This window comes from Grampus griseus, assembly GCF_964374135.1.
Source record: "Grampus griseus genome assembly, chromosome: 14".
In the NCBI taxonomy this organism is placed as follows: domain Eukaryota; kingdom Metazoa; phylum Chordata; class Mammalia; order Artiodactyla; family Delphinidae; genus Grampus; species Grampus griseus.
The window spans coordinates 23468420-23612598 of NC_139008.1; the positions used below are offsets into that span (position 1 = coordinate 23468420).

The 144179-nt window shown below is 39.6% G+C and overlaps 3 protein-coding genes across 4 annotated transcripts; all 3 read left to right on the top strand.

Moving 5' to 3' along the window:
• The first annotated feature begins 1516 nt into the window (after positions 1-1516).
• Positions 1517-99281, top strand: SMG1 (SMG1 nonsense mediated mRNA decay associated PI3K related kinase). Its single transcript, XM_082670178.1, has 63 exons — positions 1517-1792; positions 26596-26759; positions 27284-27439; positions 29293-29429; positions 30918-30976; positions 31968-32181; positions 34755-34880; positions 35276-35348; positions 36430-36527; positions 37813-37986; positions 39819-40043; positions 41613-41714; positions 42328-42597; positions 44119-44249; positions 44767-44928; positions 45366-45484; positions 45953-46040; positions 46131-46232; positions 46621-46761; positions 47356-47555; positions 47954-48150; positions 48319-48480; positions 49949-50103; positions 51817-51959; positions 52112-52313; positions 55140-55249; positions 55916-56063; positions 56449-56608; positions 57450-57570; positions 60736-60984; positions 61314-61598; positions 62748-62892; positions 63357-63495; positions 64409-64639; positions 64749-64926; positions 65588-65749; positions 66527-66744; positions 67046-67200; positions 68844-69066; positions 71532-71778; positions 72207-72436; positions 73329-73577; positions 74066-74204; positions 74284-74393; positions 74522-74740; positions 75997-76187; positions 76918-77090; positions 77240-77519; positions 77972-78244; positions 78472-78706; positions 78868-79094; positions 81393-81543; positions 81646-81835; positions 82031-82500; positions 85043-85180; positions 86534-86686; positions 88131-88310; positions 89255-89482; positions 90421-90632; positions 90794-90900; positions 91989-92168; positions 92247-92353; positions 94660-99281. The coding sequence occupies exons 1-63, from the start codon at positions 1704-1706 to the stop codon at positions 94735-94737; spliced, it is 10980 nt and encodes a 3659-aa protein (XP_082526304.1). The 5' UTR covers positions 1517-1703; the 3' UTR covers positions 94738-99281.
• Positions 99282-101727: 2446 nt separating this feature from the next.
• Positions 101728-109857, top strand: ARL6IP1 (ARL6 interacting reticulophagy regulator 1). Of its 2 annotated transcripts, XM_082669570.1 has the most exons (6): positions 101728-101836; positions 104029-104162; positions 104598-104717; positions 107112-107229; positions 107822-107906; positions 108338-109857. In XM_082669570.1, exons 1-6 carry the CDS (start codon positions 101801-101803, stop codon positions 108454-108456), a joined length of 612 nt encoding a protein of 203 aa, XP_082525696.1. In that variant the 5' UTR covers positions 101728-101800; the 3' UTR covers positions 108457-109857. The 2 variants fall into 2 exon arrangements, with proteins under 2 accessions (XP_082525696.1, XP_082525697.1); XM_082669571.1 differs by lacking the exon at positions 104598-104717.
• A 3547-nt stretch (positions 109858-113404) lies between these two features.
• Positions 113405-119300, top strand: RPS15A (ribosomal protein S15a). The gene is made up of 5 exons (XM_082670410.1): positions 113405-113438; positions 114532-114669; positions 115158-115237; positions 117915-118000; positions 119168-119300. The coding sequence occupies exons 2-5, from the start codon at positions 114537-114539 to the stop codon at positions 119259-119261; spliced, it is 393 nt and encodes a 130-aa protein (XP_082526536.1). The 5' UTR covers positions 113405-113438; positions 114532-114536; the 3' UTR covers positions 119262-119300.
• The last annotated feature ends 24879 nt before the right edge of the window (positions 119301-144179 follow it).

Genomic DNA, 144179 nt, shown 5'->3' on the forward strand with positions numbered 1-144179 from the left:
GGGATCCTTCCTCACAGCAAGTACAGGGGAACCCAGGGCAAATTTCAGGGTAGAGTGTGTACCTTCCAGATGCATCTCTCTTCACTCAGGTATTTTATTAAAAAAATTTCTTTTTTACACATGTGGGTGACCATGCTTGGGTCTGACCTAGTGGGAATTTCTGTGTTGAGTCAAATAGCCCCAGTTCAGAGGAGTTTCTTTTTTCCTGAATGGGTGGAGGGGAGAGGGGAGAAAAGTGCTTTTGAAAATCTAACTTTCTATCCTCTAGAACTGGCAGGATCATACCTTTATGAGGGGTTGCTGGGCACAAGAAAGGAGCCCAGGGTTGAAGCGGGATGAGTGTGTAACACCTCATAATCTCAAGTACTTTTGGTAACCATTTTAAATCACACAAGCAACATATAAAGACTTTCTTCTTGCAACATAAAATAGGTTAAGACCCTCTGTGCAGACAAGGGTAAGATCCTTTTTACTATCCTCCCCAAAGGTAACTCCTGTTACCTGTTCGATGTGCATCTTGCTGACCTTTTCTCAATGTATATGGATGGCATTCACATCATGTATCAGATGCTTTAGTGAAGTCTTTCTGGCGGACTGTCGCTGTGGGGGAGAGAGTGCTCAGGTTTGCCCCCCAGCCCCCCGACTCTTTTTGGAGGGGAAGGTGGGCAAGTGTAACGGTGAGAGGATTTCAGAGCATATTTCACATTGCAGGGAATCGGGTCTGGTGCTTGAGAGTACTCCGCTTTCTCGATTTAATTTAGTTTTTTGCAATGTGAAGAAATGGTCGAGGTGTCAGGACTCCATGGGCATTTCAGGCGTTGGCTGGGTAAATAGATACCCACCCTCTCTCTTTTTTTTTTAATTTCCACTTTTTACCGTAGAAGGTGAGGAACGTGGAGGCACGTGAACCCTAAAGGCACGCCTCTGTGTGTGTGTGTGTGTGTGTGTGTGTGTGTGTGTGTGCGCGCGCGCCCCCCCCCCCCCAGCAAGGGCACCCCAGGTTCTTAATTGGATGCTTGTTTACACCTTACTGCCCGGCCCTCAAGGGGTCAGGTGTTTTCCCGGGCTTATGTGGGAGGGTGTGCGTGTGGGAGTGGTGGCGGAGATTCCCCTCTCCCGTGATCCCCTGCGGCGGGGCCAGACCTCGGCGAGGTCCGCGGATAGTGCAGAATACCGCAGGGCGCGGGAGGATCGTCCGCTCGCTGAGCCCGGCCCCGCCCCCGCCCCCGCCCCAGGCCCCGCCCTTCCGATTCGGCCCCGCCCCTCTCCCCTGGCCCGGCGGGCGCCGGCCCCGCCCCTCACTCCCAGCATGCCGTGCGGCAGCGGCGGCGCGGCGGGCGGAGTCGGGAGGTGGGGTAGCCGTGTCTGTGTGAGCTTGAGGATCCGCGGCCACCGCCTCCTCCTCGCTGTTCTCCTCCTCCTGCGCCCCGGCGTCGCGGGCCGCGTACGGCCCTGTAAGAGACGTCGCCTCCCCTTCCTCCGCCTCCCTCTCACCGCGCCGCTCCCGCCTCCCAGTCCTGCGCTGCGGGCTCAGGCGGAACCCGGAACGGCCGTCCGCCTCCCCCGCCCTCCGCCGCCTCCTCCTCCTGCTCGGCTTCCTCCTCTGACCCGGGCCGGAGCGGAGTGTCGGCGGCGGCCGGTTCGGGCGGCGACTCGCGCTTCTTCGGGCGGCGGCGCTTGGCCATGTCGTGTCGGGGAAGGTAATGAGCCGCAGAGCCCCGGGGTCTCGGCTGAGCAGCGGCGGCGGCGGCGGCACCAAGTACCCGCGGAGCTGGAATGACTGGCAACCCAGGTGGGTGAGCCGGCGCCCAGCTCGCCGACCCGACCCCGGGCCCCGCCTCGGGCGGGCCGAGGCCTAGGACCGCCGGGGTGGGAGGCGCGGCCTAGGCTCTCCACCCTCCTCCCCCCACCCCATCCCCCGCCCCGGGGAACCAGGCGCGGCTTCCTGGGTCCCCTCCCGCCCCGGCCGGGGGAGGAAGGCCGCTGGGAGGCGAGGCCTAAATGCCTCCCCTCTCCCTGCATTTCAACTCGGGGGCTGGAGCCAAGAGCCAGGGCGCCGGGAGAAGGCACTGGCCTAGGAGTTGGGTGAAGGAAGGGGGACCTGGCGGTGGGGGCACTTTTTACTTGCCACCTTGCCCTCAAGTTGGGATATGAGTTGGGGGATCCTGAGAGTACGGGACCCTCTCTGTTACCCATTAACTTCCCTGATCTTTAACCCTTTGAGTCCCCACGTGAAAGATTTCCTTAACTGGGATCCCTTCTGTGACCCCCACGTGTTAATATTAAAAAAACAAAACAAAACCCAGCGCTCCAAGGCATTACTCTGACAACAGCGTAGTTGTGGAGCATGAGACTAGATTGTGACTGTGTTAATGGGGCCGACCGACCCTGGTACTAGGAAATGAAGTTTTCCCCAAGTGCAGGGGCAGTTACTCTGGCGGAGAGCAATTCATACCCGGACACTTGTACGGACAGTTGCTTAGAGGAGTAGAGAATTTGATTTGATTTTAGACAGGTTTGGGGCCTAGTTGGAAATGAGTATATGAGGAGGATCGAGTTTTGTTCCCGCCCCCCCACCACCACTTTTTGGCCACCCCGGGCCGATTGCAGGATCTCAGTTGCCCAACCAGGGATGGAACCTGGGCCTCGGTAGTGGAAGCACGGAATCCTAACCACTAGGCCACCAGGAAACTCCCTGCGGAGCATCGACTTCTTAAAAAAAATTAATTTTCGTGTCTTTCTGATTAATCATGGGGCAGTTGTACCTAATTTAGGACTAATTTATTCTTATCTCTCTTACTGAATAAGTGCTTGTAATACTCAAGACTATCTTGGAACGTAGCCCAGCGCCTAGAAGAACTTCCTAAACGTATATAATATTTTGGGGTTAGTTGATTCATGGAGCTCTCATACTTTGAAGCACACTTGCCATATGATTGTCCAGGAACTGGCCAAATAAATGTTAGACAAACACACGTTGTTGGGATGACTTTTGCTTCTTGATGGTTTCATGTAATTCCAGCAGTGTTTGGAAATAATTTGGTAAGATGTTCGAAGGTAACACTTTAATACTTGATAGAAAAATCAAAATACTCTTTTGGCTACTGAGTGGTACACATCTCATTCTGTTTAATATGCCTTCCCAAATCCTGTGTCTGTTGAGATCGGGTGTATATAACTAGGTGACTTTAAAAGTTAATGCCTGAGCCTAGAATTGAGATAAGTAGTTAAAAAAAAAATGTTTTGAAAGCATAGTTTTACTTGTTCTTTACCACTTAGGGTTTATGCCTGCTTTACATAAAATCAGTTAACTAGTTTTGGTATTTTTATCTGTAATTGACATTCTTTTGTATGTTCATTGAAATGTGTGAAATTTGATTTTTTTTTTGCATCTAATGAATTAGATGATAAATGAGCTTGAATTTGACATTTGAGAGCTCTTTGACAGTAGATTTTCCATTATTTTTCAGTACTGTGGTCAGCATATGTAAAAGAATGTACACAGTATCCCTTTAGAGGACTAAATAAAGTGCCCTTCACAAATAGTCCTGGAGCTTCTGGAAAAGAATAAGTTGTAGGTTGTGTTTCTAAATAAATGGAGTAGCCCAGTTGCAGCTATGGGTTGAGATCACCTGGCTTAATTTGACAGGTATGAAGCAGAATGGCTTATATAGTTGTGGAATATGTACGTGGGTTATTAGTATTGTCTGTTTTTCTTCAAGTACTTTATTTCTTGGCTGTGTGTGGGGGAGGATGTATGCATTCTTGGAAGCTGTGCTGTTTCACAGTCTCAGAACTTATTGCCTAGGTAGACAGATACTGTGAGATGCCCTTGGTTACATGGAGTAACAGTTGATTAGGATGTTGGAAATACTTGACTTTTTTGTAGAGGAAGGAATAGAAAAGTATGGACAGTACGCCATAGCAAAACTTGATTTCTTTGCACTGTTGCCTAATTGTTTTGTTAAATAGCCAATAAAAAACTTCAGGTGTTTGCCAAGTCATAAATTTTCATGAGTTAAATTTGAGGTGGTTATTCTGTACCCTCTTCACTTTAGAAGGGTGACAGACTCCAGTTAACTGACAGAATGGAGCTCAATTTTTCCCCTTGCTTAAATGGGGGTTTGTTTTTCTAAACATCTTCAAATGCAGGCACATTCCGTATGGTTCATCAGAGTCATTTTGGTTTAAAAAAATTTTTTTTTGCCTTTCTGTACCAGTCCTTGTCTGATTTTTTTGGGTTCTATTTTACTAGATTTAGTCTTTTTGAAAAGTAGGATTTAAAAAAGCAATTTTTGCTTGGTTTCTTTTAGTGTTAGTTTGTCAGTTAGTCTGGAAACCGACTGTTGAGTCAATGATGGCCACACCTGATACTTCACACGTATTGACAGGAAGTGTTCCAGGTGGCTGAATAGACTAGTGTCATGTGGCAACAGAGCAAGCCCACCTTTGCTAAAAGCATACCTCTAGCAGAAAGCATTTTCTTCGTTTTCATTCACTGTACTCTCCATTAACTTTTTTTAAAATAAATTTATTTTATTTATGTATTTTTGGCTGCGTTGGGTCTTCGTTGCTGTGCGCGGGCTTTCTCTAGTTGCAGCGAGCTGGGGCTACTCTTCCTTGCGGTGCGTGGGCTTCTCATTGCAGTGGCTTCTCTTGTTGCACAGCACAGGCTCTAGGCGTGCAGGCTCAGTAGTTGCGGCTCGCGGGCTCCAGAGTGCAGGCTCAGTAGTTGTGGCGCACAGGCTTAGTTGCTCTGCGGTATGTGGGATCTTCGCGGACCAGGGCTTGAACCCATGTCCCCTGCATTGGCAGGGGGATTCTCAACTGCTGTGCCACCAGCGCAGCCCCTCCATTAACATCTAAGAATGATTAGGCAAATGAGTGGTTTCATTATTGGCACTAACCAGTCTCTCCTTTTCTTGACTTTATTTTGGGGAGTAATCTTCTGGGTGCACCAATCAAGATAGAGATCAGAATGATTTGTTTTAAAATTAAGTGTATATGGGACTTCCCTGGTGATCTAGTGGTTAAGACTCCTGGGCTTCCACTGCAGGGAGCGCGGGTCTGATCCCTGTTTGGCAAACTAAGATCCTGCATGCCAGGCGGTGAAGCAAAAAAAAAAAAAGTGTGTAATTTGTTATATTGTTCATTTTAATTCTCCAAGATGACAAGACTGATTTGACATTGGAGTCAAATATAGATTAGTTCAACAAGCAAGAGTGAGCGTTGTCAAATGAAAACACATAATTTTACTTCCACACTTGGGCATCTTAAGACTTTATTCGTTTAACAGATATATCTTGGGTATCTTACTGTGCCCAATGTTAAGATCTTTCTACAGTTCTAAAAGGATGAAACTGTATATTAAAGACAGCTTCTATTTTTGGTAAAATGTAGACAGATTGAAGTTCTCACAAGTACAAATACCTTCATTCTCCATTGTCACAGACCAAAAGATGGGGAAGAGGGCTGTGAAGATAGAAAAGCCAAAAACTAGTATGTCTGACATTGTGAGAAGCTGGATTTTTGAAACTAGAGTTGTCTATTCAGCCTTTTATGAGTCTGTACTGTCTGATGTCCATAGGTGCATAATATAGTGAAATACATAAAGGGTGAAATTAAGTGGAGTTACATATTTTATAACTATAAATAGAGCTTTAGTTAAACAGAATTTAATGGTTGCCAATTCTGTACCACAGGTTTTCATGTACATTAAGGAGTTCCAGATAATTGTGTATGGGTGTTTAATTTGGGGGGAAAGTTTATTTTTTCCATTATAGAATAAAATATATTCCTTATGAAACATATGGCAATTTTATCTTTAAATTGAACCCTTTTCCCCCTTCTGTTGTGGTTCCTTTTTAAGTTGGGAGCATAACTGAAGGGTTTTTTAAATAATAGGAGATTGTGAAATATTCTAATTCAATGAAAATATTCTAATTCAGGAAATAGTGAGCCTGTAGGGATTTTTATGACTAATAGAGCTACTGTCTTTAAGGAGATTATCGGTTAGTATGGGGGATAAGAAAGGGCTTTGTAAAAGGTAAAGCAGTATATGGATATTAATTGTGATATAATTCTTGGTAAAATTCTTTTTATATGTGGTTTACAGTTTAAAACTTGGAGAGTCAGAGGAGGGAAAGCTGTATAGTTGAGTAGGGGGCAGTGGGACCATGAAATTGATCTGTTCTATTTTGACAGTAAATTTGGGGGGGGGATCAAAAAATAGAAGAAAGCAGGGAAATGGCAAAATGCAAGTTGTCCTTGGTAAAATGTTACCAGTTTGGTTAGAAGGATGGGGTATTTGTGAGGTGTGATACAAATAAGAGATGAAGCTTAAGAGCTGGAGTGGGGCTGTATTGTAGGTCTTGAATCATACTGGACGTGTTTGGAATGACTTTAGGGAACTACTGAAGTTTTACCAGCATGGAAGTGGCGTAATTGAGGAAGATTAAAATTAGTTGTGTGTGTGTGTGTGTGTGTGTGTGTGTGTGTGTGTGTGTGTGTGTGTGTGTAACCACAGTAGGAGGCAGTTGGAACAGTCTAGACAAGAGACTGTTGAGGACCTGAATATTGTTTATAATTCATGGTTTAAATTCAGACAAAAGTATTCAGCTCAATATATGGAATTTCCATAAGCAAGAGCCCCTTATTTGTTATCTGGTGTTGATTGAGGGTGATCACTAAAGTGATACTTTTTATCTGCTCACACTACAATTCAGGTTAGGACACTTACATTATATAGGATGATCATATACACAAAATGGAGTGTGGTTGATGGTTTTTTTTTTTTTTTTTTTTTTTGAACACTGAGTTCTCACAACTTTTAAATTTAGGCTTTCCTGCTTTCACTGCTTGGCACTTGCTTACTTGATTTTCTTTCCCAATCCTAATCACCTAAAATAAATCCCTGAGGCGGCTTTCAGTGGACCTCCCTTTATAGATTCACACAAGCTGTCATTTGTTTGGTGTCTCTTCATATTGTTTTCTGCTTACCTGTCTTTGACTATCTTAAAGTTTTCTCAGAATCCATTTTATTTTGGGGACTAGAAAATAAAACACATCCCCTCTTGTTTAGAGGTCTAACAGTGAAGGTTGCAGACATTTTGTGGTTTAATTCCTGTATGAAATACTCCAGCTTATTACTTTTTTTAATGTAGAATATAACCTATTAAATTTTTAGGGAGACATTTGTGTTCTTTTTTTTAAATTGAGGTATAACTGACATACAACATATTAGTTTCAGGTGTATGTATATGTTTTTATTATGTTCTGCTCCATCTTATATTAGTTGACGGTACTTTTTCTCTCTTAGTTGAATTGTTTTTTGAACTTGTTACTTTTTTGAGATAAAATTTATCCATGTATAGGTCTTAAGTTGAGTGATTTTTGACAAATGTATACACCTGTGTAACCATAATCCTGACCAAGATACAGATACACAATGACTTTGCAGTTGGATAACTTCCCTTCCCACTGCACCCACCCACCCCCAAAAAAAACAAAAACCCTGGCAGAGTGTACATGTGGATCTTACCTTAAAAGTTATTATAGACAGGAAATTTTTGAATATTATCTTATGATTTATTACCAACTTATGGTTTCTGAAGATTGATAACCTCGTCATCTTCAACATAGTTCTGTTATTCCTCTTTTGCTATAAACAAACTTGGGATATCTGAAGATCCTTGTGAAAACAGTTTCAGATGGTGGATCCACTGTTAACCTTTTCAGGCATTTGAGTCCTGGAACACAGAGGAGCTCTCCTAAGTTTGTTGGCTAAATTTATTCCTGTGAACTACAGGTTCACGGACTTTTCTCTTCCCTCTTGAACCTACCGTTGGTAGCTCTGTTTTTTTGTCCTCTCCCCAACCTAAACATTGCACTTCCCTTAAGATCCTTACCCTACCCTCTGCCCTCTGTGATCTTTCCAAATCTTGGTACAGGTCTACAATGAAAGGGAACTGTGCTTATCACTTCAACCTTTTTTTGTTCTCCCAACTAGTTTGTCCCTGAAGGCTGAGACTGTCATTTTCTCTACTGTTCTGTGTACTTAGCCTAAAGCACTCCCCAAACTCATTTCTGTCTTAAGGGCCTTTGCAAGTCCTGTTCTTGCTGTGTAGCTACTGCATAGATTGTTCTTCTCAGAGTGCTTGACCTGGGTGTTTTCATGCTATCTCAGCCTAAGTGCACCCCCTCGGTGAGAAGCACCAGGCTTCTCTAATAACACTCACTATCTGAGTTTTTTTGTGTGTGTCTTCACCAGTAAGACATAACCTTTATGTATGCATGCATTGTATAATGGTTTTACTTCTGTATCCCTTCTTCCCTACCAGTGCGTCAATAAATAGTAAACACTCTAAATTTGAGTGTCCTTTCTCAAGTAAATACATGAAAATGGAATTCTGCAAGTTTGTTTTTGTGTTTAGAGTTAACTGCAGGGCTTAGAACACTGTAACTGTAGGAGGCATTTTGAGAGGAACTGTTCCTTGTACAGCAGCTCGGTTAGCCGGAGGCAGCAACTTAAGTAAGGTGATTGTACAGGTTCAAAGGGACAATGTTCTAGTGGACTGAGGTGACCAGATCAGACTATGGCCATTTAAGATTCATAGGTTTTATCCATCTTGAAGAAATACTCTGCTCACATAAAGTTAATTTATACATTGACAGTTTATCCCATATCTGTTGTATCTATTTGTACATTATTTAAACAGTCTAATCACCAAAAAGTTAAGCACTGGGTGGGTTGAGCCTCTTTTGACATTCCATTAGAAGGCCTGAGGAAACAAACCTCTTGCCAGTTGTATGCCTGCTGATTGGGGAATGACTGAAATCCAAAATTTCCAGAATCAACAGGTTTCTTTCATAGTGAATTACTTCTTTCATATTAATCTTCATACCCTTTGGAAAAAGGAGATTGTATTCCTGTTAGAAATCATTCCTTAGGAAGTTAATGTTGCTGTTCATAGCGTGTCTAGGGTCTCATGTTTATTATTTAAAAACCTGTTACAGACTTTTTGTGTTTATTACTTAAAAATCTTTTTCAAAAGAGGAGTTTCTGGGGAATTCCCTGGTAGTCCAGTGGTTTGGCGCTTTCACTGCCAGGGCCTGGGTTTGATCCCTGGAGGGGGAACTAAGACCCTACAAACCACACAGCCCCCCCCACCTCCCCCCTCCCCCCAGAAGAGGAATTTCTGGCTTCCCTGGTGGTGCAGTGGGTTAAGAATCCGCCTGCCAATGCAGGGGACACGGGTCTGAGCCCAGTCCCGGAAGATCCCACATGCCGCGGAGCAACTAAGCCCATGTGCCACAACTGCTGAGCCTGCGCTCTAGGGCTCGTGAGCCACAATTACTGAAGCCGTGGTGCCTAGAGCCGGTGCACCGCAACAAGAGAAACCACCGCAATGAGAGTCCTGTGTGCTGCAACTAGACAAAAACCCGCGCACAGCAACAAAGCCCCAATACAGCCAAGAATAAATAAAATAAAATAAATAAATTAAAAAAAAAAAGAGTTTCTGGTATCAGAATTGTAGATTGCTTTTTGGTATGGAACTTACTAAATTTTGCTATTTCTTTGTTTATAAGGAAAGGCACTACTTTTTTCCTTTACCCTTTTTATCATCAATAAAGCACCTCAGCAGTGCTCTTATAGGTCCACAAGAAAATTATTACAAGCTCTGCAGTGGCCTAAGGTAATTATATGTATATGTGTGCAGATTTTTTAAAAAAATTGTTGAACTTAGTATTTACTAGATTTTTATTTTTGGGTGGCATCTAATATATTAATACCTTTTCTGCTGATTAGGCAAAAGCCTTCACTAATAAGCATGTCTTGGACTATATAGTGACATGTATTAGTTTTTCCTCTGTATATGACAGCATTGGCAACAATCTTGTTTTTTACTGAAGTTCTTTGAATTAAAATTTTCCCTCTTATTTAAATTTAATTGAAAAATTATCTTTACTGTCTCCTCTTTAGCATTTTAATCTTCTGATTTAAAAAGATGTGTGTATATGGAGTGTGTGTGTCAGTGTGTGTGTTTGAAATTTTAACTTTCATCTTGGAATATTTAGTTCTTTGAAGCAACCTATGACTCTTGCTATCCTGCCTCTTAAGGGTCTCCCTAGTTTATATTCCTAGTAATATGGACCCTGGAATCCTTGTCTGAAATATATCACTTTATTTCCAGTCTCTTTGCTTTGATTCTGACACTGGAAATTCAGACTCATTGCCCTAATGACAGAGTGTATGTTGACTTCCTGCAGTTTGCCAGAAATTAGGCAGAAAAATCTATTAATTTGAGGAAAAATGTCAGACTTTTTGTCTGTTCTCTATAGAATGGGACTCTTTTCTGATTTGATGATTAAAAAGATCCAAAGATGATCACCAGTATCACATAGTATTGTACAGATGAATTAATGCATATTTAATTGGAAAGAAAACACATCCTGGATTTTCTTTCCTAAAAAGATTGATTGTTTTTCTTCCTGTCCTTATATTCTTTTGATAAATTTGAAGAAAAATGAAAATGGTTTTCCAGAAGTAAGACAATGAACCTTGAGATTTAGTGTCTATTCATTAGTCTGGTTTAGAGGAATCTACCCTGAGGTACAGTTTGTATTGTTTTTGAAGGACTTGAGTTAGAACTCTGTTATAAGTGATTAATTGTCATTATTTGAAATATTGATGTAATTTTCATATGTGGTATCTTGTTCCTTTTTTGAAAATACTGAAACTAAAGATGAACTTATGCTTAATAAAAGTGTGTTAGGGGTGGTAATCAATTGACTGACTATAAGACAAAGTTTTGTAAAAGCAGCCTTTTATTTAATTAAAGTGGCCTATCTTGTATAGTTACTATAATGCTAGTATTCCCTGTGTTTTTATTGTAATCTTATTGAAGATGTGAAAATTACACCACAGTGCTCTTCTCCCTGCTCTTTTAGTCCATTTAAAAATCCACTTGTTGTCTTAGTATAATTACATTGGAGAAGTTAGAAGTAGAACCAGAGTGTTTTAGATTCTTCTCTAAGGTATATTTATTTTTAAGAATGTGTGCATTTTTAGTTTTGATCCTTTACAAATATTTGTCTTAGGAGAGGCTGGGGTCATGAAAATAGCAATGGACTAAGAATGGGAAGACAGAGGTCTTTTGTACTGACGTTACCAGCTGTCCCTCTGAGGAGGGATGCATTCCCTAAGACGCAGGGTTGTGAGGGTTAAAGATAAAGTTTGGGAAATTACTTTCAAAACTGTAAAATGCTATACAAATGATATTTATGTTGTCACATCTGAATCAAATTTGGAATTTTAAAGAACCTCCCTCTTTTATCTCTTCCTCAAAAAGTTAGAATTTACTACACACATGCACCCACGCTCTAGTTCAAATTTCATTTTTCTCTTCTAGAACTCTGAGTACCTAGAATGTGTGTGTGTGTATGTGTGTGTGGTAACTTCTGAAAGTTTCATGAAGGGCATTTATGTCAAGTGTCTTAGAGGATATATGACTGGAAGCTCATATAATTGTTAAATTTCTATTAGGTATGGCATTTGCCATCCTTAGTATAATAGTGGCTTTTCTTTTTACATTTTCTACTTATAGGCTTCTAGAATGAAAATTTCCATTAGGCTATCATCCTGTTTCAAGTTGGCCAATGAGGAATTTGACTGTAGGTCTGCATCATTCTTTATTATTTTTTCTATATATCTTATAATTCACACTTTAAGAACTTGATACCAGTTGAAATTGTGAGACAACAAAAATAATCTAATCTTTCTGACTGCATTTATTGTAGGGCAGGTGCAAATGGAATTAAATAGAGACAGGGTAGGTTAAAAGGTAGCTTGTACCTTGCTTAACTTGCATTATACAGTTGGAATTTAAAAACTGATTCTTATAAGAACATCAGTTGAATGCTGCATTGCGTTTTCTCCCCTACTCTAGTACGTATGTATGTTTGTTTTAAAGGGAGTAGGGAAATCATGGAATCATGGAAAGGATAGCCTCTGGCAATGTAATAGTTTGAAATACATAAAAAAAGAAGAACCACTTACATCTTCTAAACAGATAGGAATTAATGAAATTTTGTATCATTACGTAGTATATATACAGTATTAAGCTTTCATGAGATTTTGGTACTATTTTACATTGTAGCACTATAAATTTACTCAAAATGGGTAAATACTGCCTCCTAAGGAACTTCATATCTAGAAACATTGATTTTTCTCTTTCGTTTTAAAATTCTTATTTTATACCACTTAAATCGATCTGATACAAGTGTGTTTAGTGTAAAATATAACAAAAGAAAGAGATAGGGTTTGTATAGGCCTTTTGAGTTTGTATAGGCCTTTTGAGTTTAAAGTGGCTTAAGTGATGATTTTGAACTGTTTCATAGCTTTCTCAAACTTATAGCTAAATACTTTAAATACCTCAGTGTATTTCTGGCCACTGCTGAGCACAGTTGGAGTGCTGTTTCTTGGCGCTTGATTGCTGCTTACTAGAATATTTCAATAACTACCCCAAACTGTCTTCATTTAATAAATATTTCTGCAGTTAGAAGAGTAATCTGGTTTTTGTGAAAAATGTCTTCCTTTCCCAACTATTTGATTTAGGAGCCCATGTCTTTTGAGATTTATCTATGAGACATTTTTATTTGTTTATGTTTAAGCAGGGGAGGATATGGCTGTTCAAGATCACCTCTGAAAAAGAGGTTCCAATGCTTAAGTAGGAGGGTTTACCATACATACTTTACCATGATACCACTGACTACAGGTAGTATGTTTCTTTACCAGTTTGGTGTTTAATAGTGTTATTTCCTACCCCAGGATACCTAAGGAGATAGGTCCTAAAGGAGTTACTGGACATGTTGAAAGGAGTCAGAGTCCATTTAAAAATCCATTTGCTGTCTTCGTATAATTATGTTGGTAAAGTTAGAAATAGAACCAAGTGTTTTAGATTTCTCTCTAAGGTGTATTTATTTGTTTAAGAGGGTTGGGCTTGGGGGTCATGTGTCTGATTTGAGAATGGCCTAAAGATATTTCTGGTAATGTCTTCCTCTGTTGAGAATCATGTGTGGAATATGAAAATCAGTGTCTTTTCCCTACTTGCCATTATATTTAAGATGTGTTACATGTTAAGGGGTGCATGTTAGAATATTGCTTTTTCGATGCCCACATCCTTGACTCTGCCCAGGATTTGTAGGGTATACCATACCATTGTGGCAGTAGAGCCTAACTTGGTAATAGTTTTCTTTAAAAATACCTGTGTCTAAATTGCCTAGTATTTACTTTTTCTTGATGTGTTACAAGTGATTTTTGGCAACCACATCATTTTTCTTGACCTGTAAAAAAAAAAAAAAAAAAGTGGTAATGATGTTATCTGTTACACAGTACATATTTGTACCACAGTGCTTTTTTGGATTATTTTTAAAGGGAAAATTTAAAATATGTAATTGTTAGAGAATCTCACAAGCATGTTAGTCCCTTGGGTGTATGCTTGAGTCTATTAGTCAGAGGAACTTTATCAGAATAACTCTACAGTCGTTATTTGCCTGTTTTCAGGACTTTTGATGTTTATTTACTTATTTGTTTGTTTTGGCCCCCCCCACCCCAGTTTTCAGGACTTTTTATGTTTTTAAATATTTATTTATTTGGTTGTGGTGGGATCTTCGTTGCAGCGTGTGGAATCTTTTAGATGCGGCTGCAGGATCTTCAGTTGCGGCATGCAAACTCTTAGTTGCGGAATGTGGAATCTAGTTCCCTGACCAGGGATCAAACCCCGGCCCCCTGCATTGGGAGTGCAGAGCTTTAGTCACTGGACCATCAGGGAAGTCCCCAGGACTTTTTAAAAGATGGTCGCACACATTTCTTATATTATAAAACACTCTGCCCTATCCTTGATTAGAGTCCCCCTCTGGTCTCAAGACTTCGTTTTAGGATTTCTTTAGTGTTTAACTCTTAGTGATTCTTAATCTTCTGTGTCCTAAGTGGCTATGTTTGGCATATAACTGGAGAGTCTGCGTGAAGGTGAGGGGGTGGGACATGTTTCTTGGTAGACTTTCAGTCTTTTTGTCCTTCCTCTACTAGGGAGGTCACGCAGTAAGAGATTTCCTTTCAATCTTGGCATTTTCCCAGGCCGAATGGGATGTTTCTAAAGTACTTCCAGGACTTGCTGACAAAAGAGGAAGATAAGGGATGCAAATGGTAGCTGAAGCAGGGTTTTATTTAAGGCTGTAAACTAGCTTGGGTTAAAAATAAAGGTCAGGGCTTCCCTGGTGGCGCAGTGGTTGAGAGTCTGCCTGCCGATGCAGGGGACACGGGTTCGTGCCCCGGTCCGGGAAGATCCCACATGCCGCGGAGCGGCTGGGCCCGTGAGCCATGGCCGCTGAGCCTGCGTGTCCGTGTCCGGAGCCTGCTCCGCGCGGGAGAGGCCACACAACAGTGAGAGGCCCGCATTACCACAAAATAAATAAATAAAGGTCAGAAGAAAGTGAGTCCAGTTAACGTGGTGCCTTAGATTCGGAAGCCTTCAGGTGAACAATTATTTAGCATTAACAAAATTGGTTTTTTTTGTTAAATGCTGAAAATTGAATTCACATCTGTATTGGAGATTAAAAGCATACCACCTTTTATCAATATTCTTAATGCCTAGTAAGAAATGAATTTATGCCAGATGAGGTACAGAACCTCATAATACTTAAATACGTGAAATAGATTAGAAGTGGACTGCCTGTCTCTCTCTCAGGCAATGATTTTTCTGATTTTGCCAGCGACAGTGCTTTGACTCTTTAAATTTTTTATGAAAGCTATCAAAATGGGTAGGTAATAAAATATTAGGAATTTACAGGGTGTTTCTTTTTTAAAAAAATAAAGTGCTATAAGGACTTATCTCAGGCATTTCTCAAGCATTGCTGAAGAGTAAAATTACTATCTTGCTAGAAATTTGGAACTTTTTTACTATTAGTCTAGGTAACAGTTGTCTTTTACTGGTTTAAGTGCACTGTTTTGTTTCTTTCTGTACCTTGGCTAGGTTAATCCTTCCCTAGCTTAAAGTTCCAGCTCTCATGCCTGATTAATTCAGACACTGACAGTCTTTGGTTTCATTGGAGAGCATCCAGTGCTACATTTTTGCTTTTCCATTGAGAATGGCTACAAAATATGGCAGGCAATATAAGACATGAAATATCGAATTATTAAAAATAAATCAATGTTCTTTTACTTTTATACCTTTACTGTAAAGAAACATACTCTTTCCTATATGTCAGATTTATTGAGGTTTAGTTTATATGCTGTAGAGTTCTTTGAGTTTTGAGGAATGCAGATAGTATTGTAACCATGAGCACCACAATCACGCTGTAAATAGTTCCATCATATCTTCCCTTCCCCCACCCCAAGTTTCCTTGCTCCCTTTTGTAGTCAACTTCTCTCAGCCCTTGGTAACTGGTCTTTTTTCCCCTATAATTTTGTCTTTTGAAGAATGTCATAAATAAGGTTTTAAAAAATTGTTGTAAAATACACATAAAATTTACCATTTTACAATTCAGTGGTATTACGTACATTTATAACATGTGCAACCGTGACCACAATCTAGTTCCAGAACTTTTTATCACCCCAAGTGGAAACCCAGTATCAATTAAGCGGTCACTCCCCATTTTCCCCTCTTCCCAGCACCTGGCAACCACAAATCTATGTTCTCTGTGGATTTGCCTATTCTGGATATTTCATATAAATGGAATCATGTAATATGTAACCTTTTGTGTCAGACCTCTTTGACTTAGTATAACATTTTCAAGGGTCATCCGTGTTATAGTAGGTATGGCTGAATAATCATCTGTTGTATACCACATTTTGTTTATTCATTCATCCTTTGATGGGCATTTGAGTTTCTATCTTTTGGCTATTGTGAATAGTATTGTGGTGAACATACACCTAGAAGTTTTTGTTTGAACATTTGTTTTCAGTTCTTTTGGGCATATACCTGGGAGTGGATTTGCTAGATCATGTGGTAATTCTATGTTTAACTTTTTGAGGAACTGCCAAACTGTTTTCTGAAGTCCTTTGTACCATTTTACATTCTTATCAGTGATGTACGAGGGTTCCAATTTCTCCACCTCTCACAACATATTCCATTAAAATTTTTTTGGCTATTCTAGTGGGTGTGGTTTCTGTTTGTGGTTTTGATTTGCATTTTCCTATTCACTAATAAAGTTTAACAACTTTTCATGTGTTAATTGGCCATTTGTGTGTCTTCGGAGAGATGTATCAATTCAGGTCTTTTGCCCATTTTTAAATTGGATTGTCTTTTTGTTGAGTTATAGGAGTTCTTTGTATATTTTGGATACTAGACACTTCTCTTATGAGGTATATGATTTGCAAGTATTTTCTCTGGTTTTATGAGTGGTCTTTTCATTTGATAGTGTCCTTTGCACAAAAATAAATAAGACTTCTAAAATGCATATTAAGTAGAATTTAAAAATTTGGAATCATTTAAATATATTACCGAAGCCCTCCCTTTCTATTACTGGCTTCTTTTTTGTGTTCAGAGAAGTTATTATTAAGATCATATGCATAGACCATATTTTAGTTATATAAAGTTTTACCTTAGAAGACAAAATTTTTACTTAAATAATCACAATGGATTTTGATCCAAGGTCATCTTCTACTCAGTTCCCCACCCCTCTCCATGCAGCAACCACTATATTGTTTTACTTTCCTTATGAAAGGTGTGTGGTATTAGATAATACAGTATCTCTGCCTTCAATACTAGCATCTTTTCAAACTAGTGGGCAAATTGAAGCTAGTATATAACTACTAAAGTGCAAGCTAGTGTGGTTCTCTCTTTGAGTGTTGTAAGAGTTTGAAGAAGGGGCTGAATGATGGGATTTTTATTTTGTGTTTTTTCTGAAAGCACAGAACATTTTATACTCCTAATTGGAACTTATACTAACAGTTCTTTTTTTTCTAGATTGTAAATTCTTAGAGGGTTGGAACTATCTTACTTAGTTCGCCTTTTGGAGTCATTACTCCAAGTTAGTGCTCTTGTTGTAGAACATAACCAAGAAAATATTGTTGATTAGGGAGTATGGGTTCTAGGTTGAATGTTGAAGAAAACTTAGTGTTGGGTTAGGTTAGGGGACTGCATTCCAGTGTCAAGAGAAAGGCCTCAATTGTGAGAATAGGGAATCATTTAGTCAACAACTAATTTGTGTGCCATCAAGGCAATGAGGGGTACAATGATAAGCAATGCTAACAGGCTCTTGCCCTTTTGGAATTTACAGTCTCCTGGCAGAACACAGTTAAATAAGCTTCTCAAATGGTGTAAGAGCTAAGGGAACTATTAGGTTCTCTGGAAGCACTTATATAGCAGGGACTCCTAGTCACCCTCAGGGGAATCAGAAACTTTGTGAAGGAAAGCTGAAGCTTGAAGGACATTGAAAAATTAGCTAGGGTTGGCAAGTGCTGAGGACAAGGCTGTTCCAGGCAGACGAGCTGAGCAAGGTGACTGAAAAATTGGGATGGATGGAGCATAGAATGTAAAAGGATTACAAGAGTGTGGAGAGTTAGCTGAAAAGGGAAGTAAGGTACATAAGATGATAAAGGGCAGTGGGAGGACATCAGATTTGTGTTTCATAAGAATTATTTTTGTTGCACTGTGGAGGAGAAGTGGGAGAGAGGTGAGAATTGGAGGTGGGAAACATACTGTGTCTGACTGGCCAAATAGTGCCATTTATTGGAAAATACCTGATGGTGGTACCATTTATTAAAATGGGGGTTCCAGGAAGAAAGGAGCCAGTTGTGTTTGAGGCATTAGAACATTAAGATTGTTTTTTTAAACAGTTGGGTTTATAGGTCTGGACCTCAGAGTGGACATCTATGATGGAGGCCTGGATTTGGGAGTCGATGTCATATAGGTGATAAGTACTGCCATCGGCATGGATTGCGGGAGAGAGTACAAAGTGAGATGCATAGAGGGCCTGTGGTCAAGCTTTGAGAAACTCCAAGATTTAGTATTTGGTAGAGGAGGCTGAGCAAGCCTTCAAAGGTTCCTGAAAAAGCAGAACCAGAGAGGCAGCAAGAAATACAGACTATAACATACTATAAGCCAAAGGAAGGGAAGAATCTGGTTACTTTGAATTCTCAGGATCTGAGCCCAAGTTATTGTAGGGATTTTAAAAAGAAGTTTTCATTCAGCCCACCTCATTCCTCTGTAAGGCACCTTTGTGTAGGCCACAGCCTGCTCAAGCCTGCTCAGAAGCCCTGTGAAAACCTGCTATGAGAGGATGAGTAAGAAGCAGCCTGGAGTATATCTTGCTTTTATCAACCTGGAGGTCTTAGTTGGTTTTGCCAAAAGTGATAGGGCAGAAGTTGGATTGGTGTAGCTGGAGGAGCTAGTGGAGGTAAAGAAATGATACAGCGAGTAGAGACAATTCTTAGTGTGACTGCAAAGAGCAAGGGCAGATTGTTTAGTTGGAGAGATGTGGAATTGATGGACTTTTTCTGTTTTTGGGGAGTTTTTTTTGTTTTTGTTTTTTTTTGCGCTACGCGGGCCTCTCACTGCCATGGCCTCTCCCGTTGCGGAGCACAGACTCCGGACGTGCAGGCTCAGCGGCCATGGCTCACGGGCCCAGCCAATCCGCGGCTTGTGGGATCTTCCCGGACCAGGGCACGAACCCGGCGTCCCCTGCATTGGCAGGCAGACTCTCAACCACTGTGCCACCAGGGAAACCCTGGGTGTTTTTTTATTTTTTTTAATATTTTTATTTTTTTTTCGATACGCCGGCCTCTCTTGTGGCCTCTCCTGCTGCGGAGCAGAGGCTCCGGACGCACAGGCCCAGTGGCCATGGCTTACGGGCCCAGCCGCTCCGCGGCATGTGGGATCTTCCTGGACCGGGGCACGACCCGTGTCCTCTGCATCGGCAGGCGGACTCTCAACCGCTGCGCCACCAGGGAAGCCCCCTGGGTGTTTTTTTAAAATATGTTTTTGTATTCTTATATTGGAGATATTAGGAAATTTTACATGTTTAAGGAGAGCATTCAGTTTGGTGGGAAAAGTAGACTCCCTAGGAGAAAGACTATTTGTGAAAAGTTATGAGAAGGTAGACATAGAATCCTAATCAAGGCCTAGAGTTGGGTGCAGGTGTGTTATGGTATCTTTTTTTTCCCCCTTGGTTAAGTAGAAAGAGAGAATTTGTCAGGGATTTAGGTGAGTATTTTGGAATCTGAAGAGAATGGGGAATGTCTGGATAGTGCATGTGGGAGATGAACATTGGAGGACCTGGGGATGTGGTGCTTACTGATGGATGATGGAATTGATAATTGGGTTTATGCAGGGTTGGGATTTTGCCAGATTGGTGTGAGGGAAATGTTAAGGCAGGTTAAGGGAATTGGCAAGAGTTATTGAAATGATAAACCATGAAAAACTGGTTAAAGAAGGAAGTTAAGAAGAAAGAAGGTACTTGGATTGGAAAAAAGTAGAGAGAATCACTGGAATTAAAGTTACTAAAAAAACCTTTAGAGTGGTATTGAGAAAGTGTGAGTAGTAGAGAGTTGTCAAAAGCAAAGCAAGTCATTGGGGGCATTGAGCAAGAAGAACTGAAAAGGGCTTGTGGGATTTTAGAGACAAGTAAGCCACCAGTGGCGGTTGCTACTGGGGCAGGAGCAGTTTCTGTGGAGTGCAGAGGGTGGGACCCTGGTTACAGTGAGTTGGAAAGTGAGAGAAGGCAAGGAAAAGAAATTTTCAAGAGGTTTGGCTGTGAAGAATCTATCTAGACAATTAACTTTAGAAGGAGAAAGAGAATTAAGGTTTTTGTTTTTGTTTTTTTAGAGGAAAGACCTGAATGTGTTTATATGTTGATGTTGTGATGAGCATTGGGAAAGTCAGAGATGCAAGGCATACTCCAGAAGGTAGGGGAATGTACGAATCCAAAGGGTTACTGCAGATAGGAGGTTTAGTTGTTCCATTATGTGAGTGTGATGGGAAGAAATGTTCTGTGTGCAGACATAGGTAAATTTGTAGATTGCTGGAAGGAGGTTGGCAGGCAGTGGTGGAGTGTTGAAGAACTTGAAAGTTAGAACTGAGTTTGAGTTCTTGCTCTGCCTTTAATTAGCTGTGCTGCTTTAGGTAAGTTATGGAATCTTTGTTACCTCATCTGTAAGAAGGTAACTTACCATCTTCAGTAATCACAATAGGATTATGTTGAAGATTAAATGAGGTGATAAATGTATGTAAACTGCTTGGGGAGGTTGCCTACCAGACTTTATTATGAGCTCAGAATTTAGTTCTTACTATTCAGAGTGCTGTAGAAAAACTTGTATTTCTAATATAGCAAGAATCTGTAAGGTTATCAGTGGTAGTGCTGGGGGAAGGAGAAAAGTGCAGAAAGTTTGAAAGCTGTTTTGGAAAGCAGAAAACCCTGGCTAGGGAGTCACGGGCAGCATTGAAGACTCAGTGATAGGGAACTACATGGGAGTGGTGTATTCACCAGCCTTTACACTGAAGACACTTGTGCACATGAAGCAAAGTTTAAAATCTAATGTAGTACCCTCCTAGTTACTTTGTTTGTCCTTTGTGGTTAATATGATTAGAGATCTGTCAATAGAGGCTGTTTGAGATTCCTTGGGAGGAATATAAACTATACTGAAGTTGAATCTTTTCTATGTTTTGCTTAAAGATATTATATAAAAACAATTTACAACCCTTTAAATTTTGGGTTAGAGTATATTCAGTCATATAGGTGCAGAGTTAGAGCATGTCTGTAAGACCACCCTTACTTCTGATAGTTGCAAGTTTGGGGGTCCCCAAGACCATTCCTGGGTTGGATGATTCACCGGAAGGACTTATAGGACTTATTGAAAGCTGTTATACTCATGGTTACAGTTTATTACAGCTATAGGATACAGATTAAAATCAACCAAGGGTAAAGGTGCATAGGGTAGAGTTTACGACAGTTCCAAATGTGGAGCTTCTCCCCGTGGAGTAGTGAGCAGTGTTACTTTCCTGGTATTGATGGGTGATAATACGTATGGAGTATTACCAGCCATGGAAGCCCAGCCCAGCCTTGGTGTCCAGAGTTCTTATTTGGGCTCCATCATTGACTGCCCACATGCACGAACTTAGTTTCCAGCCCTACTAGAGGTTGAGTTGATCCGTGTGACTCAAAGGCCCCACCATGCATAGATCACATTGTTATACTTTCTAGTGTGACCCAAAGTTCCCAGGTGGACAAGGGCACTTTTTAAAAAAAAAAATTATTTATTTATTTTTGGCTCTTTTGGGTCTTCATTGCTGCCTGCGGGCTTTCTCTAGTTGCAGCGAGTAGGGGTTCCTCTTCGTTGGGATGCGCGGGCTTCTCATTGCAGTGGTTTCTCTAGCTGCGGAGCACGGGCTCTAGGCTCATGGGCTTCAGTAGTTGTGGCTTGTGGGCTCTGGAGCGCAGGCTCAGCAGTTGTGGCGCACGGGCTTAGTTGCTCCACAGCATGTGGGATCTTCCCAGACCAGGGCTCGAACCCGTGTCCCCTGCATTGGCAGGCAGATTCTTAACCACTGTGCCACGGGGGAAACCCAAGGGCACTCTTATTAGGCATTATATTCCAAGAGTTTAGAGATTACCTTCCAGAAGCCAAGGGTTAAGTCCAGATCTCTCTTTGGGCAAGGTAAAATTCTTTACAGTTTTACAACAATCGTTAAATATATTTTTATATTTTGAGGCTGCAGAAACTAATTAGTTGATGTTTGATTGATAATTAAAAGTTGGTAATAAAGAACCCATAAATTGTATGGGTTTGGTATCGTAGACACTTAATACTTAAGTAGCTAAGGAAGTTTCATTAAGAAATACTAGCTGTTAATATTTATAGTAAACTTGAGGTAAACTTATAATTTTGGCATGATGGTTCAATTCTGTTATATTAAATTTGAACTTACTGTTTTCTCCTGTGGAAACAGTTTCATATAATGAAGTCCCTGAGCCTCCCAAGTGAGTTTTTTAGCCATAGACTCATATTTTAGAGCAATGTCTCTAATGTGAAAGTACACAAGCCTCAGAGTTATGCATAGTTTCACCTTTTCTCTTATACTTTTTTGAAAGTATGTCTGAATCCAGGTGAGTAAGAGATATCACAGAGATAACCTTGAATTTATTTATTTATTTATGTATTTTTGCGGTTCGCGGGCCTCTCCCGTTGCGGAGCACAGGCTCCGGACGCACAGGCCCAGCGGCCATGGCTCACGGGCCCAGCCCCTCTGCGGCATGTGGGATATTCCCGGACTGGGGCACGAACCCATGTCCCCTGCATCGGCAGGCGGGCTCTCAACCACTGCGCCACCAGGGAAGCCCTTGAATTTATTTTTAAAAAGTAAATCAGTTTTAGTGGTATTAGCTGTTAGTATGAAAAACTCACAGCATATCCTACAACTGCTTTGTGACAGTGATGCTATGCATCTTTGAGTACCATTGCTTTAGAGAATAAATGCATTCCCACCTCATTGGCTTTAGTGCAAATATCATTTCCTAGTTGATATCCATTACAAATTAGATCTCACCATGAGAACGAAATCCCTTAATAAGCCTAGTTAAAAACAACTTGAAGCAATATGATGCTTATTCCGGTGGCACCACTAGGTGTGGTGTTTGCATCAAGTCATTTCCGGGTGCTTTATGGAAATGTTTTCTGATAGGGAATTCCCTGACTTCACATTTCCAGGCTGACTTTTCCCCCTTAAGAACTGGACCACAAGACCACACTTAGCCAGGAGATACTTAACTATCCCCTAACACGTGGTAGGTTGTTGACGTGAGGTCTGAGGGCTTGGGTCATTGAAAATGAATAACCTCTCAGATGTATTACATTTTCTGTATATTGAGAATAGGTGACTAAAATGAGCGGTAACTATATTTGCATGTGATTTGTATGTTATAGTTAACATTTAAATTCTTTTGTACTAAAAATTTTTTTGTTGCCACCTTAAGCCTCTGTTCTCTAAGGCATAGAGTGGCATGTGCCATCTCAGTTTTTGCTTCAACATATGAACCCTAGAGGGCCATAGTGCAATTAAAAGCACCTAACCCATAAATGATATTTGCTTCATGTTTGAACAACAAATGTTTTAACCCACTGTCTTCACTAATATTGTAACTACTGTCTTACAGATTGACTTGATGCAAAAACATCACAAAGGCTCCATATTATACAGTATGCGATTTTTGAGGTATGAGCTTTAGAAACTTACCTCTCATGTGGCATGTACATCAGGCTTTAACTTCAGTTTAATCATTTTGGGGAATTTATGCATTTCTTTTTTTTCCCTCTCTCTCTCCATAATATTTTTAGAGTATTAAAGGGGCTGTGGAGGTATTTTTGGATTCTTGCTAGGATACTTAGTCTTAACAGATACATTTTCTTTTTATCACTAAATTGAGACACTAATTCTGGCAGATGATAGCTTTTTCAGCCCTTATAACTAGCTTAACATTTATGCCTGCCTCTTTGAGTTCAAATCTGCATTTTCTATTTTGTGCCTTTGATTGCCTCATTTTAAGTGCTCATTTCCGTTCTTAACAGTTTTCTATTTATTGGACTGGGATGATCTTGTTGGTGCTAACTGCCTGATATTGACTTTTTGAGAACTAAGCTGTCTAGATATTATAAAAATAGAGATTTCATATAAATGCTGAACTATTTTGTGCTTTTGGGTTCAGAATACCTATAACTTGAATTCTGGTTAGAAATATTTTGATCAGTTTGTATTGGAAGAACTTAGCAACCAGGGAGTTTTTAGACAGTTCTGAGACAGTAGTTCTACCCTAGTGAATTTTTTGCTATATTTCTGAAAACCCAAATTCTGAAAAAAAAAAAAAAAAAAAACTTGGTGTTTATTACTAATGAGATTTAAAAACGTGTATTTCTAACAAATTGGGAGGTTGTTCCTGTTTTTTTTCAGTTTAGTTTGAAATCAGTGCTTCCTAGTTAGCAATGGATTTGTTGGTAGCAGTAGATTGCTTAATTTCTTCAGTGAAGAAGTTAAAATCAGCTATTGTATGTTGAGTATAAAAACTTGTTTTGATCATATTCATATGTTTATGAACTATTTATATTTATTTGTTTAGACTGAAAACCTTAAGTATATTTACTATTATGGTCATAATAACTTCAAGTGTACCTTAAAAGCTAAGTATTTCTTAAGAACTTATCTTTCTTAAGCCTAACAATAACATTACATAATAGATAGGTATTATCCCCATTTTATGCAAAAGACAACTGAGGCTTGGAAATTAAGTTCCTTGTGCAGTCACACATACCTTTTCAGTGCTAGAGCTGGGATTTGAGCCCAGATCTTTTTTTAACCCATATTCGCTATTGCCTTGTGTTTACTGGTATGTCACCAGAAAAAGATACAAATATTTAACTCTCAATGGTAAGAGTATATATGTGATGCATAAGCATAATGAAAATTAGAAATTCAGATTATTTAGATATTCATTTAAATATTGATAGACTTAAGTTATCTTGATGTTTTAGAATTATTTTATTCATTCATTTACTAACAGCTTCCTTTTCTAGGTTGTGTTAGATGCTATACGTATAGACAGGTTCAAAATCTGCCAGAAAAGCTCATAAGTCCTCTTTTATTTTTCAGTTCCCTTTTAGAAATTAATGATATGTTATGGTTTATTATAGGTGCTCATTTAGTGTGCTATTTTAGATACATGGGGGTAGATCATTATGTTAGTTTTAAAAAGTTCTCATGCTCCATTTAGTGGTAAAGGTATTTAAATGCTTATACTTAGTATACTTAGAAAATATCCTAATACATTTTTTTTGAAATTCCATAGATTTTATTTTTCATATGTTGGAAGTTCTGAGCTTTGTCAACAAGTGAACTCTGAATGTTTGAAGAAGATACTTCACTATGGAACCTTAGTTATATGCATAGTATGCTAGGGTTATGGATTTTTATCAAGTTTCAGATTGAGAGCCTTCAGGAATAATTTAGATTGGTGCCACATAGGTATCCAAGTTTAATTGAACCTGTTTGTCTACATTCTGTATTAACAGTGATTGCAGTAGGTACAGATCAGGGTGTCTGAGCCTATGCACCTTTTCATATTTAGTGTTCTTGGGGGGGCAACGAAAGGATGATAAACTCGAAATGAAATACACAGACACTTTTTTTTACACATAGGGGAGGGCCATGGGGGTTGAGGAATAGCTCAGTTTCTGCTCTTGCCAGTGTCCTTAACTTTTCCAGATAATTATGGGTGCAGCAGGTGTTTTAGTAAGTATCATAAAAGTGATTTTTTTCCAGAAGGTTGTTCCTCTCAGAAGAAATATCAATAGCAGAGGAACTTTTTTCTTGGTATTTTTCATATGCTGCCATAGGGTAGTTAGTGTTTTATTTCTTTTTTTTTGCGGTACACGGGCCCCTCACTGTTGTGGCCTCTCCTGTTGCGGAGCACAGGCTCCGGGTGCGCAGGCCCAGCGGCCACGGCTCACGGGCCCAGCCGCTTCGCGGCACGCGGGATCCTCCCGAACCGGGGCACGAACCCGCGTCCCCTGCATTGGCAGGCGGACTCCCAACCACTGCGCCACCAGGGAAGCCCATGTTTTTTTATTCTTGATACCTTATGGTTGATGGAAGAATAAGGCTCATGAGAAATTATAAAGTTTAGCTCCCTATTTTACTGATGGGGACATTGAGGCATAGAGATGATCCTTAGATAAGGGTACTAATTTTATCCTGGGGCTGAGCAGCTTGTTAATATCAGGTATCTCGGATTATTCTAGGCGGTATTTGAATTTTAAATAGATTATGGACTGCAACCTTCAGCTTTATTGGATTCCTGACACCTTGCTTTTATTTTCCTCATTTTTAATAATTTTAATAGATATTCTTTATATGAGGAATCTTCAGTGAAGTCCTCAGTATTGCCATACATTAAAACAATCTTTGCAGCTAATGTGTTCTTTCCTAATATCCTATTGAGCTTGCTTTCAAATTTCATTCTATAATTTATTTTCCCACCAAATAGTCAAGTTACAAATTTAGGTGAGAGAGGGAGAGAGCCACATTGCCATGAGGCAGTACTTTAAAAATAATTTGGTAACACATTGCCCCTGCCTGATATGTTGCCAGTGTTTTTTTTCTTTTTATGACTGGGAAGATTGTAATTTTTCCACTGGTTAAAACCCTGTTCTGGGAGGAGGAGATTTAGGAAGAACTATTCCTTTTATCAAGTCATGTGAAAAGAATCCTGGGACCAGGGTGACCAACTGTCTCAGTTTGCCTGGGACTGAGGGAGTACTTAAGACATGGAACTTTCAGTGCTAAAACCTGTTAAGGTTTGCGTTGGCCACCCTAGTCCTGGTAGTTATTTATATTTCTGTATGGGTCTTTAGATAGCAGGAGGGGCTGAAAAGCTGGTATTTCATCCATTGACAATCCCTTCCCAGTTGAAAGACTTCTTATTACACATTGGAATGCTTATGTATAATAGTAATGAGGAGAGAGGCATGTATGAAAGAAAGATTTATGATTTGGGTTATCAAAATGTTTGTTTAAAGTTGTAACCTTATATACTTTTCTCTCTTTGCAGAACTGATAGTGCATCAGCCGACCCAGATAATTTAAAATATTCTTCATCCAGAGATAGGGGTGGGTCTTCCTCTTATGGACTGCAACCTTCAAATTCAGCTGTGGTGTCTCGGCAAAGGCACGATGATACCAGAATCCATGCTGACATACAGAATGACGAAAAGGGTATATATATTTCCTTGCTGCTAGAGGCATGTTTTTTGTGCGTTTGTTTTTTTTAACCTAGCTACCTCTCCCTTTCTTCCTCCTTGCCTGTCTCTCGCTCCCTCACCTCTCTCTTCTAATATGTTTAAAATATAAATATTACACACAGTGCTGTTCTTGAAACTTCTTAAGTTTACCCCCTTAATTAAAAAAAAATTTAAATGTACTTTTCACACACGCAATACATAAATGCAGTTTCCTTGCCCCCAAAATGCAATATTATCACTAAGGCTTTCCTGACTACTGTCTCTCCTCTAGACTTCTGAAAAGTTTTAAAGTACAAAATCTGAGTTGATTTAGTTTCCATTTCTCTTCTTACCTTCCACTGAAGATAACAAAATGAAATCAATGCATGCATCACAGGGAAAGAGTAGAAGCCAAGGCTGGTTGAACTGCAGATTGGGTCAGAAGAACCTGAACTATCAGGAATTGATTGAGTGAAACAAAGAGCCCTATTGAAATAATGTAAATGTTGCTGCTTTTAGGTGGCTACAGTGTCAATGGAGGATCTGGGGAAAATACTTATGGTCGGAAGTCGTTGGGGCAAGAGCTGAGAGTTAACAATGTGACCAGCCCTGAGTTCACCAGTATTCAGCATGGCAGTCGTGCGTTAGCCATCAAAGACATGAGGAAATCACAGGGTAAGGCTGGGTAAACTGGGGACAATCACACAAGCCTCTGCTGAGACATCTCCTAAATGCCTCTTTCTGTACCAGTGCCTTGCACCTGTGTGAGTTGGTTAGCTTACTGAGTTGAGAAACATGTGCAGGTGATAATTGTTTGCATTCCTTTTCCTGTGAACTGTTCCCTACCATGAATTACCACAAGAAGGTTTTTAATACTTTTTAAAGGAGAATTCTCTTAAAATAAGATTAGAAGACTGGGTAAGATTTTAAAGAAAGGATTTTCCTGATTATAGTGGATACTGAATGTATAGTGGACTCTTACTGCAGCAAGTCCTTGAACTCTAGGGTGAGGGTAGGGGTGTACATGGACTGGGCCCTTTTCTAAAGTTAAATACACAGTTACTGCTTCTTGCTTTGTAACACAAACCTCACTCTATAGGTAAAGTGTCTCGAAAATTCATAGAATTAAAGGTAATGATCATTTTATTTTTTCTAAAAGAGAAATTTATTGTATTGGTAAAGCTGCTTAAGAAATCAAGATTTCTGATTTATACACTTTGTTGGGTATAATTACTCTTTGGACATTTAGTTTATGACCGTTTTTTCCCAGTGAGGGCTTTGTGTGTGTGTTGTGTGTATCTTGGTGAACATCTTTGTGTTCATAGTTTTTTGCATGCAGTTTAAAAAAAATTTCGATAAATTTTCTAAAATGGAATGACTAGTCAAAGCCTATACTGTCTCAAAAGTGTTTGAAGGGACTTCCTTCGTGGTCAAGTGGTTGGGACTCTGCGCTTTCATTGCAGTGGGCACGGGTTCAATCCCTGACCAGGGAACTAAGATCCTGCATGCCAAGTGGTGCGGCCAAAAAAAAGAAAAAAAAAAACCACCGGTGTTTGAAGTCTTAGATTTAGGTATGATAGAGTTAGAAAGTGACTCTAAAGCTTATTTAGTTTAGATCCCCCTTGCAAGCTCAGAGTTATGCAGTTTGCTAGGGGTAGAATTGTAAATAGAGCCTAGATTTCCTGACTAGTAACCTAAATACATTTTTAGCAGTCATCCTTACTGAAAATACTCTATAGGCTAGGGATTTTTAAAAATCTTATTCCTTCTCTCAGATGTTGTAATTTCTTTTATTATCTATTTTCCTTTCATTCATTAGAAATGAAACTGTCAGACCCTTTAATGTGGTTTGTGTTAATGTACATGGGTTAATGATGATAAATTGTGCAGCTGAAAATTTAAAAAGAAAAATTTAGTACTTAAAACCATCTTTATTAGTAGTGTTCAGCATTTTGAGTACTCCTGCTTGTTCTTGTCATTAAAAAAGGGAAGAAAAGTTTTGATTTGCCACTTTCCTTGTGGCAGCATACTTGCACATGGCAGGTGGTAATTAGACATTTGTTGAACTGAATATGTGATTGCCATTCACCAAAACTTTGTCCTAGGAAAATGATGATGATGTGAACAAGAGGCTCCCCTCCAGTGGGAGACCTAGGTGAGAAATAGAAGCATGTACCCTGTTTCTGCCTGATAGAGACTTTATCCCTAACCTGTTGAAGTTTCTTACCTATGCTCTTTACCTAGATGTTGAAAACAGTTTGGAACAGATTCGAAGAGAATAATTTCTAAGCCTTTCTTTTTTCTCTGTCAGTTGATCCTCTGGAATGAGATGTTTGCGTATCCTTTTTGAGGGTCTGCTGTGTGCCCGCAGTCTGCTGGGGCTGGGTTTATAGTGATGAACAGAAGTGTTAAAGGACCTACATTCATTGAGCTTTTATTGTCTGGTGGACTGTGATTTTTAATATACTTTAAAATATTTGGGCTGTAAAGTTTCTGTGCTGATTCATACTCAATGTTTATATTCACAGAGCGATCGATGTCTTATTCTGATGAGTCTCGACTGTCGAATCTTCTTCGGAGGATCACCCGGGAAGACGACAGAGACCGAAGACTGGCTACTGTAAAGCAGTTGAAAGAATTTATTCAGCAACCAGAAAATAAGCTGGTCAGTATAGTATGTTTGGAAATGTTGATCAGTTTCATTTTTCCATAGTTTAGTAGATAATGTTACCTAGAGTGGTTTTAAGAAGGGAAAAGTTTTGCTTCCAAGGAAAAATAATAGGGATTCCTTATTCCAGATTGATTTGGCCTATATTATGATGGTCTAGAACTTAATGCCCCTAATGTATAATTTATCTATACAAATGTTAGATCCACATTGGTTCCTTCTGCAATAAAGTGCTTTTGACCTTTTACACATTTATTCTGTTGTCCTCGGAATTTTTTTTCTGTGTTCCAGGACAGAATATCTCTGTTTTTCATATGTGAAATTGGGGTAGGAGGTACATATTTTGTTCATGGGTAAGTTTGGTGGCCTGGGCTAAATAAATGGAAAAACACTTTAAAGAGTAAAGTACAGGAGGGAGTTCCCTCGTTGCCTAGTGGTTAGGATTCCGGGCTTTCACTGCTGTGGCCCGGGTTCAATCCCTGGTCAGGGAGCTGAAATTCCACAAGCCGTGTGGCCCGGCCAACAAAAAAAATAAAATACAGGAGCAGTTACAAATTTCTTCACCCTCCAAGTAAGTCTCCTAATGTTAAATTAAGAACTTGCTATAGGGCTTCCCTGGTGGCAGTGGTTAAGAATCTGCCTGCCAATGCAGGGGACATGGGTTCGAGCTCTGGTCTGGGAACATCCCACATGTCGTGGAGCAACTAAGCCCGTGCGCCACAGCTACTGAGCCTGCACTCTAGAGCCTCCGAGCCACAACTACTGAGCCCGCATGCCAGAACTGCTGAAGCCCGAGTGCCTAGAGCCCGTACTTTGCAACAGGAGAAGCCACCACAATGAGAAGCCCGCGCACAGCAAAGAAGAGTAGCCCCCGCTTGCCGCAACTAGAGAAAGCCCGCACGCAGCAACAAAGTCCCAACACAGCCATAAATAAATAAATAATTTAAAAAAGAACTTGATATAGAACAGGAGAAAATTAATGAAATGGTATAGTGAGTCAAATAACATTTGGTTCAAAGCAAGCTTCCTCCAACCCTCCTCCCCATTTTATTATGAAAAATTTCAAATACACAGCAAATTGAGAGAATTTTACAGTGAATATCATAGTGTCTAAGCTCTGTCATTAACACTTTTATCGTATGACTGTATCATATATCTCTCTACCTCTTCCTCTATCCATCAATCCATCTTTTGTTTTAAAAATGCATTTCAGAGTAAAGGAAACAAGCTTTTTAAGTTTTTTTTCCCCCCCATTGATGATCATGGCTGTATATTTCCTATGGGTAATTTTCTTTCAGAGTCTGAAAGGAAACTTATGACACTCTTAACTTATGATATAATTGGGACCTGGGAATAATAAGAAAAGTAAGGTGTGGTCCAGTTATAATTTGGAGGGAAACACAAGTTAAAAAAAAAAGAAAGTACACAGTGTTATTCTTAAAAGTATAGGAATCTGAAGCTTTTATTAATGTGTTTTTTTTTAAGGTACTAGTTAAACAATTGGATAATATCTTGGTTGCTGTACATGATGTGCTTAATGAAAGGTAAGTAATTTAAAAGACTAAAATATATTTTTAGAAACTATTAAAAAGTGTACAAGAAGATAAACCCATTGGCTTCATTTATGAACATCTACTTAATGTTTAACTGGGTTCTCTTGTCATCTTTATTTGTGTAAAAATATTTAAACAGTAATTACCACTGAATACAAACGAATCCACTTGAAAGGGAGAGCCATTCTTCTTTTTAATTTGTCAACATGACTGAATAATTGAGCATTGACTTGTAGAATGACGTAAACTCTTAATGCAAGTGTGAATGAATGCAGTTAACTTTTGTAAACTAGAGCATTTGGAAACTGCTTAGAGAGTAGAGGTGAAAGGGAGCTTCCTTCTTTGGGCAACAGTGGATTCAGGCCATCTATCCTCTGAGGCTACTGGGGTTCTCCAAAGGTGTGCAGTCATTTCTTCATATGGTGATTCCTAAAGAATTGCAGTGTTGGAAAGCATCCAAAACTCATCTCAGCAGATCACGAACCTTACTGCTTTTTGATGGTTTTATTTTATATAGTTTCTCATTAATATAATACTTAAATCAGTGTTGTCCTTTAAGTTTACTGTATTTAACTATTACCATTTCCTATTTTATAGTCCTTACATATTGAATATTACCAAGTATATAATTATATAGTGTGTTTTATCTGATCACTTGTTGCTGCCCTTTTCTGCAAATCAGTTAATGTAGTTTGAGATGGAATTTGAAGTCTGAATTTTAGTATTTCTAAGCCTTTCCTTACTGTTTGTAAATAATTGATTCTATAAAAGGAAATCTAAAGTCTTAACAAAGGTACTTTTGGCATTGCAGGAGACAGAATAGAGAATATTTGAAGTGGATAAAACTTCAACCTTTTGTGTAGTTTGAATAAAAATTATAAAATCATTTAAGACATTCTGTTGTAAGATGTGTCATTCTTGTCATCTTTGAAAGCTTAAGCTTTTTGTGTATTTTGTTTTGTTTGCATTAAAATAAACACAGTAGCAAATTGCTTCAGGAGTTGAGACAGGAGGGAGCTTGCTGTCTTGGCCTTCTTTGTGCTTCTCTGAGCTATGAGGCTGAGAAGATCTTCAAATGGATTTTTAGCAAATTTAGCTCATCTGCAAAAGATGAAGTTAAACTCCTCTACTTATGTGCCACCTACAAAGCACTAGAGACTGTAGGAGAAAAGAAAGCCTTTTCATCCGTAATGCAGGTAAGAATTTCTGGAGGGTTGGGGGGAATGATGATGCGCTTGGGAAGAAAGTTGTCCTTAACACACATCCTTGAAGGGGAGCTTAAAGAAAGGAAACTTAGAATAGGGGTTATATACTGATTGATATATGACGTAAATAAAACTCGTGTTTCTGAATTAGAGTAAATGATACACACTGAAGGTAGATTTAAAGTAAGTTATTTTAAAAATTTTGTCTTTTTGCTTTTTAGAAGCTTTCTTTTGAATTTGCGTAGTACTAGAATCATTTACAGATTTGAAAATAGAAGCTCCATGAGGAAAACCACGTAGAAGGGGGCTTCACATTTTTTGAGGGAGATAAAAACTAAACACCACAACTTATTTTGGGCCTAAAGTTTTGATAATATGTCAAAAATTCTTATTCCTAGTGATATAAAATAAATAATTGTGTGTCTGAATTACTATTATTATTTTTTTGGCTGTGTTGGGTCTTCGTTGCTGCACGCGGGCTTTCTCTAGCTGCGGCGAGCGGGGGCTACTCTTTGTTGCGGTGCGTGGGCTTCTCATTGCAGTGGCTTCTCTTGTTGAGGAGCACTGGCTCTAGGTGCGCGGGCTTCAGTAGTTGTGGTTTGCAGGGGGTACGTGGGCTCTAGAGCGCAGGCTCAGTAGTTGTGGCGCATGGGCTTAGTTGTTCTGCGGCACGTGGAATCTTCCTGGATCAGGGATCAAACCTGTGTTCCCTGCATTGGCAGGTGGATTCTTAACCACTGCACCACTAGGGAAGTCCCTGTATCTGAATTATTAAGATCGTTCCCAATTTAATTTTGAGCAAAGTTATAAGTAAGTAAATTTTTGTTGAGCTAATGTTTTTAAAAATTTAGGATGTGGTGTCTTTAGAATATTTGATATCTTTATTTAATTTGCTTTTTTTATTAAACAATTCATGGTATGTTTTATTTTGGTTAATTATTTTTAAAAAACATGAGAAATCTATTCTGTCTTTAAAAATTTTATTTTTATTTGATTATAGAGGTTGTGACAAAACTTTGGAAAAGATGCAGAAAATAATTTGTAACTAACCAGCATAACACCAAATTTGGCTTATTCTGCATACAGTTTTCATAATATGAACATTTCCCCAAGTATTTATTTTGAAAAATTTTAAATCCACAGGAAAACAGATGGGCTGGCACATTAAACATCCATATATCTTTTACCTAGATCTGTCACTTATTAACATTTTGCTGCAGTTGTTTTGTTTCTACACACACACAGACACAGACACACACAGAGACACGATTTTTTGTTGAACTGTTTGAAAATAAATTCCACACATCATGATGGCTTATGCTGTGATACTTCAGCATGCCTCTGCTAAGGTTAAGGCTAATCTCATATTAACATTATAATCATACCTAAGAAAATTAATTTTGTCACATAAGACAATCCATGTTCAAATTTTGCAGCTGCCACTAAGATGTCTATAACTTTTGTCTTAACCCAGGATCCCATCAAGGTTCATGTATTGATGAATCTTTAATCTCTTGAAGATGGTGGTGTGCCTCTTTAACCTCTTAAGTAGAACAATTCTCTGCACCCTTTTTTGTCCCCCTTATTTTGTAGAATGTTCTATGTTTTGGGCTTGTCTGATTATTCCTTCCTGTTTAGATTCAGTTCAAATATTTTGGTCACGAATACTTCATGGGTTCATACTTAGTGCTGTATCACACTAGCAGGCATATAACTTCAGGTTCACGTAACTCTTAGATAAAGAGTTTCATCACTTGGTTAAGGTGATGACCAACCAGATCTTTCCATTGTGAAGGCTTATTTTTCTCCCTTTGTAATTAGTGAGTAATGTGGGCATGATACTGTGAGACCTCCTGAATATCCTGATTTTTTCATAATATTTCACTTGATTTTAGCATTCATTCATATTCTGTGCATTGTATAGATTATAGCATTGGCTGTTGCAAAATGGTGGTTTTCTAATTGTAGCATTTCTTCTATATTTATAACATCATTCTTTTGTAGAGAAGAACTTTCCTTTTGGGGAAAAAATTGATTTTAACAAAAAAAATTTTAGCTACAAAATATTCTATAGGTAGTATGCCATATATTTATTTTAAAAATATATATAGTGGTAACATGAGCCTGTGTGTCATTCTTGTGTTGGGGCCATGCTAACCTTCTTTAAATCATTCCAATTTGAAGCAAGTACTAATATCTTAAAGTATAAGTCATACAACATCTGCTCTATGTTTTGAATTGGAAAATAATTCTGGTACTTTAAAGACAAGTTTCCCAAGCACATCTTAGTTTTTCTACTTAAAATTTTAATCACACCCATGGTTTTGAAGAGAGCACTTAGGAACAATGTAAACATGTTACTTAGGAATAATGTTAATAGATATTAAATGAGGGGAAAACAGTGGATTGAAATGTTTTCAACTTTTTTGGGAACTAAAACTATAGAATTTATTTTCTTTGATATAGTCAGTTTTGGCTATAGTCACTATTAAATAGTGAACCTAATTTGCTTGTTTTCTCCCTGTTTTATTAAATGTTCACGGTTTGTAACTTTTATTTTTTAGCTTGTAATGACCAGCCTGCAGTCCATTCTTGAAAATGTGGATACACCAGAATTACTTTGCAAATGTGTTAAGTGCATTCTTTTGGTAGCTCGATGTTACCCTCATATTTTCAGCACTAATTTTAGGGTGAGTTCCCCGCCCCCTCTTCCCAGATGATGGGGTAAGGGATTGGCTGCATGTATGAGGACCTAGGGAATTAGATAGAAAACAGAGTTTCTGCTCCTTTGAGTATAATTGGTTTTAAGGTCCAGGATTGAATGATGCAATAATGTAGCTTTATAAAAAATACCATCTGTACTTGCTAACACTAATACCTTAAAATACTTAAAGAAATATTTCATCAGTGTCATAAAGAAAGTTCCATTATTCTCCTGCCCTGCCCCTCCCAACCCCGCTTTAATGTATAATGTCAAGAAGGTGGGACGTAAGATGTTCTAGGTTCTCTTACTCTGAAATGTTCCACAGGTTGGAATAGCAATAAGACCTTAAAATGATTAGTCCCCTTCTCTGTCTCCATCCAGGATACAGTTGACATATTAGTCGGATGGCATATAGATCATACTCAGAAACCTTCGCTTACACAGCAGGTGTCTGGTGAGTCGTTCAGCATATACCAGTCATTTAAATATTGTGGGAAGGAGTGTTCGTTTCTCAAAGACCAGCTGTTAACACTACTTTTTTGATAATGCAAGAAAAATAATTGCTTCAGAGGATATTTTGGTGAAGATTACTTGTTAGCTAAATTTATCTTTAAAAGGAAAAATGTGTACTTTTGTAGTAGGTAGGGAGAGTAAATACAGATTGTTGTGTTGCACCTGTGAGTAAGGACTTTATCTCAAGTCATTTGCTGCGTGTGCTGGTAGGAGATACCACAGTGGCAGTACCCTGAAGGGTAGAAAGGAAGATCCTGGATATTCGTGATTTATTGTTTTTCTATTGATTAAACAAATGGATTAATTTGGAGGATTGTCATAAATGATAAAGAAAAAATTTTTTTTCCGTGTTAAATGAATGACTGATATGACTCACTTGGACATTTCAACTTGTTCCAGGTGCTGTAGTTTCTCATAGCTTATTTGGTGAAATAAACTTCTGAAATTAAGATATACAGGTGAGAGTAGTTCTCTCAATTCCACTGGCAAGTGGTCCCATTTCCCCTGGGGGGATGAGTGTACGCTTTTGGTGACCACGTGTGGCCCTGGAGAAGAAAGCCAAGGTGGCCATAGATTGGCACATTTTAGTCTAAGTCCTGTGTGTAGTGACAGTATGGCTACTGAATCTACTTATTAAAAAAAAAGGACATGAGATTATATTTTACTTTCTGGAGAATTTTCATTTCTGTAGCGTTAAAAGAGGTAGTGGTTAATCATTAGTATATTAAACGGTTTACAGGGAATTCCCTGGTGGTCCAGTGCGTAGGACTCTGCGCTTCCATTGCGGGGGCCCGGGTTCAGTTCCTGGTCGGGAAAATATTATCCTGCAAGCCGCGCAGCACGCAGCACGGCCCCAAACAAACAAAAAACAGTTTACAGTCCTAATTTTATGATATAGGGCATGTTTCAAGAGTGGGCAACTTGAAAACCAGATACCTTTTAAAAGAATTCTCTTAAATATTTTTTTAACTTGGACTTAAAATTTTTTTCTACTCTTTCAAAATTTCTTGTATGATTCCTAGGGTGGTTGCAGAGTTTGGAGCCATTCTGGGTAGCTGATCTTGCATTTTCTACCACTCTTCTTGGTCAGTTTCTAGAGGACATGGAGGCATATGCTGAGGTGAGTATATAAAAAATGAAGTTATTTCCTAAAATTTCAGGTAAGAAAAAAGCAAAAACAAAAATCTAAAGCAGTGCTAGATTTATTTTAAAACAATTCAGATCACCTGACATTTAAGCAAAAATTATGAGACCATTGCAATATTTTAATTATTTTTAGATGTTTTTAAGTTGCCAGCAGAATTACCAGAAAGATAGAAAAATTGCAGGCCTAATTTCCCAAAGCTTGAAATAATCTTGGTGGCTGGTAGTTTCCTGAAGACATTTTCTTCAGTTGTTTCTTATTTTTTGTTATGAAAGAGGTGAATTGATATTGTATAAAAGCCCCTAAAGGCTTTTTTCTCTTACTTCTATTGGCAATCTTGGATCATGCTTCGGAGGACAAGGCTTGGCTTCAGCCACCTTTGAGTATGGTACCTTTAATACTGCTGTTGAAGTGTCTATTATTGGTTCTTGGATTTCCTGGCCACTGTCCTGACTTAAACCTGCCATCTTAGTGTTTCTTCCCTACTCAGTTGGTAATTACCAAGATTCTTGTTTGGTGGTCAAGGCTTCCGTAAAGATTTAGCTTCATCTTTTCTTTATACTTTTGCTACTTCTAGCAAACAGTTACTTCACTACTTTTAACTCTACCAATCTATCTGCCTCTTAACTCTACCAATCTATCTGCTCCCTTTCAGAGAAAAGTGAGGGAATATTTTGCTTCCACATGTTTCTTTACCCCTATGCCTAGGATGTCTTGGTTCCTAGCACACCTTTAAAGCTGATCTGCTTCTGATAAGCCACCCATTCTAGTTTGTAGAGACTTCCCTTTGCTATCCCTAAGATTGAATTCTCTTTGATTATTTTGGTGCTTAATTATGTGTAGGTATATGTTGGTTGTAGTACCCCGTTTTTTGCTAACCTTTTCCTTTGAGTATGTCTAATTTCCTCAGCTAGCTTATAAATCTGTAGGCTAGGTCTTCTAAGGTCTTATAATTTTTTAAACCAACCTCTTCTAAACTCCCCCAACCCCCTTGCTCTTCATGTGAATAATATTGGCTTAGTATACTGTTGACTTGAGTGGCTCAAAGAATCTATTGAGGTTAATATTTGCTTATTTAAATAATTAGAGAAGCAAAATCTACTTTTATACTTAGATTCATGTTTCCTTTTCTCATAAGCCGAAATTCCTCCTTATTTGTAAAAATGTATTATAAAGCTAATTGATTTAAAAATTGGGAGTTGTTTTTTGTTTTTTAAACAATGTCTTACTTAAATAAGAATGCTATTGAATTCACATCTAGGACCTCAGCCATGTGGCCTCTGGGGAGTCAGTGGATGAAGATGTTCCACCTCCATCCGTGTCCTTACCAAAGTTGGCAGCGCTTCTCCGGGTATTCAGTACTGTGGTGAGGAGCATTGGGGAACGTTTCAGCCCAATTCGGGGTCCTCCAATTACTGAGGCATACGTAACAGATGTAAGTTTTAGTAGTCTTTAGTATCATTCAGCAAAAATTGCCTTTTCTTTTAAATGCTTCTGTTTACCTAGTGAGCTATGTTATTAATCCCTCATTTGTTTAGTATGTGTGTAGGTGTCTGGCCACTTTCTTAAATGGCCAGAAAAGTAGGGAATTCTATATCTCACTCCCCTCACCCCCCAACCTGATGAAAAAAAGTCCACTCTGAATTTTTAAATGCCTATGAACTTTTCTTTTAGGAGATTCTCTGTAGGTTCATTTATTCTTGTTTTTAATATGAATTCTAAAATCTTATTCTTTAGTTTTTTAATAATACTGAGTTTTGCTTTAAAATTATTGTGTCTCCTTTTAGTTTTTCAACATACTAAGAATAACTCTTAACAGGGAAGGCCTCGAAAAGTAATTTTCTCTAAGCATGAGAGGATGAAACAACTTGATAGCCTAACATCAAAGGATATAAAGATATAAGAACTTAAACTATGTAATAGCCTGAGACCAATTATAAGAGGTAGCTAGATTGCCACATTTCAGCAGCCCCAGACATCAGCTGCACTGTATTACAGTCCAGTGAGTGGTTCAGTGTAATGAATGTGAGAAATGAACCCCCATCATTATATTCTGCTTGAATAAGAAGGGAGAAGAAACCTGTGTGATAGTCATAAAAGATTTAACCTAAATGATTAAAATTTTACTGCTAGTGTAAAATTCTAGCTTTTATGAGCATTTACTTTCGTTGAACACTTTGCTAGATAAAATAGGACATTAATTATATATATATGTAATTCTTGGTAAGTTAATTGTGTATTTGAGCAGAAACGTCCTGAAGATAATTAAAACCAGCATGTTAATATGTTAATATTTTGAAACTGATCCAAGTGGTTTAATATTTTTATTTTTACTGTCTGAAAGATGGGTGGTTGATGACTTTGTCAGTGTTGAAATAAAAGCAGTTTATTATATCTATTTATTTATATCTATAAAACAAAAGGACAGGAATGTATCATTTTCCAGGATAGTTCTATATTAAATGTACTCTTTTATGAAGGTCTTTTAGGTCCTTGCCAAAAATGGTCTTTTAGGCCTTTTAAATCTATATGCAGGTTTACAAAAAACCCCTATATGTAGTGGTTGTTGAATATTACAGAAAAATTTGAGAAATATTTTTCTGTATCAATCTTTTCTGTGTCTGTTTTTCTGTACTTGTTTTTTCCTAAGTTATTTTTATGAGAAATGTAGTACATTGACTACTATAGTTTACTGGGGTTTTTTGGGGCTGGAAATGATAAGATTTTCATAATCCTCAAATAGGTATTATATGTTATGAATGAGAATGTTTATATTTATCTTTACATAGAGACCATCAGTACATGAACTTTCATAAGCTAAAGCTATCTTGGATATTTAGTTTTAAAAGATTGATTAAAAGTCCAAGTGCTAGATTACGGAAAGTTATTCTCACGGCAGGTTATTCCCATGTTGTTAATACTGTTACTGTTCTAAGTTCTGGTGTATTTCATGATTATTATGAAGATTCTGAACTTCAACCATTTAGTGACTTTGGTGGGGGGATAAGAATTGGGTATAAGGGAAATAGAGTATGGCAAATTCCATTCCTCTCACAATAGTACTTTAGAATACTTAGGCAATATCCTTTTTGTGTGTTGTACCAGAGATACCTTATTATTATTCAGCCACTGAGAACTAGAATATTAAGAGACTACTGACAAGGCAGGCAGTTAATTTTCAATAGAAACTGCATTAAATAGAAAATATTTCTTGCTCTGTGGAAGAATATGAGTTTTTTTTAAAGCTGCTTGTTTTCCCCATTGCAGGTTCTGTACAGAGTAATGAGATGTGTGACGGCTGCAAACCAGGTGTTTTTTTCTGAGGCTGTGTTGACAGCTGCTAATGAGTGTGTTGGTGTTTTGCTCGGCAGCTTGGATCCTAGCATGACTATACATTGTGACATGGTTATTACATATGGATTAGATCAACTGGAGAATTGCCGGACTTGTGGTACAGATTATATCATCTCAGTCTTGAATTTACTCACATTGGTATGTGAATTCTTTTTTGTTTAATATGTTTATTCAGGCCCTTAAATTTAAATTGATGCGGAAGAAGTTAAGCCCTTGTTTGTTTGTGTTTTTTTGCATTAATTAGTCTTATCTATATAATCTAGTTTGTTTTTGCTCTAGTATCTGTGTACTTTTAGTATTTGAGAGCTCATCTCAGTGTAGCTGTACTTTTTTTTCCGATGAAATATCCTTTATTTCGATGAAATATCATCCTTCACATGAGACTATCTAGCACTCCTGATAAATACTGTGTAGAGAAGGTACTTGATAGCTATTTTGAAAGACCCTGTTATGTTTTGTTTCTGAAACATGAAAACTTCTTTGATAGTTTTTATTATTTTCTTAATCATAAATATCCCCCCTCTCTCCGCCTTTTATTATGGACCTTTTGAAGTATATTAAAAAAAAGTAGAGTAGTATAATGAATCTCTGCATACTTAATACTCAGTTTCTATAATTAGAAGCACATGGCCCATCTGGTTTCATCTAGGCCTCCTACGCTCTGCCTCCTCCTTGCCATCCCTGCATCCCCAACTGGATTATTTCAAAGCAAATTCTAGATGACATTCTGCTAAACATTTCTGCCATAGTTACACTTCCCTTTGCCAATGTGAAAAAAAACCCATGTTTAAGTGTAAATACATGTATACTATTTCGGTATCTAAACGTTTTAATGTCACAATGTTAAGGCCTAAACATATAGCTTAGATATATTACTTTTTTCTTTAATAGATCAATTTTCAGAGCAGTTTTTAGGTTTACAGAAAAATTAAGCAGAATGTACAAAGTTCCCATATAACCTGTTCCCCCAGTAGTTTCCTCTGTTACTAATATCTTTAGTTTTAGTGTGGTACTTTTATTACAACTGATGAGCCAAATTGAGACATCATTATTAATTAAAGTCCATAGTTGACTTTAGGGTTCACTCTCTGTATTGCACATTCTGTGGGTTTGACAAATGTATAATGCCATGTATTCACCATTACAGTATCATGCAGAAGGGTTTCAGTGCCCTAAAAATCCCTTGTGTTCCACCTATTCTCTCCCCTCTTCTGGCTGGCAACCACTGATCTTTTTACTGTCTCTATAGTTTTTGTTTGTTTGTTTGTTTGGTTTAATTTATTTATTTTTGGCTGCACTGGGTCTTCGTTGCTGTGTGCGGGCTTCTCATTGTGGTGGCTTGTCTTGTTGTGGAGCATGGACTCTAGGCACGCGGGCTTCAGTAGTTGTGGCACGTGGGCTCAATAGTTGTGACTCGTGGGCTCTAGAGTGCAGGCTCAGTAGTTGTGGCGCATGGGCTTAGTTGCTCGGCGGCATCTCCCCGGACCAGGGCTCGAACCCACGTCCCCTGCACTGGCAGGTGGATTCTTAACCACTGCGCCACCAGGGAAGCCCCTATAGTTTTGCCTTTTCCAGAGTGTCATATAGTTAGAATCATACAGTATGCAGCCTTTTCATATTGTTTTTTTTTCCCTTAGAAATATGCATTTAAGATTCCTCCATGTTCTTTTGTGAATTGATAGCTCATTTCTTATTTTATTCTTTTAGATTGTTGAACAGATAAATACAAAACTGCCATCATCATTTGTAGAAAAACTATTTATACCATCATCTAAACTACTATTTTTGCGTTATCATAAAGAAAAAGAGGTAAGTGATTCATTGATCAGACTTGATAAACTTAGGTCATTGAAGGGTTTGACTCCTGTTCCTTAGTAGGCTACATAAATGAAATCGAAATGATAAATATTTGATTTAGAATATAGAAATTATAATGATTCACTTAATATTTGATTTTCATACTGTATACTTTGATCAGTGATATGCAGGTAGTTTTTTCAGATTTTATTAAATTTGTTTTATTAAAATGTGATGTGTATGTTGTAAATAATACTTCATTGTTAGCTTCTTAACCGACTCCCAGTCAAAGCCACTATAGACTCTCTAAGTAGATGTAGGAAAACTTATCTTAATAAAATGGTGTTTGTATGTGTTTTGGTACTGGCTTGAAAAAAAAAAAAGGACTTTTAAGAAATTTCACATTGTCATTTTTAATTTAGAGGACGCTTTTTTAAATAAAGCTTTATAGATTTTAAAATGCTTACTGATACTATGTAGGTTTCCTAAATTGCTTTTTTAAAAATTAAGGTCTTTGGTGTTTTGGACAGTAAATTTATCAGTCTTAAACTGATGTGCATCACCATTATGCAGATAGTAATACACTTTCCATTTAATTATCACTTTCCTGAATTCTTATTTTAAGGTTGTTGCTGTAGCCCATGCTGTTTATCAAGCAGTGCTCAGCCTGAAGAATATTCCTGTTCTGGAGACTGCCTATAAATTAATTTTGGGAGAAATGACTTGTGCCCTAAACAACCTGTTGCATAGTCTACAACTTCCTGATGCCTGTTCCGAAATAAAACATGAGGCTTTTAAGAATCATGTATTCAATGTAGACAATGCAAAATTTGTAGTTATATTTGACCTCAGTGCTCTGACTACAATTGGAAATGCTAAAAACTCACTGATTGGGGTGAGTATTTACTTGTAATGTCTTTGTTTTATCCCATTTCAGCCTCTTCTTATTGCTTGTTTACATATTTCATTTACCTATCAAGGCAGTGTGTCTACAGAATCACATAGATCAAACGCCATATTTTGGACATGCCTGGATAATTAAAATTGACAGGAATATTTTCTTGCCATTATGTTTAGCTCTTGCTTTCCTTGATAAGTTTTTTATATTTGTTCTATTTTTTACAAAATGCATTTTAATGCTTTCTCCTATTTACTCTAGCATGCTTTTAGAAAAATTGTCAACATTTTCCACAGGGCAAGTTTGTATAGTTCTTTTAATATGCAACCCCTTCTTCCCCTGGTACTCTTTTCCTTCTTCCCACTAGAGTTAGTGCTTCCATATGGTCCTTATTTTTTGACTAACTACTTTTCTCTAGGAACATTCATATATTCTTTTGGAAAAAGAATAAAGATTTCCTGTAAGAAATTTGAAGTGACCATGCTTTTCATTTATAATTATTGCTGTGGTTAGTATATTTCTCCCTCCTAGTGGACCTTGCAGGATTGAAAAACATGATTTATAATGAAAAGTAATGGGATATTATTAAGGGGATAATGTAGTCTAAGAGAGAAGGGAGGGAAGAGTCAAGATTTGATGTTTATATTTGCATGCTTTCCATATTGTTAGATCAGATTGCCCTGTGTCCCTCCATAGCTGCTCTTTCCCTCACTGCTAGGCTGCGGTAGACTCTTCCATTCTTTGCATTCTAAAATTTGGTTGTTGAGAAATTCACATTGTGCTCAGATTTGAGGTTTACATCCTGCACTCTGGAAACGAGAGGGAGTCGGGACCGGGCAGTCAGATGGAAAGGAGTATCTTAGCAATGGAAAGAAAGGGAAGGATGGAAAAGACTTAGAGTGGCAGCGTGTGCCTTTTTTCTCACTGGACAGGGCAACTTGCCATTTGAAGTACATGGAAAACTGAGGAAATACGATCTACTACACTGAAGGGTGCAAGGGCTTTGTTTAGACGAAGGATCAGCAAATTACAGTCCATGGACCAAATCTAGCCCACTACGTGTTTTTTTTCCTTTCTTTTTTTTAAAAAATATTGAGATATAATTCACATACATTATAATACTCATTTAAAGTATGCAATTCAGTGACTTTTAGTATACTCACAGAATTGTGCAACCATCACCAAGCATCACCTCTTTTTGTAAAGAATTTTTATTGGAACATAGCCACTTTTATTCCTGTTTTTTTGTCTGTAACTTTTCTCTCTGCAGTGGCAGAGTTGAGGAGTTGGACATTGTACCAGAGGTGTCATGTGGCCTGCAAAGGCTGAGATATTTACTCTCATCTTCACAAGAAGTATTTGTTGATCCCAGGTTTAGTGTACTAGCTTGTTTCCAAATTTAAATCTGTCAATTTTAATTTTTAAAAATGTGTAGACATATTTTGAAGGATAAACTTTTTGTATGCTCTTGTATGTCTTGGAGGAGCCATACGTTTACTTTCTTTTGTATGTCATCAGATGTGGGCGCTGTCTCCAACTGTCTTTGCACTCCTTAGTAAGAATCTGATGATTGTGCATGGCGACCTGGCTGTTCACTTCCCTGCCATTCAGTACGCAGTGCTCTACACATTGTATTCTCATTGTACCAGGTAATGTATTTACATATACTTCTTAAGAAAAAAAATTTTTTTTTAAAAAGGGAACATGGGTCCTTTAGAGTATACATTTATTTTATAATTTATTTTATTTTATAAATTTATTTATTTTCGGCTGTGTTATTATCTTCATTGCTGTGTGCGGGCTTTCTCTAGTGGCGAGCGGGAGCCATTCTTCGTTGTGAGTGGGCTTCTCATTGCGGTGGCTTCTCTTGTTGCGGAGCACGGGCTTCAGAAGTTGTGGCACTCGGGCTCAGTAGTTGTGGCTCGCAGGCTCTAGAGCGCAGGCTCAGTAGTTGTGGCGCAAGGGCTTAGTTGCTCTGTGGCATGTGGGATCTTCCCCGACCAGGGATTGAACCATGTCCCCTGCATTGGCAGGCGGATTCTTAACCACTGCGCCACCAAGGAAGTCCCTAGAGTACATTTTTTAAAATGTGTATTGACTTAACTTTGGAATTGCCTTTTTTTAAAAAATGAGAGATGAAAAGATGATCCAAATTTTGTCTTCCAGGCATGACCACTTTATATCTAGTAGTCTTAGTTCCTCGTCCCCATCCTTGTTTGATGGAGCGGTGATTAGTACTGTAACTACAGCTACAAAAAAACATTTCTCAATTATATTAAATCTCCTGGGAATATTGCTTAAGAAAGATAATCTTAACCAGGACACAAGGTAACTAATACTTATAATATTGTTTCTAACTTTTGTTAATTTGGCTTCATAATTTGAGAAAAAGAAATGACTGTCATTTGAATGGGTAGAGCAACTTCTTCATTATGAAACACTTTAAATTTTTGTTTTATTATTTAATCTAGAATTTCTTGTTCTTTCCTGAAAGAATTACATGAAACCTCGCCCTCCTGCAATATTTTATAGATGAATGTATTTATAGAGATTTAAAAATATTTTTTGCTACAATTTATGCTAGTTTGGGGAGATTTTCTTAAAAGACAGTTTTGGCAAAGGAATTTCTCTAGTTTTAATATTTGTTTCTTATCGCTTGAGGTATTTAAAAGACCAAAAGAAAACTAATGTAAAAAGAATAGGTTTTTCAAGGTGTTTTTCTATTTTTTTTTAATGTGAAATCAACTGTATATTTTGTGTTTCAGGAAACTATTAATGACCTGGGCTTTGGAAGTGGCTGTTTTAATGAGGAAGTCTGAAACATACGCACCTTTATTCTCTCTTCCATCTTTCCATAAATTTTGCAAAGGCCTTTTAGCCAACAGTAAGAATCTGAGATTATTTAATTTTGTTAATCAGTGCTTAAAAGAGATCTTTGTTAATGGCAGAAAGATAGTCACTTGAGTGCTTTTCATGACTGGAGATGTATCGTCCCCATTTTAATGACAAATGCATAATCTGTCTTAATTTTTTTGCCATTCTTAATATGTGAAAAACAAGTTGTTTTTAAGTGATTGTCACATTTTTAAGCTTATGTGATTGTTTATACATTCCATGTACTTTTAAAGTTTCCTTCAGAGAAAGATTTGGGTTAAGACTAGTCACCCTGAGTGGGTTTTGTTGAGAGTATCATTTTCCCAAATGTTACTGCCAGTGATGGTTCCAGGCAGGAGCAGCCCCTCATCCATAGTAGGCACTCATTGTTTATTGAAATGAATGGATTTAGAAAATTATGACATAGTGGCATATAATTTCTTCTGGCAAGCTGAAAGTGTCTTTAAATTTTTAATAGCTCTTGTCGAAGATGTGAATATCTGTCTACAAGCATGCAGCAGTCTACATGCTTTGTCCTCTTCATTACCAAACGATCTTTTACAGAGGTATGGATTAAAGATCCAATATTTTGACCCTGGCCCTTTTGATCCTTGGAAATATTCCACATTTCTATTATCTATTTCATTTTTTTGTAGGTGTGTTGATGTTTGCCGTGTTCAACTAGTCCATAGTGGAACTCGTATTCGACAAGCATTTGGAAAGCTATTGAAGTCAATTCCTTTAGATGTTGTCTTGAGGTATGTTGGTGCAAAGACATCCCACAATGTTTAGTTCAGGAAAAGACAAGTTGCCTGTTAGTGAATTAATATCACATCTTGTATGGCACTTCTCAGTGACTGAAGAGATGATAATTGCTACAGAATAATACTTATAATGTCAAAATATTTTTCTCAGTAGTTATTATTCGTAAATTGTATTCTTTTGTAGTTTTAAATTAGGTCAATTTTGGTGCTTTAAGAACCTTAAATTTCAAAGTTGTAACATTTCTGTATGTATTTTTTAAGTCTTAATTTTATCAGTTTTTACTTTCAAATTTAGTTGGCAGGGAAATGATTCATTTCCAGTATGAACTAACTTCTTAATGAAAACATTTTGCATAACAATGACTTTATTTTCTGTCTACAGCAATAACAACCACACAGAAATTCAAGAAATTTCTTTAGCATTAAGAAGTCACATGAGTAAAGCGCCAAGTAACACATTCCACCCACAAGATTTCTCTGATGTTATTAGTTTTATTTTGTATGGGAACTCTCATAGAACAGGGTAAGATTATTTCTTTGACTCTTTCATCTGGGAAAAGTAATTTAAATATACATGAATGTCTTAACCCTGTGCCCAGTTTTGAGGAGAAAATATGTCAGGGGTGGCAGAGTAGAAAGTAATATTCTTCTCAAATGGGTTGTTTTTAAGTTTTCAGTAGTAGGAGGAATTGCTTTGAAGATGGCATCTGAAGAAATAAAAATGGGCTTTGCAACTGACAGTGATGGTGAAATGTAGTTGACAATTAACTGATCTGACCTAGTCATCAGTGCTTTGCGGAGGGGCCTGGGGGCGTAGGCATTCTGGAGATTTTTAGTTGCAGTGAATGTTTTATCCTGATAGCCAAATTGTCATGAGCCTTTTACCCTAATAATCTGTCTATACCATACCCCATCCTATTTCAGCTCTAAAAGACCTCTTTAAAATGAGAGGTGGGGACATAATGCTTCCCAATTTTACATGTTTGCCTTTTTCAAGTAGGGAAGATTGTAGTCCCCTACTCCCATTTCCCTTGCAGTTTGTTTTTTGTTTTTGTCTTTTTTTTTTTATTTTAACGAAGTTATCATTGTCTGTTAAATATGAAACTGCTTTTCCCAGGAAGGACAATTGGTTAGAAAGATTGTTCTATAGCTGCCAGAGACTGGATAAACGTGACCAATCAACAATTCCCCGCAATCTACTAAAGACAGATGCTGTCCTTTGGCAGTGGGCTATTTGGGAAGCAGCACAGTTCACTGTCCTTTCTAAGTTGAGAACCCCACTGGGCAGAGCTCAGGATACCTTCCAGACAATTGAAGGTAATTAATTGACTCTGCATTGTTTCAAACTTTGTGATGTAAATACTTTCAAGCTTACATTAAGAAATAATGGATTTCTTATCTTGTTAAAGCAAAAATTTGAGAGTATACGATTTTTTTCTTTAGTACTTTATCAGTTAATCTTTTAGATATGTTTGTTAGAATAAACTTTTATTAAATAATCATGTTGTATGTGTTTTTGTTCACAAATTTAGGGGATTTGTGTGGAGAAGATTTTTTTTTCCTCTAAAAATGAAAAGATCTTGTTGGGACTTTTGTTTTTAAATGATGAATATACAGAGGATACTTGATAAATGTGAATTTGTGAAATTATCTCTAAGAACTTCTAGAATCTTTGAAGATTCCTTTTAAATTTGGAATGCTGTTTTTGGTTTTAGGTATCATTAGAAGTCTTGCAGCTCACACATTAAACCCCGATCAAGATGTTAGTCAGTGGACAACTGCAGACAATGATGAAGGCCACAGTAGCAACCAGCTTAGACTTGTGCTTCTTCTGCAGTATCTGGAAAACCTGGAGAAGTTAATGTATAATGCATATGAGGGATGTGCCAATGCATTAACATCACCTCCCAAGGTTGGTTTCAGTGGGCTGAATGTTGCTTGGTCAGTTTCGTGGTCAAACCTGGCAGTGTGTGCATGCAGAGCTGAAATCGCAGTAGACCTATGTATATGCTTTATGTGTATTTGAGACATCTCTGCCTGTAATTTGAACCAGTCCTGAGCTCTTCTTTCTCGTCTAAAGGTCATTAGGACTTTTTTCTATACTAATCGCCAAACTTGTCAAGACTGGCTGACTCGGATCCGACTCTCCATCATGAGGGTTGGATTGTTGGCAGGACAGCCTGCTGTGACAGTGAGACATGGCTTCGACTTGCTTACAGAAATGAAGACAAATTCATCTCAGGTAAAGTGGTGTGTGTGTGGAGTTAATTAAATCTGTTAATTAGAAAAATTTGGGCTTAATTCCTTTGCTATGATCTAATCTATGGATGAAAGAAGTTAAAGTTTCTATTCATTTTTTTAAAATATAAATTTATTTAGTTATTTATTATTTTTGGTTCTGTTGGATCTTCGTTTCTGTGCGAGGGCTTTCTCTAGTTGCGGCGAGCGGGGGCCACTCTCCATTGCAGTGCGCGGGCCTCTAACTGTTGCGGCCTCTCTTGCTGCGGAGCACATGCTCCAGATGGACAGGCTCAGTAGTTGTGGCTCATGGGTCCAGTTGCTCTGTGGCATGTGGGATCTTCCCAGACCAGGGCTCGAACCCGTGTCCCTTGCATTGGCAGGCCGATTCTCAACCACTGTGCCACCGGGGAAGCCCCCATTTTTTTTTAATGAACTTTTAAAAAAATATATTTATTCATTTATTTAATTTTTGGCTGCATTGGGTCTTCGCTGCTGTATGCAGGTCCTCTCTGCTGTATGCAGGTCCTCTGTAGTTGCTGAGAGCGGGGGCCACTCTTCGCTGTGGTGGCCTCTCCTGTTGCTGAGCATGGGCTCTAGGCACGTGGGCTTCAGTAGTTGTGGCTCGTGGGCTCCAGAGTGCAGGCTCAGCAGCTGTAGCATATGGGCTTAGCTGCTCCACAGCATGCAGGATCCTCCTGGACCAGGGCTTGAACCCGTGTACCCTGTGTTGGCAGGCGGATTCCCAACCACTGCGCCACCAGGGAAGCCCGGTTCTATTCATTTTTAAAGCTTTTGTTCCAGTATTTTTATACAAGCAGTAACTTCCAGGGTCACCTATTCATATTTTTTACTTAGAATGAAAATATTCATTACTTATGCTTAAGGGTTAGAACTTTAAAGGTAATTCTAAGAAATTTGTGTATAGAAGAAAGAATTTTTATAATAATATATAATGATTAAGTATAAGAGAGTAATAATTTTATTATAGATGTAAAAGTATAGTACTAATAATGTTATAATGTAGGGAAATGTGCTGGCTAGTAAGTAGGGTCACTAAATAAGTGGAATCCAAAAATTGCACATGTTTACTAGTTAAGGTAATGTCAGTAGGCAATATTCAAAGACATAAAATTAAGCATTCTTTAATTCATGGTTATTTAATTTTTGTTTTATATTTACCTCACGTGTTACTCCCAAAGATGCCACAGTTTAAATGTTTAAGTAAGTTTGTTTTGTAAAGACTGACGCGCATGTGCTATTAAGGTCCATCACCACCACCGCCCTTTGTATCTACATTATATGTAACATTTTAGGTAATTCCAATAATGCAGTTTCATTGTTGTAAAAATAATTGTTAAATAAATTTGACTTCAGGCTTTAGATTGTGATCGGTAGTTGTAAATTTAGTAGAGATTTGAATTTTGAAGGTATTGAGGTCTGTGATTGATTTTTCTGAATGCCACTCTCAGGGGAATGAATTGGAAGTAACTATCATGATGGTGGTAGAAGCACTGTGTGAACTTCATTGTCCTGAAGCTATACAGGGAATTGCTGCCTGGTCATCTTCGGTCATTGGAAAAAATCTTCTCTGGATTAATTCAGTGGCCCAACAGGCTGAAGGGAGGTAAGTTGGAAGGAAGGAAATGGGTGATAGGATTTCTCTATGTTAAATTTTTTTGTATTACTGACTAACATTGTAATTAAATGTTAATTACACTTAATGTTGATTCTTAATTGATAACCTTTTATGTCAGAGTCTGATACAAATTGCCCTTTGTGGCCGGAGTTCTTGCTCATTAGCTCTGTGCACTAAATGTTCAAACTCATTGCTCTAGGTAAACTCATTCAGTGCCTCTATGTATGCTTATGTAAGTTTTACCAAATCTGGAAAATGTAGGGAAAATAAAAGAATGGCTCATAATTCCATCTCTTAGTGGTAACTGTTAGTTTTGGTGTACATATATGCCTTCTTTCTAGTTCTTTTTTCTCTTATATATAGTTTTTTATCCTTTTCACAGAATAGCAGTATTTCTGCTGGTCTCATGATTTTGCTTTTTCTACTCGGCAATATTTAAAAAAATATTTTGCCGTGTTAAATATTCTACGATGTGATTTTTAACAACACATTTTTTTTCTTTTTTTTGGGAATGCACCATAATTTAACGTTCCTTATTGTTGGACAGCAAGGTTATTTGTGATGTTTTTACTAATCTTAATGCACCATGGTACTTAGTTCTTTGCTTTTGTTTGTGATTATTTTCTTTGAATGCATTCCTACAAGTTGATTTACTAGAAGAAAGGCTATAGACCATAAGGCATGTGATATAAACTATTGCTAATTTACCCTACATAAAAGATGGTTCCAATTTGTATCTCTAACAGTAGAGTAACACCTCTTCCCTGCACGTTTGTGAATACAGAGGGCTACTGAGAAACAAGAACCCTGCCACCATATTAGTGAAAATGTTTAATTTACATTTCTTTATTAATAATAGAACTTTCCCCATATGTTATTGACCATTTGTGATTTTTAAAAACATAGATTATGTCTTTGTGGCCTCTCGGTTTTTTGTTATTGATCTGTGAGGTTTTATTATACACCAAGATTATTGATGCTAACTTCTTGATTGGTAATTTGTTTTCAATGTTCATGTTTTTTAAAAAATAAATTTATTTATTTATTTTTATTTTTGGCTGTGTTGGGTCTTTGTTGCTGTGTGGGGGCTTTTTCTAGTTGCGGTGAGCAGGGGTTACTCTTCGCTGCAGTGCACGGGCTTCTCATTGCAGTGGCTTCTCTTGTTGCGGAGCATGGGCTCTAGGTGTGCGGGCTTCAGTAGTTGTGGCACGCAGGCTCAGTAGTTGTGGCTCACGGGCTCTAGAGCACAGGTTTAGTTGCTCCACGGCATGTGGGATCTTCCCCGACCAGGGCTCCAACCTGTGTCCCCTGCATTGGCAGGCAGATTCTTAACCACTGTGCCACCAGGGAAGTCCCTTTTTTTTCGGATGCCCAGAAGTTTCAAATTATGATGTCATTAGATCTGTTAACTTTATGTATTTTTTTTCTTGTGTTTGTTTTTCTATTTAGTCTTTGCACACATTGAGATTAAATACTGATATATTCTGTTAGTTATTTTATACTGTCTCTTAAACATTTAACGATTTTTGAACTTATTTTCATTTTTTGTGAGGAAGAGATCTAATTTTGTGCCTGCTCAACCCCACACAGAATAATCAACTCATTGTCTCAGCTCAATTGATTAACTCATTCTTTCCAGTTTTTTTAGAAATGAAGTATGTGGATAATTAAAAAATAAGACTGTTTGAACTTGTGTTGAAGGTTTGAAAAGGCCTCTGTGGAGTACCAGGAGCACCTGTGTGCCATGACAGGTGTTGATTGCTGCATCTCCAGCTTCGACAAATCTGTTCTCACATTGGCTAATGCTGGGCGTAACAGTGCCAGCCCCAAACATTCTTTGAATGGTGAGCATTCAGGGTTTAAATAAAAAGTTGTAGTCAAATAGTTTGTGCTCATGATCTTACTGTATATTTTTAGATTTCTTTGCTCTTTGAAATATTTATAACCGCTTTGGGTCTCTCTCTCTCTCTCTATTTTATGAAATACTTTCACTCAGGTGAATCCAGAAAAACTGTGCTGTCCAAACCAACTGACTCTTCTCCTGAGGTTATAAATTATTTGGGAAATAAAGCATGTGAGTGCTACATTTCAATTGCTGATTGGACTGCTGTACAGGAATGGCAGAATGCTATCCATGACTTGAAAAAGAGTACCAGCAGTACTTCTCTCAACCTAAAAGCTGATTTCAACTACATAAAGTAAGGATTTCTTACCCCATTAAACAAATTTTCAGTAAATTTAAAGTCTTCTTTTATGGCAGAAAAATATTAAAATTGTCCATATTTACTATGGCAAGATGGTTATAGTTCTAATAATACTGCCATTCTAAAAATGACTACAATGAAAAACCAACATTAGAGGTGAGGTGGGTATTCATGCAATGGGAAGACAGATTTCTATGTTGAAACAGTCATTTGGTATTGATTCTCAGAGCCTGTTCTAAAATCATGATGAATATAAAGAGAAATTTGCCACTGTTTTAGAAAGGATAATGTTTGATGGCTTTGTTTCTAAACTAGGTGTGAATATATCAAAAACATTTATTATAAAGAGGTCAGAGTTCATGACATTTGTAAATTAAACTCCCTTTTTTGTTTTTCCCTTATTCCTCTCTGCATTTATTAATTTCTTAATTCGAAATTTGAGTACAGGCTGTGTCCCAGACACTTCGCTGGGATGATAAGGGTCATTAGCTGTCCTCACCATCAAGGAGCTCAGCTTGTAGTGAGTAAATGAATTAATGGGTAGTTTCTGCATTGAGCACGTACTGAGTGCCAGCCACTGGGGTGCAGCACTGTGTACGACAGACACAAATTCTAACCCTTGAGGAGCTGACCTTCTAGTGAGGAGGAGACACACAGACTAGGTTGGGGAATGCCATCAGGACGTCATTTGAGCACAGACTTGAAACAGACCTGATGCAAGGATGATAGGCTTGGAGTGTTCTGGAAATGCCTGGGAAGCCACTGTGGTTGGAGCAGAGTGAGTAATAGGAGATAAGGGTAGAGAAGTAGGTGGGAACTCTGAAAAAGACTTTGACTCCCAATAAGGTAGGAAATCTTAGGTGGGATTTGAGTAAGAGAGGCATAGCATGATCTGACTTACTGGCCCACTCTGCTGGGTTGTCAGGAGACTGGAGGTAAAGGGCCAGCGTGGATGCATGTAGACCATTGATCTGTGGGGCAAAGGTAGAGGGAGGAAAACAGATGCTATTAATTGAAGTAGGAACACACAGAGAACAATGAAGTATGTTTAAAGTATGTGAAATATGCAGACAAGATTGTTTTAGTAAGCAGTTAAGAATTGGATTTGGAACTAAGGTGAAAACCCTGAGCTTGAGAGAGATTTGGGGAATCATTAGTATATAGGTGATACTTACAGGTCCTCTTTCTTTTTCATTCTTTATACTCCAGAGCCTTCATAAACCACCAAACCACAGATAATGCTCTGGAGAAGAGTGAGTGAAAAAGAAAGAGGGCCATGGTTAGAGTCCTTTTGAGCATCTTTGTTAAGGGATGGGAGAAGAAGCTGCTGAAGAAAACACAAGGACATTGAGGAAGGCAATGTTAGAGATGCAGAAGAACCAGACAGGAATAGCCATCCTTGTCGGGAGCTTCATAGACTTTGAGCAAGAAGAGCTTTGTAGAGAGAGAAGGAGAAGCAGCCAGGTTGAATACTGTGGAGTGGTGGAGAAACTTGAAAATGAAGTTTTAGTTAGGTTAATTGGGTAATGAAGTCAAGGAAAGAACGCTGTGGCTGGAACAGAGTACTGTGTGTTTATTATAAATATTGGAGAGATTAAATGTTCTTTTAAGCCTTGGAGAAGGAGCCATAAGAAGACAGGTTGAAGAAGCAGGGTAAAGAAGAGTGATTGAAGGATTAACTGGACTCCACCTTTCCTGTGCCTCAAGGAAAGCAGTTAAAGTTGGATATATACAGTTTGGGGAGTGCATGTGGATTGGGGGGTAAAGGTAGAGAAAATGAAAACAGTCTGTGTTTGTTTTTTTCCTGAGGTGTCAGTCATTAGCTGAAAGTGCAAGGGCATAGTGGGGACACAGCAGACCTGCCTTTTCTGTGGTGGCAGAAATGATAAGTGTGTTGGTCACCACACCGAGACAGTTCATCAGTGCCAAGTGATTATGGCTCACCTGAGAAGCTGGTGGTTGCATTGATCCAAGCTTGGGGTTTATTAAGGTAGAAGCAGGTACAGTCAAGTGATGTACATTTCCAGTGCTATATTCAGTGCTGGAAATGTAAGGGAGGTGACATAGTGAGAGGGACGGGAAAAGATGAGAGATTAATGGAAAAGAGGGAAATTGAGAAACTGTAAATCATCATGTTGGTTGGAGAACAGCTGTAATAGGAATGGGAACAGAATGCAAGATCTGGAAGTAGCAGTGGGTTGCTAGGAGGGTAAGGCCCTCATCCTGGCATTGAAGCTACAGACTATCGGAAGGAGTTCCAGAGGTGTACCATTTTCAGGTAAGGTGAGGAGAAGGGAAGAAAAAATTCTTTGAAAGAAGAGAAACAGCTTCCAGGAAACAGTGGAAAAGGGAGAGGAGGAGGGAGGCCAGCAATGAAAGAAGGCAGGAGTAGGATATCAGATTGAGATTAATAGAATAGGAGACCTACTGGGGCTTGCGCTTTAGGTGAGCAGTGAGGCCATGCAGGGAATTTAGTGGTAGCTTGGGGAGAACTAGATGTTGAAGTTGCCCTGCAGAGCTCTACTGTTAGTGTTTTGGTCGGGCCCCCAAGGATAACAGACTGCAAAAAGAGGAAGGAAACATGGAGGGTTGAGTATGCTAAACTGAATGTCTGTAGCTATGACTTTCCAGTTTGCCACTCTAATTAAGATGGTAGTCACATCTTCAAAGTAAAAATAAAATGGTGGCCTACGTGGAAGGAACTTTCATCAAAGGAATTCTGTATAACTGCTTTCTTTTTCTAGAATTTGTTCTGTATTTTTGAATGGTTCCACAGGCTGGATAGAGTGTAAAACGAGCTAACCAATATTTTAATTACAGATCACTAAGCAGTTTTGAATCTGGAGAGTTTGTTGAATGTACTGAGCAATTAGAATTGTTACCAGGAGAAAATATCAATCTACTTGCTGGAGGATCAAAAGAAAAAATAGGTATTTGAGATAATTTTAAAATTAAGTATTTTAATGAACAAGTTGTTTAAAATGTTTGACAGTATATTTTAGTGGAAAATCTGGAAGTTTTTCTGTACATTTTTTGGGGCAGAGTGAAGCAAAAAATTAGGGCTGTTCCCTTTACCTTTGATTTAGCAAATAAAAAATAGTTTAATTCAAATTAAGCAAACTAAGAAAGGCTACTGTAACACTTAGAGATTTATCTAGCCATTTTCTTTGAAAAAGTGCAAGTTGTGTTTAAATATTTTTCTTGCTTGACATCTTGATGTGGTTCATTAATTAAGTTCTTTGTCACAACTGGAGCATTTTGTAAAATGTAATACTGAAGTTAATATTATGAATATTTTGTGTGTTAACGTTGACTTGCTAAATTCAGTGTTTGCCCCTTTAAGTGGTAGGTTGACTTACTGATTTTTGAGTCTTTGAACTCATTTTGAGAGGTCTGAGGTATTATTTTATGTGAAGTATTTTTATATAGCTACCAGAAATGCTTAATCATAGTATCTGAACTTAATATGAAACTGCCTGAACTTAAATATGAACTTAAACATGAAAGGAGGTATTCATTGGTGATTGTTTTTTAATACTGTCAAGGTATCTTGTTAAAAGCGAATTAACTTAGTGGAACTTATTCAATTTCTGTAGATATGAAAAAACTGCTTCCTAACATGTTAAGTCCAGATCCAAGGGAACTTCAGAAGTCCATTGAAGTTCAGTTGTTGAGAAGTTCTGTTTGTTTGGCAACTGCTTTAAACCACATAGAACAAGACCAGAAGTGGCAGTCTATAACTGAGTAAGTGTCATCCTAAGGAGGTAAATATGCATTATGTGTACCTTATGGTAAATGTGTGTAGATTGGTGGGGGTGAGACAGTTACCAGATCACTGCAGCGCTAGTCATGATAGCTTCATTTTAGTTGTAGAAGTCGTATGATACGTGAATGTCACTTGCTAATATACAGAGGTTGAAACTAAGTAAAATTAAAAGTTTTATATCCCCAAAAGCTAATATTGATATCTTGACTTGCTTGTGTCATTTTACTTAAGAGCAGGCAGTTCCTTTTTCTTTCCCCACTTTGGATGCCAGTATAGTAGCATCTTATCACACTGCCTTTTCCCTTTAGTGGTTGCAAGTTGGAAAATCTTATTTATTAATTAGCAGTAAATATTTTCTTTCAGAAACGTGGTGAAGTACTTGAAGCAAACCTGCCGCATAGCTATTGGGCCACTGAGACTTTCTACTTTAACGGTTTCACAGTCTCTGCCAGTTCTAAGTACCTTACAGCTGTATTGCTCTTCTGCTTTGGAGAACACAGTTTCTAGCAGACTTTCAACAGAGGTGTGTATATGTGTATTTTTAACCAGGATATCCTTCTGAACATTAATAGGCATTAGTGTGGAACAAAGGCTGTTTTTCACGTTTTAAAAATAGCATTTGTAGCATTTTTTGGACAAGCTAGTAAGTAAATCCAGAAATCTAAAATTCCATTTTCAGGCAAATTTTTATTGGAGAAGTATGTGAGGAAGATGGAACCTAAGATGTATAATCTCAAGGATGGCTGGTTGCTTAGGGTTTTTTCTCCCTCCCTCCCTCCCTCCCTCCCTCCCTCCCTTCCTCCCTTCCTTCCTTCCTTCCTTCCTTCCTTCCTTCCTTCCTTCCTTCTTTCCTTCCTTCCTTCCTTCCTCCCTCCCTCCCTCCCTCCCTTTTTTTGGAAGAGGAGTTGGTTACGTAAATGTATACCAGATTATATAAATTTCAGATTTGACTGAAAAGAAGAGACTGTGCCTCTTCCTTCCAAATAGGGTAAAGTTTAACCGAAGATGGGCCCTTCCCAAGGGAAATAATCTTTGAGAATCTGTTTATGAAGCAGTAGTTTTATGTTTTTCTGTAACTTAGCTTCTGCTTTATAGTAAATGAGCTGTTTATTTTTTTATCAAAATGTGACTGCTTTATTGATAAGTACAATGATAAATTGGACTTAATATTCTGAAAAAAGTTTTTTCTTTTGGCAAAACATAGGTTTTTCTCTTTAGCGTGTTGTTTTCTCTTGTAATTAGAAGATACAGTGAAGAAAGGGGAGCGTTTAATAGATAAATCTGGAGTAGATCTGAAGTAGCTGACCTGTGGGGTCATATAAGGAGCCTGTTTACATTAAGCAGTTTTGGTTTTTCTCTGGCAGGACTGTCTTATCCCACTCTTCAGTGAAGCTTTGCGTTCATGTAAACAGCATGATGTCAGGCCGTGGATGCAGGCATTAAGATATACCATGTACCAGAGTCATTTGTTGGAGAAAATAAAAGGTAATTAGCTTTTTTAAAAAAATGGCTTTGTTGAGATATAACTACACATTTTGAGTGTATAGTTCATGATTTTTGACATTTCTTCACCTGTGTAGCCACCAATTCAGTCAAGATATAGCATACTTATCTCACCCCCAAAGGTTTCCTTACGCTTCTTGCCAGTCATTTCTCCCATCTGTCCTGTCTTGGGCAACTGCTGATTTGCTTCCAGTCACTATAGATTAGACTCATCTTTACTAAAGTTTTTTTTATAAATGGTACAGTATGCTCTGTGTCTAGCTTCTCTTGCTCAGCATTTTATTTTTTAAGGTTCCCTGTGTTCCATGTGTCAGTAGTGCCATCCTTCCTATAGTTGAGTAGTATCCATTGTATGAATATACATCGTATGAATATACATTGTATGAATATACCACAATTTGTTTATCTGTTGATCCTTTGATGGATATTTGAATTGTTTTCAAATTTGGGCTATTATGTCTAAAGCTGCTGTGAAATTCATGTACAGGTCTTTGGGTGGATATATATTTGCCTTTCTCTTAAGTAAATGCCTAGGATTGGAATTGTTGGGTCATATGGTTTAACTTTTGAAATAGTTCGGCAGTTTCTTATAAAGTGATTGTACATTTTACACATGACATCTACATACTTGCTATAGTGGTTCTTTAATTTTAGTCACTGGAGTGAATATAATAGTATCTCATTGTGGTTTTATTTGTATTTTCCTGATGATTAATGATATTGAGCATCTTTTCATTTGAATAGTGGCCATTGTATATCTTATAAGTGTTCAACTCCTAGCCATTTTTAATGAAGTCATAAGACTTAAATATTCTGGATTCAAATTCTTTGTCAGATACAATGTACCGTGAATGTTTTAAATGCTTCAATTGAATAGTTAGAGAATTAGTATTTGTATCAATATTCATAGGTCTCATATTTAAGAAAGAAATGTCATATTAAAGGGATATTAGCAATTTCCTTTTCGCTCTAATACAGAAAAGTTGCCAGAATTCTGTAGAATTAGTCAAAAATCTGGTCGCTAGGGTTACCGAGTAAATTTGAGTTTTAAATTTTAAGTAAGCCAATGCTGGGGTATGCAGGGTGATTACTGGCAACTGTGACTCACTTGGACCCTCAGTGCCAGATAGACCTGGGTTTGGATCTTTAGCCCAACACTTGCAAATCGAGGGACCTTAGGGCAAGTCATTAAACTTCTGAGTCGCTTTGCTTTTCAGTTATGGGGGTTGCCCCACTCATGAGATTCTTGTAAGGATTATAGGAAATGAGACAAGGTATATAAAAGCCCTAGCACAGAGCATGGCATATAATAGGAATACAAATATCATCTCCTTTCCCATCCTTCCCATATTGAATAAGTTTTAGAACTGAGAAGAAAAAGTCAGTAACCCAGTAGTTACATTTGGAGACAGAACCTCACTCCTCCTTACTTTTCTTTCTTTATTCAGCAAGTGTTTATCAAAATATGTGCTTTGTGCCAGGTACTGTGCTGTAAGTTGGGATGTAATGGTGAACAAGACAAGCCTTTTTTCTGCATTCCTAGGACCAAAGAGATTCTGGAGTCTAGCAGGGAAAATTGTCATCAAGCAAGGAGCAGCAATATAGTGTGCTAAATGGAAGTGCACATGCATGGTGCTTAAAATAGCACAACAAGGGCACCGATTTAATCCTAGGAATCAGAAAAGGACTCGGGGAGGAAGTAATATTTAAGCTGAGACCAAGGGGCGGGTAGAGATGAGAAAGAAGGCAGACTGGTGTAGTTAGAGAAAATATCATGTGTGAAGTCCAGCAGCAGTAGTAAAAGATTCTTAGATGACTCAATTCTCAATTCTCGCCTAAGGGAGCATGGGAAGAGATGAAGCTGGATGAGATTGAGATTAGAATGCAGTGTAAGCATCAGTGCCTCATAAGCCAAATTTCAGAGTTGGGGCTTTATCGGAAGGACAGTGGGAAGGCCTGAAAGGGAAGTTAAGTGATCAGATTTACCTTTGTGTAAGATCAGTTCAGTTGCAGATTGGAGAATGAATTAGAAGAGGCTAAGGCTGGGGGCAGAGGGACGAGTTAGGCTGAAGTCCCTGCTAAAGGTAACCAAGGTAGTAGCAGTAGGGACAGAAAAAAGCAGATGTGATATGAGGATTGAAAGTAAAGGCTAAGATGACTGCCAGGCACCTGCTTAGGTAGCCAAGTTGATCATGTGCCTTTACCTGAGAAAGAGAAAACAGAGAAGGAAGTAGCTTTGGAGGGTGGTGGAAAACGGATTCCATGTAACACAGGTTAAAGTGCCTTTGAAATACTTGAGTATAGGTGACTGGTAGGCAGGTGGGACTCAGATGTCAGGTCTGGGCTAGAGATGAAGATTCAAGAGTCATCAGCATTTGTATGGTAATGGAAGCCACAGGAGCAGATGATATTGTCCAGGGAGAGTATGCAGAGTAGAGTAGAGAGCCTAGGACTGACCCCGAGGAACACCAATTATAATGGATGGGTAGTGGATGAGAAGGAGACTGAGAAAGATTCTTCAGAAAGGTAGGAGTAAACCAGGAGAGAATGGCATGGTAGAAGGGCAGAGGGTACTTACTCAAGAAGAGGGGATGGTCTAGCCTTACCCTCATTCCTCACCCTTGGCTTAGGCTCTTTATACTAAAACGATTCAGAAGCTAAAAAGTTAAATTTCTTTTTTTTTTTTTTTTTTTTGCGGTGCGCGGGCCTCTTACTGCTGTGGCCTCTCCCGTTGTGGAGCACAGGCTCCGGACGCGCAGGCTCAGCGGCCATGGGCCACGGGCCCAGCCGCTCCGCGGTATGCGGGATCCTCCCGGACCAGGGCACGAACCCGTGTCCCCTGCATCGGCAGGCGGACTCTCAACCACTGCGCCACCAGGGAAGCCCAAAAGTTAAATTTCTTGTACTGAACGATTTTTACTTTTGTCTACTCTGTTGTATACATTTATTTTAACAAACATTTATTGTTTATTGTATGCCAAGCACTATGCTAGCTGTTAGGGATTTAAAGATGATGAAAAACGAATTATCTTTATTTAGGGAGGTAGTGGGGAAGGGAATAGTTGGGGAAGAAATTTTTTGGCCATGTTTCTCTGCAATCTGGGATTAGACCAGGCAAGGACTAATAAAACATTTTCTTCTCTCCAGAACAAACAATTCCAGTTAGAAGCCATCTCATGGAATTAGGTCTAACAGCAGCAAAATTTGCTAGAAAACGGGGGAATGTGTCACTTGCAACAAGACTGCTGGCACAGTGTAGTGAGGTTCAGCTGGGAAAGACCACCACTGCGCAGGATTTGGTCCAGCATTTTAAAAAACTATCAACTCAAGGTCAAATGGATGAAAAATGGGGGCCTGAACTTGACATTGAAAAAACCAAATTGCTATATACAGCAGGTTAGTAAAATGAATTATGATTAATACGCGACTATAATAAAAATCATGTGTGTGAATGTTACTGTGTATGGTGTAAGGCAATAATAGAAAAGTTGATTTTTTTCAACTGTTGCAGAAAATTTGGGTCCTGAAGAGTAAGTTATGTGTAATTGACTTACCTCTGCAATTTGGTGCTTTTAAAAGAGGTAATTTTGTTATTGTTTATTAAAGTAGGAAATGTTTCCAGAGATCATTGGTTATCACTGAATTTAAAATATTACTTTATCCTGAAAAAATGTCATTTGTTTGCTTCTAAGGCTTCTAAGGGCTGGTGTTTTGATTTTTTATAGGCCAGTCAACACACGCAATGGAGATGTTGAGTTCCTGCGCCATATCTTTCTGCAAGTCTGCCAAGGCTGAACATGCTGTTGCCAAGTCAATTCTGACATTGGCTAAATGGATCCAGGCAGAATGGAAGGAAATTTCAGGGCAGCTGAAACAGGTTTACAGAGCTCAGCAGCAGCAGAACTTGACAGGTCTTTCTACTTTATCTAAAAACATACTCACTCTAATTGAACTACCGTCTGTTAATACAATGGAAGAAGAGTATCCTCGGATCGAGAGCGAATCTACAGGTAGGATATGTTTGATTAGCTTTAAAATATTAATTTTAGAAGTTATTTCCCCCTATTTTAAAGTTTACAGTGTTAGGCAGGCTATAATTGGCCACAAAAACTGTCTCTGTGGAAATTTAGTATATTATATTGCCCAGAAGTGACTAAAGCACATTTCTTTAGCATCTGATGCCACTGTGGAAGTCACTGAACTCCGCCTCCAAGGCCATACTTCCCACCTCCCCAGTTCATGGTGCTTTTATGGACCTTGATGTTTTTCCTGGCAGTAAGGTCCTGCCTGTGATATCTAAAATTCTACCTCATGCTAGGAGGAACAACAAAGTTACAGAATAGTGGCCTCTGGTCCCGTTGACTGGTGGAGCACAGAAACTACAGAAAGGTTCAAGTTTCACATCCTGACACTAGTGCTAGTAACAGAAGGATACTCGACAAATAGGATAGTTAATTCATTCAGTGTTTGAGTGCCTGTTATGGTAGGCACCATTGTCCAGGTTTTACAGATTGGGAGATAACTAACCTTTTTGCTGAAACATGAGAATTTTGTTCATGTCGTTCATTTTGTTGTTGTGAAGCCTAGAATTGTAGTTACTTACATTGGTCTTACTAAGTAATTCTAATCTGTGTACTGTAGCCATCTTTATTCACAAGGGATATGTCTTGTGATCATTATAAATCTTCATATTGGCAAGTGGCACTATAGCAGGAGATTTCTTCACTTCTAAACTGGAAACAAAGATATTTACCTCATGAATCTTTGATTGAATGAAATTGTATACTCATCACCTATCTGTCATTTTTGCCAGAATGTTTAAGCTGAATCTAATTGTGAGGAAATGGCCAGTCAGATTCAAAATACAAGACATTCTAGAACACATCTGACACCTGAACTGTTCGTAAAGTTCAGTATCATGAAAGACATTGATGTGTTTTACAGGGTGATAATTTAAGCTTACTTGGGAAGCTGAGTGATTCATTTCAACATATTAGCCTTTTAGAAAAGCATAATACAAATGTGTGCTTTATCAAATTATGTACCATATAATGTTATAGAACTTATTATTTGCAGATAGTAAAATCCTAAAATGTTAATGGGAATGCCATTAGAAATTTATGAATGTGACATTGTTATTTTTTTCTCCACTACGGCAGTACATATTGGAGTTGGAGAACCTGACTTCATTTTGGGACAGTTGTATCACCTATCTTCAGTACAGGCGCCTGAAGTAGCCAAATCTTGGGCAGCGTTGGCTAGTTGGGCTTACAGGTGGGGCAGAAAGGTGGTTGACAATGCTAGGTATGTATGTTGAAATGTGTAATTTATTTAATGCATTGTAAAATAGAGATTTTTTTTTTATAAATTTATTTTATTTATTTATTTATTTTTGGCTGCATTGGGTCTTCGTTGCTGCGCGTGGGCTTTCTCTGGTTGCGGTGAGCGGGCTTCTCATTGCAGTGGCTTCTCTTGTTGTGGAGCACGGGCTCTAGGCGTGGGCTTCAGTAATTGTGGCACATGGGCTTAGTAGTTGTGGCTCGTGGGCTCTAGAGTGCAGGCTCAGTAGTTGTGGCACACGGGCTTAGTTGCTCTGCGGCATGTGGGATCTTCCTGGACCAGGGATTGAACCCATGTCCGCTGCATTGGCAGGCGGATTCTTAACCACTGCGCCACCAGGGAAGCCCACAAACTAGAGATTTAAAATCTCTGCTGACATGGCAAAGTTTAGGTTGCTGAAATACTGATGATTTGTTTTATTTTTATAGTCAGGGAGAAGGTGTTCGTCTGCTGCCTAGAGAAAAATCTGAAGTTCAGAATCTGCTCCCAGACACTATAACCGAAGAAGAAAAAGAGAGAGTATATGGTATTCTTGGTCAGGCTGTTTGTCGGCCAGCGGGGATTCAGGCAAGGAAAACATGATACAGTGTTTGGGGGAAATAGTGTCAAGTTCACTGTTCTAAATCACATATACTTGATTAAATGTTTTGTTTCAAATGAAACTTTGATAAGATGAAAGTGAGTTAAAGTAGTTTTCTAATAAGAAGAATGTGATTTCTTGAGAAATCAAGTCATTTCCTTAGGGTCCTGTTAAAAAAGGCAAAGTTTGTTTTATGTAGATTTCTCTTTTAATTGCTCTTCTGATCAGAAATTCTTAATACTGGCTTGGAAGCTTTTAAAATATGCCAGTGTCTAAGCCCTTCTCCACATATTCTGGATGGAACGTTTGTGTATGTGTTGGGGATGGGAGGGTTTATTGAAGTTTTACTAGGTGACTCTAAATATACAGCCATAGCTGAAAACCAGCGGACTAGATGGTCTGTAGCATTTACTCCCGCCCCTCTCAAAGTTCTATGAATTCTAGAATGTTATAACTATTAAGTATTTAGTTGTAGACTTTAGAAGTTTGCATTTTATTTGCTGAGATAAAACTGTGTTGACTTAGTTCTTGCTCTAGACTTCAGCATATATCAGTGTCTGTCAAAGCTGGTGTTAAGTACATGTGCAGTACTGTAGAGAGAGTAAGGTAATTCTCTGCAGGCAGAGTATTATGTTGTAACTCTGAAGCATTTAAATTCCCCAAATCAAAATCTTTGATCTTTGCTAAATGCTTATATCCTTCATCATTAGCTACGTTAGTGAGTATATCATAAAGAGAAGCATAGTAACATTGATTTAATATGTATAACACTAAATGTGGAGTATTTTGGTCTTTCATAAATGAGAAAATGCTTGCATATGTTAGGAAAATCACGTACCTTTCTCCCTTTTTTAATTTGTGCCCAAAAATAGCAACTTTTTTTGCCCTATTTTTCTTCAGGATGAAGATATAACACTTCAGATAACAGAAAGTGAAGATAATGAGGAAGATGACATGGTTGATGTTATCTGGCGTCAGTTAATATCAAGCTGCCCATGGCTTTCAGAACTTGATGAAAGTGCAACAGAAGGAGTTATTAAAGTGTGGAGGAAAGTTGTAGATAGAATCTTCAGCCTGTACAAACTATCTTGCAGTGCATATTTTACCTTCCTTAAACTCAATGCTGGTCAGGTAGGTAGCACAGTGTTCTGTTAGGAAAGTTTATTTGAAATTTCTTTTCTCGTAGATGGAAGCAGTATTCTGAATTGTCTTATTTTTTCCTTTTGTTTTTCATCCTTAGATTCCTTTAGATGAAGATGACCCTCGGCTACATTTAAGTCACAGAGCAGAGCAGAGCACGGACGACGTGATTGTGATGGCCACGTTGCGATTGCTCAGATTGCTTGTGAAGCATGCTGGAGAGCTTAGGCAGTATCTGGAACATGGCTTGGAAACAACACCTACTGCGCCATGGAGAGGTGATAGTCTAAATGTTTCAGGAAAAATTATTTCTGGGTAGAAGATAATAAGGCTGTTGAAAAATAATAGTTCCCTGGACTTCCCTGGAGGTCCAGTGGTTGAGACTCTGCGCTTCCACTGCAGAGGGGCATGGGTTCAATTGCTGGTCAGGGAACTAAGATCACACATGCCAAGTGGCGTGGCCAAAAAAAAAGTTCCTCTATGTTTACTATTTGAGTGTGTTATGAAATAGCTATATTAGTTCATAGGACACTCTGGACTGCTTGTTATACCACTTCCCTCCCACCTTTCAGAGAAATGGAAGGCTGAGAGGCGGAAGCTTTTTATATACAAAAGGAATTTTGGAGAGAGTGGTAAGAATAAGTTTCAAAAACTTTCATATACCCTTTGAAAAAATTGTCTGTTTCTGCCTTCTTTTACAGGCACTCACGAAAATATATTTCTCTATAACATTTTTGAATTGCTTAGGATTTTGATTATAGCTCTGTACCCTGACTAAACTTGCAAATCAAGAACTATTGTGTATGGTTCTTTGCTATCACAGGGAGAAATCTGAGGTTCTTGGAACTTATGCTGACATGTATCAAGTTTTATCCTTTTGCCTCCACCATGTTGACTGTTTTTAATAACTTTAAAGTATTTTTCTTTCTTATCCTGAAGGAATTATTCCACAACTTTTCTCACGCTTAAACCACCCTGAAGTGTATGTGCGCCAAAGTATTTGTAACCTTCTCTGCCGTGTGGCTCAAGATTCCCCACATCTCATATTGTATCCTGCAATAGTGGGCACCATATCGCTTAGTAGTGAATCACAGGCTTCAGGTAAGGAATTTTAAAATACTGCTACTTTAAGTATAAATGAGTTTGCAAACAACGTTTTATAGGTAAAATATTTTGAGCTTTATGTTCCAGAGTTGATAGAGTTTGTAATTTTTCCATAATAATAATAGTAACAATAATAACACCATTTATTGAGTGAGTAACTACCATGTCTGGCAGTAGGATGTGTGCTTTACATGATATCTTCAGTCTCACAGTAACCCACCAAGGCTTGGAGAAATCTCAGGTTCACCTAGCTGAATTAACTGGCAGACAAGGATGGAAAATAAGTTCTGGGCTCTGGCTGGGGGAACACTTTATTTGTTGAGACTCATTTATTATATTTTCCCCCATTTATCTTTTTTTTTTTCGGTACGTGGGCCTCTTACTGTTGTGGCCTCTCCTGTTGCGGAGCACAGGCTCCGGACGCGCAGGCTCAGTGGTCATGGCTCATGGGCCCAGCCGCTCCGCGGCATGTGGGATCTTCCCGGACCGGGGCACAAACCCGTGTCCCCTGCATCAGCAGGCGGACTCTCAACCACTGTGCCACCAGGGAAGCCCCCCCATTTATCTTTTATTAGCTTATAATATTAATAAATATAGAAGCTGAACTTGTAAAAAGGCCAAATATCCATGATCTTTGGTCAGCTTAGTGCACAGAAGGCAAAATTAGTTAAATGAGTGCTCTGGGATCAAATACATTATTGATGTTTTCCCTAACTCAACATATGCACATGGAGAAGTATCCAAATTATACCTTATTCTCCCATTTCACTTTAGGAAATAAATTTTCCTCTGCAATTCCAACTTTACTTGGCAATATTCAAGGAGAAGAATTGCTAGTTTCTGAGTGTGAGGGAGGAAGTCCTCCTGCTTCTCAAGATAGCAATAAGGATGAGCCTAAAAGTGGATTGAATGAAGACCAAGCCATGATGCAGGATTGCTACAGCAAAATTGTAGATAAACTGTCCTCTGCAAACCCAACTATGGTGTTACAGGTACAAAAAAACCAACTCATATGTTTTAAAATAAATTTTTATTGTCACCACCCCCCCACCCAAAAAAACTCACCTAAAAACTAAACCCATAAAACTGTTACAGAAATATTATTCAAGGAGTAAAGCTTTTAAAATAACCAAAATTGGTTTTATAAATCTTTACTGATAGAATCACTGATCAAGGTTCTCTAATTGGTTAATGAACAAGATGCACACATTTCACTTGCAATATCCAGTGTTTGCAGAACTGTGCTGTGTGTAGATTTGTAGATGAGCATATTTGGATGTGCCGTGTGTGCAGGTTCAGATGCTCGTGGCTGAGCTGCGCAGGGTCACTGTTCTCTGGGATGAGCTCTGGTTGGGAGTTCTGTTACAGCAACACATGTATGTCCTGAGACGAATTCAGCAGCTGGAAGATGAGGTGAAGAGAGTCCAGAACAACAATACCTTACGCAAGTATGTTTTCATATACTTACACTCCAAAAACATAGCTGCCTCTTTTTTTTTTTAATGTAAAATACATATGAAGTTTGTCATTTTAACTAATTTTAAGTGTACAGTTCAGTTGCGGTAAGTACATTCACAGTGTGATGTTCAGTTCCAGAACTTATCCATCATCCCGAACATCTCCGTACCCATTTAATAGTACTTCCCTTCTCCCCTATCCCCAGCCCCTGGTTACCACTATTTTGCTTTCTGTCTTTATGAATTTGACTATTCTGAGTACTTCGTGTGACTGGTATCATATAGTATTTGTCCTTTTGTGTCTGGTTTATTTCACTTATCATAATGTTTTGAAGGTTCATTCCATGTTGTAGCATGTATCAGAATTTCCTTCCTTTTTACTTCTAAATAACATTCCATCGTATGGATATACCACGTTTTATTTATGCACTCATCTGTCAATGGACACTTGAGTTGCTCTTGTCTTTTGGCTATTGTAAACAATGCTTCTATCACCACACAAATATCTGTTTGAGTCCCTGCTTTTAATTGTGTGTGAGCCAGTGGATTTGCTGGGTCAGATAGTAATTCTATGTTTAACTTGTAGAGGAAGTGGTAAACTAGGTTCCAATTTCTCCATACCCTTGCCAACATTTGTTGTTTTCTGTCTTTTTGATAGTAACATCCTAATGTGTGTGAAATGGTATCTTGTGGCTTTGATTTGCATTTCTCTAATGACTAATAATGTTGAGCATATTTTCATGTGCTTATTGACCATTTGTATATCTCCTTTGGAGAAGTGTCTATTTGAATCCTTTGCCCATTTTTGAACTGGGTTGTTTTACTGTTGTTGAGTTTTAGGGGCTCTCTAAATATTTTGGATATTAATCCCTTATCATACACATGATTTGCAAATATTTTACCCCTGTTTTATGCATTGTCTTTTTCACTCTCTTGAGTGAAAAAAAAAGTCTTTTTTAAAAAAAATTTATTCCTGGCTGTGTTGGGTCTTTGCTGCACGTGGGCTTTCTCTAGTTGTAGAGAGCAGGGGCTACTCTTCGTTGCGGTACGCGGGCTTCTCATCACGGTGGCTTGTCTTGTTGCAGAGCATGGGCTTCAGTAGTTGTGGCACGTGGGCTCAGTAGTTCTGGCACACGGAGTTAGTTGCTCTGTGGCATGTGGGATCTTCCTGGACCAGGGATCGAACCTGTGTGGCCTGCATTGGCAGGCGGATTCTTAACCACTGCGCCACCAGGGAAGTCAAAAAAAAATGTCTTTTGATGCACATGATTTTTTAGTTTTGATGTAGCCCAGTTTATCAATTTTTTCTTTTGTTTTCTTCTAAGAGTTTTAAATAAAGCCTTAGCTTTTATGTTAAGGTCTTTGATCCATTTTGACTTATTTTTTGACATATAGTAAAAGGTAAGAGTTCAGCTTCATTCTTTTGTAAGAAGATATCCAGCTTTCCCAGCACCACTTGTTGAAAAGAGAAGGCGCCTCTTTTATATGCTGGATTTTTTGCAATGCTGTTTTTAGTCAGTTACCTTGCTTATATTTTATTATTTTATTTTGACTATTCTTTGATACTGTTTACTTACACTTGACAATTAAATTGTTCCTTGTTTGTATTGAACTCTTTACGTCTTTCTGGTCAGAGAAGAGAAAATTGCAATCATGCGGGAGAAGCACACGGCTTTGATGAAGCCCATTGTGTTTGCTTTGGAGCATGTGAGGAGCATCACGGCGGCCCCTGCAGAAACACCTCATGAAAAGTGGTTTCAGGATAACTACGGTGATGCAATAGAAAATGCCCTAGAAAAACTGAAGACACCATCAAACCCTGCAAAGCCTGGAAGCAGCTGGATTCCGTTTAAAGAGGTACAGAAAAATCTCAAGAATGCTACTGAAATAGGAAATTCCCTGAGATGAAAAATTTAAGTAAGGGGACTCTTTTTACTTAGAACACAAGAGAACTTTCTAAGCCCATGGAAGGCAGCCAGTGGTCAGTTTCTTGTAAAGAATATAGAGAAAGGTGTTTTCTTCATTTTTAAGAATTTGAGGATGAGTGGGCCTAGGGTGGCAAACTTTAATCTACTGAGGGTTCACACCAGGGAAGAATATACTGTAAGAAATTAGACAAGGAGGAGCTGTGGCCTTGAGCTAAATACTGACTGCCTGCTATATTCTTCTCATAAAAGATTAAGAAATTTAATCTTGGACCTATGTAGTTTTTCTTGGTGGAATGGTATTCAGTATTTCTAACAGACAAAATATTCACACGTCACAACATCAATTTTTATAAGGAATTCTTTGACAGCAATTCTGCATAGCCTGTTTGAGGGATGATTAGTGTAATTAAATACTTGAGAATCCTTATTTTTTATGTTTTGGTCCCCTTAATTCTGTATGTTCTTTGGTTTTCATATGTTTCAGCAACAGCACCACTAGTTGGGGGAGCCTGTTTATTTATTTATTTAAAATTTATTTATTTTACTTTTGACTGTGTTGGGTCTTCGTTGCGGTGCGCAAGCTACTCATTGCAGTGGCTTCTCTTGTTGCAGAGCACGGGCTCTAGGCACGCGGGCTTCAGTAGTTGTGGCACACGGGCTTAGTTGCTCCGCAGCACGTGGGATCTCCCCTGACCAGGGCTCGAGCCCGTGTCCCCTGCATTGGCAGGAGGATTCTTAACCACTGTGCCACCAGGGGAGCCTATTTAAGCTACCTTGTAGCTTTTTTTCTTATCCCTTCTTTCCTTATCCCTTTCCTATATTGCTCTTAACTGATTTCATTAACTTTAGTAATGAAAAAACTATTAAAAGATATAGTGTAGAGACAAAAAATATACCTGACTTTAACTAGTAAATGCAAAATAGAGGAAACTAGAGGAAATGCTAAATTCAGGGGAAATGCCTTAGAAGCACAAGATAAGAGCACTAACATGAAGGATGAAGTTTATTATGTGTGGCCTAGCCAAAACTTGTTTTCTCGTGTTCCAGCAGTAGTTTCTTGCTTCTTTGTGTTCTTCTCAGTAAATCAACCAAGAAATCCAGAGGAGGAGACAGGGAGAATAGTTTTTTTTTTAATTGAAGTATAGTTGATTTATAATGTGGCGTTACTTTCTGATGTACAGCAAAGTGACTCTTTTATATATATAGACTTACATTCTTTTTCATATTCTTTTCCATTATGGTTTATCTCAGGATATTGAATATAGTTCCCGGTGCTATACAGTAGGGCCTTGTTGTTCATCCATCCTATGTATACTAGTTAGTATCTGCTGATCCCAGTCCTTCCCCCACCCCCACCCCCTTCCCAGGGGGAGTACTTTTAAAAAACCCCGTGTGTGTGTGTGTGAAATAAGTCATAGAGAAAACTTTTAGAAGTCCTATGTCCCTCCATAATTATATCTCCCTTTCCACAACCACTGCTCTGAATTAATCATTACTTACTTAAACAGTTTTTATTGATACATTTCTAAATGGTATATTGTTTAGCTTCTCCTGTTTTTGAATTTCATATAAATGAGATTATATTGTATGTACATGCATGTGTTTACCACTTCCATAATTGATGGATCAGCATTAGGTTTTTGTTTTTGTTTTTGTTTTAATGTCATCCATATTTTGTATACAGCTGAACATTGATAGATTATGGGACAATACCACAGTTTATCCTTTGTCCTGTCAGTGGATACTTGAGGTGTTTCCAGTTGTCTTTTTCCTTTTATGAACAAATGTTGCAAAAGATTGATTTAAAAATTTTCACATGAAAGCAGAGCCCAGAGTTCATTAAATCAGGTGTAGATTATTGAGTTAGCTACAAGTAGAGATACAGCTATACATGATCCACTCCTGTGAGTTATAAGAGATTGTGTGTTTTTCTGCATACTTAAAGTAGTCAGAGCTCTAAATTGTTACCACATTTTCAGATGGCTTCCTTAAGTATGTGTCTACCTGACAGCCAATAGCTGGCTATATCTTTTGCTCTACTGCAAAGACTGAAGTGACTTGTTTGGGCATTGATTGGACATAGCTTAACAGTGGGGAATTTGCTACAAGCCTTGAATTTTGTGATCACAGTAGTGATTTCTTTCCATCTGCTATGATTTCATTGCATATTTGTACACAGGAGGTGGGAGAGGTCTGAACAAAGTAGAAATCACCTAGAGCATATCAGCACACCAGTGTTTCCCCTCCCAGGATGGCCTGAATATGTAACATCAAATTAAATGTAAGAACTAGACAGGAGGTGTTTGTATTTTAAATTTATCTTTAAGGCAGATAGAATGGAGAAGAAAATAAGTGTTGTAATGGTATTGTAAACTTTTCCTATCTTAAATATAGATAATGCTGAGTTTGCAACAGAGAGCACAGAAACGTGCAAGTTACATCTTGCGTCTTGAAGAAATCAGCCCGTGGCTGGCTGCCATGACTAACACTGAAATTGCTCTTCCTGGAGAAGTCTCAGCCAGAGACACTGTCACAATCCACAGTGTGGGTGGAACCATCACAATCTTACCTACCAAAACCAAGCCAAAGAAACTTCTCTTTCTCGGATCAGATGGGAAGAGCTATCCTTATCTTTTTAAAGGTGAGATTTAAAAGAAGAACATTAGTCTGATTATTAACACTGTGTGTGTGAGTGTGTGTGTGTGTGTGTGAGTGTGTGTTAGGATTGTTTTAGGTGAATATCTATATGTTGTGAATAGCCTGGAGTATCCTGTATTTTGATAGAAGTAGTTGGAGGCTGTGTAGTATGATTTTCCATTGCTTCCTCTCTTCTTGCTTATGAACTTACAGAAGCAGGGCAACTGAGGTACAGCTAATAATGCTAGTATCTAATACCTTGTGACAATAGAATGTTGTCTAATGCTCTCATTGTGCTTCTTTGGCTGTCACTTCTTGACTGCTGTTGCTAATTGAGAGGAGCACAAAAAAGTGGTATGTTTCCAGTCCCATCCCATTGCACTTCACCCCATCTGGTCACCTACTCTAGCTACTTTAATTTTGTTTCCATAGGATTGGAGGATTTACATCTGGATGAGAGAATAATGCAATTTCTGTCTATTGTAAATACTATGTTTGCTACAATCAATCGCCAGGAAACACCCCGTTTCCATGCTCGACACTATTCTGTAACACCACTAGGAACTCGATCAGGCCTAATCCAGTGGGTGGATGGAGCCACACCCTTATTTGGTCTTTACAAACGATGGCAACAACGGGAAGCTGCCTTACAAGCACAAAAGGTTGATTAAAATTAAAATATGTGCTTTTATTTGAATGTTAATAAACAAGTATATATATTAGTCTGTTCTCTGTTACATGTGACATATTTCTAGTCTTACTGCCCTTGAGGTTTTTTCCAAGTTTATAAGAGTTAAAGAAGGAATAGACACAACTTTAAATTTGGAGTTAATCACTGTGGCATCCTATTTTGTACCCGTGAAATTTATTACGATTTAGAACAGTTTTTTAGAATTCATTTAGCTAAGTAGCTGAGTGCTTAGTGTATATTACAGGAGTAGTACTAAGTACTACAGATAAGAAGATAAATTTTTAAAGTCACAACTTCAGGTTCCAACATCTAGACAAATAAAATGAATCTAAGTAGGGCAGGTATGGGAAGGAGCAAGAGTTTGAAAGCCTTCAGATTTTTTTAGGTAGGCCTAGGAGACTACAGAACAGGTACTGAGGGGGTGAATTGGAGGTGGAATTAGAGAAGGGCTATTTAAATTTTTGTCTAAGGTGTTTCTGAATATCTGTTGTTAATTTTACATTGATTAAGTCATATTGGTGAAGAATGAAATATGTGCAATAAATGAGTGATAAATTTTAAACAGAATTATATGTTACAAAGAAGAATGTAACTTGGATGTTGAGCTTGAATTGAACCTCGAGAAAATATAACAGTAGACAGAGTTTTCAATAAAGTAGTAATACCAAATTAAGAAAATGATATGTAGATTGTAAGAAAGATGCATAGTCCAGACGACTTGGCTATTTGATGGATGAGATTTAGCTAGCTAAGTAGAGAGTTCCGCTGAAAAACCAGTTTTTAAAATACTGCTTTATATTCAAGGTAATCTTTATCCTTATTTAAAGAAAGTTGATCTTTCCTTAAAAAAAATTTTTTTAAAGGCCCAAGATTCCTACCAAACTCCTCAGAATCCTGGAATTGTACCCCGTCCTAGTGAACTTTATTATAGTAAAATTAGTCCTGCTTTGAAAGCAGTTGGACTTAGTCTGGATGTGTCCCGACGGGATTGGCCTCTTCATGTGATGAAGGCAGTATTAGAAGAGTTAATGGAGGCCACGCCCCCAAATCTCCTCGCTAAAGAGCTTTGGTCATCTTGCACCACCCCTGATGAATGGTGGAGAGTCACACAGGTATGTGTTTTGTTTTAGACTATCATTAGTATTATTGTTTCTTTGCCTGCTTCCTGTCTTGTCTTGTTCACCTTCCTCCTGCCTCCCTCCAGACTTGGTAGTTTGAGACCTGCATTTGAATCTTACATTACATTTATTTTTATGAGGCATAGCCATGACTGGATGAAGGCAGAATGGAGGGGATTATGGATTAAATGAAAAGGAGAATAAAAACTTTAGAAAGGGAAAAACTAGAGAGGCTGAAGAATAGTTCTGTTTTTTTAAACCTGCATTCTGATACTGATTAAGTTGGACCAACCTGTGTCGTATGCTGTTGCTCAGTGCAGAGTTTCTGTGACTACGTGCAGCGTCCCTGCAGAGCGCTAGCTGTTTATTTAGAAATAAGGGAGTAGGATTATGGAGGTTTGTAAATTTTAGAGAATCAAGTCCATGTTGGAAGGAAATTTGCTAATGATGCTTAACTTGCTCCCCCATCCCCTCTTCTTTAGTCTTATGCCAGATCCACTGCAGTCATGTCTATGGTCGGATACATAATTGGCCTTGGAGATAGACATCTGGATAATGTTCTCATTGATATGACGACTGGAGAGGTTGTTCACATAGATTACAATGTTTGCTTTGAAAAAGGTAAAATTAAAGACTTTTTATATGAGGGTCGAATTTATTTTGGTGAAAGGACAAAAATATAATGATTTATCTTTTCAAGGTAAAAGCCTTAGAGTTCCTGAGAAAGTACCTTTTCGAATGACACAGAACATTGAAACAGCACTGGGTGTAACTGGAGTAGAAGGTGTTTTTAGGCTTTCATGTGAGCAGGTATGTGGTTTTTTTTCTCTTACACCTCTTAGTGTACCTGTTTAAATCAACAAATCCTTTGGAATGAAAAACTACATTTTAATGAGGAAACTTGTGGCAAAACTTAATTAAAAGTCTTCTGAAAACAGGTTCTACACATTATGCGGCGTGGCAGAGAGACTCTGCTGACACTGCTAGAGGCCTTTGTGTATGACCCCCTGGTGGACTGGACAGCTGGGGGTGAGGCCGGGTTTGCTGGTGCTGTCTATGGTGGAGGGGGCCAGCAGGCCGAGAGCAAGCAGAGCAAGAGAGAGATGGAACGAGAGATCACTCGCAGCCTTTTTTCTTCAAGAGTAGCTGAAATTAAGGTGAGGCCAATGATAATAAGTCATCGTCATCTTTTGGTTAATAGTTAACGTGTCCAGGACTTCCCTGGTGGCACAGTGGTTAAGGCTCCGCCCTCCCAATGCAGGGGGCCCAGGTTTGACCCCTGGTCCGGGAACTAGATCCCACATGCATGCCACAACTAAGGAGCCTGCCTGCCACAACTAAGACTTGATGGAACCAAAAAAAAAAAAAAAAATAGTTAACATGTCCAGGGAATTCCGTGGCAGTGCAGTGGTTAGGACTCGGCGCTTTCACTGCTGGGGCCTAGGTTCCAGCCCTGGTCGGGGAACTAAGATCCCACAAGTTGTGTGGCATGGCCAAAAAAAAAAAAGTTAACATGTCCATAAAAAAGTTGAGTGAAACTTTTTCTTTTTTTTAAAAAATTAATTAATTTATTTTTGGCTGCATTGGGTCTTTGTTGCTGTGCACGGGCTTTCTCTAGTTGCGGCGAGCAGGGCTACTCTTCGTTGCGGTGCGCGGGCTTCTCATTGCGGTGGCTTCTCTTGTTGCAGAGCATGGGCTCTAGGCACATGGGCTCAGTAGTTGTGGCTCGCGGGCTCTAGAGCGCAGGCTCAGTAGTTGTGGCAGACGGGCTTAGTTGCTCCGTGGCATGTGGGATCTTCCTGGACCAGGGCTCAAACCCGTGTCCCCTGCATTGGCAGGTGGATTCTTAACCACTGCATCCCCAGGGAAGTCCAAGAGTGAAACTTTTTCTAAAAATTGGTTTTGTACGACTGTAGTGTATAATACTGAAATGGCAGCGAAGTAAGACACAGTTTGCTGTGATCTTTCACTAAGAAATGCTCCCATGCAAAGACACACAGTCACCCTCACACATGGGAGGTGGGTTAATGATTTGAAAAAATTATACCTTTCTTAATAGACTGAAAAGTGTTTACCAATGACGGTTTTAAGTGTTCTTTACTTGGATAGCCTCCCTCCTTCTTGATTTTAATATCGTGGTAGCCAGTGATGCTAATCTTGTTTTGTGTGGCATGGTGGTAACTGCGTGTTATTGTGGAATTGAGTCTTCATTTTATGGCTGTTTGAATTGACCACATTAGTTATCTTTGTAAAAATATGGGTGATGCCATCACACACACACACCCTGGCTTTGTTGAGATTTAAGTAGAGTAACATGTGCAGAATGTCCTTCTAACATGATCCTTCTGACAGACATCATCATATCTCATAGTCAGCCCTATATAAGAATCTTCCTAATAATGTCTTTTTACAGGTGAACTGGTTTAAGAATAGGGACGAGATGCTGGTTGTACTTCCCAAGCTGGACAGCAGTTTAGATGAATACCTGAGCTTGCAAGAGCAACTAACAGATGTGGAAAAACTGCAGGGCAAACTGTTGGAAGAAATAGAATTTCTAGAAGGAGCTGAAGGAGTGGATCATCCTTCTCATACTCTGCAACACAGGTTTAAAACAAGAGTTGAACTCTTATTTCTAAAGATATGCCATTAAGGATAATTTTCATATTTTTGTGTAAACATTGTCAACTTGAATTAGAATTATTGCAGCAACTCAGATAAATAAAGCTCTCCCAAGGACTGCATTTTCAAAGTGTTAATAAAGCAGAATTCACTTAAATTTTCTGCTTTATTATATTTAATTTACATGTTTGAGTAACTATGGGAGATGGTGGACATGGTGGTTGGAACACTGAACTTGGATTCAGAAAACCTGGGGTTTGGTTTTCTCTCTGCGGTTTGTATCTGAATCCTTATTCATTTGTGCAGTGGATCTTGTCTGCTTGGCTGAGTTTTTTTGAGCATTAAACTAAAAGTGATCTAAGTGAATGAACCTTGCACAGAGCTGCTGCCCAGCTCAGTGAAGGGTGGTTAAATGTATAAGTGCCAAACACTGCCGGAGACGCTGAGATTACGGAGACCTATTAAGTCTCAGTCTTCCATACTTCAAATAACTCGTAACCCTGGCAAATGTGGTAGAATTTTATTTAAAATGTTGAGTGTAGTTAGGGAACTCTGTAGGGTCAGGAAAAAACAGAGAAGGAAAGGACATTTGAGCAGTGCCCTCAAGATTGAAAAGGAGCTTACCAGGCAGTCCAAGTATAAGCAAAATGTACTTTCAGGGTGATGAAAGTACACAGAAGAAAGAAGAGCAATCAAAAATTTTTCCTTCCATTAGGTATTCTGAACACACTCAACTACAGACTCAGCAAAGAGCTGTTCAGGAAGCAATCCAGGTGAAGCTGAATGAATTTGAACAGTGGATAACACATTATCAGGCTGCATTCAGTAATTTAGAAGCAACACAGCTGGCAAGTTTGCTTCAGGAGATAAGCACACAAATGGACCTTGGTATGGGCTGACTTATTTTAGATATACATGTGAGCATGTGGGTTTTGTTGTTGTTGTGTTCGTGTGTGGAGTTCTGGTTTGTACTCCCTTTCAGTAACTGCTGATTTGAAATGGTTTCATTGTAATCAATGATTATCTTTTACCCAAAGGTCCTCCAAGCTATGTGCCAGCAACAGCCTTTCTGCAGAATGCTGGCCAGGCCCACTTGATCAGCCAGTGTGAGCAGCTGGAGGGGGAAGTCGGTACCCTCCTGCAGCAGAGGCGCTCGGTGCTGCGAGGCTGTCTGGAGCAGCTGCACCACTATGCAACCGTAGCTCTGCAGTATCCGAAGGCTATATTTCAGAAACATCGAATTGAGCAATGGAAAACCTGGATGGAAGAGCTCATCTGTAACACCACAGTAGAGCGCTGTCAGGATCTCTACAGGAAGTAAGTTTGATCACTTTCCATTTTCTTTACTTCTCATTGGGACTGGAAGCAAAGTTGTGTTCATGTTTTTAATTGCATAGTATTCTATTTTTCTGAAAGAAATGGTTGATAGATGGAATTTAAATGGAGTCACTTTTCTCTTGGTTTTAAGAGGGTTTGAGCTCATGTTTTCCTTTAAAAGACAGTGTGTTTTTCCTAATTGATTAAAATGTATCCCAGTGTAAGCATGGTTGGATCAGGGTAAAGAGAGCTGAATTCAAATATTGATTCTATCGCTCACTAACAAGTTATCTTAGGAAGCTACTTTCGCTTTCGAGACCTTTTCTGTAAAATGGAAATAATGATTTCTACTCTTCAAGGTTTGAAGATCAAATGCAGTATTCCATATTGTCTTTTTTCGTATTTTGTAAGGCGTGAACTTTTTTTACAAGCACCTCTTTCTCTGTTTACAGATATGAAGTGCAGTATGCGCCCCAGCCACCCCCAACCGTGTGTCAGTTCATCACTGCCACTGAGATGACCCTGCAGCGGTACGCAACAGACATAAACAGCCGTCTTATTAGACAGGTGGAACGCTTGAAACAGGAAGCTGTCACTGTACCTGTTTGTGAAGATCAGTTGAAAGAAATTGAACGTTGTATCAAAGTTTTCCTTCACGAGAACGGAGAGGAAGGATCTTTGAGTCTAGCAAGTGTTATTATTTCTGCCCTTTGTACCCTCACAAGGTGAGTTAGCTGACCACATAGTGAGACCATTTCATTGTCTTGCGAACATTGATGCTTATGGAGAGTGCATGTGTCTTTTGTTTGATCCCAAACTTAAGATATCCTTTTTCTTTCATTAGTCTTGCTCGGTGTAAGACTGCTTTATTTCCTTTCAGATTTTGAATATCCCATTTATGTGTGTTTAGCTAAGTCAGTTTCACTGTACAAATATTTATCTCATTTTTTAGACGTAACCTAATGATGGAAGGTGCAGCTTCGAGTGCTGGAGAGCAGCTGGTTGATCTGACTTCTCGGGATGGAGCCTGGTTCTTGGAGGAGCTCTGCAGTATGAGTGGAAATGTCACATGCCTTGTTCAGTTACTGAAGCAGTGTCACCTAGTGCCACAAGACTTAGACATTCCTAACCCCATGGAAGCATCTGAGGCAGTTCACTTAGCTAATGGTGTATACACCTCACTTCAGGTGAGTACTTCTAAATTAGCTTAAATTTTAGAAGTTTGTTTTCGGTATTGAACGTTGTGTTTCTCATCTCTGGGTCCGAAAAGTGATTTGACTTCCTCCCTTTTAATGCTGCTTTCTCTAAACTCAGAAAGCATTAAAATATGTTTCTCACATATTTATAGGAATTAAATTCAAATTTCCGGCAAATCATATTTCCAGAAGCACTGAGATGTTTAATGAAAGGAGAATACACATTAGAAAGTATGCTTCATGAACTGGACAGTCTTATTGAGCAGACAACTGATGGTGTTCCTCTGCAGACTCTAGTTGAATCTCTTCAAGCCTATTTAAGAAATGCAGCTATGGGACTTGAGGAAGAAACACATGCTCATTACATCGATGTCGCCAGGCAAGTGAATGCTAAGCTGTGTTCTCTTTTCTTGTGAAAGAGATGGGTAGCCAGATAAAAGTTTTGAGTTCTTATTTTACTGTAAGCTTACTTTTAATTTTCAGAGCAGATATATATATATATATATAAGCATTTATAAGTAATGTCTTTAAAAAAAAAAACCTTTTATTTGGGGGAATTCCCTGGTGATCCAGTGGTTAGTACTGTGCGCTGAGGGCACGGGTTCAATCCCTGGTTGGGAGCTAAGACCCTGTGAGCCTTGAGGCAGGGCCAAAACAAACAAACAAAAAACAAAAAACCCTTTTATTTGGAAATAATTACAGACTCATAGGCAGTTGTGTTTAAAAAAAAAAGTGTGCAGGGAGGTCTTGTGTACCCCTCATTCCTCCTTCAGTGTAACGTCTTGCATACCTATGGTACAGTAGCAACACCGTGAAATTGACATCGGTACAGTCCACAGAGCTTACTCAGATTTCACCAGTTACACATGCACTCGTGTGTGTGTGTGTGTGTGCGTGTGTGTGTGGTTTTATCACGTACATATATGTATTCTTTTAGGGCTGTAGTTTCACCATACATGTGCACACACACAAAGTAGAGTGTGGTACTTTTTAAGCCAGCCCTTGGAACTCCATGGAAGCATCTGAGCCAGTTTAGTTAGCTAGTGGAGTATACACCTCATTTCAGATGAACACTTTTAAGTTAGCTTAAGTTTTATAAGTTTGTTTTAGGTATTGAACATTGTATTTCTTGACTCTTAAATCTAGGGTAACAATTTGACTTTGGAACCTGTAGAGGTTGGGCAGTTTCTCCAGCCATGCACTGTACCCAAAGCTAAGCCCTACTCTTTGTGCTTCGTGACTCAAGGCCTCTTTCTTTGGCATTCTGATGTCCAGTTCCCTTCAGAAGGTATAATTGAGAGAGTAGAAATGAATTGACCCACCATACTTCCTCCCATGGGAAAATTTCCAAGATACAAGAAAGTAGAATAGTAATGAACCTCCATTTTACCAACTTCAGTAATTATCGGTACCTGGTTAATCTCTCTCTCTCTTTCTTGCACCTGTTTAATCTTATTTAAATTGTACTGCTCCAGTTATTTTGAAGCAAATACCTTTTCATTCTTAAACTGCAGGAAGTATATATCTAAAATGTAAACTTATTTTTCTTAATTTATGGAGTCTTATTTCACCAAAAAAGGTAACAGCTCCTTAATGTTTTCTTTTATGTTGCATTAAAAATTTTCCTATTTTCTTGTTTCTTTGTAGTTGTTTTACCATAAAATTTAAAAAGTAACTGTAATCAGTATAGCATAAACATAAATGCCAGCCAAATAGTGATTTAGATTATTTGCACAAGAGCTTTATCATAAAATTTCTAACATTATTTTAAAACTTAGATGCTAAATCTATACACTTTTCTTCCTCACAAAATTTCAGCCCTTATTTTCCCTTAATATCTAATCTAGATTCCCTTTACTGTCAAATGGAGGAATGTTTCCTTCCATGTATGCATTGGGTTACAGACTTCGTGTTTGATTCTGTTACAGCCTGTGTGTATCTTGTATTAGAGAAACTTTTTGGTAATCTCAAGTAAAACTTTATACCATCATGCAGCTCTTTTTCCATTAGAAATTTCTCGGGTAGCCTAAATTTTAAATTCTCTTAATAATTCCTGATAGTTTTATAGCTATTTATGTGTGTGTGATAAAGTTGAAAATCTAGTTAACATTAGTTTTACTGATAGTAGTCATAGGTACTGGGAATTGTATTTTTGCTTTTTTATATAAAATGTTTAGAATAGTGCTTGGATACATAAACACTACGTAAGTTCTTAATTTAATGATAATGTGAAAGGCAAATTTCTGAAGACCTACCTTCAAGCTATGCATTATTCGAAACTCAGCATGCCAAAAATGATAGGTATTTCCATTTACTGTCTGTAGCTGGCTCTGCCATGTGACAGTAGTGTGAACATACTTGACAACTTTTGCTAGGTCCACCGGCTTTAGAACTGTGTGATTCTCGACATTTAAAAAAAATATTGTCATTTTATATTATTTTACATTCTGTGTATAAAGTGAGACTGTAATCCTTTATATAGTTCTTTTTAAAATGTCATAGTTCAAATTTGCATAAAATTTACTCACATTAATGATGGCTAATAACACTCCTTCCTTCATACAGAGACTTTTCCCCTAGACTCCATACACTAGCTGTAAGACTTGTTGATCTTACATTTTCCCCCAAATTTAATACTCTTCAGCGAGGGTTTTAACTCCCCTTTCTTTTCCTCTAGAATACTTCATGCTCAATATGGTGAATTAATCCAACCAAGAAATGGTTCAGTTGATGAAACACCAAAAATGTCAGCTGGCCAGATGCTTTTGGTAGCATTTGATGGCATGTTTGCCCAAGTTGAGACTGCTTTTGGCTTATTAGTTGAAAAGGTAAATACTGACATGGTTTTATGAATAATGCAAATGTAGGAAAGTAGTTGTTCAGTGTGTGAAGAGTGGAGAAGTGAACTTGCTTTTCTTTCATTTACATAGCTAAATAAGATGGAAATTCCTATAGCTTGGCGAAAGATTGACATTATAAGGGAAGCCAGGAGCACCCAAGTCAATTTTTTTGATGATGATAATCACCGACAGGTGCTTGAAGAGATTTTCTTTCTAAAACGACTACAGACAATTAAGGAGTTCTTCAGGCTCTGTGGTACCTTTTCTAAAACTTTGTCAGGTAATATTTCACTCTTAAACAAGCTGGGTTTAGTTGTGTAGTACTTTGGAGGGGGACAGGATAGAGTAGGCTTAATTTAATTGTAAATTAAATTAAAATACTAAGTTAATGCAATCTTCAAGTTTTTAAATAAGCAGCATTATTACCTTATTTTAGTGTTGCATGAAATACTGAAAGAAAAATTTCCTTTTTTAGGATCAAGTTCACTTGAAGATCAGAATACTGTAAATGGGCCTGTACAGATTGTCAATGTGAAAACCCTTTTTAGAAACTCTTGTTTCAGTGAAGACCAGATGGCTAAACCGATAAAAGCATTCACAGCTGACTTTGTGCGGCAGCTCCTGATTGGACTCCCGAACCAAGCCTTGGGCCTCACGCTGTGCAGCTTCATCAGTGCTCTAGGGGTAGACATTATTGCTCAAGTGGAGGCAAAGGATTTTGGTGCTGAAAGCAAAGTTTCAGTTGATGATCTGTGTAAAAAAGCAGTGGAGCACAACATCCAGATCGGGAAGTTCTCTCAGCTGGTCATGAACAGGGCGACTGTGCTGGCGAGCTCCTACGACACTGCCTGGAAGAAGCACGACTTGGTGCGCAGGCTGGAGACGAGTATCTCCTCCTGTAAGACAAGCCTACAGCGCGTTCAGTTGCATATCGCCATGTTTCAAGTTAGTATTTCTCTTTATAAAGGGGTTTTTCCTCAATGTAGGAATTTGAAAAACTGCGGGAATTAATACAGAACAGTATAAAGAAGAGAAAATTTTAAACTTCCTGAATTGTGCCAGCCCAGAGCAAACACCGAAATACATTAGCATTCCGGTGCTGTCTTTCCAATTATTCCTTGTTTCTCTTTTACGTAGTTGAGATCATTTTGTGTTCATGCTTTGTGTCCTTTGAATTAGTTTCCATCAGAGTTGTATGGTTCGTGTTTTCATTAAGTATTACTTGTAAATGTAATTTCTAACAGTTGAATGTGTTCGTTAGGTGGATATGCCTTCTGTACTGTCTAACATAATTATTTCTAAAGTGACTTCTGTTTCCCTGATTCTCTAAGCTCTGTGCATACATTGGTCATCACTTGGGAACTGTTTTTTAGAAGCCTGTTTTTGTCCTTGTTTGTTTAGAGGCAGTATGACAGGCTTTGGGGGAGTGAGATGGATTTGGATTCAGGTATATGAACTTAAGTTTAACTTCCCTTAAGGTCTGATTTCCTTACTTGTAGAATGGGGACAGTATCTCTCTAAAATGTTGATGACTGTGCAGGTTAAAAATGATGATTTGTGGGGCTTCCCTGGTGGCGCAGTGGTTGCGAGTCCGCCTGCCGATGCAGGGGACACGGGTTCGTGCCCCGGTCCGGGAGGATCCCACATGCCGCGGAGCGGCTGGGCCCGTGAGCCATGGCCGCTGAGCCTGCGCGTCCGGAGCCTGTGCTCCGCAACCGGAGAGGCTGCAGCAGTGAGAGGCCCGCGTATCGCAAAAAAAAAAAAAAAAAAAAATGATTTGTGTAAGACACTAAGCACAGTATAAATTATAGCTATTTTTCTTCTTTCTTTATTTCAAATATAGGCTTCAATATTGTCAGTAGCTTCAGACAAGTTGTAACTCATGGAGTAATATTGGGGGACTACATTATCCTGGGATCTGTTTTGGCACAAACACTGGTTACTTTGTGTAACCAAATTTGTTTTCTGAAATGTATATAAAGCAGTTATATTTGGCAGTGTTACAAACCAGTTAATAACTTCATTTATATTGAAGCTACTTCCCAACAGTGGAATTGGTGGGGCATGGAACCAGTGTATTTCCTTCTGTTTGCAGTTTTATCATTAGCTGTGTTCTTACCTCATAAGAAAAGTAATTTATTCAAATTCTGAAGTTGCATTTATTATATATTAACAGTTCTTCTAGCACATTGGGATTTTTTGGTATTTATTTTACTTCTAAAAAATATAATGTTGAGGGGCTTCCCTGGTGGTGCAGTAGTTAAGAATCCGCCTGCCAATGCAGGGGACACGGATTCGAGCCCTGGTCCGGGCAGATCCCACATGCCGCAGAGCAGCTAAGCCCGTGCGCCACAACTACTGAGCCTGCGCTCGAGAGCCCGCGAGCCACAACTACTGAAGCCTGTGTGCCACAACTACTGAAGCCCGCGTGCCTAGAGCCTGTGCTCCGCAACAAGAGAAGCCACGACAATGAGAAGCCTGCGCCCCGCGACAAAGAGTAGCCCTCGCTCACTGCAACTAGAGAAAGTCCGCGTGCAGCAGCGAAGACCCAATGCAGCCAAAAATTAAATAACTGAATAAATTTATTAAAAAATACATATATATATATATAAAATGTTGAAAAGTTTTTTTTTTTTTTTTTTTTTTTCTCCCCGGTACACGGGCCTCTCACTGTTGTGGCCTCTCCCGCTGTGGAGCACAGGCTCCGGACGCGCAGGCTCAGCGGCCATGGCTCACGGGCCCAGCCACTCCGCGGCATGTGGGATCTTCCCGGACCGGGGCACGAACCCGTGTCCCCTGCATCGGCAGGCAGACTCTCAACCACTGAGCCTGAAAAGTTGTATTGTTTAATACATTTTAGAGTTTATTCCCTTAAAAAATTGACAACTATATGGAAAACATTATCAAAATCCTTCCAGTTTTGTTCATCTGAACACATTTTAAGCTGTAAGCACAATGTAACTTTTAAATTTTAACCCAAATGCCCCTTGGGCCTTCTGGGGCCACCTTACAGCATACAGGATGGCTTGATCCTCTGTCAGTAGTTACCTATGCCTTTCTGTCGCTTGTAGGTTCTCTGGAGAATTCTTTCTTCTGTGACTGCTGCCATTGCTTCTTTCAGTTACTTGTAAACTCCGTGCTGGGGAACTCTTCCCCTACCTTGCCTATTCCAACTTCTTAACTGGAGATTATATTTTAGGGGGATTGTGCAGCAGATTTTTACTTAGACTAGGAAACATCTTCAGAATTACTATTTAAATGTTGCATATCAGTGATCCCAGAAATTTATCAGCCATTCTCTACCTCAGGAAATTTTCCACCTGGTTGATTCTTTTATTGTGTTTCTGTTATTCTTCCCTGCTCACCCCACCTTGCTGCAGCTGGGTTTTTTCCCTCTTCCCCCAGTCCTAAATCACACCTCCCCTCCCTTGTTTATCTAAAGGCCTTTTTCCTGCTTATTTTATTACATTTCTTTTTCTTTGAACAGTGGCAGCATGAAGATCTCCTTATCAACAGACCACAAGCCATGTCGGTCACTCCTCCCCCTCGTTCTGCCATCTTAACCAGCATGAAAAAGAAACTCCATACTCTGAGCCAGATTGAAACTTCAATTGCAACAGTTCAGGTGTGTTTTGTCAGATCCTCCTTCTGGTACATCTTACTTTTAGAAATGACCTCCACTGTGGTGAAGTGTTAGTGCTCTGTTGTTCAGTCTGTCCTTGGCTTCTAAGCCACAGGAACATAATACCTTTTCACTTTTATTTTTAATTTATATCTTTTTCCCTTACCCTCCGAAGTAACTGAATCTTAGCAGTATATTTTGAACCCAGAATAGAGATATACTAAATATTCCAAGTTTTTAATGAATTTGATATTACCATGCATTTATACATTAAGGGGACCTTGGTAATGGGAAAAACTCGAATACCAAATTTATTTTCTGAAATGTATACAAAGCAGTTATATTTGGCTTATTATTAATATCCAAGAAGCTTAGGCATTTCTTTACTTCTATTGTGCAGTTACTTAATGGAATTTTGTGATGTCAAAGGCAGCAGAACATTTTTCCTAACCATTTTTATTGACTATTTTTTGGTCATTTCAGCAAAATATTTAATCTCGCTTTCCTTTTTTAAATAAGAAAAACTGGTTTGATGATGGCTTTATATATCTCTCTATAGTGAATATTCCTATATCTCGTACACTCAGTAGTAACTGACATGTTTCTGTTCTTTTTATAGATTAATACTAGTATAAAATCAAGTATAATCACTTTTATAATAATTAAAATTTTTTTAATAAAATTTTTCTGGAGCTCACTTCTTTGAAGATTGAAATACCTTTTCTCTACAGCATGTTAGTCCTAGTTTTCAATTTAGGAGAATGAACTCATGCCCTTTCTGATTTTAGAGGTGTATATGTGTGAGAGAAAGAAATAGGGGAGGGAGGGGAGAGCGAGAGCAAGAGAGAGACTATGAATGTGAATTCCTCCGCTCAAAACGTTGAATAAATAATGAAGCAACTTCGTTATATAAAATCTTCCTCGTCATGATAACCTGGCTGTATTTTTACCATTATTCGTAAATTTTTGCATTTGTGGGAATCTGATTTTCATCTTTCACAATCAAAAGTATAAATGGATTTTCTTGTAGATAGCACATATAGTGCAGTGGGAATTTGGTGTAGCAGGTGTTTTGTTTTAAGGACTATTTTATTTAAAAATGAAAATGAAACTTCTTTCTGCAAATTTTAAGACAATAAACTGAAAGCCAATCCTTACCTATCCAAAACGTGTTTAGCCTTAAATATTCAACGTGAAATCAAGATTAATTCCAAAAGGTGACAGTTTGTTAAAGATGTTTTCTAATTTACTTATGCCCCATCCTACTTCTTTTGAATCTCTTGTATTTATATAAAATGCTCAACAGACAGGAAGTGAAGAGTGTCGTTTTCACTGAGATTCTGCTGGCTTTTATAGGAGAAACTGGCAGCACTTGAAGCAAGTATTGAACAGCGACTCAAGTGGGCAGGTGGTGCCAACCCTGCACTGACACCTGTACTACAAGATTTTGAAGCAACAATAGCTGAAAGAAGAAATCTTGTCCTTAAAGAGAGCCAAAGAGCAAGTCAGGTATAGGCACTCATGTGCGCCATTTTGTTTTCTGTTACAGGATTATATAATTGATTGGAAGTTACATGTGGGATAATTAGGAGTAGCTTGAGAGCCACTCTCTAGTTTACAGCACTGGGAAGAAGGACTGATAGGCCTTGGGGGAGAAAGATGGGGCATCCTTAGGCTGAGCTCACAGCCAGTTATTTCCCTAGACTCTTATTACCTCGCAGTTAAATATAAGGTGGATCCAGCCTCTTGGAAAATAAAGAGTTTAATTCCATATTTATCTAAGATTTTCCTTATATGCAACTATAAAGATTTGAATGTTATTTTTTCCACATGGCAATAAAATGTCTTAGGACCTTGTGTACTGCCAGAGGTTGTGGATTAACTTTGTTGTGATTGGGAGCAAAAAACAAACAAACAAAAACTACTATGTACTTTTTAATCAGGTGCAAAATTGGACTAATATGATTCCCATATCCCATATACCCATTACCAAAATTTAATAATTATCAACTTAAGCCCTACTTTATTTCCTCTATACTTCCTACTCCTCCTTCACATCCCATATTTAAGGAAATCCCAAATATTATATCATTTTATCTGTAAGTATTTCAATAAGTATAAAAATGAGAACTATTGGGACTTCCCTGGTGGTGCAGTGGTTAAGAATCTGCCTGCCAGTGCGGGGGACACGGGTTTGAGCCCTGGTCCGGGAAGATCCCACATGCTGCGGAGCAACTAAGTCCATGTGCCATAACTGCTGAGCCTGTGCTCTAGAGCCTGTGAGCCACAACTACTGAGCCTGCACACGTAGAACCAGCCCATGCTCCACAACAAGAGAAGCCACTGCAATGAGAAGCCTGCACACCACAACGAAGAGTAGCCCCCGCTCACTGCAGCTAGAGAAAGGCCATACTCAGCAACGAAGACCCAACGCAGCCAAAAATAAATAAATTTATTTTTTTAAAAAAAGAGAGAACTATTTAGGAACACAGTCACAATACTATTGTTGTACCTTAAAAGATGTGCTTAATATTGTCAAATATCCAGTTAGTGTTTTCTGATCTTTATGGTAAAGTTAGGCAGGAGTAGAAGCAGAAGGGGAACATTTCAGGTTGGAATTCAGACACAGCACGAACAAATTGCAGCTGAATATCATAACAGTTTTAGTATGGAGTAAAATTTCAGTTAAAAAACAATCGTGCAGAAGATAATATTTACCTGATTCTCCTTAGGTGCTTTTGGCCATCTCAGTCTTAACAGCATCAACCAAAAAATGTTCATTTATTTAGCTTTTATAAGGAGTAGGTCTGTTTCCCACAAGAGTCATACATTCATACATTTTCAGAACCTGGTCCTGAATTCTGGAAATCAATAGGTAGTATTTTTTTGTTTTCATTAATTGCAAATTTTTTCTTCATTGTGGTGGTTCCACTCTTCTTTTTCGTCTTCACAGGTCACTTTCCTCTGCAGCAATATCATTCATTTTGAAAGTTTACGTACTAGAACTGCAGAAGCCTTAAACCTGGATGCCTCATTATTTGAACTAATCAAACGGTGTCAGCAAATGTGTTCATTTGCATCACAGTTTAACAGTTCGGTCTCTGAGTTAGAGCTTCGTTTATTACAGAGAGTGGTAAGTCTTGAATCTTGGTGGGAGTGAAGAGATTGGGTGATTAAAATAAGACCAACTATATGCCCTCAAAATCAATTTAATACATTCACTCACTACTTTACATTTATTGAGCATGTACTGTATATGAGATGTCATGAGGGGGTACCGTGATGATTAAATCTTGCTTTTAGCCCCCAAGGAACTTATTTACACAAATAATACAGTGAATGAAAAAGTGAAAAGAACTCTCAGAGTTACAACTGGAAGTACTGTGGAGGTTCGGAGGGGAGGAGAAAGACAGTGTGTAGCAAATGACTCAGATGCTCTGAAAGTAGGGTAGCAGACAGAGGGCTAGTGGAAGATGAATGCTGGATTATCAGGTTGATAAATTAGGCATTTCTACTTTGTGGGAAGGCTTTAGACTATGTATTACGAGACTGGTTTCATTTTAAAGAGTGATTTAGGGCTTCCCTGGTGGCTGAGTGGTTGAGAGTCCGCCTGCCGATGCAGGGCACACGGATTCGTGCCCCGGTCCGGGAGGATCCCACATGCCGCGGAGCGGCTAGGCCCGTGAGCCATGGCCACTGAGCCTGCGCGTCCGGAGCCTGTGCTCCGCAACGGGAGAGGCCACAACAGTGAGAAAGAGTGATTTACAGTGGGTTTAGTTTCCCGGATATGGATCATCTTTGTTATTCCTTAGGTTTCTTAGGTTTTCTTAGGTTTTAAACTTCAAACATTTATGCCCTGTATGATTATGCAGAAAAGGTAAAAATCTTAGTCTGTATTTTATAGATTGTTTATTATTGTCAAGTAGTGTTTTGTAGGTAATTAATTCATGACTCAGCAACTGAAGTTCTTTGTGTTGCGGCTTGAGTTATGAATGTCTTTTGAGATGATGATGAAGAAAAGAACCTTATATTATTCTGGCTGATACTTAAAATCAAACAAATGCTTATTCTATTTAGGACACGAGTCTTGAACATCCTATTGGCAGCTCTGAATGGCTTTTGTCAGCACACAAACAACTGACCCAGGATATGTCTACTCAGAGAGCAATTCAGACAGAGAAAGAGCAACAGATAGAAACGGTCTGTGAAACAATTCAGAATTTGGTTGATAATATAAAGACTGTGCTCACTGGTCATAACCGGCAGCTTGGAGATGTCAAACATCTCCTGAAAGCAATGGCCAAGGTAAGACTAATACCATTGACACATAATTACTCCCCCCTTTTATAAAATTACAAACAGTTTTATTTATGAGAAAAAACCCTAATTTCTCTCAGGTCATATTTCCAGTTTGTTTGTCACTGAGTTAATTTGTGTTTTCATCAACTGTTTTTTTTTAAGCAGGTAGTAAGTATAAGTAGTATTCTGATTTTGTTCACAGAGAAACCGGGGCTTAGAGAAATTGATTTATCCAAAGTCATATAATTTATAGTAGAGCTGAAACTTGAACCTAGTCTCACAGAGTATTTAGATCTCTAACCTCTCTTGCACCTCCCTACCCAAACTTGTATAGCTTGCTTCCAAAATAAATGAAATATCTTCCCTCTAGTACAGAATCTAGATAGTAAGGAAACTGAATCCCCAGAAAAGGCTGCGTTACTTCATCATCACAAAACAGTAAATCATTTCCTTTTTGGATTTTTTTTTTTTTTTCCCCACATCACGTGGCTTGCAGGATCTCCACTAGGGATCGAACCCATGCCCCCTGCAGTGGAAGTGTGTAGTCCTAACCACTGGACTGCCAAGGCATTCCCTGGATTTGTTTTTTTTTGTTTGTTTTTTTGTTTGTTTTTTAACATCTTTATTGGGGTATAATTGCTTGACAATGGTGTGTTAGTTTCTGCTTTATAACAAAGTGAATCGGTTATACATATACATATGTTCCCATATCTCTTCCCTCTTGCGTCTCCCTCCCTCCCACCCCTGGATTTGTTTTTCATTGGAGTTTTTATTTGTGCTGGAAACAAGATTCCTGTGGAAAAGGAGTTAAATTGTAATAAGCATATTATAAACACATTGGTATTTGAAAAACACGTATTACCTGTTATCCAAAAGGTGATGGTTTTAAGAGTAATTACTGAAGCAAATACCATTTTCCTTGATCATTAACATACTGATTCTAGGATGAAGAAGCTGCTCTGGCAGATGGTGAAGATGTTCCCTATGAGAACAGTGTTAGGCAGTTCTTGGGTGAATATAAATCATGGCAAGACAACATTCAGACAGTGCTGTTTACATTAGTCCAAGCTATGGGTCAGGTTCGAAGTCAAGAACATGTTGAAATGCTCCAGGAAATAACTCCCACCTTGAAAGAACTGAAAACACAAAGTCAGAGGTAAGAATGCCTTCTGGCCTGAATTTAAAATATAAGCAAAACATCTGGTAGAGTAAGTTTGTTTATTTAATTCATTTAATTTTTTTTCAGTTTTGTTCATATTTATAAGTAGCTATTTGCTAAAGCATATCATAAATGAGCCATTTTATTTTATATTTCAGTGTCTATAATAATTTAGTGAGTTTTGCATCACCCTTAGTCACCGATGCAACAAATGAATGTTCGAGTCCAACGTCATCTGCTACTTACCAGCCATCCTTTGCTGCAGGTAAGACTCCCCTACTTCAGAAGAACCTGAATCTTGACCTGTTAATAATCTACACATAGATGCTAAGATGTTTAATGAGTGTCTAATATGTTTCTAGTCATCACCTTTTTAAAGGGTTTCCTTAATGAACCTATTTACAAAGCAAATTGAGTCACAAATGTAGAAAGGGGGAGAGCGGGAGGAGGGATAAATTGGGAGATTGGGACTGACATATACATAATGCTATATACAAAATAGATAACTAATGGGGACCTACTGTATAGCACAGGGAACTCTACTCAGTACTCCGTAATGACCTATATGGGAATAGAATCTAAAAAAGAGTGGATATATGTATATGTATAACTGATTCACTTTGCTGTACAACAGAAACTAACACAACATTATAAATAACTATACTGCAATTTTAAAAAATTAATTATTTAAAATAAAGGGTTTCCATAAACTCTTGTCATATCTCAAACTGAACAAATTCTGGCTTAATTTTAAAAGTACTTATTGTTAGAGAGTAAAAATACCGTGTGTTCAGATACTCTCTAAATAATTTATTTTATGATTATAAAATATATTCTGTTAGGAAAATACAGAAAAATAATTATAGGAAAATCTATAGTTCCATTCCAATTAGAGGTAAAACCACTATGTATTTGTTGAATTCCCTATATGCATGCACACACATATACAAGTTGGATCATTCTGTGAATGCAACTTTTGTTGCCTTTTCCCACTTACTATTAAATAGATAATTTCCCTATCATTAAGTAATCAAAAAATGACTTAATGGCAAGATTTAATGTGCCATTCTATGACTTTACCGTATTAATTGTTGGACAGTTAAGATATTTGTAGTTTTTTAATGCCACAACAAACTCGTGAGCATCATTGTACAAATTTATATCTGAATATCTAGCTGTTTAGGCTATATTTTTAGGAGGAGAGTTTTTATTTTAAGGGATAAGGACTTTAAGGTTGTAAAATCATATCTAGTATCAGGGCTGTCCATTTGTAGTTGATGACTGAGAGAGCACTGCCCTGCTCCTTCATTTTCTGTGTACATGTAAATTGAGCTACCAACTCTTTCTCTATAGCAGTCCGGAGCAACACTGGCCAGAAGACTCAGCCTGATGTCATGTCACAGAATGCTAGAAAGCTGGTTCAGAAAAATCTAGCTACATCAGCAGACACTCCACCAAGCACTGTTCCAGGAACTGGCAAGAGTGTTGCCTGTAGTCCTAAAAAGGCTGTCAGAGACCCTAAAACTGGAAAAGGTAATTAGTCAGAATAAGGATACCTTAAATATTAATACTAAGTGGTGGTTTGACTTACACGTTTCCATTGCTTCACAGCTGTGCAGGAGAGAAACTCATATGCAGTGAGCGTGTGGAAGAGAGTGAAAGCCAAGTTAGAGGGCCGAGATGTTGATCCGAATAGGAGAATGTCAGTTGCTGAACAGGTGACCATTTTTTAAACTTGAGCTACACATTTTAATGCTGCTGAAACAGTATAGGTTTAAAGATCCCCTCACCCCTATCCTTTGGTGATATATCAAGAAATAAGGAACTTAAATTGATTTTATTGGCTTCAGAAGATTTTGAGTGACACAGTTCTAGGATTATCAAATATTCAGCATTTGACTCTGACTCTACCCTATTAGCACTTTCCTTTCTTCCCAGTTCTCTTTTAACAAAAATTTGGGGTGTGGCTTGACTCCCTGTCCTCCAACAGAAGACCGTTAATTTGCATTTTAGAGAGGGCTGTGTGAAGGTTTTGAATGAAATAAGGATGACATTTTGGGTGTCATAGTATGTATAAATAGTAGTATCTATAAAGTGTTCTTGGGTGTCAGTTTGTCTGAAGTTATTACTCTGAAATTTTATCATTAGTGTTTCTAAAATTGTATATATAAATTCAGGAATGAATTCTTTTCCCCATAGCTGTTTATTTTGAAAAGTTTCAAACCTATAGAAATATAGGAATGCTCATATACTCTTTACCTAGAATTGGTAGACCAATTGTTGATGCTTTCTTAACGTTCGCTTTACCTTTCTGTGTATGTGTGTTCATACACACAGTTTTTCAGAACCACATTTGAGAGTTAGTTGCAGACATTCTAACACTTCATGCCTAAATACTTTGTCTCCTAACCAAAACATTTTAATAATATATAGCTATGATATAATTATGTAATTATCAACTCAGGAAACTTAACATTGATGTTAACCATTGACTTCTATCCAACATTGAGTCCATATTCAGATTTCTCCAATTCTTCAAATGTCCTTTATTACTTAGCCTGCCTCTCCTTAACCACCAACCCAACCCCACCCCAACCCATACAAGATTTAGTCAAGGCTTATCTTGAATTTCATATACTTGTTCTACTTTTAATCTCCTTTAATGTCTAGAACAGTTCCTGAGCCTTTTCTTTCTTTTCTTTTATGACACTTATATTTTTGATGTGTCCAGACTACTTGGTTTGCAGAATGTGTCTCAGTTCGTATTTGTCTGACATTTTCTTCATAATTAGATTCAGAATCAACATTTTTCGCAAGAATACTTCGCCAATGATGTGTTCTTAGAATCTTACATCGGGGGCATGTGTGTGTTTGTGCTATCTTTGTTGTTAAGTTAGATCACTTGGTCAAGGGTAGTGTTCTCCTGAATTCTCCATTACACATATGCCTTTTCTTCTGTGGGGTAAAAATTTGAGACTTGTGAATGTCCTATTTTTTTAATGGTTTGGCATCCACAATTCAAATTTAACATCAACAAGGAAAGTTTTTTTTTTTTTTTTTTTTTTAAAAAACACTGTTACATCTCTGTATAGGATCTAAGCTTAAGCTCTTCTTGTTTAAGACTCATTCTTTAGAGAGAGTTCGTCAAGTTTGTCAAAAACCATGGACGGTGTTCTGGGTCCGGGGGTATCCTTACTTCAGAAACTTTTTGGTAGGTTAATGGGCTGTGTGCTTTCATGACTGTGCATCTTAGGTCTCTGTCCATCTTTTTAAAGGATGCTTGGCTATTGTGCTTTTTATTCTGATAGTTATTAAATTTTATATGAAAAAGTTAAGGGGCTCACAGGAGTGGGGTAAGTATAGAGTTCTTTGCATACAACTTTTGGTGTAGGTTACAATTGAGCAGCCTTATATTGAGCATTTACGATATAATTGGACCCTGATGGGTGCTCTGGATAGAGATAACGATTATATCTCTTACTATAAAAGAAAATTTAGCTGAGTCAGAATCAACAGATATGGGGACTTCCCTGGCAGTCCAGTGGTTAAGGCTCTGTGCTTCCACTGCAGGGGGCGTGGGTTGGATCCCTGGTTGGGGAACTAAGATCCCACATGCCGCACAGTGTGCCCCCCCCCCAAAAAAAAAGAAGAATCAATAGATATTTGCTGAGTACCAATCTGTTTCAGAATCTATCTGCTGGGCACTTTTTAATGCACCTAAGCATTTGCCCAGTGAATTCATATGTTTAATCCCAAGGGCACCTGTGGGGTCAGTGGTGCTATCTCTTCATCTAAGGATTCATAAGGCTTAAAGGGGATTGTGACTTTCCCAAGACACACATTTGTAAGTTATGGAATTATGAAGGAAGCTCAGATTACTTAACTTCTCTTCCCACCATGACAACTACACATCTTTGGGTAATTAATTTGGGAACTTACTCCTAAACAGTTCATATAACTCATATATGAGCCATGTTCTTTCAAGTTTTAAACGGCTTTAATTCTATCCTGCCTATTTTTACAGGTTGACTATGTCATTAAGGAAGCAACTAATCTAGATAACTTGGCTCAGCTGTATGAAGGTTGGACAGCCTGGGTATGAATGGCAAGACAGTAGATGAGTCTGGTTAAGCGAGGTCAGACATCCACCAGAATCAACTCAGCCTCAGGCATCCAAAGCCACACCACAGTCGGTGGTGATGCAACTGGGGGCTTATTCTGAGGAAACCTAGGAAATCTCGGTGCGCTAGGAAGTGAATCCTGCAGGACAGCTGCACTCAGGGATACGCCCAACACCATGGCCTGCAACCCCAGGGTCAAGGGTGAAAGAAAGAAAGCTCACCGCCTGAACACGGAGATTGTCTTTCTGCCACAGAACAGCTGCAAACGTGTCAGGAGGTTAGCTGCAGAAAGAAATCGGGATGCCGCGGAGCACAGAGTGATTTGGAACTCCATTCCACCTGACCCTGTGTGTACAATCCAGGAAAAATCAAACCCCGCTCAGAAACAGAGAAAACTGGGGCCGCGACACAGCCAAGGAAGATTTGATGCATTCAGATTCTTGCATAACACTTGTTGCTTGGCAACAGTACTGGTTGGGTTGACCAGTAAGTACAAAAAGGCTATGCGATATGAATTTCAGAAATGGACTGAAGAAGGAGAGCTATGTAACAGATAACACTACGTTGGAAGAACTTCTGAAATGAAGGGGAAAAACCCACCCCATCCTCCTCCTCCCCAGCCCCCACCATCTGCCCATCCCCCTTTACTTGATCTAGTAGATTAGCCATCTTTCACATTCACTTTTATTTCAGTCCTTATACTTCATATTCTTCCATCTCAATGCTGTTAACAACTTATATTTGGAGTGATAAACAGAAATTTTTCCAAAACCACCAGTAACGTGGAAAATGCAAGGATGGTTTAAAGGTCTGGTGATCACATACAAAATGTAATTCTGATTATTTAAGTCATTTCTGTGATTCTATCATGTACAGTTTCCAGAATTGTCACTGTGCATTCACAGGTAATGAATCTAACAGACATTTGATTTAATGTACACTCCCCTTCGCTTATAGTGTACATTTTTGGGAGGTCATTCAAATTTTCCCTCTTCTGTGATTGCTGTAGTTTCTTTCATAGAAAGTAGCTAATCCAATGTAATCTTTTACCTTTTTAAAAACCAGGATAGAGTACCTATTAGAGTTTTACATTGTTGATGACAGATTAACAATAAAGTGATGTTCTGGTGGAGGTAGAGTGAAATGTTTTTTTAATTCAGTTTTCTCATTTGGTACTTTTAATTTACAATTTACAAGGTGTAAATTAAAAGTGCTTTAGTTTACCTGGCATTTTAGGACATATACATGAAACATGCAGCAAAAGTGCGAACCACCAACATCTTTTATTAAGTTCAGTTATTAGTGTGTGAAGTACTTTACTTTTTCCACAATTTTAAGTTTCCTGTTCAGTAGTGAATTCATGATCAAGGTTTCCTTAAATTTAGCATTGCATTTCAGTACTGACTGTGTAAGCTCAATTGTTGATCCAAAATAAAAATCCAGACTAGAATAGGATTCCTAAAGTCACGTATCAACACAAAGTAGAACATGATTAAAATCTGGATTGAGTACATTTTTCCTGCATTTTAGAGATTAGCACTGTGATCACTTTCTAGTTGCCAGTCTTCACAAACTTGAAAGGTATTAAGGAAAAATTCCACATAGCTCTGGCCTTTCCTGTATCCTCATTGCCACGTTAATATATAATCTTTAAATACTCATGGGAGAATGCATTTCAGTATCAGTGCTCTTCGAATACTTTGACAGGTATTACAAGAAAGGTGGTATCTTTGAATACCCCCATGTGTCTAATAGCAAGTTAAGGAACCTAGTGCATCAAATTTTATTTTCTTCATTCATCTTGAACCTTATTTTCACAATCAAAACAACCTATCTGGAATAATAATGCCATATTGTGTTTTGCACACTGCTTTATTTCCTAGAGGCTATTGCACTCATCACTTGATTACCTCTACTCTCTCTCAAGATTAAACAGTCTTTCAACAACATTCTTTGTCACAGGAAAAACTTTTATCACAGTGATAAAACAAGTTCACACTAGTTTGTCCCTATAGGTAGTATTCAGAAATTGCTTCTTCTTTGGTAAAGAAGATAAATGAAATAGGTTAATTTTATTGCCTGTGAATTTCAGGCTTCAGAGGTACCTGGCACCTTATCCTAGCGAAAACAAAACAGCTTTACATAAAAAACATGCGTCTCTGCTAAATTGTCCATCACTTTTACTTTAAAATGGTCCCTCAGAGAATAGTGTGGCATATACATGTTTGGTTGTAGGGCAGATAGGAATAACTGAGGACTTCAAAGCTTGCTCTTCACTGCACTCTGGACAACAAGACTCCCAGTCTGTACAGTTTGGCTTCTTCTGGGAAGTCTTCTGGCAAGTAGCTTTATTTTGACCTGTTGTAAGAGAACTCAACAGTCAGATTTAATCAGAGGTACAAAGGCCTTGGTGATACAGCAGTTTGAGAAGACAGGGATATATTTTGGTGATTATCTTGTAAAATAATGTAAAGTTCAGAGTGCTGTGGTTATGAAGTCATGCATTTTTGACGATACAGAAATACCTGTGGAAAACCAGGGGTCTGCCTCTCTCTTTCTCTCCCTCCTTCTCTCTCACCCTCTCGCTCCCCTTCCCCTTCCTCTTGCTCTCTCTCCCTCCCGCCCCACCCCCTTCCCCTGTCTCTCTTATGCTCTCTCTCTTTTACCCTCTCTAAGATTCAGGGGGTACAGAATAACTTATGACCCTTGGAAATTGAAGTTTATCTTAAGTGTTTTGCTGTCTTTAATTTTCTAGAATTGCCTGAGTTTTAGTTGATTTATCTGTAAAGCTGTGGAGGCTTAGTAGTTTATGGTGCTGTCTGTGTTTCTCTTTTACTGTTTCTTTGGTGTGTCTTGCAGTATTTCATTATTTCTGGTCATGAATTCTTCACATAGTTTGCTAGATGGTTATTAAGATTCTTTTGTGTCTGACACTTGTGAGTTTTTTGAGATGTGTGAGGTTTCTGTGTGAGAACTGAGAATCAAGCTCTTGATCTGCTTCCCTAAATTGCTTTCTTAGAGCCCAAACCCCAGGTTCAGGGTGAGGGTTTATAATACAAAGAAGAACTTCCATCACTTCTGCCCTTAACACTTGCCTCTATTACCTGAACTTAGTATGTAGTGTTCTTTATATTGTCCAGCGTTTGATGTTATCTGCATTGTTTTTGTTTTTAACTGTGGTTGTTCTGATGTGTGAAATTTAAGGAAAGAGCCATTAAAAAATTCCAAGCAGGGCAATGCAAGTGCAGCCAAATATTAGAGTTGATGTGCAATCTTAGGTCCTTTTAAATTTGGGGTGATATAGGCAGTACTTTGAATTGAAAAGTCTTCCTGGCCTATTTTCCTCCACATATTTGTGATTACTCTGGGGGCTTACTTGTTTTGGCAGTACTAAAATCAAAGAAGCTGGTTCTTCTTTTCTCCCAATTCTTTTCATATTAAAGAAAGCATCTACAATTAGCCTTGTTAGCTTCTGTTCGTATACATCAAAAATCAGTGAACGCTTTTCTGTTAGCACATTTAAGTACCTTTGTTTTACATAAAACCAGATAAATATGAAAACCAATGACCTTCCATTCTGTATCTTGAGATTGTAAAATGCCAGTAATTTAGAGCTAGGACTTTCCCCCTCCCCTTAAATCTAGGAGGTAGACTATGTTAATATGTTAATGGTAAGGGTCACTTAAAGAAGTGACAGATTTTTTCATTATTTGGGTTGTATTAGAAATACTCCTTCTATGGGGAAGAACTAGCATTATAAATTTTCCAAACACTGGGGAAGGAAATTCACTGTATTAGGAACCCGGAAGGGTTTATTGCACTTTTCCTGCTTTTTTTTATGCCTGGGTAAGAGTATCACCATCTCTTATTTACAAAAAGGCAAATGGACTCCAATTGAGAGAAGCTTTATAGGTTCAAGAGTTAGTTGTACAACATGAACCATTCAGTCTCTTGCTTTCCATGGGAATTTGGGCTTACTAGGGAAGCTGTTGTGCTAATGCAAAAGTGTCATGCAATTAGCTCGGCTTTTGAAGATGATAAACTTAATGAATTGAATGTTCTGAAATGCAGACTTGCAGAATGTTTTTATGTCTTTCGAAGCAGCTTTTTTTTGGTTGTTTTTTTTGACCCAAGTTTCAGCTCCTGTTTGAAGTTCCTGTGTCAATTATTTTTTGGTTTAAATTTTCCTTATATTTCCACCTGTGATGTCAATGGCAACATCACACTTCACTTGTTAATTTACTTTACCCTTATTATGTAGAGCAAATTGAGTTGAACTGAATCTTCCTTGTTCTAGTAACATTGTATAAATAGAGTGGATTCTCTGTACAAAAGGTTGTAATGCCTCCTGATGGTTATAATTTTGTGATTGTATTTAAGGTTAAAAGTTGAATAAATCACACCAGCTTCCTGAAAGTGTTCATAATGCAACTTTTGGAAAACAAAAATACATGGCCTACTTTGTGCATATTTGCATTAACGTGGCAAAGATTGTATGAAATACCTGTTTTTCAAAAAATAAAGTGTTAAAAGACGTAGGATTTAAGCTCTGAATTTGTTGAAGTAGTTTCCAGAAAACTTAATTTTGGAATATGGGGAGATTTTTTTTTTTAAAGCTAATTATTAATACCTACAAAAGTTTAAAAACTTGATTCTAAAAAATGTATTTTACACTCAGTGTTCTAATAGTATTTTTGAATAGCAGTAGAAATTTTACTTCAGTGGGAAAGTTCTTAGTATTAAGGTACAATTTATTAAGCTTAATTTTGTATTTCTTTAAAAACTCCTGTAGAATACTATTGACATGTATATCCCTGGTGTATGAAAGCTCTGAAGGAAAACAATGTCCAGCTTGTTTTAATATCTAGAAATCAGATTGCATTTGTTGCTGCTAGATTATGTTAGGATTTATGTTAACTGTTTAGCCACCTGATATATTTCAAAAGTTCACATCCTGCCTTTGTAATACCAAAAAAAAAAAAAAAAAGAAAGCTCCAAAGGAAGCTACACTAAGCGTGGGTGTTTTTGTTTTTTTTAAATAGGGCAATTGGAAGGTTAGTTAAGGAACTTATAGAAGTGATCCTAGGCTGTTAAATTGCAAATCATTCTGGGCAAATGTTCCTTGAGTAACAAATACTCTATGGAGAACCCATGCTATTTGAAAGCCATTTCTTCAGGTTTTTTTCACCTATCTCAATTTCACAAGCTGGTGTTGAAAAGTCTTTCTTCTGAAGTTGTACATAGGGAACTTGGGTGAAAACCAGGCACATTCTGTAGCAAAAACTGATTTCCCAAAATACACGGGGCAGTTTTTAAAGTCTAATAACCCCACACCCTGTCCTTTGGAAGAGGGCGTTGCTGTGCCTGTGGCGAGATCTCGCGCTCAGCACTCCATATATGCACTCACTGTGTGGCTGCCGACTGACTGGGACCTTTTGATTTCCTTTGGAATAGGTAGCGGAGGGCCTGCTCCTCAGAGGTCACAACTTTAAAATCTCCCAAAACGGGCTGTCCAACTGGCTGCATTTTACCTACATAACCTGTTTTACCCCAACATTCCCTTAATTGGCAGTGTATTGAAGAGTCCCCTTTCCTTGCAAAGGCTTTTTTTTTACCCCCCTGAACTGTTTATACCTGAACAGATGCTTTATTTCTTTTCAAAGTTCCATGGCAAATTTCACACCTTTTTTGAAATTCACAGTGCTCCGGTCCCCCTGGTTTTCTTAGGAGCAGCATGTGTTGGCTCACATTTCTTTATGTCTTCCCTGAAATCTTATGAACCCGGTAGTAATTTAAGGGATGCTTTTAAAATAAACTCGATGGCATAATATAGATGACTATAAAAGGGTAAAAGGCTGGAAGTTGAAAGCTACGGTAAGTTTTCCTGAAAGAGACATCTAACCAGGTTAACATTGGCATTATTTTGTTTGTATTGAGTAATGAAAAGTGTTAATGCATTTTGAAATCCTGGAGAGAAATATGTAGAATTCTCTCACATAGTTCATCTAATTCTTAGATTGCAATAAATTCCACTCTTATGAGAGGGTTTACATCTTTCCTTAGCATGACCTTAGTAAGAAAGGATCTGTCAAAACCAGTCCCTTTTTGGAGGGGGAGCTCGTAGTTTAAGTGAAGTGCCCCACAAAGAATTTCCCCAAAGAACCCATGAAAATAAGCCAATTTTATAAGTCGGTGCATTTTTCACAAGTTCTGAAACTATGCCCAGATTTCCACACCGTCTCCGCCGCCCCCGCCCCTCTATCAAACTAAGGCTTTATTCCTAATGGGTAGGGAAGGAAAAATTGCAGAAAATCTACATAAATGGCCCCTTTCATCAGTACTCAAAACCTCCTGAGATGGGCACGAGTCCTAGAGTCATATATCTGGGTCTAAGCTGCTTAGCGGCCTGGCTAGGGCTGCCAGAGCAGGTATTAGAAGAAAGGCGGGCTGGCTAGGGGCACAGCCAGGGTCAGGGCCACCGTCTGGGTCGGGAAGAAGATCCCAGCCAGCCAGCCTCCTTAATCACAATGCGGTTAGCGTCACATGCCCATCTCTGCCCTCCGCCTGATATTGGGTGGCATATTTCCTTGAGGACTAAATTCCAGAGAGGTACCTTAGCTGCTTTGAGGTCCCCCGGAAGAGTCCGAGAGCCACCATGGCGGCCCTCCCTGGGGATACTAAGGCCGTACCAGGCCCCGTCCAGGGGCAGTTGAACCGATTCCGAAAGGCCTGGGCGGGGTGTAGCACATCTCCTGGGTGCTGATTGGTTATTCCGTGTCCCCGCCCCCTCGGCCCCGCGTGGTCTCCTTCTCCTTTGATCTGGGTTTCAAGACAAGCGCTGAGCAGCGGTTGGTCCGGCCCGCTTAAGCGTGATCTCGATTTGCCCAATGAGGAGCGAGCTTCGCGGGTTCTGTCGGGAAAGGCAGCTGGCCTATATAAACGGCCTGCTGGGCGTGCCCTTTCGCTAGGGTTGTCGTGAGTGCCTCTGAGGGAGGCTGGCTTTTGGGGGTGTTTTGCGCTCGCTGAGGGGGCACCTCGGGAACAATGGCGGAAGGAGATAATCGCAGCACCAACCTGCTGGTGAGTACCAGCTCCTCGTCGCGAGGGAACCGAGCGGGGCCTCCGGACTTCGGTGCGCTGCGGCCTCGTTCCTATCACCCTCCGCGGGCCCGGCCCTCCTCTCCGTTCCCAGGTGCAGGCGACGACGCCTGCCCTTTGGGCTTCTTGGGTAACCTTTGCTTGGCGGTCACTAGTGTCGACTCCTAACATCCCCTGGGGAAGGTGCACGACGGGGCGAGGAGGGCGCGTGATCATTCAACGCGACTAGGGGTTGAGGAGGAAGCGGGAGAAGGGGGGCTGTGACCAGCCTGGGGTGCAGTCCTTGGCAAAGGGCCGCGAGGGGCTCATCGAGCGCTTTTGCGGCCCAGACCCCAGCTGTATCTGGGTTTCCCCGTCTTTGATTTTAACCAGGATGTCCGTTCGCCCTTTTCCCCTAATACTTGGGCAGGGGTGGAGGGTCAAAGAGCTGCTGCCGAGAATTTCTTTTAGAGCTGGCACAGCTTTAAAACGGCAGGGAGGCTGCGAGCTCGCCGCTGGGAACTGGAGGTAGGATCCAGCTGGAGGGACAGTGGCAGGTTCTGGCGTTTGTCTGGAACGTGTAAGTCTGGGCGAGGGTGGGGGGTGTCCCAGGACGATTTTAGAGTAAGCCGGGGTCGGAGGGAACTACAGTAAGGTTGTATCACAGGCAGACAGTTTTAACCTCAGCACGAATCCCCCCTCAGGATCTAGGTAAAAACGAGAGAAATCCGTCCATCTTCTCAGTTGCCTATCCCCAGGAAAAGGCATGCTACTCACCACCAGAACAACAGTGAATAGAGAAACCAAATTATTTAATTTTGACTTTTGATTTTCCAAGAGCTCAGGTGCTAACGAATTAAGTGACTTTGCAGGGCAGTTTTGATTGTGCGTGATTTTCATTTTGCATTGGTTTTTAGATATGCATGACCTCTGCCCCCTTACATGCACACACACCACCACCCCCTTTTCTATGGTTAGCCTAGTGAGCCCCAGCCAGGTTTCTTTTAAGAGTTGATCGTTGCCCAAGTTCACACAGCTATTGAAACAACAGATCCTGGCCTGGAGCTCGGCTGCTCTTTCCACAGAGCAGTGTGACTTAATTTAAGGAGAACAAGGCCTTTGGCCTTGGATTTGCTGGATTCAGATATGTAAACCTCTGTGTATCTCAGTTTCCACATTTGTAAAATGTGGAAACTGAGCTTGTTGGGAGGAGTAATTAAAGTATAAGCACATAATATATTCAGCAGAGTTTCTGCCACATGGTAATCTCTTATTTAACTATATTAAGCATGGTATATAAAGTCAGAAACATTGAGGTCACCTAAGTGTCAGTGTGGCACAGATAACATCTTTATCAAGATTAAGCTGCCCTGTCTCCTGTCATTTGCATATTTCCCTGTGGTAACAGTTATAAGAACACATGGGTTTCCTGTTCCAAGTTTTTTTTCTCTACCAAAATCAGCTTAAGGGCTTTTTGCCCCATTAGCTCATCTGAGAAGTCTACTTGCAGCTGATGGTCAAATTTGCAGAGAAATTTGAAGTCTAACCAAAATGTCCTGATAAGTGTAAGAAGCATTTTATTGAGATATATTGGGCTTAATATGCCTTTTATAATTTTGTAAAAGCACAGTAGTTTTCCTTAATTGTGCAGATGATGCCAACATCTAAATGATTTCATTGCACAAAGAGCTATTTTGGAAATTGAATGCTGTTCGGGAAGAGGCTTTCCTAATGGATTCAGAAGTAGGGGGCTAAATCAATGAAATGACAAAACACCAGACCAGTTGTAACTACCTGAAATGAGAAACTTTAAGTGATCCAATTTTATACTCAGGGTGCTGCCACTTAGTAGTGCATGGCTTTGGGAAAGTGCATTCTGAGCTCGCTTTCTTTAATTGTAAAATGGCTCTGATTATCCCTATCTTAAGGGGTCTATAAGGATTATGTTACATAATGCATGTAAAAGAGTAGCCCAGTGCTTGGACTTGGAAAGTGACCATTAAATGATAATTTTTTTCCCCATTCATTTCTGTCTTTGGTTTAAAAATTGCGTTTTTCTGAGAAACTAATTTGTTTAAGATAGTGATTTGTAGGAGCTGTTTTACATACCTGGTGCCTTAGAAGAATTTAACTCTAGGAGCCACAGAAATGTTGAGATTAGTAGAATGATCGCTTTAAATGTTACTCATATGTAGGCTGCAGAGACTGCAAATCTGGAAGAGCAGCTGCAAGGATGGGGAGAAGTGATGCTGATGGCAGATAAAGTCCTCCGATGGGAAAGAGCCTGGTTTCCACCTGCCATCATGGGTGTGGTTTCTTTGGTGTTTCTGTAAGTGAGCTATTAAATTTCTGTAGATTGTGCTTGTTACTCATAAGGGCTCAGGTTCCATTTATGGAAGTGCCTGAATCTGTAAAGAATGCCTTTGCTTAGAGCCGTTTGCCTAGTTTTCAGAATTTGTAGTACTTTGTAAACTCAGTTATCAAGGCAGTTGAATAAATCTGTGGCTCACACTTTTTGGTCTTAGGACCCTTTACACTGCTAAAAAATGTTGAGGACGCCAAAGAGCCTTTGCTTCTTCATGTTTACATTAACCCTTACAGCTGTGATGTCATGAAGCTTCCGGAAAACTACTTGTGAGAAAATTAGAATAAAAAAGGTGAATAACATCTTTGAGAACCAGAGGACTAGGAGGATAAACATCTTCAGCTAGGATTAATGAGGTCTATGTTTTTCTAACCTTTATTAATTTTTTTTTTTAAACAGGACTATCTACTATCTAGATCCATCCGTTCTGTCGGGTGTTTCCTGTTTTGTTATGTTTTTGTGCTTGGCAGACTACCTTGTTCCCATTCTAGCGCCTAGAATTTTTGGCTCCAATAAATGGTAGGTGGCATAATGATGTGGCAGTCTAATTTCTGAGAAGTTACTGCACCAGGTAGCTATGACTAGTGTGTTGTAATTAAGCACAGAGAATTGTCTTAACCATCAGGTGACTAGGGGTTAGATTTATCGTTTGATGTAAAGAATTTCTTAGCTGATTCAGATATAAATCACAAACTTCCGGTACTTATATCTCCATAGTTCTTTTATACTCTAGCATTTATTTTGACTTTTTTTTCTTCCTAGACCTTTTTATTGAAGTGAGGCTTTTTTAGGTAATGTTTTATCAAGGATTGCAGACCTCATAATGGGCTTTCCATAAAAGTAGTATGTCTACTTCTACATTTTTTCCATTGATATTTAAGATATTATAATATTAATTTCACCAATTACTTTTGAATGAATATGAAAACAGTAACGTAGATTTTTTTTGCCTGTTCATTTAGCAACTATTTATTGAATGTCTACTTTTCTATTAGGCAGACTCTTCTGGGTGCTGTGAAATATTTTGACTTTTAAGATTCATCTTGGGACTTCCCTGGTGGTCCAGTGGTTAAGACTTCACCTTCCAATGCAGGGGGTGCGTGATCGATCCCTGGTCAGGAGCTAATGCCTCCCGGCCAAAACATAAAACAGAAGCAATATTGTGACAAATTCAATAAAGACTTCAAAAAAAAAAAAGAAAAAGATTGATCTTGTGTTTCACGTTGAGACCTTGAGGTAGTGCAGTGGAGGTTAGCAAAAGTGCTTTAGAATACGTTCAAGCTGTATGTATATAAGTGGGTTGTTGATTGCATTTATACCACTCTTTGAACGGGTTACTTATGAGTTCCCAAGATAAGTGGCTGTGGATCCTGTTAAAGTATTTTTTAACTTCCTTCTGGAATGTTGCATTTCTCTTTTGATCCAAATAGTGAGCAAAACTAGATATAGGAATGGATTTTTTTCTCCTAGCTGCTATACTCCCTTGGTTGTTTATTTTAATTTAATTGGTAGTCTACTTGTGCCTGTCGTTTTTCGTTCTCCTGATAATAGCAAATTATAAAATAATTCTATAAAAATAAGAATTTTAAATGTAGGGTTTGCTTAAGTTATGGGATAATTAAGCATTTTTGTATTGAAATAAAGATGTTTCTGCCATAGCACAATGGTTAGTGTTAGCAAATGTGCTTTGAATTGTTTTTCATGTGCTGCTGTTTGGGGGGCAAGTTTGTAACTATGCAATGTAGCAATTTAACAGAATCAACCTCGGACCCTGACTTTATTAGCCAGATAACATTCTAATCTGCTAATTCATAACTCCTGGAGAAGAATTTTCAGAAGTAAGCTCTTGAAGTTTCGTGGTAATCAGTATGTGGCTCAGTCTTATCTACAGAGCGATTTTGTTTTTTGACCTTTATGAAGAAGGAAGGACACTGTTGCCTAGCCACAGTCCAGCCTTGACTATGGGCAGCATACAAGGTCTGATTATTTATAAGAAGTTCCAGGGCTCAGTAGAAGCCCTTCTACTGTATCTGTCACTGCAGATTTATAGGGAAAAGGACTAGAGGAGAGAAAGCAACACATCTCCAGCATAGGGCTTACTTTTTATAGCAGCCATTATGTCTGTATAGCAAAGACAGTACAAAGGCAAAAATCAGAACCCAAAATACATTATAAACTACAAAGGGCTTTTTGGAGGATCTTTTTGTATTCTTACTGCTGTTTTGTTTGTGATTATATTTTCCCTCAATGGGACTAAATTTATAAGGAATTTGGATTTGAGCTCTTTGTGGCTGCCTAGGCCTCAAATGTATGAAGCCCAGTGGAGGGTATTGTGCTTTGAATGCTAGTAGTTATTATCTTACTGACGAGTGCTTAAATATAACTGTTTGGTTGAAACTTCACATCTTCCTCAAGGACTCTGATGGGTCACCACCCAGGATTCATTGGGATCTGCAAAATAATATAGGAATAGAGAAATTAATTCATACTGATTTCTGCATGACTCATAGTAGTCATGAGGTTTTTGTTACTATCATTGACCAAATTTGGCTTTAGAACCATAGATGGCCATTACTTTGTACACACACGTGTGTCTCTATGTTAAAACTTATTCCTGTGCTATGAAAGGAGTCTTTTTTGCTATGCTGAGCAGCTTGTGGGATATAGTTCTCTGACCAGGTTTTGAACCCAGGCCCTCTGCAGTGAGAGCACAGAGTCCTAACCACTGGACCACCAGGGAATTCCCAAAAGGAGTCTTAATGGTTTAAGAACTTTTTCTATAACATAATGGTGAATCATTGTTGTTTTTATTTAGATTTTCTTTAGAAGATAGTTTCTGAAATTTGAGAGGACGGTGTATTTCTGTTTACTGTTAAGATTTGCCTATAGTAAAAGGGAAGATTCTTTTCCTAGGACCACTGAGCAACAGCAGAGATTCCATGAAATTTGCAGCAATCTCGTAAAAACTCGACGCAGAGCTGTGGGCTGGTGGAAACGCCTCTTTACGCTAAAGGAAGAAAAGCCTAAAATGGTACTTTTTTAGTTTTGACTTATTTAAGTAAAGCAACATTTTAAGATTGAGTCAATTTTTGCTTCATTATAGTGTAAAGCCTTTTTGCTTTACTCTAGTTGTAGTTTGATGTTTATCATTATCTGTTGGTTTAACTCCTCTGAGTACATTCATAAATATTTATCTGTATTAAACTAAAAGTTAAAATTACATTTTGCATTCAATTTTTTATTCTTGTAGAGGTGAATTTTTTGTTTCTCTTTTATTTACTGAAATAAATGTAAAAGACATATATTTAGGAAGCATTTGTTCTCTTTTCTCTTAGCTTCACTTGAGGTTACTATGTGAAGTTATTAATTGCAAAAGTAGTTAACTTACAAACTAAATTTACATACAGAATTATAGTTATTCTAGGAGAGAATGTATGTAAATTCTATAAAGGAGACCTAGGGAGTTTTCTATGGCTTTTATATAATATATAGGTACTAAATATTTTTAAAGAAAAGTGGGAATAAAAACGGAGTTATTTTCCAATCTTGGAAACAACCTCCTAAAGTTTCGCTTCTTAGTCTGTTTCTAGAAGTTGATAAATTCTTGTTATTTTCATTATTAGTACTTCATGACCATGATCATTTCTCTTGCTGCGGTTGCTTGGGTGGGACAGCAAGTCCACAACCTCCTTCTCACCTACCTGATAGGTAAGTCTTTGAGGACAAACTGCAGGCACATCCTGGCCAGTAAAGTCTAACTGGAATTTAGTAAGCAATATGTTCCTGCTCCCTGAGTTCCAGGCAGTGATTAAGGAACTGTGTGAGTATGGAAAGATGACTAAATCCCAGGTCCTTGTTTTCAGTGAGTTTGTGGTCTTACTGGAAGTTAAGACAAAGAACTAATAACCAAGGTAGAAAGTAATGTGCAAGAGGTAAAAATAAGCAGTGTGTCTTATCTGAGGTTGGGAGGTATGAAGCAGAAGCTTCTGGGGATAAATACCAATGGAAATAATGGGTTTCATGTTACTTCCTCCCATTAGAGTGTGTAATAGTTTGAAGAACTACCTTCTATAAAATGTTAGAATCTTTGGGAAGTTAATTGCTGCCTTTGTAATTTTGTTTTTGTTTTTAATTTTAAGTGACTTTCTTACTCTTGCTTCCTGGACTAAACCAACATGGAATCATTTCGAAGTACATTGGAATGGCCAAAAGAGAGATAAACAAGCTTCTCAAACAAAAAGAAAAGAAAAATGAATAATACATCTGCTTTATGCAGTGTGATTAATGGTGTATACATTGTCCTTGGGGACAGTGTCTTTTATGCTGTCTGGATACTAAAATGTTACAGATGTAGCTCTTTGCTGTCCCTCATTCTGCCCTTAGTTAGTAGAAATTCTGACTTGCCAAGTAAGGCTTTATGCCCAGTGTCTTCATGGGTGTGTTGTCATCCGCTGGCCTTATATGGACAACTCATTCATCATTACCACTCGTCTTGGTTTTTCTCACCCAGGGTTAATTGAACTCTTACTTTTAAAATAATATAGTGGTGAACTTCATCCTTTAGTACAGTTAACAGTGGCCTGGGATAACTGTTCAAGTTGATCTTTGCTGTAGCTGGATACAAGATAGTGGTCTGTGACTACAGGAAGCTGGTTCTACTGTCTACTTCCACAGTCTGCTTAAACAACTGTCTGGCTTCGTGAATATAGAAACCAAGTTTACCACTTCTGATGAAGAGACCAGTTAAGATTCATTCCTCATTCTGTTTCGACACTGTGGGAGAAGAATCCTCATGGAATAAAATGAAAGTAATTCCATGGCCTAGTATGTGTTGGCTTCTCCCTTGTGCAGAATTCAGCAATTTGTTGGAAGCATTGATCCTCCCTCCCAAATGGGTAATCTGACAGGCTTAGAACTCTTGTTCCCGTGCACTTAAACTTGAAGTTAGTACATCCTTAAGTGCTTTTTAGTAGCAGGCTTACGCAAGATGGTATTTAGGATTTTTAGCATACTTTTGATTTCAGATTTTCGCTAATGAAACTAAAGTACATAATAGGTTAAGAGTCACGTCTATGACCTTCACTCCAAGACCAGCCGATAAAGAACAAAACTCATCCTGTGTTTAGTCAAGATTCATTTCAGTAGAAAATCCTACTAGTTTTTCAAGACCAGAATAAGCCTTTAAAGGTAAGCCTCAAGATTCTCATTTTATGGTATCACTGGCTGCTTTTGGTCCTCATAGATGGAGTAGTTGAAATCTGTAGGAATGAACCTCTGAGGGCTGGAAATGTGACATATTTGGGAACAATTCTTAAACTGATTAACTAGCTGTAATATAGTTTTGTGAATTTATTGCACTGATGCTGTAAAACCTGGACCTTGTGGTGTATCTGTTCCTAAGTAAGTGTTGTTTTCTCTCCTTCAATATTGCTGTAAACAGTGGCACCCATGTAGCATATGTTTGACTTCTCTTTTTTTAATGTTTCATATACAAACTACCGTAATTTACATGTGTTTCCTCACTGTAAATAAGCTTGTCTTCCTAGATTTTTGTGTGTATGTGTGTTCTACCAATTAACTACTTTTGCAGTTTTAATCCTGTATTATTTCTTCTACTTTGTTTTGTGTAAAAGGGGAAAAATAAAAAAGCTGGAATCCCTCCTTGTGTCCTTTCTTTATAGCTTAGCCAGTACAACGTTTACATGATCGGATTTATGTACCCAATTAATGAACTACCCTGTGTGATCATTACATGGCTATAAGGTGCTCTTTAAGAATAAAATGAAATAAAAGGTTTAAATTTATTCATTCAGTAAACATCCAGGCACCACCCTAGATGGAAAAGGAGATACAATGAATAACTGATGGCCAAAGGTGATGTGTGAGAGGGCCTGGTTGGAAGAATAGGCAGGGAGCCATGCAGGAGAGAGTGCCTGCCCAGGCACCTCTGTACCCTAGGGCCTAGCTCAGAATTCGGTACCTGAGCTGCTCAGTAAATAATTGGTGGGTGACTTTTGTCTGCACTTAGAATTTTTTAAAAAATAGAGCCCCAGGCTTCCCTGGTGGCGCAGTGGTTGGGAGTCCGCCTGCCGATGCAGGGGACGCGGGTTCGTGCCCCGGTCCGGGAAGATCCCACATGCCGCGGAGCGGCTGGGCCCGTGAGCCATGGCCACTGGGCCTGTGCGTCTGGAGCCTGTGCTCTGCAACGGGAGAGGCCACAACAGTGAGAGGCCCGCATACCACAAAAAAAAAAAAAAAAAAAAGAGCCCCAGTTGGATATTTTATCATTAGGCCTTACTATCTATACGTAGTGGATCCTGGGAACAGATTCAATGTCAAATTAAATCTCTTTGCTCCCCCTCTCCCCAAAACGTATGGATCCTTCCTTGGAGCCTCCTGGGGGCTTGATGATGTCCAGAACAGGGAAGTCTCAACCCAGTCACCATAGGTCTCCTCCTGGTCACTGGATGCTCTGAAATGCTGGTCTTCCACATGCAGCTATGATTACTCCCCAGGCCAACTTGGCTACTCCTGTGCTAGCTCTGGCCACAGCACAGGTCCCCTTTCAACTCTTGCCTTTGCACCACCTCTGGCAGAGGTCCTATCATTCCAGAATTCACAGGATGACAAGAGGCAGTTTATACATGGCCCTCCCGCTCCATTTCCACCCTTCTACCCTTTTTCCAGTTCCAATCCAACCATTCTGAGATTTCTGTCCATCTTTATATGCCCTCCTAGCTCTTAATATCTATAGGCCACACACCCTTCCTAACGTTTCAGGATCCCCAAACCCCACAAGTAATTTAGTAGCTTAGACAAGTTATAAGTGACCACTTTTTTGTTTTGATTTTTTAACCTACAGCAAAATTTGGAGACTACGTTAAGATTGAATTTAGTTTGCTCCCTCATTTGTGAAGTGGAGATAATAGTACAGATCTCGCAGGGACATTATGTAATTGCATGTGTTGTTCTGAGGATTCAGTTAATCCACAGGAAGCACTTAGTGGCAGTGAGGAATTAGTAGTTGTTAGCACCCTTCACGACGCAGATCAAATGGCGCTTCCTCTGAGAGCTTCAGCGACTTTCCAGGCCACTCCTCGGTTCTCACAGCACTTCATATTGGCGTCCCATGTGGCACACTGCCCAGTATTGTGCTGTTATGTAGAGATCTGTGTCTGCTAGGATCTGTACCTCTTAAGGGCAAGAACTGACATTTTTGTCCTCTCACCTGGTACAACACCTGGCAGGCACATGGTAGGCACTCATTAGATATTTCCTGAATGAAGGGATGAATGAATGAATGAAGTGTATAAAGAGATGGTGGTACTAATTTTCTATTTATGGTAAGGCTCTTGAAGGAAAGTGGATTTATTCACTTACCTTCCCACTGTTGCTAAGGCCCTCAAGGTGAGCACCACATTTTTAGTCAACAGAATGTGTTGTTAAGTGTACAGGTAACCAGTTCTTAAAGGAAATGTTCATTAGAAAAGCCAATGTCCTTTTGTAAATGTAAGTTACAACCAGAGATTTTTATATCCCTGAGATGTTCAAACTGGGAGCTTGGTTCTCCTCAATGTTCACCTGGGATTTGAGAAGCATTGGGGGTGGGGGAGGTGGGCTGTGATGCCAATCACAGACGCTGACTGAGCACGCAGGCTCCCGGGTTTTATGTGTCTCTTTTATATGGATTATTTCATTTACCCTCATAGCAGCTTCAACTGATTGGTGTATCATCCCCATTTTGCAAATCGGGAAACTGATTTGCCCATTCATTTATTCAAATACGTGTCAGCCGCCTACTATGTACCAGATGACTTTTCTAGAAGCTGTGGGTACGGCGGTGAACAAAACCAACCAAATCCCTGCTTACTTAATGGAGACAGACGATAAATACACTTCCAATATTTCAGGTGCTAAGTGCTATGGAGAAAAATTAAGCAGGGCAATGGGGTTGGGGCGAATGGGGAGAAGGTTGTATGAGTGTCTGATTGAATAGAGACCTGAGGAAAGGGAGTGGGGAGCAAGTCTCGGGATAAACTGGGGGGGAGGAATACTCAAGTTAAAGGGAAAAGCAAATGCAAAGACCTTGAGGCAGAGTATGCTTGGTGTATCTGAAGAAAAGCAAGCCAGGGGCGAAAGTTGGGGGGATGATGTTCCTAGGCAAGGAGGCAGGTGTGCAAGTCAGGGAGGACCTTGGTTTTGGTAAGGAATTTGGATTTTACTGAGGGTGCTAGGAACCCTTGGAGAGTGCAAGGTCTGACAAGTTTTAAAGCGATCATTGTGGCGGCCAAGTGGGAAACACAAGGAAGGGTAAGAAGGGAGGGTAAGGGTGACAGCAGAGAGGAAAGCAGTCCATGGCAGAAGTTTCAGATGTTGGATATCTAGCCTGAGGTTACTCAGCTCCGGAGAGGGCGGAGCCAGAATTCACTTCCTCCCAGGCCGTCAGACCCTGGGCTTCAAGCCGTACCTACTGAGCATTTATATACTACGTGCCAGACATTTTGCGAGCCCTTTGTCACCATTATCTCATCTGTTCACCTGGGATTTGAGACGGCTGAGCGTTTATTTTGAAAGCGCTTAAAAGGCTGAGCGTTTATTTTGAAACATTTGTGGCTTTCTTCCAAACTGTGTATCTCAGAACTCAAAAGCAAAGCCTGGAACTCCAGTAAATAATTTCTAATATTTAGGGAGAGTCAAAAAGGAAGCACCGATTAAAAAATATATTTTTGACTGTATGAAAAAGTACTCTATACATGTTTCAAAAAACAAAACTAAATTGTATTGGGAGAAAAGCAAGTCTTCCATCCCAGTTCCTAACGCCCTTCCCAGAGGCATTTACCGATTTCTTGTGGGTCCTTCTAGAGATACTGTAAATACGCAAGTATCAAAATTAATTCTAAATGGTAAACAGTTACTGCAATAAAAATTTGCAAATATCTAGGCCCTTGTCAGTTTTTGACTTTTACGGATTAAATGCTAGAAGGTAGTCGAACCTGTGCTAACGCCGCACCTCCACCAGCTAGCTCCCCAGGGCCTCGCCTGGGTGTTCGACTCCATCGACTCTCTACTGCCCACCCCTGAGGAGGTTCCGCCCCTCGCCCGCCTCCTTCCACTAGGCAATTCATTTTTTAATTTTTTTTGTTTTTGGCGGTCCGTTGAAAGTCTCGCGATAGCCCGACCGCTTCCCATAATTCCGTTCACTCGCCCCGCCCAACTTCTTTCCGCCATCTTTCCGTGCCGGTGAGTGTCTTTCTCTCAACGATCTAGTATCATCCGTCAACTATCGGTGCCATCCTATGGTCTAGGACTCGGCTTCGGTGCCCTGCGAGGATGTCGGAGACCTCCTGGGCCGGGGATACTATCCTTGCAGGGGTCTGGGCAGGCGGAGGGGGGAGTCCTGCCCGGCCGCCCCATGCTCTGCACTCTGGGGAGCCCGGTCTCTGAGGCGCAGGCCGCAGCCCCGGCGGGACCCGGAGCTTTCGACCGTCAGGGGGCAGTCCCGACTCTTTCGGCGGCGCCAGGATCTCCCATTAGTGGTCGAGGCAGCTCCTTGGCTCCGAGAAGCATCGGGGAGCCGTAACCTTGGTGAGCCGTGCAGCTTCCCATTACTTCGGCCGCGCCGGGAGCTTGGGAGACAGAAGATCCTCAGGAGGGAAAACTGGATCCTGCCTGGGGTGGCGGTTTGCTGGAACGAACTTGGGTCGTCTGGGCCCCAGGGTTTCCTCTCAGACACTTTGTTGAGCTTGAGGAAGCAGGTTGGATCCCTACTGTTGTCATTTGAGGCATGCCTCTATCCTTAGCTTTCAAAACTATTGAAGTTCGTGCCCATTGTGATAGAGTCGATTCTGGTGCATGTGAAATGTTTCTGCTTACCAGTGTGCTACGATTGCTGTTGGTCATAATTTTAGATGGCACAAGGACGGACGTTTCATTTTAATAGTTACGGGTGTTAGGTGAGAGTTGACTAGTATCTTTTGGGTGTTAGGACAAGGCTGACACTGAGTCAGTTGGTTTAAAGGACAATGTTAAATAGTACAGATGCTGCTGGATTCCAGAAGTTTGGAAAATATTGCTGGTGATTGTCGGCTCCCGTTCTGAATAACTGACCTACCATGGCTGGTATTTTCATTTGATTAATGAAATAATCAAATGAATTATTTGATTCGACACAGTCGACATATTCCTCTGGGTATCCTGGGGAACTAGCCTGCTTAGAAATGGGGAAACTTCCTCATGATAGAGGCAGAAAGGGAAGGATGTGTTCGCAGTGGAATGATTGGGTGCCTTTTAATGGCAATGCCAATAAAATCCCTGTTTTGTCTTCCCTGAACAGCCATAATGGTGCGCATGAATGTCCTGGCCGATGCTCTCAAGAGTATCAACAATGCCGAAAAGAGAGGCAAACGCCAGGTTCTTATTAGGCCGTGCTCCAAAGTCATCGTCAGGTTTCTCACTGTGATGATGAAGCATGGTAAGTGTCTTGCTGTTTATTATGTTTTGAGGTAAACATGTTACAGAATGGGTCCTGTAGAAGTTAACTGTTGGAGAGATGTGGGGAGATGTGGGAAGATGGGAGAACAAGGTGGCAGTCATACATGGGAACTAATGCAATTGATTGGGGCTGTGGACAGGGTAGTTCTGGACAAATGATGCTGTTCAAGAAATAACTGAGTAGGGTAGAACTGTTGAAAGGAAGAGAAAGTTTGGCAGCTAAAATGGCCTTTCTTTGTGTAACATTGCAGCTGCAACATGTCACTGAAAGGGCCCTGAACCTAAGAGCTCCTTGGGATGGAAAGGAGGATTGTTTTGTCTTGGGCACGAGGTAGCCTTTGGGAGTGGGAAGCCGTGAAAAGGCAAGGAGGAAATAATCCCCTTTTTAACATTTCAGGGTGGATTGTTTTGGGTGTTGCCCCCTAAATTTTAAAAATTATTTTTAATACAGTCACTTGTGTTCTGTAGGTTACATTGGCGAATTTGAAATCATCGATGATCACAGGGCTGGGAAAATTGTTGTGAACCTCACAGGCAGGCTAAATAAGGTAAGGATTGATTATCTTCCATGTTTAAGAACCTTCAGAATGGTCTACCAAGGTGTTCCATGTTATAATTGCCCTTGTAGAATCAGATAATGTGCTTGCTTTAGGTTAAAAAGATTAAGGATTGATTAAAATCGTTAATTTTTATATAGGACCTTTTACTTCGTTTGTTCTCCAGGTAGAATTGTGAGTTAACTTAGTGTTTGTGGAGTAGAAGGTATCTGAAGGGAGATGCGGGAGGGTTGGGTGAAAATGAACAACCGATGATACTGGTGTTTGAATCTTGGGTGGCTCAAGGCCACTAGTCCTGACAATGTAAATAACTTTTGGTCCTTCGTCTCGCTTGGTGATTGTTGGGTATTTTGAACAGAGAGTATGGGATTCTCTAACTATTAATATTTCTGTTTTTGCTGACATAGGCTGAATGTATGTCTTTGAGGTCTCTTCTCCCTGTAGGCATAATCTACTGAATCTGTTTGATTCTTTTGACTTTGTGGTTTAACTGATTCCATGTATTTTGGGGGCAGGTATCTGTCTATAAGCAAGTTGGGGGTCTCTAAGCTGCTACCCTGCTTTCTGTGTTCAGGTTTGTAGCTTTCCTATTTGCAAGGGGTCCAACAGAGTGGGGCACACGGGCCAAGAAAGTGAGTGGTTAGTGACAGGGGCCAGATTTATTGATAAGGTTATTTCCTGGACCAACAATTCCTATTTTACAAAGTTGGTTCCTTACATAGTGAATTTGCTTCCTGTGTGGATACTTAGTGTCAGATGAAAACTACTGAATTTGAAGCCTTTGAAGAATTTTTGAAGGGAATTTTGGGCCTATGTCTTGTTTTGTTCTGTTGTAGCCATTAGACTCCAATCCCACGGAAGGATTTGGATTCACTTCTCTTTCGCTCTGACCCTCACAATGTTCTTGAAGTACAAGAGGCGTGTCTTTTTTCCCCTGTTTTTTAGGAGTTAGGAAGCTGAGAGCTGAGTCCTGCTCAAGGTCTCAGTAAACTGTGGAAGAGCTGGTTCCAGTATATAGTTTAAAGCTGTCCTGCAGCAGCTTTTGTTGATGTTAAAAAAGCAAAACCAAAAAAACTTAGTTGGAGAAGTGCCCTGTACCACATTTCTCTTGAACTACACATAATAGCTTGAGAAATAAGTTTTAACAGAGTATTTCCCAAATGGAACTCATTTGTGACATCCTTGTTCAGTGGTATACTAGTTTAGAAAATCCTGGCTAACAGGTAGTTGAAATCCAGGCCCTGCCACATTTAACTGTTTGAATTAGTTTTTGGTTTCTCTCAGTTGCAGTTTTCTTACTTTATAAGACATTTTTGCCTCAGTTTCCTTCATGCAGGAGATAGATGTACCTTATTGTGGAATTGTAATGCAGTTGGGAAGTAAGGTAGTGTTTAAAGATTATAGATTAAGAAAATTCTTGCTTTGATTGTATCCTCTTAAGATTCATCTGCTTTGGGAGTGGATGTGCTGGAGTTCTGCTAGCTGAATGGAAGGGATTTTTGCTGCTGGAATAAAGCAAGCCTGGGTGTGGTAGTGTAGAGGCCTCAGAAAGGTCTTTCACTGTAGCTTGCTTGGGTTTTCCCTATTCCTATCCCTGTATTGCTTGCATCCAGTGTGGGATTGCCCTTGACAGTCAAGTGACATTTGTAGCTGGTAAGGTGATGTTATAAAAAGAAGAACCTGAGTGGGCCTCCTGCCATGGGGCAGTTGGGCATGACAGGTCCATTTTCAGTTTCTGTGGGTTCAGATCTGTCTAGGGAAGTGTACCAGCTCCAAAGACTTCACTAAGTTCTAATCTCATAGCCTCTTCTAGTTTACAGTTAAGCATCTTGGAATCTTGAATGATTCTTATGTGGATGTGCACACACAACTTTCTGTCCGCTCCCTTAGCCCTCTGAAGGTAGTAATCCTGAGTGTTCTCACGTGATCATTTCTTGTGTGTAAACAGCAGGAGGCTTCCTGCTTTGATTTTTTTTTTTTTTTTTTAAGTGCGCTAGTGATTTGTAGAGTTGGTGGTCTAGCAGAGGGCGGGGTCACATTTAGCTCTAATTAACTAAAGAGCCTTTTAGTCCCCTCATTTTCCACCAAATTGGATGTAGTCATAGACCTTGTGTGAACCCACGGATAGATTCATGTAGCCTGTTAGTGGATATTTGAAACTTTACTGTGTTTTATGGTTTAGGTGTGATGGATTGTAGTGCCTTGGCTCTTAGCTCTCACTTTGGAGGATAGTTGTTGCTGTGTCATCTCTCCCGCCCAACACTGTCATAGCATGCGGGTGGGATAACTCTACCTCGTTCTGCCTTCTATACATTTTGCTAGATTAGTAGGGCTTGACTATAATTTATTTGTCTAAGACTTGAGTTCTTTAAAATCTGGTCATTTGTGCTGAGGCAGCTCTGTGGGCCATAGGAATGCACACTGGTGTTATCTTGGTGTTTTACCTCTTCTGTTGACTTTTTCAATAGTTTGCCTTTTCTTCCTAAGTAGGCATAGTCTTAATTGTGTTTTTCAAATGGCACTTATATCAAAGATTGTACAAAATAGTTACCCATTAAATGTTGAGTTGGTTGGTTTATATGACTATTCAGTTATAAATGCATTTTAGTGTTACTCTTTTTCTGTTATTGGTGAAGTGTGAACAGCGTTTTCTGTTCTGTTTTTACAGTGTGGAGTGATCAGCCCCAGGTTTGATGTGCAACTGAAAGATCTAGAAAAATGGCAGAATAACCTGCTCCCGTCCCGTCAGTTTGGGTGAGTCAATTTTCCGTATTTAAAAGTTAATGCTGTGGATCCCTGTGATGCAGTTTGACTTGAGCTTTTTTTTTTTTTTAACTTAATAGCAGTAGCAGTTGTCTCCGTTTCCATCCTTGACTCAAGGATTAGCTTCTGTGTTGCCATACTTCATGTGTTAGGCTCTAGTTTCTGAGAGGCGTGGAAGAGCTGAGGCTGGCTGAGAGACAGCAGAATTGTGTGCCCTTTAATGTCTGCTCTTTTGGCTCAGTGCATATAGTTCATATATGTTCACTGTGAATCCCTTCCTATGGCCAGAATGACTTCTCAACCATTGGCCTCTGGGGAAACTCGATTTGAAAATCTTCCTCCTCGGTAAGAGACTGAGTTCAAATCCTGGTTTTTCTGCTTTAAACCTGTGAGGCCTTGGGCAAGTCATAGCCTTGATTTCTTCATCTTAAAAATGGTAGTAGTTCTCTTGTAAGTTATAGTATCACCTGATTTAGTTCTGGTAAAGCACTTTAAGATCTGACACAGTAAGTGCTTATCTATTTGTGGTTAAGAACTTAAACCCACAGTCATGTTTGGTGATGCTGAATTTACTCCCACTTCGTGGCTGCCGTATAACAGGTATAGTGTTATGAGCGAGTCATTTCTGATTGTAGTTACGATACTAATTTTCATGCCTCCCAGTTGGCATACCTTCTGTGTCTTACGTTGATCCCCATAGTAACCCATGAGGTAGCCAGGCCAGGTGGGACGCCCTTTGTCCAAATAACTGTGTACAGTAGTTGGCCTGTGATGGTACACACAGTAAGTGGCAGAAACAGTTCAGTCAGTACTTTAATGCTTTAGATTGCATGTCTCCTTGAGAGCAGAAAGTGACATTTTGAAGTTAAAGGAGTTCCAGTCTTTGCTCTTAGGTAACATTGCTTCTCGTTGTTAGCTGAGGCCAGGGCTGTATGTGTATAGCTGATATCTCTGGGTTTGGGTCTTTGGTTCTAGGAACCGTGCCTGTGTACTGCCAGCCTGTGGAGGCAGCATTAGTCTGTGTGTCCATTATGGGAAGGCATCTTAAGCACTGATAAATGTTGGAGTTTTTCTGTACCAGAAAGTAGCTCTGTGTTGAACATTCTTAGGAAAAACTTACCAGCTTTTTTTTTTTTTTTTTTTTTAAACTTTCCATAGTTTCATTGTACTGACAACCTCAGCTGGCATCATGGACCATGAAGAAGCAAGACGAAAACACACAGGAGGGAAAATCCTTGGATTCTTTTTCTAGGGATGTAATACATACGTGCAAATAAAATGCCTCAGAGGACTCTGGTGCTTCCCTCAGTCGTTTTGAACTTTGTACAGCAGAGTAGCAAGAGCGTCTGCGGGAGTGTACAGCCTTTGTGTTAATTGGTGAATGCTGTTTCCTTGACGTAGAAGAAAGTTTTGACTTGGGATAACTTTCGCCGTCACCCTTGTGGCTCACCAGAGGAGGGTGTGTCTGGCCCTGGATGGTTGACTCTGGGTTGGGGTCCAGGTGGTGAAGCTGTCCCTTTCTGGAGTCTTACATTAACCCTGGAAGGAGTGGTGCCTTTCCTCTTTTTAGCTTGACAGAATACACATTTCAAGCTCTAAAAATATGATATGGTTGTAGTTGATTATGTAAGTGCTCATAAGGAAACATAACTAGAGCCCCACAGCTCACTAAGACTCATCTCAAAGTAAATTTGGATGGCATGTCAGGGACATTTTAGCAATATGTGGTTATAAAATGTCATTTTTTCCAAAAAGTGGACCATCTTTTAAAAACTAGTTTTACTGTAAACCTGTCACCAAGTATATTCTGGAATTGGCGAGAATTAGTTTACTGGACCACTTGACCTGGGAAATGCTTGTAAAGAGCTCAGACACCAAAGAGAGGGCAGGGGTGGCTTTTGTGAAACAGACCACGGCTCCACTCTCCCTTCTAAGAGTAGTGCTGTCCAGTACAGCTGTAACAAGAGCTACACTAATGTGTAGTTAAGCCTTCTAGTAGCCGCGTGAAGACAAAGAGAAACAGCTGGGATTGATTTTTTTTAATAACATTTTGTGTTCAAAAGTTAAAATTTCAGCATATACTTGATGTGAAAAACGAATGGGATTGTACTCTTCATGATGTCTTTGAAATGATGAACACTACATTTTTTTACACCTAAAGCACATCTTAATTGGGACTAGCCTCTTTTAATAGCTACATGTGGCTGGTGTTCCGTATTGGACAGCACAGTCTAGACTCTTGATTCTTGGTGGGTCTGGCCAAGGAGAAAGGACGCTTGGAAGAGATCCTGGGTATGTTATGTAATTGAGCACCTAGCCAGCTGTATTTTCCTGCATAGGAGTAGGGTGAATGGGGCAGCTCAGCCTTACAAAAAAGGACAGCAGCTACTTTTCCTCAGTTGTCTGCTGGTCAAGTGGGCCAAAGTTAAAAAGGCTGTCAGGTTGTAGGCCTTATTACAAGATGTCCAATAGACCCAATAGGATGTTAGGTGCCTAAACCTGTCTGATGTATGGGTTTGATTTTATTTTTCTTTTCAGAAAAGGATAAGTTTCACAGTTCTCCATTGGGATTGTTTTGATAACTTTCCTATAGGGCTGTTTTTTGACTTTCTTCTGGGTCAGACAGTTCTTGGTAAAAACCCTTGCTGACCTGGCGTAAGGTGAATTCTGGCAAGTGACGACTTCTTTGTTCTTCCTGTTGGGTAAACAGGGACAACTTAACCTCATGGGGTTGCTAACATGGACTGGTGCATGGCTTGTATTCAGTAACTTAGTAACTTCCTGGAAGGAGGGCCTACTGTAAGATATGGGAAACAGGAGTACCTAGACACCCTAGAGATGTGGCTGGTAACCACATGTGGTAGGCCTCACTTGCCAAAATGTGAGAAGAAAAGTTGAGAGGCATGTCTGGGTTTGGGGCCTCTGATGTTTGGAAGGCTATGAGTAAGTAACATGGGTTTGGGGGCTCAGTACACCAGGATTGAGGTCTGCTTTTCCACGTAATAACTTTGATTCCCTCATCTGTATATTGGGGATAATGGAAAAAAATCTACCTCAGTTGAGGGAAAGATGAGGTTATATAAAATAGCACTTGACAGTCATTTTACAGCTGTATTTGTCAGACACTGAAGTGAAGTGAGTCTAGAAGACCAAAGAGCTAATGGTTGATTGGTTCTCTTAATGCCAAATTTGTAAGCTCTAGGTGGATGGAGGCCATGTTTTGTTTACTGTTGTCTGGTCTCTAGCCTGATACATGGCACATAGGGGAAGACTCAGTAAGTACACGTTGACTGAATATCATACTGGGCATTGACTTCAAATGCTAAAGTGAGGACAAGAAAATGGCCCTATTTGCCATTAGTAGGGATCCTGTGTCCTTTAAAATGAACAAGGCTGGGAAAAATCTGGATAAGGAAAATTGGGTGACCTGTTGATGAATTTAACAGCACATGAGTGAGGAAGCAGGTGGCCTTAGTCCTTGTTTCTGAGACCCAGTAAGAGTTGTAACATGACCGGGGGCTGGTTGGCTGGGTCTAGACGCCTGGGTTTGAGGCTCTGGAGATAGTTTAGGTTCCTGCTGGCATAATGACTTGGCTCAGAGTTGTACTTTGCTGTGGTGTGAACTCAGCTTTTCCTCCTAACGTGCTACTGTTGCCAGCCGGCAGAGATCTGGGGTTCGGAGTGGGACAGCCCACCAGATGCACTTTGAGTCAGTGTTAAAGGGGGCCGCAGCACGTACCCAGACCCTGGAAGTCAAAACCGCTGCCAAGAACATCCTCCATGTTTTAGCAGCACGTCTGTGTCCGCGCCAGTGCATGCCGTGTCCTCATTTAGAACCTGTTTTGCCTTGCCTCTGGGTAACTTGGGTAGATAGAATTCTGAGTACTCAGTTCTCTGGGAAAGCCAGAGTTATTACAGCCTTCCTTGGTCAGGTCAGCATCTGAGATTACTTTTCCCTTCTCCCCAGGCTAGGAAGTTCGCTTTCCACTACTGACCCCGAAGAAAGCAAGCTCTGGGAGACCCGAAGTCTGATTCTTACTTGGCTTTCCAGTCGAATTCACTGTTTCCCAAAACAGCTGACCATACCAGTTGTTTCATCTTTAATATAGAGATAATCTAATCCTAAACTCTAAATCACCCCCACATATGTGCCCCACCTCTGAGCCCTTGCTTATGGCTCACCCCACCTGGAATGCCTTCTCCTCTTCCCCGGAGGTGTTCCCAAGATCCAGCTTAAATGTCACTTCCATCGTAAATCTTCCTCCAAAAGGAACATGTGTTGTTATACTCTTATCTTTTCTCTCCTAAAGATATAAATGCCTTAATAAGGCTAATAGTAGTTTTTAGTGTTTGTTAAATGTTTACTGCTATATGCCAGGCATGGAATAAGAGCTTTACATGTATCATCTCATTTCATCTTAATTCTGCATGATGGCTACTATTGCTGGCTCCAGTTTTTCAGGTGAAAAAAATGAAGCACAGAGCTTTGACACCATTTATTGAAGATGCTAGGGAGTGGCAAAGTCAGGATTTAAATGCTTTACCAGTCTAAGTTTTCTGGCCCTTATGTTCTGGCATACATTCTCTTTATCTTCAGTGTGTAACTAAATTTATTATATGTTTACTATATCCAGGCACTTGGGGTACCCAGGGTGTGCCAACATCTAGTCCATGTTCCACAGCAGGAGCCCTGTTATCTCTGTCCCCAGCATCTAGCCTATCAAAGATGTCAGCATGTTTAAAAAAGTCATCACTGACCCTCTGGGCCATGGGAGAGTGTTTTTAAAAGTGTAATCCCATCCAGTGCCTGTGTTATAGTGTTGAGTCCACAGAATTCCATGGTCCCAAGAATCAGTCTCAGGGAAGCATGGGAGTAGAGTGGGATATGGGCAGGATTCAGTTCAAGGTCACTGTCCTGGCACCCAGGTTCCCAGTTTTATGTTTTAAGTAATCTAATGGGCAATGAAAGTGCTGCAGACCACACGGAAAATAAGGGAGGCAGTAAAGAAAGATATGGTTAATAGAATGGATCACATGCTGTGTGATCTTGGGCCAGTTGCCTTTCCTTTATGTGCATCAGTTTCTTCATCTTTAATGTAGGGATAATGGTACTACTCTCTGTGGTGGTCATTAAGATTAAATATAATGCTTGTAAAGTGCTGGAATGGTAATTAGAGCTGTTGGCAAAATATTCAGGTTCTCCACCTGACAGGCACATGTACTTTCCATGTGATTAATTCTGGTCAATGAATGAGCTGTGAGCAGAAGTGATGTGTGTTCCAGGCTGGAGCATCTAGTGGCTGGTGGGAGAACTCCCATGCACCCTGTTTCTTTCTGCCATGGTGATGGGCACTGGGCTGCATTAGCCCAGGCCTGGGAGTGTGGATGACAGTGCAGAGATCCAGCTATTCAGCAATGACAGAGTAGGAAGAGCAAGAAATCACCCGTTGATGATTCTGCTTTGTTACTAGCCTCCTGCTACAAGTGCTTAGAGCAATCTCTGAAATTTAGTAAGGGCTTATTAAGTTACAAAAAGGAAATGGGTGGGCTATAGAATAATAGGGTTTATCATTCTTTGAGTGGATGTCAGGAGACTGTAGGACCCTCTGTTCTCAACGTGGCTTTTTCCGTTACCCACCGGAACCCCCTCCATGCGTACACGTGGCTCTTACGTACCCCCAACCCGCAGCCCTCTGACACAGACAGTCCGTCCTTAGGTGGGGCACCTGCCTCAAACCAGGTAGAGGATACATGAGGGTTTTTGAACCTGGAAGACGTGAGGTTTGTGTCTTTAAAATGGTGGAAATGATAAGATAAAAGCCTTGAGTGCTGCTGATTATCATGATTTCGGCCACGTGGAAGAAGATGCTTGGAGCAACAGAGGAATGTCCCTGAGCAGACAGATGCATCAGGTCCTTACGGTGTTTGGCTTCCAGTGGTTCCTGAGATGCAGCTGCACCCTACCCTTCCCATGTTCATATTCTGTGAGCAAGGAATAACATTCTCCACTATTTTTTTTCAAAAGTACTAGTTTGAACTAAATTTAAATTTAGTGTATTTAAAATAAATTAATGAAGCTAAAATTAAATTTACTGATTTGAACTAAATTCTAGTTACTTGCAAACTAACACAGGCCTACTTGCAGCTCTTTCACCAATCTGCTCTGGAGCTTCTTGGGGATCAATCTTGTCATCTGTCAAATGGGGGCTGGGATATTAGTCCTACCTGCTTTTTGAAAATATTGAAGTATAGTTGATTTACAAGGTTGTGTTAGTTTCTGGTATACAGTACTACCTGCTTTATTAGTCATCATTTTTCGTTGCAAAAAACAGAAACCACTCTAGCTAGTTTAATTTATTACAGGATATAAGGTAACTCAGTCTCTGGAAGGGCCAGAGGCTTTCCTCCAGGGCTGGTATCTCCGTTACACCTCTGGCCCATTCTGTTCAAAAACTCAGCTCCTGAGTTCTTTGCCCCTGCTGTTTCTGGAAGCTTGAGGTTTCTATCACCCTTACTACTATCAGTTCTACACTGACTTCATGTTAGCCTTTGATGCATGGTTTCTCAACCTTGGCACAATTGACATTTTGGGCAGGATAATTCTGTGTGTGTGTGTGTGTGTGTGTGTGTGTGTGTGTGTGTGTCTGTCCTGTACATTATAAGATGTTAGCAGCATTGTTGGCCTCCCCACATTACATGCCAGTTGAGACAACCAAAAATCACCCCAGGTTGAGAAACACCGTTCTATTGGATCAAAGCTTCACACTCCACTGCAAGCAGACTGTGCCAGGGCAAGAGTTCAAAAAGAGGCCTGGGTGTCATATGTCTGTGTATTTAAAAGTAATAAATCAAGGGCTTCCCTGGTGGCACGGTGGTTGAGAGTCCGCCTGCCGATGCAGGGGACACAGGTTCGTGCCCCGGTCCGGGAAGATCCCACATGCCGCGGAGCGGCTAGGCCCGTGAGCCATGGCTGCTGAGCCTGCGCATCCAGAGCCTGTGCTCCGCAACGGGAGAGGCCACAACAGTGAGAGGCCTGCCTACCGCAAAAAAACAAAAGCAAAAACAAAAGTAATAAATCAAGCTAACAAGATGTTTAGTAAAATATGTTTGTTCTCATCTCCTATCTTGACAGCTTCATAACAACAATGAAACCCCAAACAAATTTGGTTTTATATGATGAAGTTGGCAGAATGTCTAAACTGAATTATTGCATATATTCTGAGCAAGTTGATGGGACAGCAATATTTGAATGAGAAAGACATTCATAATTTATAAACTATTATATAGTCCATAAAATTTATTTCTCTTGCCTTCATTTTTCATAAAATCACTAAATATGTTGTTATAATAAAGGTTTTTGCATAGTTTATGTTCTACAGGCAGTAGTGATCCAAAAGACAAAAAGTGTAATTAGTTTCAAAATATAAAAATTTGAATATGTTTTCATAGAAGATATAAATGAAAGTTAATATAAAAATTTTAAAGCTCAAAAACCTCAGTGAAGTTGCTTTTTAAGTATTCAAAGGTATTAAAATTACAGGGCAAAATACAGATTATATAAGTATTGAATATCAAAGTTTTAAATCAAAGTTGTTTAAAGCTAGAAAATTTTAATATTTTGAAAACAATTTTATTAATAGTTTTATTATGTAATATTTCTCTTACATGACTTTTTGCAGTTGTACTATTCAGTGTCAATCTAGTTGCTAATATAAAGAATTGGTATTACTTTATATTTCTGTCTTTGGATAGAAGAATGGAAATTTCTATCCAAATAGAAATTCTGTATCTCACATACACAAATTAGAGAGTGATATTAACTACTTAAATTGCAAAATGTTCCTTGGAAAGGACAAGCAGGAACATGAAGAGAAACAGAAAAATGGACGCTCAGCACTGCTGGCAAGTGATGCTTGTTATGCTAGAATCTATTGCACACGTGCTGCTTGAGAAGGAGAAGTTATTAAGAAGTTAATTTGTCCTTTCACTTAAGTATTTTCAATGCTAAAGTTCTTCGCATACTCTGACATGGTGCCTGTCTGCAACACTGGCAGAGGCCACTCCCCACAAACCTTTCTGATATTTAGATACAGTTGCCCTTTGTTTAGAGATTTTAGGGTAGGAGGTGAGGAGAACATTCTTGGGGGCCTAAACGGTGTTATGAAATGGGATGTTTAGGATTACAGTTCATGCTGAGCCAGTGCTAAGCATGTGATCCTGAATGACAAAAGCACCCTGTGTTCCTTAATACATTTATGTTTTTATGTATTTCTGAGATACAGGGCCAATCTTGCTAGGATGTAAGTGCACTACTGGCTGCAAGGGAGACAGGGAAAACAAGTCCTGAGCCTCCATCTTGGGGATATTTAGACTCACAATATAGGAATTTCCCCAAACGTAGAAAGAGTGCTCAAAAGGTGCTGGGCAACCAAAATCGGTGGAATAGGGAAGTCCAGGGCTCCATTCTTTCCCCAAAACAACTAATGAGCTGGTGAAGACTGTCAGAGTCAGCTTTTGAAGAACTCTGAAATCTAGTCAAAAACTAACAACAGCAAAGGGAAAACCTGGTGAAGAGAGAAACTGCTTCTTTGTGGTGAGAGGGTGCAGTGGCATTTCAGATTGCCCACCCACCATCCCCCACACTCCATAGCCATGAGGATGTGACCCAGACTTCTCGTGCTGGTTGCGAGTGCCAGAAGGGAAACTGTTCTTGAACAACTGTGGTGGTGGGGTCAGCCTGCCTGGTGGCTCCCTCAGGACAGGTGGAAAGGCTTCCTGTTTCCACACTCAGGGCATTCCTGGGGCTGGGGTGACAGGTGGCTTTTGCTAAAAGCATTTAAAGGGACAGACAGGTACTGGCCTCAGCACCCTGCAGCAATACTTGGGACAGGTAATAGATCAAGAAGCCTGAGAAAGAGACATATGTGGGAATAGGGCTTTTCAAAGCTTCCATGTGTGCCTGGGACTCGAGAAAGCCATGTGCAGGCTAAGAGTGAGACACAGTCAGAGAAGGCCTGAGAAGACTCTGGGCTTTCATCTCTTGCTGGCCTTCAGGCTCTGTGCAAGCAGGAAGTGAAGCTAAGGCAGAGTTGCAAGTAGCCTCTGCTAAGTGTTCAAGGCGTGCCCTGACACAGATCCAGTTGGCAAAGACTAAGAGGGTATTTTTTCTTTCCTCTAAAAGAATTCTTCTTTATTTCTTTTATTGGCTCCAGACATTTAAGGTAACTCTGCCAAAAGAGCAGTTGTCCGATAAGCTAAAGGAATACAGAATTCAGTGGCAAAGACTACAGACCTTACAAAAATACAAAACTCACTAAATAAGCAAACAACAGCAACCTATAATAGGAAGAGGAAGGAAAATCTGACTTCCAGAGTTGCCACATATTCAAAATATCCAGTATTCAACAACCAAAAATCACAAGCCATGCAAATAACAAGAAATTATGGCCATTCACAGGACAAAATTAATTAATAGAAACTGTCCATGAAGCAGCCGTATTTCCTCACTAAAAATAAAGCCCTGTTTTGGGGCTGTGAGGATGAGATGTGTTTAGAATGAATGTATACATGTGTGGTGACACTGAGGAACCACTGCGTGATGTGTTCTCTTGCTGTTTGGATGGGGTTGCGTGTCTGTATCCTCTTAGAAAAGTACACAGTGTGCCAAGGGAGAAAGAGGGAGAGCTCCCAGGAGCACGTGGTTCCAGCCAAAGAGATGGTGGTATGGGTGGGTGCGTAGGTGCCCAGGGAGAGGCGGTCCACACCAGCTGTGTGATTGCTCCCAAACCAGAGAGAAGATGTAAAGTTCCTGCTTCCCGAGGCGTCCAAAGGACAGGGGCTTTGTAGAGTGTAACCCAGATGCTGTGTGAATGGGAATGTAGGGGAGGGCGGGGCCTTGACAATGAACTTGACAGTAGAATGGACTGTGGGGATATAGCTCAGCCTTCTTACCTTTGAGCTTCAGTCTCATTTGTGAAAACAGATGATGATGATGATGATAATGATGACGGCCATACTTGGACTGTGCATTCTGTGTTCCAGACACTTCATATAAGAACTCATTTAGTTTTCATATTAATATTACAAGGTGGTGCATTTTACAGATGAGGAAGCTGAGGTGTAGGAAAGTTAGGTCACTTGGTCGTACAGCTAGTATTTGGAGAAAGCAGATTCAGATCTGGCCTCTGTCTTAAGCACTGCCCTGGCTTTCATGGGCTTATCATGAGGATTAAATGGGTGAACACATTAAGAGCTTAGTCTGGTGCCTGGCACAGGATAAGTGTTCAGAAAATCGTAACAGCTGTTGTCATCAGTATCAGAATCCAAACATACAAGTGGGGGCTTTCTCCAACTCTCTCATGTCAGATGTGCTTATGTGTGTAAACAGCCACGTTTAAAAGGGGAGTGGGGAACATCGTTTTGCAACTACCTATTAAACTGGTGGATCTTTACTTAGAACAAATTACAAGCACCTTTGTGCTGCCTGGAAGGTAAAATTTGCTCAAGCCTTCCCTGGTTTTACCCCAGCTTGGGCCCACTCGGCTGGGTGAGCTGGGCGCACCGTCTGTCCCTCAGCCCCTGTGCGTCTTCCCTACCAGGCACTGACCTCGCATTTGTCTAACTTCCTGGTCATGAGCCAGTCTCTCCTGTTAGACCTCAAAGGATCTGAGAGGTTCACAGGAGAACACACAGGATGTGGCTGGTCCTCTGGGTGATTCTGAGGGGCCCCAGTGTAGGCCCTGAGAAAATGTGGGCAGCCCCATCCCCAGTCCATTCTGGTGGTCTGTTTGATAGAGCAAAATCCAGATGTCAGAGAATTTGATTTTCTTTGTTTCTTTCCCGTGAAATAGAATGTGGATCTGGTGTATGGGGAAGAATCTAGTGATTCATATTTTCTGCTTATTTGGCTCCTGGCTGAATGGGAATTTGCATTACTTAATGTCTGACTTTTTTCTGGGGAATCAAAATAAGTTTCCTATTCAATTATTAAGCAAGTTTCACAGCCAAAGAATCTTCTTATTTTTACAAGTGGGATATTCCTTGGTGGAGGGTGTCTGAGTAGTTGATCCCTCTCATGTCCTCCATTTCCACTGTCCTCGTCTGTGCAAGAAGTTAAACTACCTCATTCATGGATTAGGAGCTTCTAAGAGGCAGTTTGGGAGACTTTGACCTTGGAAGCTGGGAGTGAATTCTTAATATTCACCAGTTGTGGGGTAAGAGTTTGTGTCTCCTCTTTGTTCTTCAATCCATCAGCTTCGGACATGCTCACACAGGCCACATCCCTTGGGCCTGGGGTCATTGGAGACAAAATATGAAGGGAACAGAATAGTGTGTAGGGTCCAGTGTGCTCTGCCCTCGACTGATCTGGGAAAAAACCCAAAAAACTCTGATGCCCTTGAGGTGGAGCTTAAACCAGGCTTGTAGCTGGGCCATGTCTGGGAAGCCCACAGATTAGTTTCAATTAAGTGTCTTTCCAGTTGGTCCCATTTGTCCCATCAGACTGTAGGCTTCTTGAGGGCAACTCAGCCACGATTCCTCTTTCCCTTCCTTTCTCCTCCTGTGCCATCATGTGTACAGCACAATGATTTTTAAAAAAAAATTTGTTGAAGTATAGTTGATTTAAAATGTTGTGTTTAATTTCTTCTGTACAACAAAGTGACTCAGTTATATATATTCTTTTTCATATTCTTTTCCATTATGGTTTATCACAGGATATTGAATACAGTTCCCTGGGCGGTAGGGACCTTGTTGTTTATCCATCCTATGTATACTAGTTTGCATCTGCTAGTCCCAAACTCCCAATCCATCCCTCCCCCAACCCCCTTCCCCTTGGCAGCCACCAGTCTGTTCTCTATATGTGTGAGTCTGTTTTTGTTTCGTAGATAAGTTCATCTGTGTTGTATTTTAGATTCCACATATAAGTGATATCATATGATATTTGTCTTTCTCTTTCTGACTTCACTTAGTATGATAATCTCTAGGTCCGTCCATATTGCTGCAAATGGCATTATTTAATTTTTCTAAATGGCTGAGTCCTATTCCACTATATATGTGTGTATTTATATATGTATTTCAATTCCCTGATGACTGGTAATGTTGAGCACTTTTTCATGTACCGGTTGGCCATTTGTATATCTTTGGAAAAATGTCTGTTTAGATGCTTTGCCCTTTTTTTTTTTTTTTTTTTTTTTTGCTGTACGTGGGCCTCTCACTGCTGTGGCCTCTCCCGTTGCGGAGCACAGGCTCCGGACGTGCAGGCTCAGCGGCCATGGCTCACGGGCCCAGCCGCTCCGTGGCATGTGGGATCCTCCCGGACCGGGGCACGAACCCGTGTCCCCTGCATCGGCAGGCAGACTCTCAACCACTGCGCCACCAGGGTAGCCCCCTTTGCCCACTTTTTAATCAGATTTTTTTTTAAACATCTTTATTGGAGTATAATTGCTTTACAATGGTGTGTTAGTTTCTGCTGTGTAACAAAGTGAATCAGCTATACACATACATATATCCCCATATCCCCTCCCTCTTTCATCTCCCTCCCATCCTCCCTATCCCACTCGTCTAGGTGGTCACAGAGCACTGAGCTGATCTCCCTGTGCTATGCAGCTGCTTCCCACTAGCTATCTGTTTTACATTTGGTAGTGTATATATGTCCATGCCATTCTCTCACTTCTTCCCAGCTTACCCTTCCCCCTCCCCGTGTTCTCAAGTCCATTCTCTACAGCTGTGTCTTTATTCCTGTCCTGCCCCTAGGTTCTTCAGAACCATTTTTTTTTTTTAGATTCCATATATATGTGTTAGCATACGGTATTTGTTTTTCTCTTTCTGACTTACTTCACTCTGTATGACAGACTCTAGGTCCATTCACCTCACTACAAATAACTCAATTTTGTTTCTTTTTATGGCTGAGTAATATTCCGTTGTATATATGTGCCACATCTTTATCCATTCATCTGTCGATGGACACTTAGGTTGCTTCCATGTCCTGGCTGTTGTAAATAGTGCTGCAATGAACATTGTGGTACATGACTCTTTTTGAATTATGGTTTTCTCAGGGTATATGCCCAGTAGTGGATTGCTGGGTCGTATGGTAGTTCTATTTTTAGTTTTTTAAGGAACCTCCATACTGTTCTCCATAGTGGCTGTATCAATTTACATTCCCACCAACAGTGCAAGAGGGTTCCCTTTTCTCCACACCCTTTCCAGCATTTATTGTTTGTAGATTTTTTGATGATGGCCATTCTGACAGGTGTGAGGTGATACCTCATGGTAGTTTTGATTTGCATTTCTCTAATGATTAGTGATGTTGAGCATCCTTTCATGTGTTTGTTGACAATCTATATATCTTCTTTGGAGAAATGTCTATTTAGGTCTTCTGCCCATTTTTGGATTGGGTTGTTTGTTTTTTTGATATTGAGCTGCATGAGCTGCTTGTGTATTTTGGAGATTAATCCTTTGTCAGTTGCTTCATTTGCAAATATTTTCTCCCATTCTGAGGGTTGTCTTTTGGTCTTGTTTATGGTTTCCTTTGCTGTACAAAAGCTTTGAAGTTTCATTAGGTCCCATTGGTTTATTTTTGTTTTTATTTCCCTTTCTCTAGGAGGTGGGTCAAAAAGGATCTTACTGTGATTTATATCAAAGAGTGTTCTTCCTATGTTTTCCTCTAAGAGTTTTATAGTGTCTGACCTTACATTTAGGTCTTTAATCCATTTTGAGTTTTTGTGTATGGTGTTAGGGAGTATTCTTCTTTTACCAGATTTTTTTTTTATTCCTCTTGAGTTGTATGAATTCCTTATATATTTTAGGAGTATATCATATGGGTGGTTTTCGAAGATTTTCTCCCATTCTGTAGATTGCCTTTTCATTTTGTTGATTGTTTCTTTTGCTGTGCAGAAGCGTTTTAGTTTGATGTAGTTCCACTTGTTTCTTTTTGCTTTTTTTGCCTGAGCTTTGATGTCATATCCAAAAAAAATCATTGCCAAGACAAACGTCAAGGAGTTTTTCACGTATATTTTTTTCTAGGAGTTTTACCATTTCAGGTCATACATTACATTTAAGTCTTTAATCCATTTCAAGTTAATTTTTGTGAGTGGTGTAAAATAGGGACCTAATTGTATTCTTCTGTATGTGGCTATCCAGTTTTCCCAAAACCATTTATTGAGGAGACTGCTTTTTCCCATTTTGTGTTCTTGGTGCTGTTGTCAAAGATTAGTTGACCATATATGTGGACTCTCTGTTCTGTTCCATTGGTCTATATGTTTGTTTTTATGCCAGTACTGTACTGTTTTGATTACTATAGCGTTGTAATAGAGTTTGAAATTAAGACGTGTGATACCTCCAGCTTTGATCTTCTGTCTCAAGATTGCTTTGGCTATTTTTTATTCCTCTTGAGTTGTATGAATTCCTATATATTTTAGGAATATATCATATAGGTGGTCTTTGCTTTGGTTTTTGCTTTGGCTATTAGTGTTTCCACACAAATTTTATTTACTGTTTCTGTGAAAAATGTCTTTGGAATTTTGATACAGATTATGTTGAATCTGTAGATTACTTTGGGTAGTTTGGACATTGTAACAATGTTAATTCTTCCAGTCCATGAATATGGAATACCTTTTCATTTATTTGTATCTTCTTCAGTTTCTTTCATCAATGTCTTCTAGTTTTTGGCAAACCAGTCTTTCATGAGAATTCCCTGGTGGTTCAGTGGTTAACACTTGGTTCTTTCACTCAGGTTCAATCCCTGGTCAGGGAACTAAGATCACACAAGCTACTCGGTGTGGCCAAAAAAACCCCAAAAAACAACAAACAAGCAACACACACAAAAAACACCCCCCCCCAAAAAACAAAACAAACAAAAAGCCCTGTCTCTTACCTCCTTGGTTAAATTTATTCCTGAGCATTTTATTGTTTTTGATGTTGCTGTCAATGGGATTACTTTATTAATTTCTCTTTCAGATAGTTTGTTGTTAATGTATAGAATGTAACTAATTTTTGTATGTTGATTTTGTATCCTGCAACTTAACTGCATTTGTTTATTAGTTCTAACAAGTTTTTTGTGACATCTTTAGGGTTTTCTATACATAATATTATGTTATCTGCAAACAGAGACAATTTAACTTCTTTCTTCTGATTTGGATGACTATTTCTCTTTCTTGTCTAATTGCTCTGACTGCAATTTCCAATACTGTGTTGAATAGGAGTGGTGAGAGTAGGCATCCCTGTCTTGTTCCTCATCTTAAAGGAAAAGCTGTTAGGTTTCCACCATTGAGTATAATGTTAGTTGTGGGCTTGTCATATATGGCCTTTATTATGTTGACATATATTCCTTATAAACCCAATCTGCTGAGAGTTTTTCACCATGAAAGAATGTTGAATGTTGTCAGATGCTTTTTCTGCATCTATTGAGATGATCATATAATATTTATCCTTCATTCTGTTAATGTGGTGTGACTCATTGATTGGCTTGCTTATGTTGAACCATTCTTATAAGCCAGGGCTAAATCCCACTTGATCATGGCATGTGATCCTTATAATGTGTTGTTGAATTTGGTTTGCTTGTATTTCACTGAGGATTTTTGAATCTATGCTCATCAGGGATATTGCTGTGTAATTTTCTTTTCTTGTGTCCTTGTCTGGCTTTCTTATCAGGATAATGCTGGCCTTGTGAAATGAGTTTGGAAGTGTTCTCTCCTTTTCAGTTTTTTGGAAGAGTTTGAGGAGGATTGGTGTTAATTATTCTTTAAATGTTTGGTAGAATTCACTGTTTTTTTTTAAATTGAAGTATAGTTGATTTATAATGTGTTAATTACTGCTGTACAGCCAAGTGATCAGTTATACACACACACACACACACACACACACACACACACACATTCCTTTTTTAAAATATTCTTTTCTATTATGGTTTATCATAGGATTTTTGAATATAGTTCCCTGTGCTGTACAGTAGGACCTTGTTGTTTATCCATTCTATATATAAAAGCTTACATCTGCTAACCCCAACCTCCCACTCCATCCCTCCACCAGCTCCCTCCCCCTTGGCAACCACTAGTCTGCTCTATGTCCGTGAGTCTGTTTCTTTTTCATAGATAGATTCGTTTGTGTAATATTTTAGATTCCACATATAAATGATATCATGTGGTATTTGTCTTTCTCTTACTAAGTACGTTACTTACTATGATAATCTCTAGTTGCATCCATGTTGCTGAAAATGGCATTATTTCGTTCTTTTTTATGGCTGAGTGGTATGCCATTGTGTATATGTACCACATCTTCTTTATCCATTCATCTGTTGATGGACATTTAGGTTTTTGCATGTCTTGCCTATTGTGAATAGTGCTGCTATGAACATAGAGGTGCATGTATCTTTTTGAATTATAGTTTTGTCTGGATGTGTGCCCAGGAGTGGGACTGTTGGATCATTTGATAAGAATTCACTATTTAGGCCAGTTCCTGGTCTTTTCTTTCTTGGGATATTTTTGATTACTGATCAATCTCCTTAATAGCTACAGATATGATCAGATTTTCTATTTCTTTATGATTCAGTCTTGGTAGGTTGTATGTTTTTTGGAATTTATCCATTTCTTCTAGGTTATGTAGTTTTGTGGCACATAAATGTTCATAAGACTACTTTGATCCTTTATATTTCTGTGGTATCAGTTGTAATGTCTTTTCTTTCATTTCTGATTTTATTATTTGAGTCTTTTCTCCCCCACTCCTCTTTTAGGTAAAGGTTTGTTAAATTTGTTTAGCTTTTCAAAAAACCAACTCTTAGTTTCATTGGTCTTTTCTATTGTTTTTATAATCTCTATATCATTTACCTCTGCTCTGCTTCTTTCTGCTAACTGTGGGCTTAGTTTGTTCTTCCTTTCCTGAGGTGTAAAGTTAGATTGTTTATTTAAGATTATTCTTTTTTCTTAATGTAGGCATTTAATTAGAATTGCTTTTGCTGCATCCCATAAATTTTGATATGTTGTGTTTTCATTTTCATTTGTTTGGAGGTTTTTGTCATTTTCCTTTTGGTTTATTTGGCCCATTGATTGTTTAGGAGTGTTGTTTAATTTCCAATTGCCAATTCCAATATTTGTGAATTTTCCAGCTTTCCCACTTTACTGATTGCCAGTTTCATTCCATGTGTGGTTGGAAAATATACTTGATTTGATTTCAGCAACTTAAATTTGTTAAGACTTGTTTTATGACCTAACATTTGATCTATCCTGGAGAATGTTTTATGTGCGCTAGAGAATAATGTGTATTCTGCTGCTGTTGGATGGAATGTTTTATAGTTGTCTGCTAGGTCCATTTGGTGTGTAAAGTGTAGTTCAAGTCCAATATTTCCTTTTCATTTCTGTCTGGATGATCTCTCCATTGTTGAAAGGGGAGTATTGAAGTCCCCTACTATTATTGCATTACTGTCTATTTCTACCTTCAGATATGTTAATATTTGCTTAATATATTTAGGTGCTTTGGGACTTCCCTAGTGGTGCAGTGGTTAAGAATCTGCCTGCCAATGCAGGGGACATGGGTTCGACCCTGGTCCAGGAAGATCCCACATGCCGTGGAGCAACTAAGCCTGTATGCCACGACTACTGAGCCTGTGTGCTAGGGCCTGCACGCCACAACTATTGAGCCCGCGTGCTGCAGCTACTGAAGCCTGCACGCCTAGAGTCTGTGCTCCAAAACAAAGAGAAGCCACTGCAATGAGAAGCTTGCACACAGCACGAAGACCCAACACAGCCAGAAAGGAAAAAAAAAAAGAAAGAAAATTTATATTTAGGTGCTTCAGTGTTGGTGCATATATATTTACAATGTTATATCCTCTTGATGAATTGACCCCTTTATCATTATACAATGACCTTCTTTGTCTCTTGTTACAGTTTTTACTTAAAATCTATTTTGTCTGATATAACTATAGCTACCCCTGCTCTCTTTTAGTTTCTATGCATATAGAATATGTTTCTCCATCTCTTTACTTTCAGCTTTGTGTGTCCTTAAGGCTGAAGTAGATCTCTTGTAGGCCGCATACATTGATCTTTTTTTTTTTTAATTATCCATTTAGCCACTCTATTCCTTTTGATTGGATAACCTAATCCATTTACATTTAAAGTAATTATTGATAGGTAAGAACTTACTTTTGCCATCTTGTTAATTGTTTTCTAGTTGTTTTGTAGTCCTGTTGTTTCTTTCTTCCCCTCCTGCTGTCTTCCTTTGTGAATTGATGATTTTAGCATAGTGATATGCTCTGATTCCTTTCTCTTTTTCTTTTGTGTATCTACTGTAGGTTTTTTTTTGTGATTACCATAAGGCTTACATAATGATCTTATACTTACAGCTGTCTATTTAAAGCTGATAATAACTTTTAAAGCTGATAATAACTTTTTTTTTGGCCGTGTCGCAAGGCATGCGGGATTTTAGTTTCCTGACCAGGGATCGAACCTGCTCCTGCTGCAGTGGGGGCACGGAGTCTTAACCACTGCACTGCCAGGGAAGTCCCTAAAGCTGATAATAACTTTGATGGAAAACAAAAACTCTACCCTTTTACTCTTTCCCTTTTATGTTTTTGATGTCACAGTTTACCTCTTTTTGTATTGTGTGTCCATTAACAAATTGTTGTAGCTGTAGTTATTTTTAACTGGGCACCAAGGAATCCAGGCCACCCAGAAATTCAGGCCAGCCACTCTTTTTTTTTTTTTTTTTTGCAGTACGCGGGCCTCTCACCGTTGTGGCCTCTCTCGTTGCGGAGCACAGGCTCCGGACGTGCAGGCCCAGCGGCCATGGCTCACAGGCCAAGCCGCTCCGCGGCATGTGGGATCTTCCCAGACTGGGGCACGAACCCGTGTCCCCTGCATCGGCAGGCGGACTCTCAACCACTGCGCTACCAGGGAAGCCCCAGGCCAGCCACTGTTGGTGTTTCATGGGGAAATCGGTGCAGATGAAACAGAGAGCCTGATTAGTTTTCATAGGTGAAGTCCCTCGGGATGTATCCTATTTGTTAGACAACCAGCATTCTGTAGTGGAAGGATGCCCATTTTCTGCCACCTCAGGGCCTTGTTGGTCATGTTGAGCTTGCAGAATTGACCGAGTTATTGTTGGGTCTCTGGAATCATTGGGATTGCGTGGCTGGCTCCAGAGTGATGGAAACTGCCTCCACAGTTTGCTGGCCCATTGTCAAGCTGGGAACCACCTAGCTTTGATGGGGAGGGGACTGATGTCAAGAGTTAGCCAACGGGGTCTCCTGTGGTGGCTGTGTATTTTAACAATTTATCTGAACCAGGGTGAAAGATCTAGGCCTGTGCTTTCCAACAGACATATAATGTCAGCCACGTGTAGTTTAAAATTATCTGATAAACCCATTTAGAAAAGAAAAAGGATCAAGAGAAATGGAAACATTTGTCTCCATAAAATCTTGCACATGAATGTTCATAGCAGCTTTACTCATAATTGCCAAAATGTGGCAACAATTCAAGTGTTCACTAACTGGTGAATGGATAAACAAAATGTGGCATATCCATACAATGGAATATTATTTGGCAATAAAATTAAATGAAGTACTGACACATGCTATAAAATGGATAAAGCTGGAAAACATGCTGAGTGAAGGGAGCCAGACACAAAAGACCTTACACTGTATGATTCCATTTCTCTGAAATGTCCAGAATAGGCAAATCCATAGAGAGAAAGTAGACTAGTGGTTGCTAAGGGCTGAGGGAAAAAGGAAACGGGGTGTTGGGGGGTGACTGCTAATGGGTCCAAGGTTTCTTTTCGGAGTGGTGAAAATGTTCTACAGTTGATTGTGCTGATGGTTGCAGAGCTTTGTGAATATACTAAAAACGAGTGAGTTGCAGGCTTTAAATGAATGAGTTGTGTGGCATGTGAATTACTTGTCAACAAAGCTGCTTTTAAAAAGTAAAAAGAGGGCTTCTCTGGTGGCGCAGTGGTTGAGAGTCCGCCTGCTGATGCAGGGGACACAGGTTCGTGCCCCGGTCCGGGAAGATCCCACATGCCGCGGAACAGCTGGGCCCGTGAGCCATGGCTGCTGAGCTTGCGCGAATGGAGCCTGTGCTCTGCGACAGGAGAGGCCACAACAGTGAGAGGCCCGCGTACCGCCAAAAAAAAAAAAAAAAAAAAAGTAAAAAGAAATAGGTAAAGTTAATTTTACTAATATATTTTATTTAACTCAAAATATCCAAAATAGTATCATTTAAAACTGTAGTCAATGTAAAACATTATTTTTTTATGAGAGTATTTATTGAAATAAAACAGACAGGAATTAAGTATAGAGCTTGGTAAGTATATATTACACAATGTTATTATGTAGGCATTACTACCACCCCTGAAGCTGGTATTATTGCTAATGGAGTTGATGTCGACTAGCAGTTATTAACTCTCCCAAAAGATAAACATTATTCTCATTCAATGTAAGACATTATTAGTGAGATATTTTAATTCTTTTTTTGTTAACAAATCCTTGAAATCTGGTGTTTGTTTTACAGTCACAGCACATCACTTTGGATTATGCACATATTAAGTGCTCAGTAGCACATTTGGTTAGTGGTTCCATATCAGAAGGTGCAAATCTAGGCAATTATAGGTTTCTACCAGCAAAGGTCTCTCTTTGTATTCCTTTTCCTTCTCAAACTTTATAAACTCAAACAGGCCTGGGTTCCGATCACTTTTTGAGCCTGTTATTTAGTCTTTATAGATGAGTTTTCCTTTCTGTGAAATGGACACAATTAAAGAGGGATTGCAGTCAGGATTGAGATATTCAGTGGAAAGCTAGAATGGTGCTTGGCATATGGTGCTTAGTCAGTGTTAGTTATTATTCTTTCTTTTTTTTTTTTTTTTTTTACCATACTTCATGGCTTGCAGGATCGAACCCAGACCACGACAGTGAAAGCACAGAGTCCTAACCATTAGGCCACCAGGGAATTCCCTTATTATTATTTCTTTTTTTTTTTGCGGTACGCGGGCCTCTCACTGTGTGGCCTCTTCCTTTGCGGAGCACAGGCTCCGGACGCACAGGCTCAGCGGCCATGGCTCACGGGCCCAGCCGCTCCACGGCATGTGGGATCTTCCCGGATCGGGGTACGAACCCGTGTCCCCTGTATTGGCAGACGGACTCTCAACCACTGCGCCACCAGGGAAGCCCCCTTATTATTATTTCTTGATCCCAGGGGCAGGACAGCCTGTGTACTTAGTTGGGAAGGACTTGGAACCAGAAAACCTGGGCTCAAACCCTGGTTCTGTCATGTACAAGCTGGCTTGTAGAGGAGCCTGTTACATCTGCGTACCCTCCACATCCACAGCCACTTCAGAGGGGTTCTTTGCTCTGAGTTACCCACTTTGGCCTTAGGACCCGGGATACAGCTGTTTGGACAGGAGTGGAACCCCGCTATGGACAGGCAACATGTAGGCTGGTCAGAGGATTGTGATGTGGCCCAGTGTGAGAAATCCAGCTCATAGGAATAATGGGGACCAACTGAACAATTCAGATTCTTTCTTCTGCAGAATCTGAATCTGAGACATGGAGAAAGGATTAGGGTCAGCATCAGGGGCAGAAGCAGAGAGACACGCAGAAGGAAAGTTCTAAGTAGAAGGCCTTGAGTCAACCTAAGTGATGGGTGAGTAGGAGCCATGAATGAACAGGAACTGTGAGTCAGCAGAAATGAGACAGAGAGGAGAGTGGGGAGAGCAGAGGGACAGGCCAAGACCCAGATGTGCTGAGTCACCATGACGGTGGAGCGCAGAGTGCCGAGCTGGGGTGCCCCTGAGTTACAGAGCTGCTGACAGCTGACTAGAGCTACTGCTCTAATCCAAAGCTGTTCCAGCCTCTGGGAGGCTTATTGGGTGGCTAAGACTTTTGTTTTCTCAATCTTGTAATGAAACCTGAGAATGTTGCTCTTCCTTGCAACATACAAAGACCCAACCAACAGCACCAGATATCAAAGCTGAGTCAGTTTCCTCACCTGTGAAATGGGGACAGCTGTTGCTTTCAAGTGCAGCATCCCTTCCTTGGGGTGATGACTCTTATCTGACACTTTGCAGTTCTGGGCCTGCCAATCCTGGACGCCAGCTCCGAGGTGGCCACATAATCAGGCTTCCCGGACAGACTCCATTGCAGGGATTTGCCTCTTATGTAGAGACACCTCCGTGTCAGGGGTTGGAACCCTTGAGAGAGCTCCTGGGTCCCTCTGGCTGGGATCTTCTGAGCAGTCCTGGTTCCTGTTTTCTAAGGCCTGTTTATTAAGCTCTTTTGTTCTGGGACTTTCCAAATTGCCTTTACAGATCTCCTTTTCTTATTTAAAGTAATAACGCTAACTGGACACACACGTCGCAGGGCTGTTTTGGAGTGGAATAAGCTACTCCTAGACAGAAGCTCCTTCCTGCACCTCATTGTTCCCTCTCCCTGCCCTCTCCTGCTCTACCTAACCTAACATCCCTGGGCTCAGTGTACCTGAATGAGCACAGTGTTTTCCTCTTTTGAAAGAAGATTCTAAACCTAAACCATCCCCCAGTTTACCGTGGCCTTTACCAAGTCCTTGCCAAATGCGTTTTCATGCTTGTTTCTCTTTCTGCATAATGTGAGACCTGAGTCAAACAGGGCTCCTCTCTGCAGTACCAAAGACTCCCTGTAGGTGGAAGCACATGACCACAAATGTCCTGAAACATCCCAAGACCAGCCTGGAGAGGGGGTGAGTGAGAGGCTGGGGTAGGTAGAGCATGTACTAGCCATGGGGGAGAGGAGGCTGCAGGAGAGGGGAGGAAGGAAAGTGGCACCCACTGGCTTTGAGGCAACAGAGAGTTGGTTTGAGGTTTGGAAGACGGGTGCACCCAATCCGTCCATCCATCCAACAAATGTTTTTGACCACCTGTGCTAGGCTCTGGAGATGCTGCAGTGAACAAGACAGGCACAGGCAGTCCCTGTCCTCATTGAGCTTGCACCTATCTTAGAGCCATCTTTTTTTTTTTCCCAACAGCCATTATGTAGCACACCCTTCTGGGCTTGTTTCCTCATCTGCAAAATGGGATCATAAACTGGTAAGGTTTAAGTGCTGGCACCCAGTTTGTGCTTCTTCCCTTTCCCTCTGCTCCACCCCCCTTCACAGGAACTGAAGACATTGCTGAGCCCTGTGGTCATCCAAGTGTGGACTCAGTGTCCTCTCTGTATCAGGGGGAAGCACTGGCTAGTCCACCCCTTCTGCAAAGTCTGGTTAAGCCTTGAGCTTGGGTGCTGTGATGAATTGGGGGATTGGGATTGACATATATACACTAATATGTATAAAATCGATAACTAATAAGAACCTGCTGTATAAAAAAATAAATAAAATAAAATTCAAATATTAGAAAAAGAAGTATGGGCATACTTGGAAATATTGTGGGTTCTGTTCCAGACCACAGGACTAAAGCAAATATTGCAATAAAGCAAGTAAAAAAAAAAAAGCCTTGAACTTGAAGGAATCCCCTAGACTGGTGAGGAAACCTCATGAATCTCAGAAATTTGAATTTGATGATTTGTATCTATTCCAGGTTTCAGTGAAAAAATGTTTCTAAGGACAGACTCACAGACATAGAGAACAGCCTTGTGGTTGCCAAGGGGGAGGGGAAGTGGCGGAGGGATGGAGTGGGAGTTTGGGGTTAACAGATGTAAACTATTATATAGAGAGTGGATAAACAGCAAGGTCCTACTGTACAGCACAGGGAACCATAATGGAAAAGAATATAAAAAAACATATATGTAAAACTGAATCACTTTGCTGTACAGCAGAAGTTAACACAACATTGTAAATTAACTATATTTCAATTAAAAAAAAAATGTTTCTGGGAATTCCCTGGCAGTCCAATGGTTAGGACTCGGCGCTTTCACTGCTGGGGCCCAAGTTTGATCCCTGGTCGGGGAATTAAGATCCCGCAAGCCTCATGGTGCGGCCAAAAAAAAAAAAAAGTTTCGAAGGAAAAAAGTTGGAGATGTTTCTCTACTAATATATATCACATATACTGATATATATGTATATATGCCGATATATATGTGCCGATATATATACACACACTGATACATATCATACATGCAGAGGTACATAATATGCTGATATTCACATACATATATACATATACATGTATATACACACTAATATATATTACACACACACACACACACACACATGAGAATAACTGGTACTACCTTTTATTTAGTGTCAAGGTTGCTTTTATCTTTTTGTTGATTGAAAAGCACTTGGGCCTGTCTGTAGTACCCCTATTACTAGCATTTCTAATATTAACTACCCTGTTTCTATTGTTATAATGTCCTGCCCCTTCACTTCTTAATGTAAACTAGGTGTTATCTGAGATGTTTATCTGTTTGTGATTATGATGAAATTTCCCCAAGTGTCTCTTCTTCTGCTTCCACCTCTATCCCATTTCTGTGGGATCCCAAGAGCTCTCTAGGATTTCTGCTGACCCCTGGCTTTCCTTCCCCAAAGGCTCTGTTTCTGGGATGCCTCTGACCTGTAGCACGTCACATCCTCTGTTTAAAAAAATAATTTTTTTTAACAACACTAACAATCACAAAAATTCATTGAGATGATTCACACTAGGCCTCTGTGAGTTTAGCTGAGTCTAAGGAGACTTCTGGGAGGCGTCCTAGGAGGGATCACATTTCAGACGCCCGCCCGGCGCCCTCAGTCCTCCTGTTGCTCATGCTTTGCCCACACCCTCTCTCTTCCTCCCTTGGGTGGTTGGCCCCAGGTGTACCACCCCCTTCTCCATCCACTATCCCAGCCTCCTCCCTGGAGGACTGGGGATTCTCTGAAGCTGGGGTGCTAGCTGGCAGCAAGCCCCCTGGGAACTCACATGGGGTGCTTAAATGCACGGGCTCTGCAGTCAGATGTTTGGCCTGAGAAAGTGGGAAAATGGGGGAGAAAGAATAGCATGGGGGAGAAAAACAAGAGTTGGCTTTACTGCTTAAAGTTTGTGATGCCAAGTTAAACATCCACGGGCCGGGGTCTGGCATCCAGGAGAGAGGCCAGGGTGGGGTACAGATTCAGGAGTCCGTCATCCTGATTAGCAGTTATCTGCAGCCTTGGGAATGGGTCCATCTCTTAGGAGGCGAGTGCCCTGTGACCTCCAGGCCCTTGCCTGCGTGCCCCTTCTCCCTCTGCTTGGCCAGCTCCTGGCCTCCTGTGGATGGCTTCCTGTCTCCCCCTGGGCTGGGTTAGGTGCCTCCGTGGAGGTCTGAGGCCTCAGGCAAAGGTACCTTCTTCTTTAGAGGCCTCTGGGGCAGGCTGGCTTGTGGACAAAGCATCCCAGTGACAATATCACTGTTCTTCACTCCTTCTCAGTTAATTGACCGAGATCTTGTGTTAAGGGACCCTGCCTGTAGGCACAGGAGCCTGTTAGGAACCCTCTTTCAACAAGGCAGAGTGAAACAGGTATCTTTCTGTTTCTCCCCACCAGAAATCTAGGAGATCCAGGAATTTTGTGGTCTGACTTGGGGCACTGAGGAGGTCTTTCATGTCCTAATGGAATATCTAATACGAGACCCAGCTGTGAATGCAGAGTAGGGGTTTGAAAAGGCAGGGTCAGAGAGGTGAGGCGACTAGGCTGAGGCCACACAGCTAACCGGATCAGAGCTGAGATTTGAACCTGGGTGTGTCTGACCTGGTTTTGGGGTCTTTTCAGTGTGTGAGTCATCCAGGCCCACACACCTATTCTAGAAGAAGGTGTGTGTGGGCGGATGGGCCTAGGGAGAGGAGCTTGTTCGGTGGGGCTGCATCTGGTGCTGGATCCCACGGGGTTTTGGGGTCAGGAAGTGACAGGGGACACCCCTAATTTGAGATGCAGGCCTTGGACTTCAGGGTCGGGAAGTGACAGGGGACACCCCTAATTTGGGATGCAGGCCTTGGACTTTAGGGTCGGGAAGTGACAGGGGACACCCCTAATTTGGGGTGCAGGCCTAAGACTGGAGGAGGGAGGAGCTGACAATGAGAGGGCCCAGGTCAGGGCACCCACTGGCTAAGGGGCGAAGGGCTAGGTGGCAGAAGGGAAGTGGCACCCAGCTGGGACCACAGGAAGTTCCACATTTTGGTTAGAAGTTGGAAAGTACCAGCAAATTCCTATTTCAGTGGGAAACCAGAAGATGATAAGGTTTTTCTTTTAAAAATAGAGATGAGGGACTTCC

Excerpts from the sequence above, each read along its gene's own strand:
- SMG1 (XM_082670178.1), top strand. The coding sequence starts at position 1,704 with ATGAGCCGCAGAGCCCCGGGGTCTCGGCTGAGCAGCGGCGGCGGCGGC. Across the intron at positions 61,599-62,747 it reads GATCGAGAGCGAATCTACAG|TACATATTGGAGTTGGAGAA; the intron begins GTAGGATATGTT and ends CCACTACGGCAG. Across the intron at positions 79,095-81,392 it reads CATTACATCGATGTCGCCAG|AATACTTCATGCTCAATATG; the intron begins GCAAGTGAATGC and ends CTTTTCCTCTAG.
- ARL6IP1 (XM_082669570.1), top strand. The coding sequence starts at position 101,801 with ATGGCGGAAGGAGATAATCGCAGCACCAACCTGCTG. Across the intron at positions 107,230-107,821 it reads AGGAAGAAAAGCCTAAAATG|TACTTCATGACCATGATCAT; the intron begins GTACTTTTTTAG and ends TTTCATTATTAG. Across the intron at positions 107,907-108,337 it reads CCTTCTCACCTACCTGATAG|TGACTTTCTTACTCTTGCTT; the intron begins GTAAGTCTTTGA and ends TTTAATTTTAAG.
- RPS15A (XM_082670410.1), top strand. The coding sequence starts at position 114,537 with ATGGTGCGCATGAATGTCCTGGCCGATGCTCTCAAGAGTATCAACAAT. Across the intron at positions 115,238-117,914 it reads TCACAGGCAGGCTAAATAAG|TGTGGAGTGATCAGCCCCAG; the intron begins GTAAGGATTGAT and ends CTGTTTTTACAG. Across the intron at positions 118,001-119,167 it reads CTCCCGTCCCGTCAGTTTGG|TTTCATTGTACTGACAACCT; the intron begins GTGAGTCAATTT and ends AACTTTCCATAG.